The sequence below is a fragment of the Sphaeramia orbicularis genome, chromosome 10 (genome assembly GCF_902148855.1).
Source record: "Sphaeramia orbicularis chromosome 10, fSphaOr1.1, whole genome shotgun sequence".
NCBI classification, from domain to species: domain Eukaryota; kingdom Metazoa; phylum Chordata; class Actinopteri; order Kurtiformes; family Apogonidae; genus Sphaeramia; species Sphaeramia orbicularis.
The window spans coordinates 17,531,887-17,676,065 of NC_043966.1; the positions used below are offsets into that span (position 1 = coordinate 17,531,887).

The 144,179-nt window shown below is 37.7% G+C and overlaps 1 long non-coding RNA gene across 1 annotated transcript; it reads right to left on the bottom strand.

Moving 5' to 3' along the window:
• Positions 1–52,280: 52,280 nt before the first annotated feature.
• Positions 52,281–110,191, bottom strand: LOC115427285 (uncharacterized). Its single transcript, XR_003936466.1, has 3 exons — positions 110,175–110,191; positions 90,102–90,108; positions 52,281–52,490 (listed from the first exon to the last, which is right to left on the bottom strand). It is a non-coding gene; the product is annotated as an uncharacterized LOC115427285 (long non-coding RNA).
• Positions 110,192–144,179: the final 33,988 nt, after the last annotated feature.

Genomic DNA, 144,179 nt, shown 5'->3' on the forward strand with positions numbered 1-144,179 from the left:
AAATTTCAAGATTATTATTTCAATATCCAGTTTACACAGTACACAGACACACAAAAAAACACGAAAACACTAAATCATGTGTGTAATCTGAGTTACTAGCCAAAGAGTAAAGACATGTTAAAGTTTTGAGAATTTCATTTTGTACTTAGTTTGACCTGTGTTTAAAGTTATTAACCAAAAAATTAGCAAATTTTACTCTAATGACGAGAAACTTAGATCATTTTAAGGCTCACTTCAGTTATTGGAGTCAGAATTGTCCAATCACACCCAAAAAGAAGCAACAGAATCAGAGGATTTACAGCAGGGGTCTCAAACTCAGATCCTCGAGGGCCGGTATCCTGCATGTTTTAGTTGTTTCCCTCTTCCAGCACACCTGACGGTCGTTATCAGGCTTCTGCAGTGCTTGATGGTAGGCTTATCATTTGAATCAGGTGTGTTGGAAGAGGGATACATCTAAAACATGCAGGATAGTGGCCCTCGAGGACTGGAGTTTGAGACCCCTGATTTACAGTGTCACAGATCATACAGTCGCAAAAGAAATTATTAGACCATCAAAAGTCATCAAAAACAATGGTGAGGCAAACAAGTACTAACTCCTGTGTGTATCATGTGACTAAAACAGACAGAAAAGAAAACATGGAATGCCTAAAAGCACTGTTTTTGTCAGTACAATGCCATAGATATTGATGTAAGAAATTAAGTGATTTTGGTTATTATTGGTTTTAAGAAAACATGGAAAGTGGATAGATATCAGCTCTGAAATTAAACTCTTATGAGCTATTTTTGTTGTTTTCATTATATTTGTCCAAACAAATGTACCTTTAGTTGTACCAGTACCAGGCATTAAAACGAACAAGAAATTGAAGAAAACAAGGGTGGTCTAACAATTTTTCCCGCGTCTGTAGATATAACTGAATATGATTCGAGAAATACCAATGCCTTATTTTGAACTTTAACTCCTTGTTGTGTACAAAGAGATATGCAAGTTGTACACTGAATACTGTTTTTTTAACCCATAAAAACCCAGAGCTACTTTTGTGGCAGTTACAAAATGATATAATACTGTAATATTATTCTCTGCATTTTTTTTTTTTTTTTTCAGTGAAAATCATGCATTTTTCTATATTTAATTCACTGATCTTGTAGATCAGGGTTGTCAAACTCATTTTAGTTCAGGGGCCACATTCAGCTAAATTTAATCTGCAGTGGGCCTAACCAGTAAAATAACAACATAATATAATATAAATAATGTCAACTCCAAGCTTTTCTCTATATTTTAGAGTGAAAAAAGTTGATTTACATTATGAAAAGATTTACATCTACAAACTATCTTTTCAAAAGACATGAATAACATGAACAAACTGAAAAAATAAGTGTAATTTTAACAATTTTATGCCTCAGTTTATCATTTACACATGTACATTATAACTTTAGGATCACAGTGGATCTACATACACACAAAACATTTAGTAACAGGCAGAATCTTGTTAAAATTGTACTTACTTCTCTTAAGACATTTCAGGTTGTTTATATTTGTTCAGGTTATTTACATTTTTTATGAAATTATATGTTGTTTTAGTGTAAATACATGAAAATATTTACATTTACAAAGGGAAAAGTTTAGAGTTGTTATTATTTATATGTTAATATGATAGTATTTTACTGGTCCTGCCCACTTTGGATTGAATTGGTCTGAATGTGGAACCTGAACTAAAAGGGTTGTTTATATCTTTGTGTAATTTTTGAATTTCACATATCCATCTGGACAGGACCCTTTGGTGGGCCGGATTTGGCCCCTGGGCTGCAAGTTTGGCACCTGAGATGTAGATGTTCATAAAAGCTCAGATTAAAGTTGAGGGTTATTATATCAGAGTCAGAGAAAACTGCAGGAAAAATGACTTTTTCAGTAAAATATATCATTAACTTAACATAAAAGAAGTGTCTCCATCCACTGTCATTGATCCAACTCCTTTGGTTTTACGGGTGAATCAATGTTGTAGAAGATGATGGTGTTTCCATGGTAACTACAGAGCCACTGAACGTCCAAATGGGTCATATCTGATGACCATGAAAAGATGACAAACTGTATTTTACACCAATTATTTACACGTATTGATAGGATTAGTGGATCAACATGTATTAAACTTTTGATATCAGTAAATGATTTTGGTCGCCAGTGGATATTTGGGTCTTTATGGGTTAAATAAAAGTAAAAGAAAAAAACATTTACAGACAAAAATGTCCCTTAGCAGCTTTAACCTTAAAACCAGAACTTGAGATGAATACGTCCTGTGTGATTCAATTCCATCTCTTCCTCTGTGTGATTAGTGTTTTTGTTCATGGTCACTGACAAATAAACAAATAAACTAATTTAACAACAGCCTGTCTCGGGTCCACGTGTTCCGGGACATAAGAGCAGGACGTCCGCTGTGACTAGACAAATAATACCAGACACAGACGGAGCAGGGAACCAGCTAGGGCTGCTGTCCTGTCAGCTTCATCTGGAGTCTTAAGGTCAGCGAGGCTATCATCACACAGCCTTTATTTGATTTGGGCATGAGGGTGAAATCTTGTTATTCCTCCTAATGAGCAGAAAATAGTATCCAGGACCCACGGAGATGGTGAAGGCCCGTCTGGCACCTTGCACCGCTGCCATTTTCTGTCCCCGCTCAGGCTTCAGAGAAAGGGACAAGGACGAGGTTGGGGACATGGGCAGAGTGCAGAGACACCTCTTGCCCGAACCGCCTTGGAGGATGTGTCTTCCTCTGCCTGTTTCTCCCCTGTGAGACGAGAGGCCGACAGGAAGCACAGGCTGCTAATGAGGGTGAAGCTCGCTCACTGTGACTCTCAGCTCATTGCGAAGGTCGCTGTCGTTACCAGAGCGTACACCGAAGTAAATGAGAAGAATGTGGTGTTAAGGCAAATGAATATGATTCGAGAAATACCAGTGCCTTATTCTGAACTTTAATTCCTTGTTGTATACAGAGAGATATGCAAGTCGTACACTGAAGACTGTTTTTTTAACCTATAAAGACAAAATTATACAAAATTAAAATATAACAGTATCCTCTGTATTTATTTTTGTTTGTTTTTTTCTGTGAAAATTAGGTATTTTCTTATATTTAATTCACTGATCATGTAGATGTTCATCAAAGCTCAGATTAAAGTTGAGGGATATTGTATCAGAAACAGAGAAAACTGAAAATAAACTGACTTTTTTTGGCAAAAATATCAATGACTGAACATAAAAATAGGACCAATGGCCCTGTAGCTTACCGGCCAAATTAAAAGCTTTGGGAAATGTATCCAGATGCTGTTTATTATCACCCAGTTCTGTGTATTTATTATATTACAGAAATAGCCCATGTTTTGGTCATATTCCAATCAGATCTGTAAAAAAAATTCAAATTCCAACTTGATATCATTGATACTGATTTATTGGATCAATCCACTTCCTATCTCTTATAATGGGAAAATTTTTCAAAGTTGCACCAAATCCAGAATCAGATCCGGATCAAAATAATTTCAATACCTTGTGTTGACATCATCATACAGAAGCTGTATACCTTGTTTGAAGTCAATCGGAACTGTAGTTTCGGAGAAGAAGATTGAACTTTTTTCCCCATAAGAGCCCATGTTTAATTTTCCGTAAGTTCCCAGATCCAGAAGAAGATCCTGATCAGCATGTGGACATTATGTTTTGGTCATCTCCCCATCAGGGCTGGACTGTAGAAATGTCAACTTGATATCATTTATATTTACTGAGTTATCGCATCCATCCACTTCCTATCTGTTATAATGGGGAAATTTTTCAAAGTCGCACCAAATCCAGAATCAGATCCAGATCCAAATAATTTCACTAACTTTTGTTGACATCATCATAAAGAAGCTGTATACCAAGTTTGAAGTCAATCGGAATTATAGTTTCGGAGAAGAAGACGATTGGAATTTTTGTAACAGAAGACGGACGATGACGACGACAGACAACAACGACAGACACTGAATGATGACAATTGCTTACCTCCTGTCGGCCGGTAAGCTAAAAACAAGTGTGTCCATTCACTGTCATTGATCCAACTCCATGGGTTTTTACTGGTGAATCCATGTTGTAGAAGATGACGGTGTTTCATAAAGGCTATTACAATAACCCATTGCAAATAATATAAACATAAACATATATTCTTATAGACGGAATCCCTGTACACATCCACTCACTTTGCACTCTGTACATATTACAAAATAAATCCACTGTAAATCTCATCCCATTGTTGTCCTTGTCTCTACTCAAATGTTTGTCTATATTAGGTCTATGTTCAAGTGTTAATGGATTCATGTTGTTTTGAGTTCATGTTGAAACATATGTGGAAAGAAAAACCAAAGCCAAATTCCTTGTATGTGTTCATTTACTCGTCCAGTAAAGCTGATTCTGATGACGGTGTTTCCATGTTCACTATGGAGCCTCTGAACGTCCAAATGGGTCATATCTGATGACCATGAAAAAATGACAAACTGTATTTTACAATTATTTACATGTACTGATAGGATTAGTGGATCAGCAGGTATTAAACAGTTTAGACCAGTAGATGGTTTTGGTCTCCAGTGGCTGTTTGGGTCTTAATGGGTTAATGTCCTCAGTCAAGATTTAGTTTGACACTTTCGGATGAAAAAGACGCAAAGTAGCCAAGTAGCCATACCCAGAGTAAGTAGAGGTTGAACATCCACAGAAACATTTTAATGTACTTCATAATATCAAAGAACTGAAAGTCAGCCCATAATCACAGTGGTTAATATATGCCATTAGTACTGGCACAAAGAGACGGAATGAAAATATAAAATCAGTAATAGAGATGAACCCACCAAGACAAGGCCACAAAGCTTTTCAGACTAGGAAATGGATTTTTGCTTTGTGTATTTTCTAAAGTAGCTCAGTTTTAAAATCTATAATATAAAATTGAGAAAGCGGAACCAGGAAATGTGGTTACTTGGAATAGAATGAGACAAGGTTCTTCTGAGATACATATAAAGAATCACTCTTAAGCCATTGAACTCTGCCAAATATTAACCATTCTCCAAACACACATGCATCAGAATCACAATGTTTTATTAACCTCGGGGGGGGGGGGGGGGGGGGATTATTGGGTGTTATAATCGCTCCATTCAAGTATAATAAAGTAGCAGGAAAGAAATGATCAATACAACAGAAAAAGATAAGGAAAAATATAGAATATAGAAATATTTATATATATAAAGCTCTAAATATACGATGGATGGATGGATGGATGGATGGATGGATGGATGGATGGATGGATGGATGGATGGATGGATGGATGGATGGATGGATGGATGGATAGATAGATAGATAGATAGATAGATAGATAGATAGATAGATAGATAGATAGATAGATAGATAGATAGATAGATATTAATTATTAAATATATTACACACAAATATCATTGTGTGTAATTATAATTATGTGGTTATAAGTAAGGGTGTGTATTGGCAAGAATCTGGCGATACAATACAAATCACAATACTCTGATCACAATAGGATATATCCCGATATATCATGATACTGTTAAAAAAGCAATTTTTTGTCTGTTTCTTTTTTTTTTTTTAAAGATTATTTCCTGGAAGAATTGAATTACACCAGAAATATGCACAAATACTAAACACATTTTTATTGGATCAGAACAGGATCTAATGCTATATCACAAAATTGTTCTAATTCTCCTAGTTTCCAAAGGAACTAATATCTGCCACTCTCAGACAGTAAAAAGTGCTTTTAGGATGCTTCAAATAACCGTTATCTAATAAAACTGTGTTAAATAGTAATAAATAAGATATAAAAAATAAAGAAAAACAAAAATGAACCTCTGCCATATCTGCATTTGAAAAAATACCTAAAAATATCGATACAGTACTTTTAAAATATCGATATAGTATTGTGAAATGAAATATCGCGATATATTGCAGAACCGATATTTTCTAACACCCCTAGTTATAAGGTGGAGTTCAGCAGTCTGATGGCCAGGTGGATGCTGGGGTGGTGGAGGGGGCTTAAAGCAACTGGAAGCAGTGATGCAATGCAGTCATCTTTGTGTCTCAGAGGGAGAGCTGGGAAATTCTTGCAGGTTAAATAGACTGTGTTAAGTGTATGGAGGTTGAGTATGTCAGTGGCGTATGTGGCTGCACAGCTCCAGTTGGTTGCAGGCCTTGCTTCATTTGTCGGAGAACAGTAGTAGTAGTAAATCACACTGAGACTTCTGCTTGATGATGTTTGGTACCCATAATGCAGCTAGTGGTTTCCCTTGTCAGCAGATATCTGTATGAGCAGCCTCACTATGTAAACCTGTGGCTTCTGATGTTGCCTTTCTGTGATGATGTAGTAATGAGCTACTCCTTACTGGATCTGCCAGGTTCATTCTGTTTGATCACATTGGTTTGTTGTTTTTCTAACCTGTGACTGTGGATTGCAGTCAATTGATTAAATGTGTGCATAGAAGTGTAATATGGGACATTGTTTTATTTTTTTCATTTTCTTTACATCATTTTTCACGTTGTCACTATAAAATTAAAAGCAAAACAAGATCTGTTTAATCAAGCAAACTCGAAGACAGCAAGATATATATTTGTAGAGTCACACCAGTACATATTTTTAGGATGTTTTTCCCATTGCTTCTGTTTATATAGTGGAGCTAAAAGACTGGGTTTCCATGGTAATGGTACATTAAATATTCTAAATGTGGATATTTTTAATTTGTATATTACTTCTTTTGGCATTTTGAACTTTTGCCATGACTTTTACCTGCTGAGCAGTTTCATGCTCATATTATAGATTATCACACTATAGGTTATATTTACTGTACACAGACGAGACAGATCAAAGAAAAAGAAGATGCCAGCGGAAACCACATTATCATGAAGGTCAAATCATTTGTGAGCTTAAATGGGAGGAAAATGATGGACAGTTGATGGAAGAAGTTGTTTAGTTTGCTTTTTATAGCGCTTCAATACATTATGAAGAATTGAAAATGCATTTATTTTTATCGGTGCTTACAGTCATACTTAATATGTATTCATTATGTGTTGAATTCAGGGATGTGTGTGTATGTATTTATTTACTTTTCTGGTATGTCAATATAGGTGTGTCTGTATGTAAATGTGTATGTAAAGATGATAAGTGAGGTTTACTAGTTACAAAAGATCCAAGGAAAATGATTTTTCATATATTGTGCTAATAGGAAGCTAAAGGATAGACTTGTGGGGAGAAGGGGTGGGATTAAATAAGTTATACTTCCTCCCACTCCTTTTCGAATGTGCAAATTATGTCATGTATATGTGTACATATGTACACATCTATATGTTCATGCACATGTATACGTTTTTCATGTTTTCTTGCAATATATTTAATTTCTAAGGACTAAGTAGGTTTACTTTTGTTTTGTTGCATATTCAAGATAAACTAAACCGAAACTGAAAAAGCAAAGGATGGATGGATGGACGGACGGACGGACGGACGGACGGACAGTCGGACGGGCGAGCGGGCTCAAAGGATGGATGGATGGATGGATGGATAGATGGCAGGCGGGCTCATTGGATGGATGGATGGATGGATGGATGGATACATGGTAGGCGGGTGGGCTCATCGGATGGATGGATGGATGGATGGATGGATGGATGGATGGATGGATGGATGGATGGATGGCAGGCAGGCAGGCGGGTGGGCTCAATGGATGGATGGATGGATGGATGGATGGTGGGCGGGCTCAATGGATGGATGGATGGACGGATGGATGGCGGGCGGGCTCAATGGATGGATGGATGGATGGATAGATGGCAGGCGGGCTCATTGGATGGATGGATGGATGGATGGATACATGGCAGGCGGGCGGGCTCATCGGATGGATGGATGGATGGATGGATGGATGGATGGATGGCGGGCGGGCTCAATGGATGGATGGATGGATGGATAGATGGCAGGCGGGCTCATTGGATGGATGGATGGATGGATGGATAGATACATGGCAGGCGGGCGGGCTCATTGGATGGATGGATGGATGGATGGATGGATGGATGGATGGATGGATGGTGGGCGGGCTCAATGGATGGATGGACGGATGGACGGATGGATGGATGGATGGCGGGCGGGCTCAATGGATGGATGGATGGATGGCGGGTGGGCTCATTGGATGGATGGATGGATGGATGGATACATGGCAGGCGGGTGGGCTCATCGGATGGATGGATGGATGGATGGATGGATGGATGGATGGATGGATGGACGGACGGATGGCGGGCGGGCTCAATGGATGGATGGATGGATGGATAGAAGGCAGGCGGGCTCATTGGATGGATGGATGGATGGATGGATGGATGGATGGATGGATAGATACATGGCAGGCGGGCGGGCTCATCGGATGGATGGATGGATGGATGGATGGTGGGCGGGCTCAATGGATGGATGGATGGACGGATGGACGGACGGATGGATGGATGGCGGGCAGGCTCAATGGATGGATGGATGGATGGCGGGCAGGCTCAATGGATGGATGGATGGATGGCGGGCAGGCTCAATGGATGGATGGATGGATGGCGGGTGGGCTCAATGGATGGATGGATGGATGGCGGGTGGGCTCAATGGATGGATGGATGGATGGATACTTCGATATGTCAGGGTTTGCTTTAAAGTGTATTGTACTCTCCTGAAAAACAACTGACTGTTTGCACAACAGAATTTTGCTGATGTGCTAAACCCTTACACATTCACTTCTCATTGCAGGTCAACAGAAGCTAAGGATTATTATTATGCAAATACTTATTCGCTCAGCCTGTCTAAAGCATAAACAGTGGCCCTTGCTCTTCCAGCGTTCAAAGGCTAATGTAATAAAAAGAGACGTCTGCAGGCTCTGTGGTTATATCTGAGCTGCCTAAAAGCCTTTCATGGACTCAATTATGCCTTCATCAGAATGAGTGAATCAGAATGACTTTTCCTTATCTCTGATTGCCCTGGGGTTCTTTTCCCCTAAGAAACAGACTTTAAAGTCTCCAAATCCAGCCCCCAAAGAGATTAGATCAAACTAAATTAATACAAATCACAAGTATTAGGCGCTTGGTTCATTCTGGTGTGATTACACATTCTGCTGTGCAAAACAACAGAAAAACTTCAGCCACTGCAGGTTGTTTGGTAGAGATAAAAACATCATGAACAGGACTTGAATATCCACAGTGTTTGGTGCTAATGTTAGAAGTTTTCTGATTCAGTCCTGTCAGACTCATTTCCTGTGAGAGAACTTAAATTAAAGCAATTGAAAAGCCCTGAGCCTCTGATTTTCAACATTTCATTCCATCTTTTGACTTCCATTGGTGTCTTGGATACTTTATAATAGCTCCACACACCTTGAATTCACTGTATCACAGTATTTTATTAAAACTTGTTTCATCAGTTATTTCTTCTTTCCTCACCCATTAATCGTGATTTATCTGGTTTTCTCTGCACTGGAGACTGAATGTTAAGTAGTTCAAGCAAGCAAAAATCCATCCATCCAGCCATCCATCCATCATTTCATATTTTGCTTTTTCAGTTTCAGTTTACTTTATTTTGAATATGCAACAAAAGTAATCCTACTTAGTCCTTAGAAATACAATAAATTGGAAGAAAACATGAAAAAAACATACAGTACATACACATGAACATATATGAGTACGCATGTACACATATCCATCCATCCATCCATCCATCCATCCATCCATCCTTTACTGTTTATCCAGATTAAGCTGAGAACAGACTTCCATCACCCCGGTCACCTCCACATAACCCCTCCAGTATTCATTAATTTCTCCATTAATTTCCTCTTTAAGTCACTACCCACAGCTCATGATGAAAAAATGTAGAGCCTTTCAGCTCAGCTCCATCATACCACAATGGTCCATCTCTCACTCACTCCTTCACTCAGTGGCGTTGAAAGCTTTTAACACAAATGACCATGCTGCCCTGATGGACAGACTTCACAACATTGTTTTTTATGACTGTGCTTTTGGCTTTTTTTCCCAAAATATATATCAGGTAGAACACAATATCTGGTTTAAGTGTCTGGTTTAGAACAGCTCTAAATGTAAAATGTCAAGAGATAACTTCTATTATGATGTGGTGCTATATAAATCAAATTTGATTGATTAATTGATTGAATGTGTTCCCTTTGCTGACTCATCTTTCCATCCTTCCTCTTTCTAAAGGTGTTCCACAGGGATTCATTCTTGGTCCACTGTTGTTCTCCACATATGTTATTCATCTCTGTGATGATATGTCAAATTCTGCCTTCCATTGCTATACTACTGATTCAGTTATCTGTTGTAATACACTAATTTATGAAAAAAATTAATGTTTTTATATCATTAGATTTTCATTTCTTTTTATTATTGTAATGATGTAGTATTTTTATTCTTTCTTTCTCTTTTGTGTATTGTTTATTTCTGGGGAGGAATTTATATAAGCCTTTTGGCTTCTATCCTCTCCTGCACAATGGTGCTACTTGTATGAAAATGTATTTTTATTTCTTTTTTTCTTTTTCTTTTTTTTGATGTGCAAATGAAAAAATACTAAATACTATTGCTCCTCTCTAGTTGTACAGTCTTTCATTTTTGCAGTTTGCTTTTAACATCATATCTCATCTAACTCATCTTAAACTGGTGTTAGACTTCGACAAATTCAAGTTCATGATTCTCTTAAATGTTACTACGTTACTTATGTTATGAACTGAAACTAAAAGTGTGTTTCTTCTTCCAATGAAAAATGTAGTATCTGTAACTTTCCTAACCTTTTTTGGATTACATTGACCTGCTTTTTATGAATGTACCTGAACAGCATCTAAAGAAATTGGATACAGTTTACTGCTGTGCTTTACATTTTATTACTGGCAGTGGGAATCCTGTTCACCACTACACCCTGTGCTGTTGATAAATCTCCATCTCTCTTGGTTGGCCTTATCTATAAATCTCTCCTTGGGCTGCTTCCATTTTATCTGTGGACATACATGTGTAAAACCCAAAGGCAATATGGTCTGCACCCTCAGTACATCCTACAGATCGTCGTTCCCAGACTCAGAACACAGTTGAATAAAACAGATTTTAGATATGTGGCCCCTTCTTTAATGGAAGTCTATTTTAAAAGAAAACAATATGCTTGGTCAGGATTTCCCCTATCTACATTCTGAATTCTCAGCACTGCTGCAAAAAAACATGAAAAAAACACTGACTTTGAAGTAACGTGATGTGCTAAATTTTATTACAAGTTGTTATCCGCTAGTTAACTAACTTGGCTATTGCTTTAGGCGTCTTAATGCAACCTCCTCCCTCCCTACCCTCTTTGCCTCTGCTACTGAAGCAAACGATGGAATTCATGTAGAATGGAAAAGAAACATTGTAGAGCCAAGAGCATACTGTAGAGGCATTTTCAGAATGACAGAGCCATACCAGCATTTGGGAACCAAAAATTTGGACGAGAAACTGAGTTGTAATTACATAAAATCCATCTTTTGAGACTTCTGCGTCATCTTTATTGCCGCTGGTACGTTCACTTGCAGACATGCAGTTTTTCTTCTACAGCCTATCCCATCATGCATCAGTCCTACAAGAGCTATGGTAAGTGTTGAGGGACCAAACAGTAGCAATGAACGTGGGCCGTTCACAGGTAAGCACTTCAGTTCACACTGTAACGAGTGCAGGAACCGACTCCGACACCGGGCTGGCCGGCCTGAAAACAGCTAAAGAACTTCTAGCTGTCAACTTTTTTTTTCTGAGGCAACTGGTTTTGATGGTCCTTAAATGAGGTAAGTAGTTCAAGATAACTTGAATCTGGTGATTGGTAAGTTGCAATTTGTCAATTTCTTTCCACAAAACTCACCAGAAGTCACAATTTAAACGGTTATTTTGCAAAATTTTCCTAGGGGGGAGCATGTCCCTGGAGCTCCCTAGTGTTGCTAGGTTATTGACAGGTACATGGGGGTGCAGTCCATAAAGAACGTCATTTACGATACTGTGAAAATGAAACTTAACATTCTTTCAACGTTCACCTCCCGACTTCTACACCTCTCTGATACAGTGGATCTTACACAAAATTTCCCCAACTTCTATATCCACTGGGCCCCCTCCACTGCTCTCTGGGCCCCTCTTAACTACTGGGTCCCATGAATTTGTCATGTTTACCACCCCATCAGCACCCCAGCCGCTACAAAAATTTCTAGGGGAAACACTGGCTTACTCAATGTGATTGCTTCGAAATTTGAATAGAAATCATCACTGCACTTATCCTTTTACTAATCTTGAATTTCTTTGATTATATAACTGGATTATTTATTTATTTATAACATATGAAGGATTTTGCTTTTGACAGTTATTTCCAATTTCTTTAATCATTGAAGTTCATGACTACCTTTATGAATTTGTGATTAATGTGATCATACAAAAACATGAAGGAGGAAGGAAAAACACCACTAGAGCAAATAAAGAACATATTGTTGTTGGAATGGAGAATGTTACAGACACTGTGTCATGAATGGAACATGGAGGAGGAAATATTGGGGTCTTTCTTAATGTTAGAGACACAGCCATGCTATGTTTGCACATGAGTAACCTCTGCATTAGTTCCGTGTCCCATGTGATGCTGGTTACACTCCAATGAATACGCATCATATTACTTCGCACACAAAGATGAGAAAATCCATTAAAAAGGTCCATGTCTTGGGAAATGATAGAACCTCCAAAGAAATAGAAAATGGCTAATCTTTCTGTTTCTCTTCCTTACTCTTCTGCAGTTACGTCCGTGGCCTGCATAGCTTATAAGAGGAGAAGCCAGCAGCTATGTGTAAATAGACAGGCATCTCTTTGTCCATTTCCCATTCATTTTGTGGTAAATGGAGCCACTTCATTTCAGAACAAATCATTTTGAAGAATGTAACCCTGCAATAAAAGTCAACAATAAAAACCATCATTTCCAAGCAATGATGCAGAGCAAAAGATATAAAATGTCATGCAACCTTGTGTGCATGACCCAGAAAACCTGTCAAGTATAGAAATCTCCTATATGTTCAAGGTTTATTTTCAATATGAACCAAAACAAAGACAGATTTCAGTTTTCCCTCCTGAGCATCAAAGCTAAACATATACAAATGTGCCGGCTTTTACACTGAGGTAGAAGGTTGTGCGGCCATTGAATATCTCGCCTTAAACAGAACGAGGTATTGTGTGGTTTAATTTGTTTCGCTGTGCATATGTTTTTTAGGTCAATAACCTTAATCAAGTGTGTGAATGTATTGTTATGCTAAGTGTAATGTTAATTTTCTATATATATGTATATACAGGCAGTAAACAATTCATTATATTAACACTTCTGGATTTAGACTGTAGTAAACTAAAGCGATAAGCCCAAAGAGCCCATGGCATACTCAAATCACATTGTGCCTAAAACCAAGGCATCATAATATAAACACATATCAACAAAAATACAATAACATACTAATAATATGTAGTCTTTAAGGGAACATTTTGAATAATGGTTGCTAAGGAACACACAATACTTGGATATTAGTGTTAAATGTGTAAATTGCTGAAGTAGTTTTTTATTTGACCCAGGAGAGCTGAATTTTATTTATATGATATGGAAAACAAAGATAATGCTCCAACATTTTCTGTCTTTTCAGTTTAGACAACAGTTACATTGCAGTGATATTCATATCTCTTGATTTCTGAGACCATGATTTCTCTACCTGTTTCCTGTATTGAGGTTTTCTTCTTCCATCTTTCTATCTCTTTCCACCATTTACCCACACTTTATGTTCCAGGCAGGTTTTTGAGCCTGTAAGTCACGACTTCAAACCACAACTTTGTAGCGTTCCAGGCAAGTCATGCCAAACTGCCTGAGGGAAAGGAATTGTGGTAGTTAGATGTAAACAAACCAGCATAGCGGACCGTATGGGGCTTATGCTCATTTGCAGTCATTTCTATCTCCAGAGGTGTTTGCTCTTTGCTTATTTGAGGAAAACAGAGGAGGAAAAACAATGCATAAAGCAAGAGAAGCTGTTATACCTTTTATGTTACGTTAGTTGTATATTTGGATACGTATTTGGTATTAATTTATTATTGCACTCAATGGACTGAAAACTAGCTAACACTAGAGTGGCTGCTGATTTTGCAGAATATTTGCAAATAAATAATGTTAGAGCCATACTACTACTACTACTAGGACTCCTGCGATGGGGCGGGTGTCCCGTCCCGGTGCGTTGAGCTGACCAGGTGAACCAGTGTTTTCCATCGCTGGCGGTCTTGTGCCAGCTGCTCTGCGTCCTCCATGGTAACTCCATGTTGTTGGAGGTCGCCTGCAATGACGTCAAGCCATCGGGTGCGGGGCTTGTCTCGTGGTCGTTTCCAGCCTTCGGCCTTTGGGTCGAATTGAAGGATGGCTCTTGTTGGATGGTCAGGAGGGAGGCGGAGGACATGACCAAACCAGCGGGTGCGACGTTGCGTGGCCAGGCTGGATGCTTTGGGCTGGCATGTGCAGGCTCGAAGCACCTTGTTGGAAACCCGCTGGGGCCACCTGATGTTTTCAATGGTTCTGAGAGCCCTGCTATCAAAGAGCCATACCTTTTTTTAATAAATAATCTGTATAAACACTACATCCATGGGGGCTGCCATTGTTGTTTGACAGGCTATGTGATGTCAGAGTGCAGAACTGGGAGTACATCGATCTAGTACGAGTTCACGGGTGGGAAGTCACAGGTTTGACTGCCATTCCAGTGCAATTTCACCGGCAGAAGGATGGAAAAACACGAGTTATAAGTTGCTTGGAACACAGCATAAATTTACCAAAAAATGGGTCATATCTGTTGACACGTTGGTGCAGTGGTTAGCACTCGTGCCTCATAACAAGAAGGTCCTGGGTTGGATTCCAACACCAGTCGATGGGGGTGGGACCTTTCTGTGTGGAGTTTGCATGTTCTCCCCATGTCTGGGTTCTCTGCGGGTACTCCAGCTTCTGACAGCAGCCATTTTAGTCATTTTGTATAAGATTTTTACCTCCGCCAAGGAGGTTATGTTTTTGCTGGTGTTGGTTTGTTTGTCTGTCTGTCTGTCTGTCCGTGTGGAAGATAACTCAAAAAGTTATGAACGGATTTGGATGAAAATTTCAGGAAATGTTGATACTGGCACAAGGAACAAATGATTAAATTTTGATGGTGATGGGGGGGGGGGGGGCGCAGTGATCTGCCTTGGCAGAGGTCTGCGCTCTCCGAGTGCTTTTCTAGTTTTTTTTTTTTTTTATGTTAGCAGAACCAATAGGGTCTTCTAGTCTGCATTGGTATTTGTTGATTATTTATTGTTGATTATTTAAATGCATTTATTTGTAGTTGCTTCCAACGATCTTGTATTTGTGCACTGATTTATTTATGTTTGTCACATTGCACTTAGGATGTAGGCGGATGTCTGTGGTAAGCTGCAAAGGAGTTGCCCATATGGAATATATAAAGTTTTCTGAATCTGAATCTTCCTCCCACCATCCAAAGATTAGATTAAGTTAATTGGTTAATCTAAATTGCCCATAGGTGTGAATATGAGGGTGATTGTTTGTTTCTATATGTCAGCCCTATGATGAACTGATGACATGTCCAGGGTGTACCCCACCTTCGCCCATAAGTAGCTGGAATAGGCTTCAGTGACCCCCGTGACCCTAGTGAGGATAAAGCGGGTTCAAAAAATGAATGAATGTTGAATATCTCTCAGGTTTGGTTTAGTAATATCAAGGTAATATCGCCACACATAGAGTATATTCAGTTATAATCAGGAACTGGAACTGTGTGTTTTATAGAGCACATTTTATGTCATTTTATTTGCCTTTTTCAACTGTGTTTTCTGAAAAACAGTATGAAAAAGAGTGTGGAAATGGTTCTCTATTGTCTGGCTGGTCTTGTTACATACTTTCCCATTTATTGTGTCAGGGTAAACTAGGATAGCCATTTTGTTAAGGCTTTCAAGTGGTCTTTCAGATTTGTAGTTTTTCCCCTGAGACATATTTTTATCATCTTCCAATTCAAGACACTGGCTTTATAACATATTCACTCTAATCCCAAATATTATTCTTGTAGTCTCGGAGGTAGATGCAGGTCAGTCTGACACTGTTCTCATTCAGACTGATTTCCACTGAGCTTAGAACTAAGTGTAACGTTAATCACAGTCATTTATCTGATATGAAGCATATCAGATGCGGTTTAGTTCTGGCACCTGCAACAGCTGCCTGTCCTGCATTGGCTTTTGTCTGTGACCATGGGTTTGAGTGGCTGGAACTCTATGTTATAGTATTCAGAGACATTTTGGCCTGTTGATAACACCCCCCCTGAAAATCAAAAATCAACTGAGAGAGCCCAGAATAATTGTCATTTAAGTAATCTGGTTCCAACCATGGCCAGATTGGGGACACAGATGCCCAAAGTGCTGCCAGCTGCTGACATTAAAGAGGCTCAAATAAACAATTGGAAGATGAATTTCACATCCAACACTAAATACTAGGCTTATGTATGAAAGTGAGGAGACAAAATGTATAAGGGATTCTCATTAATTTTAGTTTGTTTCTGGTCGTTATCTTTTTTTCATTTGTTTTTATTCCAGTCAGTGTTAATGCTCATTTATCACTCTGTTTATAATTACTTTGTTAAATGTCATTAATGACAATAATTTCATATTTAGACAATATCTCACCAGAAATTAGATTTTTTTTTTATTATCATTATTATCATTAGTAGTAGTAGTAGTAATACTAGTAGTACTCCTAGTATTAGAAGCAGTAGTAACAGTAGTAGTGGTAGTAGTAGTATGGGTCATAATATTGGTATTATTACAATTTACTTTATTTAACCCTTTCATGCATAGTGGTCACTCCAGTGGACAGCTATTCCACAGCTGTTCTATTGTTTATTCATGAGTTTTGTTGTTTTAGTTCCGTATCAGCCAACACAGTGGACTCTTACGCATCATCCAAAACACTGCAATTCACACAATTACTGTAACTTTGCTGTTCTTGATAAACCTGATCTGCACTAACATGTTTTAGTGTAAATCAATTGCTAATTGTTATTAGACTGTAATTAACAAACGATTTTTTTATTTTTATTTTTTTTCCATATTCTCCTGAGACCCAGCAATGCATTTTGTCCTCTGTAGGGGACAAAAGTTTGACAGTTTTACTTTAAAAGTGCTGTGCATTGCAAAAGACATTCCATTAAAAAATCAATCAATCAATAAATAAAAATAATTTTAAAAATGTATCTGAAAAAACTGTCAATTTCCTGGGTCTCAGGAGGATATTATCTCCATGGAATGAGTAATAACTAATATTAGAGTATGATAAAATTTGAGAAATCAGTAGCAATTTAGCAGTTAGCAGCATTATAAATGTTTTTATTTCATAGTTTTCACACAGTGTATCGCTTTCTGATGATGATTTTTAAATAAATGTTTTTTTGCTTGAAAACTTAAATGCATGGTGTCCAGCTGAGTGGACATTTTTGTAACTCCACAAAAAATAGGTTCATTAAAAAAAAAAAAAAAAATAGTTGCATTGTTTTTTTTGTGCCCCAAGAGGAACAAAAACACTCAAGAAAAAAATATTGACTAAGGTTCTCATAATTCATGCATGAAAGGGTTAAACTGGGAAAAATTTACACTGCAACTGATAAAACACAGTTAATTCTAGAAACAACAAAACATCAAACACCCAGAAAGTTATTACACTCAGAATTAAACTCATGGGGAATTAGTGGTGATAAAAAAAAAAAAAAAAAAGCCAAAAAAAAAAAAAAAAAAAGATTCAATAAAACAATTAGAACCAATAAAAATACTAATAATGTAAAATGACAATAATAATTGGTAAAATGTGGTGAAATTAATATCTGAAATGATGCACTTTTATTATTTTTATCTGCATAATGAGCAAAACTAAATTTTCCAAGATCAGTGCAAACAGGTGGTATTTGCAGTATAATGAAATCCTTTGAGCACCAAAATAAAGGATGTACCATGCACTTGGAGTAAAAAAAAAGTCAAGCCACTTTGTAGGTCTGCTGTGACATATCGTGTGGAAAACTGGCATCCCTGTAATGTCAGCAGGCAGCAGTCTCAAGTCACTTGCTGTGTGCTGTCAGTTTGAGGAGCCGGAGTGTGTTGAGCGGAGTGTTGGAACCTCCCTGAACTTCCACTGCCACAGGCGAGTCCAACACTCCTCATACACCCGGTCTCTCCACTCTGCTTAGAGGCTCGGAGACTCACAGATGACAGAATCTCACTGAAGTGAAAGTCATGTCAAGCGCAGAGATTCACTCACACGACACCGAGACATGTTTCTTGATCAAACAACTGAATTTCACTTTGCGTTGATTTATTTTTAACACCATACTGCCTGCCCTTCTTCAAACATCATCTCATTTTTTTTTTTTTTAAATCATTAGAGAATTGGTTTATTGGAATTATTTGGAATTACTTCTCCATCCATTGAAAATATGAAAGTAGTTTTACAGATCCAACGTTTTCTCATTATTTGCAGATTGTTTACTATCGGTAATATTGTCAGTCACAATTATTTGTATGTCAGTTAATTGTCAGCTCAAATTTCAATATCACTACAGCTTTAACAACTCATTTTGCTTATTTGTTCGCCATTAGTGTTATATGTAGCGCTATGAGGAACAAAAAATATTACGATAACAAACGGCGTATGAGTCAATTGGGATATTTATGCATTAAGTCTACCTGCTGATTTGTGGATTTTTTTTTTTATTTTTTATTTTTTTTATTGTTTTTTTTTATTTTTTAAACAAAAGCACATAAAACAAAATAATAAAACAAAACACTAAACATAGGCTGGGAATGGTCAGAAAATAAATACATAAATAAAATTATATATATATATATATATATACACACACATAAATGCATGCACACATATATACATAACATCATCTCATTTTTACTAATATGATTTCTTCACCTGCTAATATCTGATCAATATACAGGGTGGGGAAGCAAAATTTACAATATTTTGAGGCAGGGATTGAAAGACAGTGTATGACCAATTAGTTTATTGAAAGTCATGAGAATTTATTTGCCACAAGAAAATTGACATCACAGAAAATGTTTTTATTCTATGTGTCCTCCTTCTTTCTCAATAACTGCCTTCACACGCTTCCTGAAACTTGCGCAAGTGTTCCTCAAATATTCGGGTGACAACTTCTCCCATTCTTCTTTAATAGTATCTTCCAGACTTTCTCGTAATAGTTTTGCTCATAGTCATTCTCTTCTTTACATTATAAACAGTCTTTATGGACACTCCAACTATTTTTGAAATCTCCTTTGGTGTGACGAGTGTATTCAGCAAATCACACACTCTTTGACGTTTGCTTTCCTGATTACTCATATGGGCAAAAGTTTCTGAAAAGGTATGGATAATAGTGTTAGGTATGATTATGACATCAGTATATGTTTGGTTTCAAAACAATTGACGTAGTGCCTGCTGAGAAAAAACAACTAAATGTTCATTGTAAATTTTGCTTCCCCACCCTGTATATATTCTTTTTTTTAAATCTTTGATGCTTATTTACATTTTAGTCGTCATAGTTACACAGCTAATAGAGAATCCACTCTGCTATTTAACACTGATTACATTCAGTTTTTTACTCATCCTGGGCAATGAATTTAGCAAGTGTTGTTGTGTTCTGCTGGAGCTAAAACATAGACACAATATTAAAATAAACTGCAGCGCTCAGTGGGGAGCATGTAATGAGTCAGCAGGTAGTCATTATGTGCTTTACTAATGGACATTAGCTTTTTACTGATAATAAACACATTACCAGTGTTTCCAGTGAAAGTAAAAAGCAACTCATAATTACACACTTGTTATTAAAACAGCTAAAAGCAACAGTTAATTCAATTGTGGGTTGATTGCATTAGCATTCATCCCAAAGGACAGTAGCTTATACCAATATTCAGACTGTTACTTTATGCTATATTTTGCTTAATAAACGTATCATTACATATATTTTGAATTTACAGTACAGAGAATTTACTGAGTGTTTTCAATTCAGCTCGACTTAACTCAAATTCTCTGAATAGCATCTTTCATACAAACATGCAGGAAAAAGTGTTTCACAGAACAAGATTCCAACAGGGGAAAAAAATTGGAATGCTATTTGAAGCTGGTTCCTCCTTTTCATTCAACAAATGAGGGAAAACCCCAGCCAGCATGTCCATGTGGGCCCCAGAAGGGTTACAATTGGGCTGCTTATAAGGGTCCCATTTGGGCTTGTCCGCAGTTTCTATGGTGACCCCACATGTGTTTGCCCAGATTAGAATCAGAATCAGAGATCTGAATATATCATATTATTTATTCTTCACATTATTTTATCCCATGATATTTATCTTTCATGTCATTTGCACTACTTCTCTTGTTATTTGCACTACTTAAATTGTATGTTTTTTAAAAATATCTTAGTTTGCAATACTTTTTATTTTTTAATGTAAGTAACTGTCCCTTTTACTGATATTTCTTGTTGTTTTACTAATATTTGTTGTCTGTCTACAAATTCTTGCACTGAACCGGAGAGCTTTACCTCAGTTTCATTGTACTTGGTACAATGACAAGAAAGACATTCTGATTCTGATTTTGATTCTGATTCTTATGTGGGCAAACACATGTGGGGTCACCATGGAAACTGCGGACAAACCCACATGGGACCCTTTTATGCAGCCCAATTGTAACCCTTCTGGGGCCCACATGGACATACTGGCTGGGACATGATCAAGTTAGCTAGAGAATGACAAAGAAAATGAAGAAAATGAAGTACAACATAACATGCGGGCACTTGAAAACCCTCAGCCTTGCTTATCAGGTGCACTACTTCCCCCAGTGGCCTGACTTATCATTGCAGACAGATGGACGGACAGACAAACGACCAACTGATGACAATACCCTGTGGCCAGTGTGGCCGAGGATAAAAACCAAAGAAAGATTTAAACAAAAAAAAAAAAAAAAAAAAAAAAAAAAGATTGTATTCTGAAACTAAACTTCCCTCCACTTCTGAACAACACTGAGGGAAGATTCTGAGTGAATACAGTGAATACAGTTACTTCATACTGCTCAAGAAACACATTAACTCCCCAGCAGTCTCTGCAGGTAAATATGCCTTCACATACTCTTAATGTATCATAAGTGATGACTAAAAAAAGTGTTACAGTAAATCATAGCCCTATATATTATACAATTCAAGACGTTTAACATAAATAATGAGTGCAACTGATAAAACAATAAAGATTAGAAAGATGAATAATAAACTCAAACTAAATCAAAGTTTACAAAGTGATGGGTTTTTGTCCTACAGTGTAATTCTGAAAAATAGAACAAACTATATTATGAGGAGCTTATTCCATATACTGCTCAACTTAGATTTAAATAAATGTAATATTTTTTTAAACATAAAAATTACATACTACATTTGAGAATAAATGGCAATATTTTAGTGTTCTTGTTTTTTTAAGCTACAATTTAACATTATTATTATTACACTATTTTTGCAGTATTTGAACCCTTTACAAAAATAGACGAGTATTGTGATGTGAGTATAAATCCCCATCAGTGTATGGAATCATCGCAGTTATCGCTCTGTCATCACAAAATGTTCTGAGAATGACGTCACGCCATGCTATAATCAGACAAAATGACATGACATTAAATGTTTCACAGTGCACACAGGCCTGTTGTTATGTCCATAACAGGAAGCCTCATGTAATCCAGTTACACAATTAGATTACATTTCATTACAGGACTGTGTATTAGATTATATTACAGTACAGCAGATTTGTCTGGTTTTACAAACAAAGTAGTACGATGAAATATGTCAGATTTCAGCACCGTAGTTGAAAATGTTAAAATCATCCTAAAACAGTGCAGTTACATTTGTGCATATCATTTTCTGCTGCATTTATTATTGATCAGTAATACTATGCTCATCTCAGAACTTGATATACTTGATATTCCAGGTTGAATTTCAATTCTCCAAATAAAAAACTGTCTTTTTATAGATGTTTCCCAATTGTCCAACAGTACTATCCCTTTGACCTTCACTGCTTTGTAAAGTAAATAGCAGAGAAACTCCTGAGGTGGGATAATCTATTACATAATTTCCCTGTTGCTTCAGGTTTTGCTTGGTTCAATTTTGAGGAGAATCGACTAAGAACGCACTTTTATTGACGACAGAGGCTTTAGACAGGAGTAAGAGGGAGAGACTCCTGAAACACTTTAACATTTGTACTTTCTTGAGCATTATAGGCTTTCCTTTCATTCACTGTCATCGTTTTCTGTTTAAGTCTTTACCAGACCAGTCGATGGCATATAATCAAATTGCACATTTGGCCAATGTACAGTCGCGGAAAAAAATTATTAGACCATCAAAAGTCATTAAAAACAATGGTTATGTAATCAAGTACTAACTCCTGTGTGTATGTGACTAAAACAGACAGAAAAGAAAGCATGGACTGCCTAAAGGCACTGTTTTTGTCAGTACAATGATGTGATTTTTGATATAGAGAATAGGTCAAGGTCAAGTTTATTTACATAGCACATTTAAAACAACACAAAGTGCCCAAAGTGCTGTACAAATTGTTATGACCCTGAGTCATAATTTGTCCATTTATCTGTGTATGTATATGTTTTCTGTATAGTTCTCCCCCGTCCTGTAGGTGTGCTGTGCCCTGTTTGTGTCTGTTTGTGTTACAGGAAGCTGATTGGTGGAGCATGATTGCCCAGCCCCTTTAAAAATGGCCCTAGAGCTTCAGTTCGTCCTCTCTTTTGCCCCCTGCCAGCGTCCAGCCCCGTGTTCCTGCGTGTGTGACTGTCAGCCTGTGTGATTGTGTTTATTCGAGTTTGTATATAGTTGTAAATAGTGTTTGTAAATTGATCCTTTTTGTGGGAGGGGAGGTCGGCTCTTTTGTTTTTCTCCTGTTTTTGGTTAGGGAGTTAGGTTAGTTTTCTGTATTTTATTTCGTGCATTTATTTTTGATTAGGTAAGTTAGTTTGAACTGTAAAGAAGATATTTTGTTTGTTGTTTTAGCTGTGTCCTCCCCTAACCCTTCTTTAGTTGTTTAAAAAAATAAATAAATAAATATTGTGAATTTTAGTTTCGACTAACGTGTGTGCTTGGGAGCTGAGAGGGGACAAAAGTGAGCATATTATGTTCGCCCTGGTGAACCCCTAGGCCGGGGCGTAACATAATCTGCAGATACAAATGCAAGATATATTAAAAACTAGGAAAATAAGAATAAATCCAAAATATACTAAATAAAAAGAGATGTGTCTGAAAACAAAATTATTCCAACTTTATGGGCAACAGCTTATATTTTTGTATTTCCATTCAATTCCCAACCTATAAAAATCATCAAAGCTACTTTTATACTGTATGTCATATAAGATACAATGCCCTCTGGTAATACTGATGTTTCAGGTTCTACACAGATTTAATAACTAAGGCTGTTTGTTAATGCCTCCTTATAATCATCTTTATTAAAGATACAATCACAGAAAAAATTATTAGACAATTAAAAGTCATCAAAAACAATGGCTATGCAATCCAGTACTAACTCCTGTGTGTATCATGTGACTAAAACAGACAGAAAAGAAAACATGGAATGCCTAAAAGCACTGTTTTTAGCAATACAATGCCATAGATATTGATGTAAGAACTGAATTTTGGTTATTATCAAGAAAACATGGAAAAAAGGTCAGATATCAGCTCTGAAATTAGATTCCTATGAGCTATTTTTGTTGTTATCATTATATTTATCCAAACAAATGTACCTTTAGTTGTACCAGGCATTAAAATGAACAAGAAATTGAAGAAAACAAGGGGTGGTCTAATAATTTTTTCCACAACTATATATAGTTAAATCACAAACAACTGTAAAACATGACCTGTGACACCATTTTTGTCATCTTTCATCATTTGCTGTCAGTATCATTTTCAGTCTTTTGCATCATTTTTGTCTTCTTCATCTTTACAAATACAACATTTTCTTAACATTTTATATGGCTGTGTTGTGGTCACCATTTGTAATTTGTAAAAACACTTTTCTACTTTTATTAACCAGCTTGGCAGAACTACAGTCGCTAAAAAAAATATTAGACCATCAAAAGTCATCAGAAACAATGGTTTGCAATCAAGTACTAACTCCTGTGTGTATCATGTGACTAAAACAGACAGAAAAGAAAACATGGAATGCCTAAAAGCACTGTTTTTGTCAGTACAATGCCATAGATATTGATGTAAGAACTGAAGTAATTTTGGTTTTATCAAGAAAACCATGGAAAATGTCTAGATATCTGCTCTGAAATTAAACTATTATGAGCTATTTTTATTGCTATCATTATATTTGTTGGAACAAATGTACCTTTATTTGTACCAGGCGTTAAAATGAACAAGAAATTGAAGAAAACAAGGGGTGGTCAAATAATTTTTTCTGTAAATGTATGCAGAAATGCAAAGGGATAGTTTTAGCATACAGAGAACTATCTCAGAATTCATTATAGAAGCAAATGCATTACATACATAAATCAAATAAAGTATGAGTCGGACATATTATTAAATAATGGAAATAATTGCATTGTTTATGATACAGCCAGGTTAAATTCATTTCTAAACACTGGTAACTTTTGCCTGTCCATTTCATCATTAATCCCACACTGATAAAAAAAAAAAAAAAAAAAAAAAAAAAAAACAAAGAAAAAAAAAACACTTACTCCCATTTGCATTCTAATCGTGTTTTATTCCTCGTCAACTTCACGACTGATTGGAGCAGTAATGAGTGAAAAAGTGTGCTCTTTGTCTGCAGGATGTGGTGACAGAACATTTTGCTGGCAGTACATCCACTGATTTGCATTCTAATTAGTAACAAAACGGCAATAGTCTCAAAACTGTTGTCGCCAGTTCTGCCTGTGTACTTAGCCCACTCCTAACGGCAACACACATTCTGGAAAGCAAACTTTAAGATTCTGCCATTCTTGACAGTTTCCCTTAATGTGAAGTACATCTTTTCCATAACAAGTTGACATTTTAGTATGCATAAACCACACTTCCATAACAAGTAAATAACAATATTGGATTTATTATTAATATAGCTCACAGCTGACATGCAATTTAGCACAGTAAAGGCTGGAGATGATCTCTGGGGGTGGTAAAACTTAAGTTGCAAAACACATAAAGCAATTAAGATAATTGTAACTTGTAAGAAAAAGAAAGCGGAATAGAGCTTAACTAATTAAATGAATAACTAATCAAGTAATAGCTAACTAAAAAAAAAAAAAAAATTACTTGATTTTGTGTAATATTATATCTGCTTTGACCAGAGGTTATGGTAATATGGACAGAAATTTCTCATTTTCATTTGAATCAAGATATACTAGCAAAAATGATATATAATACTATTGTTTATTGTTTATGTTTACGCATTTGGCAGACGCTTTTTTCCAAAGCGACTTACAGGGGAAAACCAATTAAATCACTCAATCAATCAAATTTTATTTATATAGCGCCGGATCACAAAAAAAGTTATCTCTTGACATTTTATATATAGAGTTGGTCAAAACCAGACTCAAAGTCAATTTACAGAAACCCAACAGAATCCTCCAGGAGCAAACACTTGTGACTGGTGACAGTGGTGAGGAAAAACTTCCCTTTAACAGCAGAAACCTCGAGCAGACCCAGACTCCTGGAGGATGGCCGTCTTCCTTGACCAGTTGAGGTTAAAGAGAGATGGTAGAGAAGGGGAAAAAGAGAGAGTGATAGAGATAGAGACTGGGGGAGAGGGGGAGAAGGGGGGAGTAGGGGGAGACACATGGAGGCGGTTGAGGATAAGTGAGTAGTGATGGTGAGGGCAGGGAAGAGGCCGGACCACCGCAGCAGGTCCAGAGATAATCCTGGAAGAATCTGTGGTTATCCTGGGAAAAACCTTATTAGAATATTTAAAATGGAATGTTTGAAAGTGCTAGGATAGGAGGTGCTCTCGGAAAGGGTGGGTCTTCAAGAGCTAATTGAAGATAGGCAGGGATGACTCTGTTCTTGTAGCACTTGGTAGAGCGTTCCGCCAACGTGGAACGACCCATGAAAAGAGCCTGGATTGTCTTGTACAAGGTCTGGGGACCACCAGTTTATTATTATTATGTTATTACCTCCGCCAAGGAGGTTATGTTTTTGCCAGGGTTTGTTTGTTTGTTTGTTTGTCTGTCCGTTAGTGTGCAACATAACTCAAAAAGTTATGGACAGATTTGGATGAAATTTTCAGGGTTTGTTGGAAATGGGATAAGGAAGAAATGATTAAATTTTGGTAGTAATCGGGGGTGGGGGGGCCCACGGGGGGGCCACTGATCAGCCTTGGCGGGGGTCTGCGCTCTCCGAGTGCTTCTAGTTGTATAATTAAGCCTAACTTCCAGTTGCATACGACTGTTGATCACTAGTCCTTGGCATCCATTTTGCAAGTCTTTTGATGTCTGAGCCAGATGACAAAGTTGGATTAAAAAAAAAAAAAGAGAAAGAAAGAAACTTACAAAGACTTCTTTTAATTATTTAATTATTCTTTTTTTATTCATGTTTTTTTTTTCAGTTTTCAAACATAAGACACATCACCAAACAGAAAAAGTAAGAAAAATAAATGTACTCCCCTCCCTCCCTCCTCCCCCCACCTCTAAGCAAATAAAACAAAGGACAACAACAAAAGCAAAAATAACAATAGAACTATCTGCTCTAATAGGATACAAAAGAAATATTTGAAAACAGTCCAATCAGCACCATCTTTGAGTAGATCAGTGGTTCTAAATCTTTTTTTTTTTTTTTTTTTTTTAATCTCCAGGCCCCCCCTCAACCCCAACAACATTGTACCAGTGGTGCAATTATAACTTTTATTGAAAGAAATATCAATATTGTAACAATACGTTTTGCTTTTCCTTGAATAGTTTGTTGTGCAAATTAAAAAGAACTTTGATTTTTGCTTGAATAATACAAATAAACTCAACAAGACTGCACCCTGAGACAATGTTTTTCTGAACGAAAACAGGAAATGTACAATTATCTTTCAACTATGACAATAAAGTTACTTTTTTTAGAACAACAAACAAATTTTGGTAACAAAGATGAACATTTTAACAATATCAGTGACTGAAATGAGCCCGTTTACATTGCACATCTCAGAACATTCAAGTCCAAAGTGTGCAAAAACAGAAACATTGCACATTTTTCTTTTCCAGTCCAATCCTTGTCCATTCTCCAAACCTAAACTATTTGTCTAGTCTAGTGACAGATCACCGTGGCAGTAGATGTGTTTGTTGTATGTCCCTAAAATGAGTCCAGGGTGCTGCAAAGCTAAAACATTTGTTACACCTGCTACATGTTTTAACCTGAAGAAAAAAAAAAAAGCCTGAGAAACACTGGAGTAGATGTCTACGATGATTTTCATAAAATCCGTGACTATGAGAGTAAATATACAGCACATGGACTTAATACAGTCTAATATGCACATCTACTGAACGTACATACATCAGAATGTGTTCAGGATCATTTTGACAAATAAATTAGGAATGGTTGCCACAGCACATTAAAAACTGCACATTTGAGAGAAACGTAGTTTGGAGTTTGCATGTTTTTTCATTGTCTGTGTAGGTTCTTTCCATGTACTCCGGCTTCCTGACACTATCCAAAGACATGCACCTATAGGTTCACTGGTCAGACTAAATCACCTGTAGGTGTGAACATGAGAGTGAATTGTTGTTTTTCTGTATATGTCAGACCTGTGATGAACTCCAACACATCCAGGGTGTCCCCCCCTACACCTAATGGTAACAGAGATAAGCTCCACCACTCTCAACGTTCTTGAGGTTCAGAAAATGGATGGATGGAAATACCCTGTCATACAATATCAGAATGAAGGGCTTTCACTTCCTATCTAAAGATTCGATGTAGAGGGGGAAAAAATCATCTGGAAGCTGAAAGCAGTAACTTCACAGTGAAATCATCATTTTTTGTTGTAATTTCAGTACCATTATCCACTCTTAGACAAAAGAAAATGTCAAATCTGGACTTTAAAAGAACCAAATGAAATGTCAGGGTCTTCTAAATAAGAGACAACTGATGCCGACTGATAGAAAATAATAGAAAAACAGAATAAATACAGGAGATACAGAGGTGTGAAACACTGCTGTGGGCATTTGAGGGTTAAATAGCTTATAGAACATCAGAATATGGAACCATTGAATTTGTAGAGTCATATTCCTATAGTGTTTGTATGTTCCAGCTCTGTGTTGTCGTACATCTGTGCATCCTAGGTCATTAAGGGTGGGGGACGGTAAACACAGGGCTAGTATCGCCGATACTGATACTTTTTACTTGAAATGTCATGATCATTGAATAATTTTGGGATTTTGCCTTTAGTTAGATGATTATGATTATGATAAAACCCAGGACAAAGATTTTAGGCAAACCAACATGTCTTTTTTTATTAACCAACTACAATATAAAACAATTTAACAGTATAAAAGTGATAAAATAATTCCCCTTTTAAATTTATAGTGTTACCACAGTGGTGAATGACTTTAATGCACACATCACATGTGTCAGTTTCCCTGTCAGCTGCAGTGAATAAGCTCCACACAGCGCTTCTCTTTCTTTCCGCCATCACAGGCTGCTCTCAGTCAGTGCTCTGATGCTCTGCTGTCTAGCAGAGCTGGGGGGGGGGCGGGGGGCAAAGTGCACCTGAGAGAACAGCAGAAAGAGAGAGAGGTGCACTTGCATGAACTCTGTGAGGAAATTCGAGTAATTTGGTGGACGTATAGAAGAGAAACTGCAACAAAAGTATCGATATCATCATGCTATTACTGATCTGATGCCAGTACTCACCTTCGTATCAATACTATCGATATTTAGGTCGATAATGCCAGCCCTGTTGCTCATAGTTCCTCCTATATGCACCTCCTTGGGATCCATTTCAGGAATTGAGACAAGCTTAAAGACGGTTTGCTTTCCATATCTAAAGCAGGACGTCCAAGGCAGAAAATAGAAAAATGACACTAGCCTATTATATTAAGCCTTTTTATCATTGAAGAATTCAATAACACAATAAATAACATCTTTTACAGTACCCAACAAGAAAGTAGTCTGAGCTTCAGATCAGTTTTGCTTTTCTACCTCCATCGTTCTGTCAGTCTTGGAAAACTCAAGTCACTGAATGTTACCCATAACGCAAAGCAAACAACACATACAAACATATAGTTTTTTGTTGTTTTTTTTTTCTTTCCAGCCAGAAACTCTCAAATTAAGTGTTCTGATGGCTTTTCTGATGAGAACAATCCTCTCAATGTGATTAAAGGGTCTTTCCTATAGCGTCAAATCAGGAGAAACTCTTAACAATTAGTATAATTAGATCCCATATAAACATAACAAGGTATTATTAAACTGCAGGTAACGATAGCAACAGTACTTCTGTTGCTTGATTGACAAAATAATCCATCATGTATGGTGTTTTTGCACAGCCTTCCTTGCTTTCCTTTGCAAAGTTCAAGTCAAGGACGGCTGCATTGTTCGTGCACACAATGTTGAGCCGACCCTTTTTTTTTCTTTTTTTTATTTCCTTTGGATGTGGATGTCTTTCTCTATCATACTTCCACTGACTCTGGAGACTGACTCTTAACTCCTTTCCAGCCAATTGTAATTCAGTTGCAGTTGCTCACAAACAGACAATATTTGGCGTTTCAGTGTTTTATTCAGTCTGCTGTCCAACACTGATGCTCTCCTCAGCTGTGAAAGCCTGTGATGAAAGGTTAAGGGCTGAATCCACACAACTGCATATGAAATGACTTCACTCTCTGGCAGAATGGTGTAACTATTCAGTCAGATAATGGGCTCCCATTTGGATTCTTGTTATGGCCCCTGTTAAATTGGTAGTGCCTTGATATTAACTTGGCGAGGAATTCTCATCATCCACTCATTACGCCCAAACATCCAGGACCAAACACATTATTTATCAGAATTTTACACAACACATTAAAGTGCAAAGTAATCAGCTTGCTCTTGCACAAATAAGAAATAACTCTATCTGTGTGTGTTCAAAAATCCATCAACCAAACAAACAAAAAAAACATCTCAAACATTTCTCCTCTGCAGGGCCTCTTGGGTTATTTTATTCCAATGTATCTGCAAGTTATTTGGCTTCTCCTTCAGTAAGAGCCAACAAGCCATAAATCTCAGCTGCTGATGAGGCCGCCTGAAAACACAGAGACACTTAAAAGTCAGTCTCATTCGATACAACCATGTGCCAGTCTTCTTTAGGCAGCCCTGTTCCTTTCCAGCTCCAGCATTTGGAAAAAAGAGACATTACTCCGGCTACAGCTGCACTTCAGGCTCCACATTTTTATGCAGAATAAATCAGACAATCATCTCCAGGATAGATTAGACGCCCATTGAGGACTCAGGAAGCTGCATATTACTTATAACTCTAAAACAAAGTGAAAGTGGTCTAGTTTGTACAGCTGGTAAGGGGTTGGAGAAAAAAAATTCATTCGTCATTCAGTGAGAAAAGTTAACTTTAGTGCGGACTAATGACCTACTGCCTGAAAACTGTAGTGGGATTTCCTGACAATGGCAAACAAATCTTTTCATTCAGGTCTGCAGAATTAATGAGAAAACTATTGGCAGAATAACAATAAGGTCATACTGCATTTGACACAAGCTACAGTAGGTGATTAGGGACAACTCTACATAATCTGTATTGAATGGCTCTGCATGTCTCTGTGCACACCAATGCCACATTTCCTCACTCATAAAGATTTCACACTCGGAAACATAAATCCTCTGTTGTTCAGCTGCCTCCTCCTCCCCTATAAGGATGATAGAAAAGAGTCAATACATTGACTTATTGATCATAATCCTTAATGTGTTTTAAAATTCTGTCCAAATCTTTCTCTTAAATGAGTGATATTTTGCTTTTTTAAAATGGAATTATGCATTTTAAAACATTTCTCTGTGGTCTACATAAACTGTAAATGCTATGCTTGGGTCTGAATTCTTCATTAATTCAACTCCACAGGTCCATCTTCAACCCTATTTCTGAGTAATGACACCAGAAAGGTCGTTTTAAGCGCCGGCCCTTTAAATGCAAATGACCCCACCCCCTCCTAGTTGTTGACTGTGCTTTCTGTCCTGTTCAGCCACTTGTGTTCGTTAATACAACCAATAACTGAACATTTTAGGTAATAGGCTTGAAGTTTGGACATATTTTCAGTATGGACTACAACCGCTGCTGCTAACAAACAATTATGTCATACTCTGAGAAATGTTCGTTGGAAGTCTTGCTTTGATATGTGCAAATGTCATGACATAACTAGTTTTAAAACGTAACAAATTAAGAAGGAATTGAAACAGGTTGTAGAAATCCACTCGATTTTTGCCGCAATGAATTAAAAGATAGCTTTGCAGCACCTGGAGGGTTGAAATTCAAACTTTATGAACTATTAAAGTCCAAATACACAAATAAATGAACCACAGACTCATAAAAGTAGGTTTAGCAAAATATGACCTCTTTAAAGTGGTTAACCCTTTATAGGGTTACTCATAGAAATACTCTGAAATTCAAAATTTCAACCTAAATGTGTTATTGCAGGAAATGACAAGACTGTTACTTCTGCAAAATTTTTCTTTTTTTTTTATTGTCATGTAGTAAATCAAGGTCAATGAAGTTACCATATTTGGTTCTGTGACCTTAAGTTTCGGGGCAAAAAAAAAAAATCCAAGAAGTATATATAAAAAATACATGTAATATTAAAGGAACATGTACTTTAGAACATTAGAACAACATTTTTAGAACATTAGACCATCATAAGTGCTGATCCAGACACCTGTCCACATCCACATTCTCCCTTTGAACATCATTCCTTACATTAGTACCATTACTTCATGGTACCTAACAAAACAGGTACACTCACTGTTCATGCAGAGGTGGACCTTACAGACCATGTAGACCACACTGGACCTGAGATTCTTGCCTCCCTGTCCTCACCTTAACTGCTGCTGTCACTGTCTTGTAATGTGTGCAGAAAATTACCAAAAATAGTCACTAGATTCAGATTCAAGTTTATTTGTCATTTCAGCATATAAAAATACACAGAAACGAAATATTGTACTCAGGTCCCCAACTGTCAGCAGCATTTAGTAAAAATAGTATAAGTTACTGATAAAATAATAAAAATAATAAAATACTGATATATAAAAAAAATAACAATAACACCCCCCTAAAAATTACTTATAAATAACTAAAAAAAAAGTTTTATTTATAAAGTGCACAGCAGTAAAGTGCCAATTTAAAAGTGCATTCTGGGCTCAAAGTTCAGCAGGAGTTCATCGTTCTAACTGCCTCTGGATAAAAACTGTTTCGGAGTCTGGTGGTCCGGGCTTGGATGTGCCGTAGTCTGCTGCCTGATGGGAGAAGGGTAAAAAAAATCCATGTGCAGGGTGGGTGGTATCATCCATGACGCTTTGGGCTTTTTTCCTGCACCTGCTGGTGTACAGGTCTTGGATGCAGGGCAGACAGCAGTCACAGATGTGCTCCGCAGCTTTCACCACTCGCTGCAGTGCTTTTTTCTCGGCACTGTGCAGCTGTTGAACCACACAGTCACGTTGGAGGTGAGGATGCTCTCCAGTGCACATCTATAAAAAGCAGTCAGGACAGAGGGGCTCAAACCTGCTTTCTTAAGTCGCCTAAGAAAATATAGGTAGGCTTTTTTCAGCAGACTGCTAATGTTGTTTGTCCAGTTAAGATTATTTAAGATGTGAACTCCCAGGTATTTAAAGCAGGAGACTATTTCAACCGAATCCCCATTGATGTGAAGAGGAGTAGGGGCACATGTTTTCCTTCGACTAAATAGTCAATAAAGGATTAACCAACAATGTATACCTATCTTTAGGCATCTTTTTTTTCTTACATTATCTGTCTTTACTGGCAGTATAGAGTTATTTTGACCCTTTAATAGAAAAACAAATACAACACTGTGAAAATTCTTCACTACAAGTAAAAGTATTGGGTTAAAAACCTTACCTAAGTAAAAAATATAAAGGATAAAAGTAAATGTATATGGGGGAGTGGTTCCTGCAGGGTTTTATTAATGTGTATGATGTTTTTTTGGATTCATTACTGATGTTTTAATGAGTATGCTACTGCTGCGATGTTTAAGGTTGGGCTCATTTGAACTACTTTATATACTATTGGTAGTTTAATATACATCAGTGCATCATGTTCTACGGGATGAAAATACAGGGTGACACAAAAAAATGGGAACTTTTTAACAGTCCAATAAAACCAAGAGTGATGGAAGAAAAATATTTTATTCATAGTAATTGAAACCTTAAAACATGCCATTTAAGAAACAATGACGGAATTTTCATTTTTTAAAAATTGCTTCCTGTAGATGGCGTCCTCCTGTACGAATGCATTCTTGAAATCAGCTGTTGAGATTCCTCATTGACCGCTGCAACATCTCAGCTGGGATACTGTGAATTTCATCCTGAATTCTCTGTTTTAACTCATCCAGAGTTCTTGGTCGAGTCGTGTACACTTTACCCTGAGATAGCCCCACAAGAAAAAATCACAAATGGACAAATCTGGCGATCTAGGGGGCCAGGGAACGTTACCGAATCTTGAGATCACATGGTTACCGAACAATTCTCGAACAGCCGCCAATGGTTACTAAAATGGGGGTGTGTTTACTTGCTCAAGGTCACTGTCTCGCAGTGCTGCCACTTGCTCATGTCTGCCAATACGCACTTCAAAAATTCCCGTTTTTTTGGGTCACCCTGTATGTTTGGACTGTGCTTAGCTGTGAAAATGTTATTATCTTGAAGTCAGTGTAATCAGTTCAGGAAAAGAGGTCAGTTTTCATCCATCCATCCATCCATCCATCCATCTTCAACTCCTTATCCAGGTCACTACTCCTTTTATCTTTCAGGGGGAGCCATCCAGTGGATAAAACTCATTTACACCTCTTGAATCCTCATACTTCCCCAAGTTCTGACAGACTTTGGAAAAACAGCATTTTCCTACCATGCACCATGGTCGTGGAATAATCTTCAAAAAACTGTAAAACTACATACATTCATTTCTGTTAATGATTTTAAATATATCATGGAGAATGCAGTGAAGGAGGAATGTCACTGTTATTCTTGATGCCATTATGGTTGAATAGTTGTTATTGTGTTTTATCGTTCATTGTGTATCATGTACATGTTTCGTATTGTTTGGACTTTGTATGGCTGCTACCTTGGCCAGGTCTCCCTTGCAAAACAGATTTCTGACCTCAGTGGGATTTCCTGGTTAAATATAGGCAAAATGAATAAATAACTAAAAAAAATAATACTTACTCTTTCAGTCTCTACACACAGTTAATGATCACAGGTGAGGATATGAACATGGCTCAACCCATACAATTAGAGTTTTACCTTTTTGCTCAGCTTTCTCTCTTCACCATAACAACCAGAGCAGCATCAGCATCATTGCTAACGCTGCTCTGACCTGTTGATCTCCTACTCCACCCTTCCCCTACTTGTGAACAAAACCCTGAAATAGCTAAACCCCTCCACTTAATCCAGCAACGTAACCCAACGAGTGCTGTGAACCTGAGAACCTGTCAACAGGACCACATCATCTGCAAAAAAACATGACATGTGATCCTAATGCCACCCAACTGGACACCCTCAAAGCACTTGGCTGCACCTTGAAATTCTGTCCATAAAAATAATAGTCCAACCCCTGCATATTTCATCTTTGTGGCAAATCTGGTACCATTTGCCTCTGAGATGCAGTCGGGAAGAAGCATAAGCACAAGTTGCATAACATACTCAAGTAAAGTAGCCTACAAATAATACATAATAATAATAATTATATATATTGTACAAATAATAATAATTATTTGTATTTAAAAACACTTGGATGACATTTTTAGTGGAGGTAATGTCGCAATTTCTGTTGTCTGAATTCTAGGTCTGTCCTGCCATTCACCACCCACAAGAAGCCCCCCACCACGAACTTCCACATCCACCTCACATGGTCTTCATTGTGCTCCAGTATTTTTAGAAACTATTTCCACCTGCTTATTGCCATAGATTGTCATGCTGTTTTGCTTTGGCCTTGTGTTCCAGTTAGTTGCCAGTTGCCTCTTCTCTATCTGCCTGTGCACTTGTAAACCTTGTTTTTTGTCATTATATTCAATCTAATAGCACCTGCTTGTCTGTTTGAGGCTGAATTCATTCCCTTTTCTGGTGATTCATTAACAGATGAGGAGAGGTAGACAGATAATGGATGCTAAAGTGACTCTCTAATTAAAACACTTATTTAGCCTTTCATTTGTACAGAGTTTAACCTACGTATTGTAATATAACATCACACTTGTTTTAAAAACTACTGAACACAGACTCAGAAAAAGCTGGTTGATACCATATTATTATGTTATCTGAGATGTATGCCATTAATTAACAGAGCCCATTCATATAATCGACCATGTCTGTGTTTATATAGGCCTCTTGTGTAACATACGCTGCGTGTGAGAATTGACTGTAGGTGTCTATTCACAGAACTCCCTTTCCCGGTGTGTTGACAAAGTGATAAAATGTAGAAATATTATTGTTTTCACCACTGGACACAGCTCTAAATGAAAAGAATGGAGTTTGATGATGAAATGGTAGCATTTCTTCTACATGGGTGAATTTGATTATGAGTCTTATGACGGTACAAAGTTATTATGTGCTGTTATTATCGTTGCTAAATTGGCTCTTTGTTGATCCACAGTTCAGATAAAAAACTGTGACAGTTCTGACCTTGTTTGGATGATTCCATACAGATCTTTAGTTCAGCTATTGACAAAACGAACTGTACAGAAAACACAGATGATTTGTGGTTTTACTGCAACTGTTTTCTGTCTAAAAACAGAGCTAAGCTAACAGAGCTATAATGGAAACTATCAGCTGATGGAGTACATGGAGATTATAAAACACACTGATATTTTGACCGACTGTTAAAATAAGCAGCTATGAGTTTTAGTTTGAAGAAAAAACTTGATTATATCGTAAACAATGAGCTTTATACTTTATTTAGTGAGTGATACAGTCTATGGGTACATAGCTTTGATTAATTTTCTGGTTTTGATCATCCTAAGCGTTGTGACTCTCTGCTGTTAAGAGTTGGAATATCAATGGTTCATAGAACTCCTTTAAATGTATTCAATGTGGTCTTTTACATAAAGACTGTAGATCATCAGGTCAGCATACTTTGAACCAAAGCTTTGAAAACACAGTTCTTGGGTTAATATCTTCATTGCCTCAATAACACAGGAATTACATTTGTAATGAAAAGCAGAGACAGATGTCTTTCTTTCTTTATTTGTTTATTTGATGAAGACAATGTATATTAATGAACACTTAATACAAAAAAACATTACTTTGTGTAAATATGCTGGAATTACCTGGAAGCTATTTTCCATCTGTAGTCCTCAACATTTCATTTATTCATTCATTCAATCATTCATTCATAACCTTTATTTAAATTCAGAGATATACTGAAACGCAACCTCATTTACAATGTAGCCGGGACAAAACAAAGCATTTGAAAGATAAGATAAGATAAGATAAGATAAGATAAGATAAGATAAGATAAGATAAGATAAGATAAGATAAGATAAGATAAGATAAGATATTCCTTTATTGATCCCACAATGGGGAAATTCACAGTGTTGTCAGCATCAAAATATACACATAAACATACACATACACATACACGTAAAACAAAAACAGTCATATAAATTTGAGTAAAAAAGTGCTTAAAAGGAGAGTGCAAATACGGTTTGTTATGAATGTAGTGCAATGGTTATAAATATAAAAAATAAATACGGATTTGAATATATACAGATTTGGACAGGTGCGGTTTAAGATATATAAATATGGTGCCTATAGACCGTGATGCATAAGGACAGTGATGGACAACATAAATGGAATGGAGGGAGGGTTGTTAATTACACCACATATGTAGACCACATATGTGGTGATCTACTGGGAGCAGGACTGATTGTGGAGTCTGACAGCAGAGAGAAGGAAGGACCTGCGGTATCTCTCCTCTCATCTCTCATACAATGGACATACCAGAAATACCAAAAAGTAAAGGTAACAAAGACAAATTAAAATTTACAGACAGACTGAACTTACAAACAAGACAATGTAGTATATACAACACATCTGTATAATAAAAGCCAAAAGGCCTCTGTGTGCGTGCATGCATTTGTGTGTGTGTGTGTGTCTCAGGATTCACACAAAATCCAGAAACAGCTGACTGCTGCACTTTGGCACACGTATGGATTTTTGCTCAAGGAAGACAGTCGCAAAAATGGTATATTGATAGAACTAATATTTTGGGAGATATTAGTAATTTTGGAATACAACAGCCTCACAATCACGTTGCTATGCCAAGAATGCTTTGGCGGTGACTGCTGGACAAATGTGGCACAGCATGCACGAATACACAACAGCATAAAAACTACCACATCTAGAACCCGTGGATCCCCACAGGTGAACAAGCTAGTTACTATAGAAAAGTGTACATCATACAATATATTGTTAATACAATAAATACAGTATAAAACTGCCAAGAAGAATAACTACTGAGATGGAGAAGAATAACTATTGAGAACTACTGAATGATTGAGGAGATAAACTCCTATAAAGACATGTGACAGGAGCTTATAAGGGTCACCATTTATTTATAGAACAGGGTGACAAATTTATACATTTTAAGTTCCTTTACAAATCAAATAACCTGCATGGAATTTGACTTTTAAAAGTGTTTTTTTGTTTGTTTGTTTTTAATAATTGTATATTTTTTGTTGAATGATGGGTGAATCTTTGTATTTTCTTTTCATTTTAGCATCTTCAGATTATGCTGGAAGAAAATATGTTCATGGGTTAGGGTTATATTTTGGATTTAGTAATTTTCTCTGTCAGATATTCTGTAAAAAAAAAAAAAAAAAAAAATTAAATAGAAAGTCCATTCCATTCCAAACTTTGAATGTATTCTCACAAAGACAGACACAGTAATACAGTACAAACCATCTGAAATGGTGTGTTCATGTCCTCCTACATATCCTTTGAACCTAAAATTGTCCAGAGTTCCAGACAAGATGAGTTATTTCATAAATTACCAGTATAAATGTAGCTTGAAAGAGCCTGAAATTATTGGGAAAAGCCACTTTATGGACATTTGGACTGCTGCTGTAACCTTCATTTAGTGAAGAGGTTTGGCTCCACTGCATCATTTGGCTTCAATTCTCCTTCACAAAAAAGAGAAACACTATCCTGTGAATCTGAGGGGAGTATAGCACTACAGTCAGAGGGAATAGTTAAAAGGTTTTGCTGGGAAACAGAGGCATTCTGGGGGTTTTGAAGCCCCAGTGCTGCAGAATTGAACAGTAACGTGATGGCAGCTATGGCTTCATGTACATCTGCAATGCATCTACATCAGTGAAATATGGTTGTTGTTGTAGTTGTTGTTGTTGCATTTGTGTGTCGCTCTCGTCTCCTCTGTGTCGCCTCCACTCAGCAGCTATGATTTACAAACATGAATACAACGACTGCTCAAAACACCCAGTACAACTCAAGTCCATCAAAAGACTGAAATCTCTCTCTTTCTCAATCAAGTGTGAAATAGATTGTACTTGAAGGCAGCGCCTGTTATGTACAGTATGTATGTACGGCCTGGGTGCATGTGTGATCCCTATTGTAATATTCACTATCAGCAGAAATGGGGGTTTAGCAGATTTCTGTGTGGGAGTTTGATGCACCCCGCGGGGTTTGAAGAGCTTCAAACAGAACAAAGGCGGCGCTTGGTGTTCATGTCTCTCACGTTCCCTGGCACCGCATCTTAATATTTTTAGAAATTGGGGCAATGAAGAAGGTCTTTGATGAAAAACACTGATGATATATCGTCATGAAGTTTACCTGAGGATGGCAGGCAGGGAGGAAGGAAGGTGGATGTTTGTTATGGCAGCGTTATGTAATGGGATCTGCGGTAACTGAGCTCTCTTTGGACCTGACATATCAGTGTTATCTTAACGATTAATTTATATTCAGAATGTGACTCAGAAAGATTATTTACATAATGAAATATAATTTGCATTTTGTTTATTTACTATGGTAATCCCTAGCTCAGGAATCCCATTTCTGCTTTTATTTGAACAACAACTAACAAATGGATCAGTCCTTGAACAGTCTATTTTTTGCTGTAAATTACTCTGGGTAGAGGACAAAGTTATATAGGGTGGATAAAAAAAACTATACATTTTGAAAAATTACCCCCAGTTCCGCATTTGATCATTTCTGGAATTTTCTTTTATGGACATCAGTAGGTAGGAGATTGGTGGATATTTGTCCAAATTTACAGACCCAGGTTTTCATACATGAGTGAGCAGGGGCAAAGTTGAACCTAACCCTAACTTGGCCTGTCCTCAGTGACATTTTCAGGCCTAAACAAGTTGAATTAACTTTGAAAGGCAGGAACAGCTGCCATGGGTAAAGAAATGAAATTGACATGCCGTGCGTTTACATGACAACTTTTATTCCTGGTTTAATCTGATTAAACGTTAGATCATATTTCAGATGCCCATGTAAACACCTTATTCCAGCTGAAAAAGAAAAGCTCGGATTAAATTTAAACCCGAATAAAGTCACTGGTTTAATCCCCTTTTAATTCCGAACTAAATTATTCCTCGGACGTGTAAACCCTTTATTCCGTTTGGACTTTATTCCTTCCATTCTGCACATGCTCGTTGTCTTGTCCTGTCGCGATGACGCACACAATTCTGCGCTGGCGGAAGAATATGCAATGCAGTCTAGTCAACCCAAACCGCTCCAGTGGGCTATTCTGATGGGATCTACTAGCCTCTAAAACCCTGAAGGAATAGTTCATCACTTGTTTTTTTTTATTAATTCATTTGTCATGCACTAATGAGTTCCATAAGTGGGCAAATCAGTTTGCACTGCAGTGCACCAATTGCCTTGTTCTCGCAGTCCTTCCGTTAGCTTAGCTTAGCCTAGCTTAGCATAATCGCTTCATTCCTATGGTCAGGTGTAGCCAGGCTTTTATAGGTGATCCGTAGTATTTTATGAGTGATTTTGTGAAATTCAATTCTCCCTAATCATTACTTTAGTCCGGTGGGGTCAATATGATCACAAACTGAGGCTCAAATCATGGCGATGTGACTTACTGCAGTAAGAAAATCTTGGGAAATAAAAACTAATGCAAAGCTAAAACAGTAAAGCAAAGCTAATTTAATGCATGCATCCCTTCCAACAAAAAGATTTTCCAACTTCCGTCAACACAACAGTCCCAAGATTGTATGAGTGCAGTAAGTCGCGGATCTAAAGAAATAATTAGGGAGAATCGGATTTCACAAAATCACTTACAAAAGACAACAAATCACCTTTAAAAAACTGGCTACGTGTGACCATGGAAATGCAGTGACTATGCTAAGCTAAGCTAATAGAAGGGCTGCGAGAACAAGGCAACGTGAGCACTGCCGCGCAAACCCTTTTGCTCACTTATCTACCTCATTAATACCTCATGTAAACCTTTATGCGAGTTTAACATTTCCATGTAAAACAGAAGAGAAAATACTTTAGTTCCGAAGTAATTTCTTCTGGAAAAATAAATCGGATTTAAAAAACATCATGTAACCGTACCCATGGTGGCCAAAGTGTTAATGGTGGCAATTTTGTGGAAAACAAGATGGATGCCCATTGTCCCCTCCCATGACTTTTGATTGGATTTAAATCCCACTGCTACTTCATGGAAACCAGTTTTAACTTGGATTGCGCAGTTTGCCCCTGCTCACTCATGCATGAAAACCTGGGTCTGTAAATTTGGACAAATATCCACCAATCCCCTACCTACCGACATTTATAAAAGAAAATTCCAAAAATTATGAAATGCGGAACTGGGGGTAATTTTTCAAAATGTATAGTTTTTTTTTTTTTTTTTAAATACACCATGTATAATGTGACTTAGAACAAATGTGGCTTTATTATGAGTGACAAACCTCCCACTGACCAGATCCAGTTCACCAGTCAGTATCTCCATTGAAGACCTACTTGGATCTTTTACCCAAATCCCTAAGTACATTTTATTTATAGAGCACTTTTCACAGACAAGGAATCACAAAGTGCTTTACAATGCAAAATACAATTAAAATACCATTAAAATGTGATAAATACATTAAGTGCAATCAGTTTGTAGCAGCCCTGAGTCAGTTTGGATTTAAAATGCCTGCTTGAACAAGAGTGTTTTAAGATGTTTTTTAAAAGTCTCAACAGAGTCCATGGACCGTAGGTACAGAGGGAGATCTTTTATTAGACTTAGACTTAAACAAACTTTATGGATCCACAAGGGAAATTACTTGATCACAATAACTCAGTTCCATACAAAAACGCTATCAAAAATGATTAAAAAAAAGTAAGTGTGAAGAGATAAAAGCAATAAATATGAACAGAATACACTAATAAAGCAGAAAAAAAAAATACAATATATGCATATGTATTAATGTACAGGAAATAGGTGAGCTGTTGTACAGGTGGATGGAGGACTACTGAATTATTGAGTCCATTGTTACATTTTCTTTCATTGCATGCATTGTTTATATCTCTCAATCTGAAACAAAAAGACTCATTAACCAGGTCATGATACTTAAATTAAAGTCAACGGTAAAATCATTAGTATTCAGTGAAAATCCCTTTCAGAACTGGACAATAACCAGGTGTCAAAGAAGGCAAAATCTGTCATGTCTGACAACACTCGCCCTCTGTGCTCTGAATTTAAGTTCCTGCCCTCTGGTTCCTGCCTCAGACAACCATCAGCCAAAACCAATAAATACAGATTCTCCTTCATACCCTCAGCCATGTATGCTCAACTCTGTTCAGCACAGGTAGCATTATCATTACTTTACATTTTATTTAAGTATGTGTTTTTATTACATCACCACTTTTCATATGAGTTGTCGTCTTGCATCTCACTTTGTTATTGTCATTGTTGTTTGTTGTTGTTTTAACCCATAAAGACCCAAACAGCCACTGGTAACAAAAACCATCTACTGATCCAAACTGTTTAATACCTGCTGACTCACTAATCCTATCAATCCATGTAAATAATTGGTGTAAAATGCAGTTTGTCATCTTTTCATGGTCATTAAATATGACCCATTTGGACGTTCAGAGGCTCCATAGTGAACGTGGAAACACTGTCATCTTCTACAACATTGATTCACCAGTAAAACCCATGGAGTTGGATCAATAACAGTGGATGGACACACTGGGTTTATGTTCAAATTAATGATTCCTTTGCTGAAAAAGTCACTTTTTCTTCAGTTTTTTCTGTTTCTGATATAAAACCCCTCAACTTTACTCTGAGCTTTTAAGAACATCTACTTGATCAGTAACTTAAATACTGGAAAATACATGAGTTGAACTGAAAAACACACAAAATATCAAGAATAATATACTAATAAATGGTGATAAATCACTTAAGAAAGGTAAAATATAGTGTGTGATGGCCGTGCCCACAGCCACACAAAAGGTTGTAGCAGCCACACTCCCAAACACCATCACATGTTGAGTTATGTTGAGCCACAGTCACTTAAGTATACATACAACACTCATTGTTTTTTGGTTTAAAATTGATTTATTAGCACTTTGATAATACACTGTCACTAGATGGAACATGCACATTTAGTTTATATTGTTTGTCATTTTGCTATTAATTAATTTTTTTCTTTTCTTTGAGTTATCTGGCTGCTGGGTTGCATTTCCTGCTGCAGACAAAAGATGGGGCTGAGGGTGGAGCAGGCTTTTATACTGAAGTCCCTCCTATGGACCAGACCAAGAGCATGTACATCAGGGGGGGATTAGGGTTTCTTTGTGTTAGCTTTAGTTTATGTCTATTTTCATTCCCCCTGTGTGTTAACTGTGGTTTGCTCTTTTGGTATATATACGGCCCAGTGTCTCAATCTGGCGGGTTTGTTAGTTGAGTTGATGTCTAGTTTTGTTGGCATTTTTCTTCAGTAGAGTTATGTTTTGTTGACCTCTTTTAAGGGCCCTATAACTTTTTTTCAGTTATCCGTTTTGCAAAGATTTTTTCTGAGAAATAAATCCCTTTTTCCAGAACTTTAAACCTGTGTTTTGTGCTTTGACTGCTTGGTCCATGACATTGCGGAAAAAATTCCTTCAGGAAATGTACAGGTCTTTATGGGTAAAATTGCTACTACAGGGTAAAAACACAGTATTCGAAATCTCTCTGAGGGGGTATTTTAGAGACAATTTGACAGATTAGTGTTGCTAAATGACTCACACTTTTACTTTTAAATTCATTTTTGCTTTAGTTGGACCATAAGGGATTAAACAAAACAAGGAGCTATTTTATATTGAAATAAATGTTGGAATGGCAATCAATTAAAGTTTGCTCTCTGACGGGACATTACTTTGTTTTGACCCTACAGAAGAAACAACTGGGAACAAATAAAGGTCTTGAATCTTGAATTTGTGTCCATTTACTCAAATCAGTTGATTTCCAAACATCACCCACAAACCTAATAACAGCACATACTCCAACAGAGGCTGCCGTAAGTCCCATAAAATACAGTAAAAGAAGGAGGAAAGGCACTGATAGAGCCAAATCTATCTGTGAGTCCAACAGTCTGAGCTGGAGACGCTGGAGTAAATCCCCACTCGGATCTGTTACCTGAGGTCCACTCACACACAGAGGAACCACTTACACACCGAGATTCAGTTACTCACAGGATCAGTCACTCATGAGTCCTTTTGGGGGAATTTGGCAGTTCTGGCTCAAATGACTCATGTGACTGATACAACCTGGATCCTATCAGTGGATGATTCAGAATGATCCAGTTCCTTAAAATGATCTGAGTTTCCCATCACTAATCTCTACAGTGGGCCAGAAAGAAACCCACACTTCTGGGTGCGACATAACACGCAATAATCTGTTTACATTACAGGCATTTCCCCTACTCTCTATGTTGACTGATTGATTTATTATTATTATTATTATTATTATTATTTACACTTTGCTGTTTTCTATTTCTATTTTAAATGTGTGTGCTCTGTTTTCTTTTTTTTTTTTCTATTTTAAATGTGTGTGTGTTTTAAATGTTCATTTCACTTCACTATCGAGTCATCATTTCATTTTGTTCATCATACCAGTGTTGGATGACAACAAAGAATCTTGTATATTCGATCTTCTTGTAGTGAACCATAAGTGCTGTAAGGTTGAAGGAAGTTGTTTTCAAGCATAAACTCAAAAGTGCATCATGGTGGTGTCACAACCCGGCTCTGAGGTGGTGACCAGAATGGAGACGGAGGTGGTGAAAAAGTAACAAGGATTTATTAAGTAAATTAACAATAACAAAAACACAAAGTGCTGAAAACGCCAGTCAGGAGGAGCAGGGCAGAGCAGGACCAGACCAGACCAGACAGCCAGCAGCACCGAGACCAGACCGGAGCAGACCGAGAGCGTGTAGACCAGGGCCAAACCAGAGTGAGAGCCGGACCAGAGAGAGCCAGCCAGAGAGCCCGAGAACCAGAGAGCCAGTGATCATCACGGGCAAGCTGCCTATATAGTCAGGCCTGGACCGCCACAGGTGTCACCAATTATGCCGTCGCCATCTGCAACAGAAAACTGACAGCGCCCCTAGTGCCCGAAAGGTGCGGGGCCGTCACAGTGGTTTCACATCTAACAATGTTTGTTGTCATTATTGTCATTTGTGCACATAATGAAATTTGGCTTGCAGGTAGTTCTTGGCTAAATAAAAATAAAAAAAACATTGAAGAATATGTACATCAAGACTATATACAGTATGTTATGTGTAAAAAGAAGTGTAAAAACACAGTATGTACATTACAGTAAAACAGTATGTGTAATTTATGTGTAAATAGAAAACAGATGTTAAGCTACAAATAGATTAAAATAAATAAATATGATAGTCGAATGAAGCAGGAAAAGTGTCTCGTATCATCAACAAAAATAAAACAAGACTCCTTCAGTTATCCAATTGTCACTACATTCATCAGTTGTTTTCAGCCTGTACTCTCAGATTTAAGGTTTGTTCACCATGTTAATTGCATTTGCGATAAAAGAACCTTTGTAGATCTTATTCTTTGCCAGGGGTATTGTGTAGCAATCCCAACTGAATACAGGCTAAATGGGAAACTGCTTATTTTCAAGGTTCGCTTTCTTTTAATTTAGTTTAACTACATGAATGTATTACTTTGTCAAGATAGGCCTTTGTTCTTATCTTATTTAAAACACCGCCAATTTCTGTTTATACTAAGACTGCTTTTCCCATTTAGAAATGTTGTAGGAGTTTTGTTTGGGATGTGAAGTTTAGATTGAATCTTGGCTTTCGTCTACAACATCCCCCCAAAGAATAAAGGATTCATCCACTCACAGGACCTGATGCTTCTTGGACAATTTACTACCCCAGCCCCTGAAGGGGTATTGTTTTTGGTTCGGTTTGTTTGTTTGTTAACACTCTAGCAGCAAAACTATCGGTAGAATTTATACCAAATGTGGTTTATAGATTGCCAGTGACCCAGAATAGATCTGATTACATTTTGGGAAAAGTAGGTCAAAGTTAAGATTTTTTATGAATTTTTAAATCTTTTTTTCCCCCATTTACTTATAATGGGTGAAATTTCAAATGTCTGTAGCAGCAAAACTATTAGTTGAATTAAAACCCCTTTAGCCCTATCGGCCCGCCCACAGGCCGAAAAAATTTTATGAATATTCATCTACTATAAAAATATAATAAATCAGGACAATGGATGTTTTTTTCAACTTTTGCTCAAAGTTTAGACCCTAATGTTAATAAAAGTACATCAAAAGTGTATTTTAGTGCAAACTTTAATGTTCAAACATGATTTTTAATCTTTGTGGGGTGAAATATACGCTATTAAAAATCTCAAAAATTAATTTATGCATATCATCGTCAATCCAGCCGAAAAAAAAACAGGCGAGGATAAAAAATTCTAATTTCTCTTTTAGTTTGTTACAGTTTACTCAGGCATAGTAATAGATACAATATTTTAGACAATGGGAATAGATTCTGTGAGGTCTCTAAATGTCCATAGACACCAAGAACATCCATATGAACCTTATTATTGTGGAGTAATTCTTCATTTACTTTGGGTATGTCTTTTTAGGCATTTTTCCCCTGAAAATATGGTCAGGGTTAAACAGGTTAATACCAAATTGTGTTTATAGATTGCCGGTGATCCAGAATATGCGTGGTTACATTTTGTTAAAAGTAGGTCAAAGTTCAATTTTTTAATAAATTAAAAAAAATATCTATTTTTTTCTCCCATTTACTTATAATGGACGAATTTTCAAATGTCTATAAAAACATCAATTTTGTTTCAATTTACTTCAAACATGGCACATATATAGAGGCAACTGATATGATGACATCAAAACATACATAGACATGATGACATCAGCTGGAGCGATGCCAAAATAAGATACAATACATCCGAGGGGCGGGGTTTGTCGTGCCTGGCGCCACTTGTTAAAAGATGATTTTCTGTCTTTTAACAATCCAAAATCAACAATCTTTCACATTATCTGAAAGGGAAATTAATAAACACACACCCAAAGAAGATAACAACCACCATCACAACATTAACACTTTTTATATATTGTTTTTGCAAATAGATCATATACTTTAAATGGCTTCTACATTAAATTGATCATATCTGGCTGTTATAAATCTATTTATGCCATCTTACCTTTAAGCTGCAGCTCACTTAGACTATAAAAATAAGACACAGATATCAACTGTTAACTTTTTTTTTTTTTTTTACATAAATATACACTGGATTGAGAAAGATATGTGTTTACAAAATGCATGCAACGACTTCATGATCGAAGAACTCAAAATTATCAATATCCACTGCAGAACTTGTATGTTTTGATCTGTCTTGGGAGACTTTATGAACATGCAGGTTTATAAAAATGGATGTGGTTGAAATTCTGTGCACTGACTCTGAGCAGACATGGTCCAAACAGCCCAGATGAAGTATTGATTTTTGGCCTGGTCTGAGTAATGAAGATAACTTTAGCCATTGACAGAATATGTAAAGGATCCTTTGGAAGCTGCACGACTGCCCGTCTCTGAGCTTGTCTCTATAATTCTAACACCCCTTGGTAAATATATATGCAAATGTAAACACTGCAAATTGCCCACACTGAGATTAGGAGGCAGTGAGCAGAATCAAATCAGTTTTAACCACATAGTGCTTTTAAAACCATAAATAAATAGGAAAAACAGGCATGGATAATGGTTTTTTAGAAAAATTACCCCAAAATGCCACCCTTGTATGCCTCTCCCTGGTTAAATCTTGGACACTTAACCACTGTTATGTTCTTCTTTTCAGATGCAAACACTCACCCGGCAACTTTAAACTCAAGAAAAAATACAAAATACTTCATTAGCTGATTATCCTGAATTAATGTTAAGCTTGATTTCTTTATCAAACCATTTAACCTAGAACTATATTTGTACTTCCAAATTAATCTTCTTTACATTTAACCTTTCCTAGGTGATCTATCACTTATGGATTGAACCATTCACCTCTGCATTTTGCATTTTACAGCAAAAATCTGATATATTCTTGTATTTAATTCCCTCACCATCTTACAACGGCATATTAGGGCCACATAAGAAAATAAACACTTGTCACTACGAGAATAAAATCATAATATTTCGAGAATAAAGTCGTTATGTAATGAAAATAAAGTTGTAGTTTTCAACAAACTCATTATTTAACAAAAATAATGTTGTACTTTTGTTAAAGTCATAAAATTTTGAAAATAAATTGGAGTTTCCGGTTACAAACAGCACATTTCACTTCTACTGGACCGGACGAACCTCAAATGAAAGTATAACCTCACAAAATGTTCCAAGCTCTGCATTATGCAACAAGTGGGTACGACTTTATTCTCGTGAATTCTGATATTTTTCTGACCTGTTGGTACTCTTGTAATATTATGGCTTTATTCTCAAAATATTACAACTTTAATCTCATAAAAGTACAACATTATTTTCATTAAATAATGAGTTTTTTAAAACTACATCTTTATATTATGACTTTATTCTTTATTTATTATTATGACTGTACAAAGTGAAAGTGAAACTTCAGACGCTTTACGAATTCCTCTGTGTCTCCTGCTGTTGTGCACCTCATTTTCCTTTTCCCTACCTTCAGAAACTTTTGAAGGGATTGGATGTTTGTAGTGTACTTTGGAGCGTTTCTGCATCCTCGATGCCATGTTGGCTACGTTCTAAACCAAAACAATGTAGCATATGTGTGACATCATCACGCATGCACCACGAAGGCCGAATTGATAAGCAGAATTGTTAAGCAGATACACAAACGATTTAGAGGAAGTGAGCTACTGGGAGCCGGTTCTCAATTCCCATCTCTAATTATAACCCAAAATTTCAAGGATGAACCAAAAAATGAAGAACAGTTTGAGAATGACTGCAGAAGGTCTAAAGAGTTCTCACCTCATAGACATGTAACCGACAAATGACAGGCATTTATAAGCTATTCAACCACCTGATAATGATTTTAAGTTAAAAGTTAACACCCAGAGTCTGAAACTGTCTGTCTTGGAAATAACTAGAATCCAAGGCTGTATGTTTTCAGTATCTTTGTTCTATTTTCAGAATGTTCCACCTCCTTCACCACAATTTAGCCGTTTACTACTGATAAGAGATTCAGAAGATAACCAAAGATCACTCTGTTCCTCTTTTCCTTGAGATGAGGACAGTAGATAAGATGTTTAAGGAAACTCGGCCTTGTATCTGATGCCTCAGGGTATAACAAGCACACATAGGGAATATCCCACATAACAAACCCATGATATATCCTCTGAAATATGTAAAGACAGAGCTGAACAAGTGCCTCTTCAGTGCTTCACTTCCAAAAGTCCTTGTACATTCCCATTCAACACGCTTTCATAAGGCTTAGTGTTCAGCACAGCATAGAAATGTTACAACAAAACAGCAAGTGCATTTCAGCTTTATCCAGAACATCACAGGAGATTATAGGGAGCAACATACAGCAGAGAAGTCTCAGTATTTGTGTTTTTGAGGCTAATCTGGTGTGAAAGAATAACAGAGAGTGTGAGATTTATTTGTGTATTTTCTTTACAAATGTGTTTGCAGGCATGTGTGTTTGTGTACATATTTGAGCGAGTATAATTGCTGGTGAATGTATGTATGTGTTTGCATGTGAACAAAGAGTAGATACGACAACAAACTGTTTCGCTAAAATGTGCAAAAACTGTAACCCCTTTCATGCAAAGGGATCACTATAGTGGACAGTTATTCAATGCTATTCTCTTGTATATTCACAGGTTTTTGTCAAGCCTGCCACCAGACATTAGTCTGGTTTTGTCTGTCTTTCATGTTTGTCTGTCACTTCCTGTTTTATTTTGTTAATTTTCCCTCATGTGTCTTGTCTGTCGTCTTTACTTCCCTTCCTTGATCGTTTCGCCTTTTCCCTGATTACCTGACTCCGCCCTGATTTGTGCCACCTGTGTCTCGTTGTCTTCCCTCCCTTTTGTGTATTTAAGCCCTGTCTTTTCTTCAGGTCAGTCGCCAGTTCGTATTCTCTTGTAGTTTACTTACCAGTGGTCTGATCCTGTCTGTTTGTCTGCCTACCTGTTTTTTGACCTGTTTTGCCATCTCGATTTTGCCTGTTTGCCTGCTCCCTGTCGGTTTTGTCTGCCTCCATCTGCCTTCCTGGTTTTTGACTTCATCGCCTGACTTTATGGTACATGAGCTCTGTCTATCCCTTATGTCCTGTTGCCTGGCTGATAGCTTACCCGTGTATGACCTGTTTTCGTCACTGACCTCCCTCTGCTTCTCCCTAGTCGGGATACCAACTCAAACCGCTGAACCGTACAGAGGGTTTGTGTCCTCAGTCCGGAGGACAAACCTGAAGAGGATCTCCCCGACCACTGTCCTCAAGATATTTTTAATTATCCTCATTATTTACCTGTCAGTACAATCAGTGACTAATAAACTCTGAACTTTTATATCTGTCTCTGAGTTCTGCATTTGGGTTCAGTGTCCGTACTAACAGCATTACAGTTTTGTTTTAGTTCCATATCAGCCAACACAGTGGACGCTTACGCACTATCCCATACACTGACATTCATACCATTATCGTAACTTTGCTGTTCCTGATAAACCTGATCTGCAGTGACATGTTTTAGTGTAACTCAATTGCTATTTGTTATTAGACTGTAAGTAACAGTTTTGTTTTATTTATTTTTTTGCATATTATCTCCATGAAGTGAATACTAACTAGTATTAGAGTATGTTAAAATGTGAGAAAACATCTGAGTAGCTGCATTAAAAACATTTTTATTGCATAGTTTTCCATATCACGTTATCTTAGGTTTTAAATACATGTTTCTTTGCTTCAAAAATTAAATGCATGGTGTCCAGCTGAGCAGACATTTTTGTTACTCCTTAAAAAAAAAAGAAACACTCAATCACTTTGGGTTTTTTTTATGCCTAAAGAGAAATAGAAACAGTGAGGAAAAATATCTTGGCTAAAGTTCACATAATTCATGCATAAACTGGTTAAACATTGGGTTTTTTTGGTTTTTTTCGAGTCACTTGTTTTCAGTTAGGATTTAAGTGTTTGTACAGGTTATTTTTTATATTTACATGTTAATCTTAACCGACCACATCAAACTCTGAGTACAGAGGGTGGTCTTAATCTAAAAGAACAACACATACATCCTCTGTAATGAATATGTGCAGTGTACATCCAGGATATACTGTAATATGAATGGTTTCCACAAGTAAAATAATCATATGTCCTATTAATGATTTCCTCCACAAATCACACCCATTTTAAACCACTGGGCTTAAATATGTCTAAATCCTCCCAGAAGCTCAGAAAAGCTCATTTCTCTGTTTGTGTACCTAATGATGACCTCAGATAAATGCAAAATAAAAATGATATCCTTGCTCTGAGCCATCCCAAAATTAGTGATTTTTTAAAAATAAAATATTGGGGCCAAAAATAGGACCAAAATTCAGACAGGAAAAGCTACCTAGGTGTCAGTGCATTTGATCTGGACTTGTATACTATGATGCATAAAGACACTGTTAAATTTGACAATCTTAGTGGTTTTTCTAATCAAGACATGCAGGTTTTTCATGAATCGGCAATCTCATTCCAGGTTTCGAGTGTAACCCATCGTGTCCACTCACATTACAAGTGGAACCTGCCCATTTAAACACCCTGTTATATGCAGATTTATGTATAAAAAAATAATATTAAAATAATATTAAAATTTGTTTTATCTGAAAAAATAGTTTCTGTTATCTCAGTAAATATTTCTTTTTAAAACGGACCCAGAATGCTTCTAAACTTCCTTCATAACATTAGTCTACATCTTGTTTGAAGTTTTAGCCCCTCTGTCCTGTTTTTAGGGACCAGTTTCATTGAAGCACCCACATGGAAAAAAAGGAGAGAAAGACATTCGGTTTGTCAGACATATATGTTCATGTTAATGCAAACATAAATAAATGAATAAAGACTTTTTTTTTTAGACTCCTGTCTCATCTTTTGAGGTTGAGTTTGAAGTGAAGTATACGTTCCATCTCTAAAAGGATTTTCATTTTGTCAGAAGTCAAGTACAAGTTAAAGTTAAAAGGATGAGTTATAATGTAATAATATTGTTCTGGCTCCTTAAGAGCCATCCAGGATGTGTTTTTGTTTTCCTGTGTATTTTCAGAGCTGTTTTACTTTGTAAGAGTTTTAAGTTTTACATTTTTGTTGTGAAAAGCAAACCGGTTGTTACACAAGGCATTTTTGGTTAAACCCCTTTTTTTTTTTTTTGTTTTTTTAAATTGAACTAGTGAAAATGACAAACTCTCAATGAGGATATTAGTACAGAAATACAAAATTAACATAAATAACACAAAGTACAAATAATCATGGGGATATGTAAGGCAAGAGCCAAAATACTTTCAAATACAATACAGTGCAAATCATTAGGCATTTTGAATTAACGTGTAGGAGCAGAGATGCAACAGAGAAGATTCTTTAAGTTAAAATAATAAATAACGAGCACTGTTCTGGCTTATTTTCATTGTAGTTTTGTTTTTGTTTTGTTTTTTTTTCTAATTTTCTTAGGGACAAGACAAACATTTTAAATGTGTTTGTAAATCCAGAAAAGGAGGGCTTGTTATTTCTCCATTTCGCACAGTGGATATGATATTTACCCAATAATAAAATTATGTTGATGATATCTTAAACAGATGAGGCCAAATTATCAAAAAAAGACATAATTCAAAACATGGAATATCATTCATTTTTAGTGAAATCCCATTTTTATATGTCTGACCAAAAACAGTGTGATGCAGGACATAAGAAAAACGGTTTAACGTCTTGTCCAAGTAACAACACAAAATGACTGCAGCTCTGTGTCCTGGGCCAAGCACAGCCTGTATGTGTGTTTAAATGTTCTGTGTGATATGTGTGGACTTACTCAAGTTAGTGGGGTTTGTATTTGTGAATTTGTGTCATGAAAGACGCTAAAAATACATTTATTTCTGATTAGCATTTAAGCTAGCGATTAGCGCGTTAGCCCGCGAACGTTAGCATGCTAGCTCTAACTACTGTTAGCTACATTCCATTTTAGAGTGACATAGTTTTATTTATATTTGGCTAACATGTAAACTTGTTCTATGTGTTTGTTATTTCAGTTTTATACCTCTTTTGGTTATCTCCACGATGAATAAATGTGAAAGAATCATCAACAGGTGTCATCATTTGAAGAGTTATGCATCTGTCTAGCTGCACTGGGGTAGTAGAAAGGGCAGAATAAATACAACATGAATTAATATTCTTAAAGGAGGCAGTGGCGTATGTTTTTTCATCTGCTAATTACTTAAATAAGAGTGTCATGTAGATGTGTGTGTGAAGGTCTGTGTGTGTAAATGTTTGTCTTTTGCTCCGTTTCCACTACGTGGTATCAGCTCAACTCAACTCTGCCTTTTTGCGTTTCCATTACGAAAAAGGACCTGGAATCTGGTACCCGGTACTACTTTTTTGGCATCACCTCCGCCGAGGTTCCAGGACCGGGGACCAGATACTAAACCATGACGTGTAAGCACTGCAGACCACTGATTGGTCAGAGAGTTTTCTCTGTGACATGCCGTTTTACAAAAAACAGATGCGGAAGTGGACAGTAAATATAGCGGTACTTTAATTCACATGATAACGGCCCAAAACTACGGTCCGCACAACCTGTGAGCTCCCAAACCATTTATTCAGTGATGTTTCGGGCCGAAGAATTTGATCTCAGACCATTTCATAGACTCTTCACAATTCCTCATACGTTCCTAAAATTAATCTTCACATAGACCACTTCACTCCAGTGTATGTCGTATATATATCCTCACTCCAACACTGTAGTTTAGATGTCTATTTGGATGAATCTCAACGTTCCCCAATATAATTTTTTTTTTTTTTTCATTTTTTTCTTTTGTTTTTGCTTTTGTAAATCTGTTCTTGTATTTTGGTTAATAAGAACTGTGCACACATGCTGTGGTGTTTGTCACCACATTCAGATGGACGGTATAAATACATGGACCTGTAGAAATTTGATTAATATCTGTTTACAAATATGAGTGCAAAGCAGTTTGATCACTAAAAATTATGTGTATTTGTAGACATTTGAAACACTTTACGATTAATGATTGATTGTACGTATGATAAAGTTTAATAAGTTATTTTCTGCTCTTTTAAGATGACGTATATTGCATGTCACGTGCTATTGTGGTCGGACACTGCATATAAAACACCTGTGTATTTTGTATTTGTAGATACTTGGAATGTTTGACTCTTGATCATTTATAATTGATCATATGTTTCATCATCATGTTTGAAAAGTTTTAATAGACTTTTTTCTGTTATTCCATAATGACGTATAACGCAGGTCACGTGTTGTGATTAGACGCTACATATAAAACACCTGTGTAAGTTTGTCTGTCCTCAGTCTGATGAAGGGCCTCGGCCCAAAACATCACTGAATAAATGGTTTGGGAGCTCACAGGTTGTGCGGACCTTCCTTTATTTTTTCATGTTTAACTTTTTGGGATCCTGCACACCTCTAATTTTGGATGTGCGTGTCATTTACCTTTTTTCAACAGCCCAGAACTACACCATGGTCGGTCGAGGAGATTCAGTCTTTGGTGGCCAATGTAAAAATTCAGACGAGACAACACGCAATGAGCGAGTTTATCAGCAACTCTCTGAGCAGACGACACGGATGTAACGCGCCGCATCGCTATGACGTCCAGGTACTGTAAAGTCGGTAGTATCTTGTAATGGAAACGGTCTCCAGGAATACCGAGTCGAGCTGGTTCCACATATTGGAAATGCGACATTTGTCTATATGCGAGTCCCAGACACATTGGTACACACTGTGTGCAGAGTGGCAGTGGGTAATTAAAGTACCTATTTATCTGGGTACTTCCTCTGTCAGCTTTAGAGGTGTTGGCTGAAGACAGAAGTCCTCTTTTATATGTGATGGATGCTGTAATTAAAGCAGACAGGAAACTGAAATTGGCTGAGAAAGAAGTGCAGTTTTGGCCCAATGTCTGACCCTTTTATCAAGATCTTAATCTCAGTTTCAAGCCATTTTAAGACTTAAGCAAAGGTTTTGTTTGTGACACTTGTTTTCGCTTTGCAGACTCAAGTCCCAAGGAGCATAAGATAACTTTGCAACTTCTCCACTGCGGGCCTGTGACAAATAGCTTCTAGCTGCAACTTTGCAGATGCCACCGATGTATAGCCTGCCTTCAAATCTGTCATTTTAATTTGACTACATCAAAGAGAAATCCACAGCCTCTGAATAATGCAGTACACTGTGGGAAGCAGCAGGATACAACTCCTGACAGCTGCATTTTGGAGAACCTGCAGAGAAAGAGTCAAGAAAGTAGAGAAAAAAGGGGATAAAGTACAGTCGCAGGGATGTCGAGGCTGACATTGGGAGCAGGTAGGGGATTCCTTATTTTAATTGGATTATGTGCGGAATCCCCCCGTTTCTCTCAAATTTTCCCCCAGTGTGTTTTTCAAAATATCAAATTTAAGCTTAATTATAAGACTTAAGTATTTCTGCATATGTGGCCAGTATTGGATCATTTTCTGCTGACAAAAAATGTTTCTCCTGCAGCTAAGCAAGTTGTTTTAAGCATTTCAACTAATAGTAACAAATTATTGCATTAGATTTCTTCAGTATCCAGTGGGAAATAGAACACAACACAAAGGAGTAGATATAACTACACATAGTTGACAAATTAGAGGAAAAAGCCTGAGGAAAGTGATGTGTGTGAAGCCAAATGTATATAATTTGATTATGTTCTGACACCTGGTAGTTATAATCAGATTTACAATGTCTCTTTAAGCAACACAATCAGGACATAAATCATATGTTTCTGCTCAAGTAACATCTTTTCGGCCAGTCATGCTTGCAGGGATGAAAGTGAGTCAAAACACATCTGCTGTTAAGCAGTCATCCCATTTTGTTTATTTGGAAATGAAAGTGGTAACTTAACCCATAAAGACCCAAACATCCACTGGTGACCAAAACCACCTAATGATCTAAACTGTTTAAAACCTGTTGATCCACTAATCCTATCCAATCCATGTAAATAACTGGTATAAAATGCAGTTTGTCATCTTTTCATGGCCATTTGAACATTCAGAGGCTCCATAGTAAATTTGGAAACATCATCTTTTGCAACATTTATTCACCAGTAAAACCCATGGAGTTTGATAAATGACAGTGGATGAAGACACTTGTTTTATGATATCTTTGCTGAAAAAGTCCATTTTTCTTCATTTTCTCTATTCTGATATAATAACCTTTGAATTTACTCTGTTTTCATGTACATCTAAATAAAATCTAGGAAATTAAATGAAAAATACAGAGGATAATATTATAATAAAATGTGGTAAATCATTTATGAGAGAGATAGATCCATAGAGAATAGAGAGAAAGATCCATTTGGAAACTGAGACAAAAGTGGCACTGGGTGTTTATGGGTTAAGGATCAAACGTATTTTGTTTTTTTTTCCAGTGGCAGGAATTGTTATTTATTGCAAATTAAATGAGTTCATCACTCATTTAAGGAGAGCTAGTGTGGTCATGGTATGCAATGAAGGAGATCAGAACACAGTTTCTGCTTGACAAAGTCTTTAATCTAAGCTTTGAGGACAAATATTGACAAGCCAGAATGCAACACCAAGATCTCACAATGAATGATCAAATGAAAAGCCGTCTTGTGGTTAACATCATGCACTAATATAGAAAAGTTTTGCAACTACTGGAGTACAAAACAGCAGCAACAAGGACGTTCCTTCTACACTCCTCATCAAAATTTTAAGCCCAGTTGAAAAATTGCAAGAATGCGTCCAGCCTCAGCAGCGATGGTGCGTCGCCAGAGGCCTTGCTTATGCTGCTCAATAATCCGACCACGTTCAAAGAGAGAAAGTTTTTTTGCCGTTGCCCTCAAGAGGTCATGACAGTGTGAATACCTGACAGAAAATGACACTGAATCCATATTTTTGCACAGATTTTGTCTTTTAAAGGCTGTGGTCTTAAATTTTTTGATTAGCTGATGAACAGCCCATTTCAGTTTAATAGTCATTTTCAATAAATTGCTTACTCAAATTTTTTTCTTGTCTTACTCCCATTTCTTCTTTTTGCATTTTGAAACTCTACGTAGAACCTTCTTAAAATCCAACAGTGCAAAATGTAAATTCATGCAATTTTTCAACTGGTCTTAAAATTTTGATCAGGTGTGTATATCAGTCTTGTCTGCAGCGTTTACACAGGATGAGTGTATTTCAAGTCAAGGATGGATCTATGACAAGCCTAAAGGCATACTGGAGACAGAAGGTGCTCAGCATCCATAATGACTGAGGGTCATTCTGAGGTTAGATAGGAGGTACATACACACAGGGTCATTCACAGGTCGTGCATATACTATTCATGTCCTGCTGAATTGTTTACCGCTACAGCCTTTAGTTGGTTGATCAGGTGGCATGTAGGGACATTTTATTCGAGTCCTGAAAGGCTTTCCATCTTTTCAACAGTCTGACTAGATTTGCCAGCAGTTTTCCTCTTTTCAATAAGTGTTTTCTGAAACTGCCCATTTCTGCCTGCTTTTCTCTTGTTATGTCACATCTCATTTTCCTCAAGATATAATTTTAAGCCTCTTGTATGGTACTGGGATTTCTTTAGAAGAACTAATATATTAAGGAGCAGTGAAGCTGTTCATGGTGGAGCTACATTTTAGTAATACACTATCAAAAACAGGGTGTAATATACAGACGGGACAAATTAAAGGAAATAACACCCAAACCTGTCGTTAATGTCAAGGATAAAAAATGGATGAAGTCAGGTAATTTCCTGAGGTATAAAGTCTTTTCCCATCGCTGATATTAACTTGAAAGCAGATAGAGATGCAGATTTATACCAACAATGTGAGGATATATATATTCAGGATTCAATTGGGTGTCACATGTGGACATCTACATCTTTGTTAGTATATGCAGTGAAGTCTACAAAGGGACCTTAGTAAATAAAGATTAAACAAAACCTATGAATTTATTCCTGAAAGACACGTTTAATAAGAACAGTGATTGTGTTGAACTCTCTCTGTTGACCGTCCGTCTGTGCAGAAGCATTTCATTTTGTTTTTCCGAGTTCAAGCAAAGTAAATGCAACTCAAAGTTCCTGTGCTCTGGGTTTTATTTGCAGAACAACTGTCTGTTAGCCTGACCAGCCATCTGCTTTTCTCAGTGTATTCAATACTGAGAAAACAGTCTAGAATTGGGCCAATCGCTATGAAATATGCACTATCTATTCTATACCGACCAATCACAAGTCTGGGGGGCGGGCGTCATACGCAGCGACTTCTTTTTGTCGTGAGTCAAAGTCAGTTCCAAGTCCGCAAATCTCTTTACAACTCTTGTCGGTTGTTTACTTGATTCAAAAATAAGGACTGAATTACAAATTACACCCAGTATTTTCAAGTTTCTCTGACAAAAGCGACAGTAATCTTTTACCGAAGTTTCTACTTGACGACCGCGACCTCACACCAGGATGGAAAGATGCTGGGGTTCAGTGCTTAATTTGTAAAGTGGGAGGTGCCAGAACGCAGAGGGCGGGGGGGGTAGTGATGGGACTTTTGGCTCTTTGAAGGGAGCCGTTCAATCAGGAGCCGTTCACTGAAAAGAGCCGTTCAAAAGACTGGCTCTTTTATGTTTTTTTGCATTATTTTGAAACGCCAATGTTTTAATGACTAACTAGGCTACATGTGATGATTGACATCACATTTTAAAGGTGTTTAATTGGCGCGGCAGTAAATATTATCTTACCGTAAAAAATAATTATTAGTTAAAATGTGTGGGCTCAATACATGACATGAGAGGTGACATTAGGCAAATGCTGGAATTTGACGTAAAACATCACAGTATATTATGTGGACTAGTCTGTAGCCTAAAAATGAAGAAGAAAATAAAACATTTTCTTATGAAATAACATTTTTCTTTGGCTCATTACTCACAGGTGGTCCCTCACTCACTCTCAAACTTTTCTCCAGTTTTGACCAGTCTTCCAGCTCCACCTCCTCCAGTATGCTCACCACACGTTTCAACCTGTTGTTTTTTGCTCATTTGTTGCCATGAGACATGCACTCTTTGTTTTCTGCTCGAACATTCTCCTCCTGCCCAATGCCTCCCCAGTGACGCTAAATTGACAGGCGATTGGAAACTCCCTCCTTAAAAAAAACAGAAAAGAACAGCTCTTTACAAAGACTCTGTTCCCATTGTTCATTTCAAAGAGCCGTTCAGATTTGATTCATTCATGAACGTCATATCACTGGGGGGGGGTTGGTGACTCAAAATGGGGCTGGAGGTAGTTTAATGTCCAAAAACTGCGATCAATCATCATCAAATTTATTTAATTTCTCTCTCTCTCTCAAATTGTCAAGATGGAGTGAATGACTGGACTCAAACACGCGGTGCTGAAGGGAAAGCGTTTTATTAACAGAAAAATAAGGCTTAACATGGACAGCATCCGTAATATTGGGGTTTGGGTTTTTGCAGAGGTGAAAGTAGACATGATTACAGATGTCTATGTATAATTTGGTAATGAATGATCACTGTTTTCAGACATTAAGCTATGTTAAGTTTTTTTCTATAATGTGCGCCTACGGAATATGCATATGACATCCATAAAAGTGGGGTTTTCATTTTGATTTTAGGAGAAATGAAACTGAGCATGATCAGATGTCCACATGAAATTTGGCGACGATTGATCGCAGTTTGCAGACATTAAGCTACGTTAAGCTTTTTTACATTAAGCATTTTAGACTGCCCCCGTTACGTCTATGTTTCCCTTAAAATTTATCTTAAAATGCATCTAAACACAAGATTTTTGTGCAACTTCGATGAGGAATAAAGATTAACAAGACAGATAAACTTTTTTTTTTCATTTAGAGTCTGGTTTTGACCAACTTGATATGTAAAGTGTCATGAGATAACTTTTGTTATGATTTGATGCTATATAAATAAAATTTGATTGATTGATTGATTTGATTGATTTGGGCTATTTATTTTTTTATAGGAGGTGCCGAATCCAATGAAATAGGTTCCAGATCCGATGTTGTAGGTGTCAGATCCTAATCTGGCTGGATCCAGCTCAAATTAAGCCCTGCTGAGGTTTGTTGACATTAGGGATCTGCTCATCGCATAATTACGTCACATCCGTCTTATCTGTGATTGGTTTACTTGGCGCCTGTTAGTCCCGCCTTCAAGCCCTGTGGCCTGTTCCAGGCTGATTTCTCATTGATAAAGACAGATGTCTGGCCAGGCTAACTGTTAGATTTCCAGACATTTTTTAAATTACCCATAGTAATTGTGAAGTAATTTATTTCACACTGTGTCTAAATGGCCCTGAACAGTCGAGAAGTATGCTTGTAACTTCAGCGTTTCAGTTCACTCATTACAACCACTTGACCTCCACTTGCTCTGGTAAAGCTGGTGGTTAAGCTTTATTTTTACCTCCTACTTCTGATCTATCAGCAAACCTGCTTAAATGAAAGCAGAAGCATGACCTCCAACTAAGTGACTGACTGCTGTCCTGTTATTTTAGATGGTGGTTGGTGTTTCGGAGTTTTTCCACATTCACTTCTCTCTCCCTGGAGTATATATCCTGGCTTACTAGGTGAGCTCCACTGGAACTACATGACTAATGTGCAGCTTAATCAAGGCAAGTGTTTGAAAGGTCATCTAATGAGTAGGAGTGAAGATCATATGCTAGACTTTATCCCTCACTGTGGGAAGCCGAGGTGAGTGGGGGAACACCTACCGCCTCCTGTCAAAACACTAGGTCATGTTAATTACTACCTCCACAGAGGTTATGTGGTCACCGGTGTGGGTTTGTTTCCTTGTCTATCTGTCTGTCTGTTTATACACAAACCAGATTTCATGAAACCTGTTTAAACAGTAGGGCCCGGGCAAAGGAGACACCACTTACATTTTGGAGCCAATCCTACATTGCAGAGTTAGGTCTAAAGACAGTCATTGTATCAAAGACAGCCTGGGACAAAATTCTGACAGTATCAGAAACTTAGGATTAGAGCCCGACCGATATGGGATTTTTAGGGCCGATGCCGATACCAATATTGGGGGCTAAAAAAAGCCGATATCCAATATATCGGCCGATATCCGATATTGGCCAATAACCAATATATTGGCCGATATATGAAATAAGAACACTGATCTACACAGGATATAATAATCTTATATTAGATAATTGTGGACAGGTGGATAAACAGTTGCATAAATCTTTGCTTATCTCACAAATATAATTTACACAACTTTCAAATGCAAACTATGCAATCACAAAAATAATTAGAGCAAAAAATATGACTGACCACACAACTATGTTTTCACTCACAAATTTTGATGTGTCTGCCTCATGGCACTACAACTTCTTATGTGGACTAAGGACTAAACTGAGCATGTGCAGAGTGAATTAGGTGAGTCCTAAGTTGTTCCTGATTGGAGCATTTGCAAGAGTTACAACTGACCTGTGTTACAACTGTCCCCAGTCTCCCCTACACTATTAACACCCAGGCCTGCTGGCAGAATGAAACTGTGAGGGAGACAGGAAGTGCACGGACATGACTGTGTGTGTGGGGGTGAATACTTCATAAGTCGGGGGGGGGAGGGCGGGGGGGGCGGTTTAGCGGTCCATGCTAGTCAGAGCGCACGGTAGCGGTCCGTGATTTTCGCTGGGGTGGTGGGGGTGGAGTGTAGCTCCGTGATTATGGGATTGTGTGTGAGGGGGTGATAGCATCATTGTCCGAGCAGGAGCGAAAGTGAAACCAACTCGCTTTAAAATTCCTCTTATTCTCCAGGCAGCGCACACACACACACACACACACACAGACACAGGAGCAGCAAGCGACAGAATCTCCGCGCAGTAAAAAAAGTTAATATATTGGCTACATATTGGCTGATGTTGATTAATTGGTGATATGCTATTATCGGCCCGATTAATCGGTCGGGCTCTACTTAGGATGACCGTTCCACAGGGTGACTTCCATCAGAAATTCATGAAATGATTCACTGATCAACACACTTGCTAAGACTCTCAAACTTTGCTTCAATCTTTGTGAAATTAGTGTCACAATGTTCTCCATATTCTCCTTCTCTTGCCCTTGATGAACAGTTTTGTAACCCTCTGTTCCTGGAACCAGAGAGGCCCTTCTTAACCACTGAAAGAGTGTAATCTGTGCTTAAGGGTATCAAGGTCACAAAAAAATTTCATACAAGGTTTATTTTATTTTTTTATTTTTTTACATTTTTTTGTATTTCATCAACTTGATCCATAAACAAAAATAACAGACTCAATAATTGTCATATTTCAGCCTTTTAAATGTTGTGTTTTTAATGCACAATTACAAAAACCACAATGTTGAACATAAAAAAAAAAAAAAAACACAAAAAATAACTTTTTATACCACATGAAAGTAGATTTTTTTTTTTTTTCATTTTTGGGTAGTATTTTGACCAAAGCTAATATGTGCCCCTATGTGTCAAAGAGCATCTTTTATGCACTCGGAAAGGTGATACTATAGTAATTTTCCATTGTTTACAATATGCTGAGAGTGGCTGGGTCAGAATTTTAAAAAAAAAAGAAAATCATGCTAAAATAAACAGCTTTTGAAATCTCAGCTAATAAATTGCAGAAAATAATGTAACCTTTTATAACATGACGTGCAAAGTGTGCATATTATACTCACCCTGATACTGAAAGGTTGTAACAGTGCAATCAATAGCTTTACCTGATTGTTCACAGTAATACCGACATTACTACATGACATGTGCAATGTGTACATGTCTCATCCAACATCCATGTTGCATTGCATGGCTGGCATTCAGTTTACAAGATTGCTGAAATTGTACACGAGTTTTAAAGGAGTATATTTTGCTTTTTTAAATGAAATTATGCATTTTAAAACATTTCCCTGTGGTCTGCATAAACTGTAAATGCTATGCATGGGTCTGAATTCTTCATTAATTCAACTCCACAGGTCCATCTTCAACCCTATTTCTGAGTAATGACACCAGAAAGGTCGTTTTGAGCGCTGGCACTTTAAATGCAAATGAGCCACTTCATGCCCCACCCCCTCCAGGTTGTTGGCTGTGCTGCTCTGTCCTGTTCAGCCACTTGTGTTCGTTAATACAACCAACAACTGAACATTTTGGTTGATAGTTTCGAATTTTGGACATATTTTCAGTTTTTACTCCAACCGCTGCTGCTGATAAACAATTACGTCGTACTCAGACAAACGTTCGTTGGAAGTCTTAACCTTATATGTGCAAATGTCGTGACGTAACCAGTTAGAAAACGTAACAAACTAAGCAGGAATTGAAATGGGTTGTAGAAATCCACTCAATTTTTGCCGGAATTAATATAAAGATAGCTTTGTAGCACCTGGAGGGTTCAAATTCAAACTTTTTGAACTATTAGGGTCCAAATACACAAATAAATGAACCAAAGACTAATAAAAGTGGGTTTAGCAAAATATGACCCCTTGTTGAGCCACATTATGTAATAAATTCCCATTATGTAATGAAAGTTAAAAATGTAATAAAAATGTCATAATCTTGTAATAAAGCCACATTATGTAATAAACTGACGCATTTTGTATAAACTATATCAACACATTATGTAGTAAATTTTTGGAAGGCGCAAAGAGACGGGGAAGACCATTCACGTATGGACTGGAGCTCATCTCTGTGACATAAATGGATAAAACACACAATAAATGTTTGCTGTTCAATCTGAGAGTGTCAAGGAACATTTTTCCAAGATCATAAGATACTGTATCAGACACAACTGACACGGCAATAGAATAACAATGTGCTAAATTAATTTTAAACTGTGTGGTTAAAGTTCTGATTACATTACCTGCAGATCCTGTGACTATTTTCTTCTAAATTGCTCTGAAATTATATTAATTTGGATTGTTATTGAAATGAACCATGTTATTACATTTTTTTTTTTAATAAAAATGTGTCAGGTGCATTTTGTAATAAATTTCTCAAATTGTAATAACTTACTACATAATGTGAAAAAATTTACTATATAATGCGTTGACGAGGTTTATTACAAAATGCGTCAGTTTATTACATAATGCGGCTTCATTACAAGATGACGTGACATTCTTATTACATTTTGAACTTTTATTACATAATGGGAATTTATGACATAATGTGGCTCAACACCCCTTTAAAGGTGTGTAATATTAAGTGGCCTCTATCACTGAAGATACACACTGCAAGTAACTGAATCCTTGTCGCCTCACTCTGCAAAGGTTGCAACATACGTGAAAACCACAAGTGTAATTTTACCATCATTCCAATTCTACCCCACCCCCACCCCTCACACGATTCTGAAAATAGCTACAAAGTCAGAAAGAAGCTGAGATGGAAGTGATTAGAATCTGAAGGTGCAGGTGTGGATGTGAGATAGGAGTAGTTCAGGGACATCCATTTGACAAAGCATCACAACAAGACACTTATACAGAATTATGAGGTTCCCTGTGGTGTCCATCTGTCTATCAGTGTCAACGCCATTACGCTTCACCAAATCGAACGATCTTAGGACGACTGGCATTTAGCTGCAACTTTGGAAGCTCTTTTTGTGTCAACCTTGACCTTCATTTTCATGGTCAAATTTGGACGTCAGTGCTGATCTACAGGGTGGGGAAGCAAAATTTACAATGAACATTTAGTTGTTTTTTCTCAGCAGGCACACTACGTCAATTGTTTTGAAACCAAACATATATTGATGTCATAATCATACCTAACACTATTATCCATACCTTTTCAGAAACTTTTGCCCATATGAGTAATCAGGAAAGCAAACGTCAAAGAGTGTGTGATTTGCTGAATGCACTCGTCACACCAAAGGAGATTTCAAAAATAGTTGGAGTGTCCATAAAGACTGTTTATAATGGAAAGAAGAGAATGACTATGAGCAAAACTATTACAAGAAAGTCTGGAAGATACTATTAAAGAAGAATGGGAGAAGTTGTCACCTGAATATTTAAGGAACACTTGCGCAAGTTTCAGGAAGCGTGTGAAGGCAGTTATTGAGAAAGAAGGAGGACACATAGAATAAAAACATTTTCTATTGTGTAAATTTTCTTGTGGCAAATAAATTCTCATGACTTTCAATAAACTAATTGGTCATACACTGTCTTTCAATCCCTGCCTCAAAATATTGTAAATTTTGCTTCCCCACCCTGTACATTTTTCAGGTCCTTCAAGATCATGGAGGCAGATAGGAGAAGATAGCATAGAGGTGAGGGGATAGTGACACTGACAGAGGAACAGGGAGTAAAGGGTATATGTACAGATTCAAGACTCAAGAATGTTTATTATCATAATATTGTGCACATAATGAAATTTTGCTTACAGGTAATTCTCAGTTAGATTAAAAAACAAAAAAGAAAAAGTAACAACATTAAAGAATATGTGCATCAAGACTATGTGGATCATATACAGGAGGGGAAAAAAGTATAAAAACACAGTATGTATAGTGTTTTTTTGTTTTGTTATTTTTGTTTTTGTTTCCAAGACAACAGCGCAGCCCTCATTGTCGGAAGTGTTGGCTGAGGGGTCATTACAACATTCAACTTTGGTCTTATTCTACTGCTTTTACCGCCTATAATAGCATGCCTGAAAATCAACATTCATTTACACGTACGCTATATTTGGAATATTTTCACAACTTTTTCTTTGTGTCGTACAATCTTTTCCAACAGAGAACTGAAGCTATGAAGTGTACTTAGACCTTTCAAAGTTCGCTTTCAGAAAATGCACTTCGTAGCCTGTGTTGTTGCCTTAATCCTTAAAGATCCAGTGTTACTTTTGTGGGAGTTCGCAAATGAATTTCTCTATATTTACCCTTTCTTAAGTGATTTATCACCATTTATTGTCACATTATCCTCTTTATTTTGCATTTCTTCAATAAAAATCATGTGTTTTTCTATATTTAGTTATAATGAGCTGAAGGACTGTAAAAACATAGTCCAACTGAAAAAAGTGTATAAAGACAGAACAATGAGATTATAACAACAGTTTTAAGTTTTTACAGTTTGCTTCGTATTTGTTTTGCATCTTGTGACATATTTATTTGGTTATTTTGATCTGGTATTGTAATTGTTTTGCATCATTTCATCAGGTATATATTTACCTATGTTTTGTTTGTTTCGTACTTCCTGGATGTGTAGTCTTGCACTTGGTTTTGTATTCATTTTGTATTCATTTTGTATTATCTTTGGATGTATTTTTTTTTGTTTGTCTGACTTTATACAGTATGATTTTATAGCTAGTTGTGTATAGGTAACCATTAAGGCTATTATTATTATTTAGAAGGGGGCAGGAAATATAAGATTGTCCTCATCCTGCTCCTTTTCGAGCATGGCTGTGTATATGTTGTTCATCTGATGATTATTGAATGTCTGCTGATGAAATGCACAACCATGAATGAAATAAATGAAATGAAATATTTAATTCACTGATCATTTAGACATTCATTAAAACTCACAGTAAATAAATTTAAAAAAAATTATAACAAAAACAGAAAAAAATGAAGGAAAAGTGGCCATTTCAGCAAAATCTCTCATTACCTAAACATAAACCCAGTGTTTTCATCCACTGTCATTGATCCAACTCCATGGGTTTTACTGGTGAATAAATGTTGTAGAAGATGACGGTGTTTCCACGGTAACTACAGTCTCTGAACGTCCAAATGGGTCATATCTGATGACCATGAAAAGACAACAAACTGCATTTTACACCAATTATTTACATGGATTGATAAAATTAGTGGATGAACAGGGATTAAACAGATTAGATCAGTAGATGGTTTTGGTCGACAATGGATGTTTGGGACTTTATGGGTTAATGTTGTATTTTATGAAGTTATTTGGAATTGACAACAGCAAGCAAATAAACTGATCAAGGCAGTGGTTTAACAGGGCAAAACTGCTGTACTTGGGTGAGTATGGTGGTTCAGAAATTAGTGATGTCAGAAAAAGAATGAGGTTTGTCAGAATCTTACTGAAGGACAAGTGGGCTGAACATTTCCTGTTAGAGGTGCTAGCTTTGATTTATGGTTTTTTTATACAAATTTCATGATGCAAAGTTGTACTAAAAAAACAAAATAAAAGTACAGCTCCAGATAAACATGGACGTGGGAAGTCTAAAGAAGATTTCCGAGCAGGAAGTGGCCAGTTGAGCTGATTTCACCCACAAAATGCAGATTTTTAGTGTTAGTGTTGCTTGTTTTGTTTGTCTATTCTGGGCATTTTAGTTTAGGGGATCCATTTGTAACATAGGAGGCTTAACACTTGATTCCACCCACTATAAACACTATAAAGACTAAGAAGAGGACGTCCACTCTGAGATTTGGTAAAAACATGATTCTGTGGGGGCAAATTGCTCTCACTGTAGGAGCAGCTCAATTGAGGGTTCTGAAAACAGAACATTTGTTGTTTACAGGTGATTATACACTAATGAAAACATAATTATGAAGAAAAATATATTCCTCTAAATCCCACAAAAGTTTGCTTAAGCTTCTATTCCATTTTAGAACTATAAATCCCTCTCAGACTCTGTCACAATAACTGTAAGAAAGAATATTTTCCACTGTTAAACGATTTATATTTATACTAGCAGCATTGTACCCGTGGTGTCATTGTGTGTGAAAAGTGCCTATACATTATTGTAAATGGACATAGCAAGAGCAGCAGCAATTTTGTAAAAAACATTTTGTGATATTATTTGTTCACATTATTTGGGAGTGGATATTTAAGGAATATTTTCAAGACACAATTATGCATTTAGGCAGTTTGCTTATTTCAGCATCATCAATTTAGAGTATATGCAGTGAAATACTGGCTATTTGTATTCTTCAACAAAACTGAACGGCAGCATAACCACTTCCGAAAATGGAGTATGGCGGCAGGGATGAAGAATTCAAAGTAGAGAGGCTAAAATTGCCCAGCATACCTCACAACATTTTGAATACGGACATACAATTGTGCCTAGTAGATAGTCAGGTAATGTTTCTATTCATTTGGCGAGTTTGGCGGCGATCGGGCCTGTGAAGGCTGAGGAAAATCCGTACAAACGCCCTCCTGTGCAGCAACACTGATGGGACACAGAACGTGTATTATATAGTAGGATTACTCCTGATATATTGTCAAAATACACTTTATCTTATTCTTTCTTCAAACATAGGGGTAACACACTTCATGCATCTATCATTTCCCCTTTAGATGCAACAAAATATTAACCCATAAAGACCCCAACATCCATCAACAACAAAAATATTTCACTGATGTAAACTGTTTAGTATCTATTAATCCATTAATCCTATCAATACATGTAAATAATCAGATATGACCCATTTGGATGTAGGAAGGCTTTATAGTTACCATGGAAACAATATCGTCTACAACACTGATTCACCAGTAAAACCCATGGAGTTTGATAAATGAAAGTGGATGGACACACTTGGTTCATGTTCAGTTAATGATAGATTTTGCTGAAAAGGTCACTTTTTCTTCAGTTTTCTCCATTTTTGATAAAATAACCCTCAACTTTAATCTGAGCTTTCATGAACATCTACAGTTGCGGAAAAAATTATTAGACCATCGAAAGTCCTGAAAAACAACGGTTATGTGATTAAGTACTAACTCCTGTGTGTATCATGTGACTAAAACAGACAGAAAAGAAAACATGGAATGCCTAAAAGCACTGTTTTTGTCAGTACAATACCATAGATATTGATGTAAGAACTGACGTGATTTTGGTTATTATCAAGAAAACCATGGAAAATGACTAGATATCAGCTCTGAAATTAAACTCTTATGTGCTATTTTTGTTGTTATCATTTTATTTGTCCAAATAAATGTACCTTTAGTTGTACCAGGCATTAAAATGAACAAGAAATTGAAGAAAACAAGGGGTGGTCTAATAATTTATTTCCATGACTGTACATGATCAGTAAATTAAATATAGGAAAATGCCTGATGTTCACTGAAAAAACCCAAATATAGAGGATAATATTAGAATAAATGGTGGATAAATCACTTAAGAAAACTTAAATATTAAAAAAAAAAAAAAGAAATATTTTTGGAACTGCCACAAAAGTAGCACTGGGTCTTTATGGTTTAAACACAAAGGAACTAAACATTAACAGTAATATCAAACTAATAATTTCCACCACCGATTTGCAATTAACATTATGTCTTTATTACACCCACCAGTGCCATTACGGGTGCTAGTCTTGGTATCAGCAGTACTATTACTACCCTTCCTGGTTTCTGACTCCTGAGTGAACCTGCATTGCAGCAGATTGCATTTTATGTCACCATGAATTAAGATCTCAGCTGGCTCCAGTCACTTTCATCAGCCAAACCACACTCACACTTTACTGTCCTCTCTTACTGCTGTGGTACACTGCAGTATTAAAAGGCGAGGCTTCTAAAAAACAAGACATAAACACAGAGACCACAGTGTAATGGAAAACTATACTATCCTAATTAGATGTTGAAAGGAAAATGGGTGCTTCTATGAAACTGGGTTCATTTTGGTATCTGACACTTGGCCAGCTTTTTAGACCCAATATTAAAAGAGAAATTTAGACATATTTTCCCCCAGGATGTACTGAATGATGACCTCCAGATAAGTGCAAAAAAATTATACTCTTGCTTTGAGACATCCCCAAATAAATGAAATTTTAATAAAATACTGGGGCCAAAAATAGGTCCAAAATTGGGACAAGAAAAGCTACCTAGGTGTCAGTGCATTTGATCTGGAAAACATGGGTTGAAATGGTTTTATATACCACTATAAATAAAGACACTGTTAAATTTGAGGATCTTAGTGGTTTTTCTAATCCAGACGTGGGTTTTTCATGAATCAGCAGTCTAATTCCAGGTTTCGCATGTAACTTATTGTGTCCACTTGCGTTACATGCAGAACCTGCCCATTTAAACATTAAAAAATAAATCATGAGTGATTTTGCAATTTTGTTCACGAGTGAGGGAAGGATGGAATGTGAGATTGACAGACGGATCGGTGCAGCGTCCGCAGTGATGTGGTCGCTGAAGGAGCTGAGCCGAGAGACAAAGCTCTCGATTTACCGGTCAATCTATGTTCCTACCCTCACATATGGTCATGAGCTTTGGGTCATGACCGAAAGGACAAGATCCCGGATACAAGCGGTCGAAATAAGTTTCCTCCGTCGGGTGGCTGGGCGCACCCTTAGGGATAGGGTGAGGAGCTCAGCCACCAGGGAGGAGCTCGGAGTAGAGCCGCTGCTCCTCCACATCGAGAGGGGCCAGCTGAGGTGGCTTGGGCATCTGTTTCGGATGCCTCCCGGATACCTCCCTGGGGAGTTGTTCCGGGCATGTCCAGCCGGGAGGAGACCTCGAGGAAGACCTAGGACACGTTGGAGAGACTATGTCTCTCGGCTGGCCTGGGAACACCTCGGGGTACCCCCGGAAGAGCTGGAGGAGGTGTCTGGGGAGAGGGAAGTCTGGGCATCCCTGCTTAGACTGTTAAAAAAATACAAAAAATATATTAAAATGTGTTTTATCTGAAAAATAGTTTCTCTTTTACCTCAGTAAATATGTATTTTTAAAATAGACCCAAAGTGCTTCCTAACTTGCTTCATAACATTAGTCTACATCTGGTTTGAATTTTTAGCCCCATGTCCTGTTTTTAGGGACCAGTTTCATAGAAGCACCCAAATATCAGTCTGAGGCTGAAACATGAAGATTTATTTATTCACCTACATACATCAATAAGCTGGAGGGGTCAGACTGTTTATGTTATTATTCATTTCCATGAATTGCACTTCCACTCATGTAATTTCAATGTCTAATTTCTGAAGGTATGTATAAATCACACTATCAGCCAAATGAGTCTTTTCCAGTCCTATAAATCTCATTATTTTTTAGTGTTTGACCAAATTATATTTCTATAACCCCCTTCTCTTTCTTTCCTCCAATTCACTGCACAAACACACACAGATCTGTAAAACTGTGTGGTGGAACATGGACACACAAACACACACGTCCAAACAGAACTCATCTCCTGTTCTGTGTTTCAGTATGTGACGCTAACCAGAAGCCAGCATGTGAAGCCTGACATGTTCTTGAAAAAGGAAATCACAATAGGTGGCCTCTGTGTGTGCTTATGAAACACACAAACACACATACACAGACACACCGGTACGATACATTAATCGCATGGATTCACATGTGACTCATACGCTCTGACATTTAATTCACAGCTTATACTGTTTGGTGCTCAACCAGGAGAGAAATGGAAAGTAATTGCTGCATTTTTGAAAAATATACGATACCTGACATTTACTGTAGAAGATATCTATTGTGGCAATTACTCTTTTTTTTTCATAAAACTACATTAAAGCTGCTATTCATTTTATAGAATTGCATCAAAATCAGTTGGATATAGCCACAGAAGCGATGACATTTGTGCAAAAATAAACAAATACATGAATACAGTTGTGCTTATAAGTTTACATACACTGGCAAAAATTGCAAATTCATTCTTTAAGGAAAATGATAAGACAAAACAAATGTATTTTATTTTACATTGTTTTTATTTTTATTTTATTTTTATTTTGATTTTATGTGTTGTTTTCTTACTCGCTGTTTTTAATCACCTTTTATATGTTTCTTTTATAATGTTTTAAATGTGTTTCTTTTTGTTTCTTTTATTTCAATGTCCTGTGTGAAGCACCTTGAATTGCCTTGTTGCTGAAATGTGCCATACACATAACCTTGCCTTGCCTTGCCTTAAATGGTATTCCAAGCCAATTATGAAGCATCGAAAAAATAAACATTCATTAAATAAAACACAATAGAGAAAAATGTACTCTTTTTCATAAATTTTGTGATTTTTGCACATGTAAACATATGTGCACAACTGTACAGATCAATAATTTCTTAGATTGAAAACATTATTTAAATTACAGTGACAGAAGAATCATTAATAATTATAACAATTATAATAGTCTTAAATAGGGATCCACCGATACCACTTTTTTCCAGACCAAGTACGAGTACTTACATTTGAGTACTTGCCGATACCGAGTACCGATACAAGTACTTAATAATCCCATTCCAGTTCTTAGTTCCTTTTGTAAATGTGCTTTATTGTCGTTGTCATTAGTCTGACTGGAAGAAAGTGCTGCTACTGACATTTAATGTGTTGGAATGAGCGTTTCTCAATTAATCCACCAGGGGGCACTGCTCTGAATTAACCATACTGGACAAATACCACGAAGAAGAGTAAAGTTTTTTGAGAAGAAGAAAGTCAGTAATAACAAACATGGAGACGACAGAGGTAACACTAATGTGATATATTGCAGCGTTTTCGTTGGTAAGGTTTAACAGCTTAGATTCAGCAGGAAGAGAAAAGAGAAATGAGTGTTAAGTTTTGTTTTCACTTCCGCTGGCGGGGTCCGCACCGCTCCGTACTCCCGCTGGTATTCTCATTCTGGATACGCATCTGCCAGCACCTGGAAAACGGATGGAATGTACGCAGAGGACGGACAGAACGCTGCGTCCGTATCTGTCTGTGTCTTTAACGTTACTTGCAGTCAGCGTTACTTTTATCACTGTCATTTATTTTGAAAAATCTCCACACTCTTCACACTCCGCACACATTATTCCACCGCCGCGAACCTGCTGCACTGAACTGGGAATGTCAAACGGCCATGAGTGGTATCGGTGTATTTGTATTGAATATCTTTTACGAGTATGAGTACACACACTGAGTATCGGAGCCGATGCTCGTATCGGTGCATCCCTAGTCTTAAATGATTGTGCAGTAGAATACCAACCCTCACACATGCGTCTACAGAGGTGGTGAAAACCCTCCATAATCCTCTCAGCTGTAAAATGTTACCACCTGATAACCATGTAAACACTTAATCGGATCATTTCTCTGGTTGGAATAAATACATTCTTTGTGTGTTTTTGTCTAACATTGGGAAACATTAAGTGATATGAGTTTCCAGGAGGGACAGAACCAAAAACAAACTGATTTCTGGCTGATCTGTGTTGTTAGAAGTCTTAAAGCTGCAGTTTTTAACAGTTTTACAGGTTCAGTTTGTAATGTTTTCTGGTGGTGAAGTTGCAGATTGACATCCATCCAGTGTTGAGGTGAATTTGCTTTATTCAGTTGCTTTCAGAGTAGAAGAAGACAACAGTAGAAACATAGGGTATGTCCAAAAACTCCATAACATGACCTATCTATATTTCGTAACCACATTTGCTTGATCATTTGGTGGAAAGCATCATGAAGTCAAGGAAAGACGCAAAGGAGAATTCACAAGGACTTAGGATACATCCAGACGACAATGCTCGTGGTATTTTTCTTTTGTGGATTGTAAAAGTTTGGCGTCCATACATGTATCGATTCAAGAAATATCAGCATCCAGACAGAAATGGGAAAACTGGGTTAAAACAGTGTAATACGTATGCCACACCTATATGTGGTGCTGTATACAAACAGACAGAGCTGAAGGATACACTAAAATCACGGAAGAATGCAGTGTCCGGGTCACCCTTCTAGGAGGAAAAGTATCTGATGCATGGATCTGTTTTTGCTGGTCGTCATGTTAATACAGCATTTCCAGGTTTTGTTGTTGTAGTGCTAATAAATTTAGCAGCACAAACAACTGTAATCTGTTGTTGTTACAGGATTTTACATCTGGGTGAAGTATTTAAATTTCAATAGTTGAAGTCTTAAGTTTAATCACATATTTAATTTAATTTATTTGCACAAAATAAAAACAGCAATAGAAAAAAACAACAACATTCAAACAAGTAACAACATTGTGCAGGAGAGGTTAGAAGCCAAAAAGAAGGCTTATATGAATACCTCCCCCGAAATGAACAATACACAAAAAACAAACAAACAAAGAAAAAAGAATAAAAAATACAATATAACTGAAATAATAAACTAAAGTAAAAACAATAAAAATGTAATCCACATTACAAATCATCAAATACAAATCAAGTGATACACAGCCTTACATTTTTTCATGAATTAAAGTCCTTTTCAGATGCTTTTTAAACAATGATAAAGTAGATGTTGATTGAAGTTCAGGTCTTAGATTATTCCACAGATTTGGTCCACGATATTTCATAGAATACTGACAGACTGAAGTTCGGCAGTCCAGAAGATAAAATTTGCTTGAAAATCGTGTCTGAAAGTTGTGAATAACAGAAGACAACATAAAGAAATTGTGAAAAACTTTAGGAAGAATATGAGTTAAGTGAACATATTTGTACATGAAGACACAGGTCTGGTAAACATTCACATCAGAAACTGAGAGAAGATTGAATTTTTTGAAAAGAGGAGCAGATGAGTCGGGTATTGGTCAGTGGTTAATGGTTTAAGATAAAATTCCTTTGTTTCACTAGATTTCTTTGTCTCACTAATGAGTGATGGGTCACATCTTGGTCAACATACCAAACTGACAGATTTATGAACACAGGACTGAGGTTTCACCTTAAGGCGGCCATACACTGTGCGATTTTAGAGACGATTTCTCACTCGGGCGACTTTCTGGGATCGGGCCAGATGTGCCTCTAATCGTGTGTTGTGCAACGTGTAGTGTACATGGGGTAAGGAGAAGTAATGAACACCTCATGACCAGCAATCGCGTGTTCGCAAGGAAAACGGAGCTGTTAGAAATCCTGCTCACTCCTCGTGAGGGTATCGCACTGTCAAAGCAGTGCCACGAGCCGATGTGCCTCAAATTCTCACACTGTGCATGCGCGAACACAGAAGCGTACAGTAGCATACAAGCTAACAGTAGCTGGCTATTAGCCTAGTGCAGTTTAGCTGTTGCAGCTTACCTCTAGTTCCCGCTGTAGGACTGACAGCCCATACTGTCCACATCTGGACAACCAATTCCTGCACCAAACATATCGTCGTCTTTTCTTCTTTTTCGATTCCCCGCAGATAATGGCACATATTGCCAAAGCGGCTCGTTGGTTTTTGTTTAGCACTACCATTTTGTGACTCACGCCAATACACAATCGTCTATGCACTTTTACGGATTCCTTGGTATTTTAACGTTGTATTTCTGCATACAATACTCGAACGTGTCGTACGTCCTCTGGTGTATGGTCCTACAGTGTGAGCAGTCAGGTCGCATATGAGCATCAGTCCGTACAGTGTGACAACATGAATCGTGAGCCTGACTTTACGATTGATTCGCACAGTTTGAGATGGAGCTGCGTGCAACGATTTAAATAATCGCACAGTATATGGCCAACACGGTGGTGCAGTGGTTAGCACTCATGCCTCAAAGCAAGAAGGTCCTGGGTTCAATTCCAACACCAGTCGACAGGGAGTGGGACCTTTCTGTGTGGAGTTTGCATGTTCTCCCCGTGTCTGCGTGGGTTCCCTCCGGGTACTCCGGCTTCCTCCCACCATCCAAAGACATGCACTAATAGGTTAATTGGTTAATCTAAACTGCCCATAGGTGTGAATGTGAGAGTGATTGTCTCTATATGTCAGCCCTGTGATGAACAGGCGACTTGTCCAAGGTGTACCCCGCCTTCGCCCCTGTGTAGCTGGGATAGGCTCCAAGCGACCCCCGTGACCCTAGTGAGGATAAAGCAGGTTCAGAAAATGAATGAATGAATGAATGTATGGCTGCCTTTAGGCACAATTTTAAACATACATGCCCACATAGGATTGGAAACCACAGGAGATAAGATGTAAATTGAGGTATAACATCTGCTTGACTTCAGTTCGATAACTCTAGCCCATTCAAAAAATGTTTGGGAAGGAATGCTTCTCGGACCAAAAAAAAGAGTTTGTTCGAGGTGCTCTTTGGACTGAATGAAGAGTTGGACTTTTCTGTTTTCTTATAATGTATTATCTTTTTCTTGTTTTAAAGACTTTACACTGGTTTAATCTTAATATGTAAATTTCGCACTGTTTTTTATTCATGTATACTTGTAAATATTTCTGTTTGACCTGCAGTAACACCATCTGCTGGCCTTTTACATGTGGACACCCTCTGCAGGCCATTACCTTCATGCCCAGCTGGCAGGTTCCTATTGATTAGACCCTACTATATAGGAACCTATAGTTTTTCAGGCTCCTGTTTGACTTCCTGATGAAGGCTTGAAGCCGAAACGCGTTGAAGATTTTTAGGTCTAGATATGACCATGCCATGACAATAAAGGCATTTTAATGTTGAAAGAGAGTGCCTTGGATTTTTCTTCCAGTGTGATAAATAACTCTAGCCCATTGTTGGTGACCCACCCCACCTAGCACAAGCGGTCAGTCCATAGTTTGAAGATTGGTTTACAAGGATTATAAAAGTGATGCATGCTGGAATGTCTGGATCCATTTCCTGCTTGGTGTGTGGATCCTCAGCCCTCAGTTGTATTTTGTTTGTGGTCAGATCAAGTAAATATTAAATTTATAAAAATGAGACCGAAAAGAATCCAGACTTATTCTTGGAGCTTCCAACAAAAGAACTCATTAACATAGGGTTTTCTTCTTCTGGTCACGTGGTACTATGGCATCATCATTTCCAAAAAGTGGTGTTTTGCTGATCCACACGGCAACACAAGGGCAGCATTGTGAGTTTTTCCGCTCTGAGACCCATTCTCAAAAAATACTGTTTCAGGGTACCGACAACGCTGGTGTCATGTGGATATGCGGCATTTTCAGTTTATGTAGACCACAAGGAAATATTTCAAAATGCATAATTCCATAATTCTATTTTTCTTAAAGCAAAATACCACTCCTTTAAGATGAAACTGCAAATCCTGTTTGTCACGATCATTTGTTTACACCCCAGTGAATTGTGGGATGGCAGTCTCTCTTCTTTGGTAAAGAATGGTCCAGTGTATCCAGTGCCAAAGGAGGTACTTTCCTTTGCATTTAGAGAATTCAGACAGCTTCTATTATGGCTGACAGACACTTCAGGGTCATTTCACTCAGTTAGGAACTGTACTACACAAAAAGGACTATTCAGACGCATAAAATAGTTCAATTCCATTTAATTCATTTGTCCCCAGGGGCCAATATAAAACGATAAAATAGATATAAAAGGCTCAATCTAAAGCCAAAATTTGCACGGTAGGGACTGATAGAATATATTAAAAAGTAGAAATCTTTAACCAATTTTACAACATCACCAGCTTCCAAAAAAAAAAAAAAAAAGTGCAGATGAAAGAGACAAAAGCAGGGGCTACTAGTAATAAAAACTCTACATCCCCAATGACTGTACTGTTTTATGCAACTTTTATTTCGTGCATGTGATATCCCCACCGTAACAGTAGCCCAGCAGCCTTGAGGCATCATATCCCCGTGGAAGCTCTGGTTTCAAATAAACTGCAGTTTCTTGTTCTTCTTTGCTTTGTGAGAAACACACTATTCAAGGTTCTATCGGAGGAACTGTCTTTGAAGGAAGCCTTGCTGTCACAAAGGCACAACAGCCTACGGGCGTCCATGCCTCAGTGGACGCTGCGGTTTGCTGCAGTTGGTTGCTCCGTGTTTGTGTGTGTGTGTGTGTGTGTGTGTGTGTGTGTGTGTGACGGACATTCTGCTATTGTCAGTGACAAATAATAATGATAGGAAGACACAAGCTTTTTGCAGCAGCTGACAGGGAGGCAAACACTAAGTTGTATTTAATTCAAAGCCCTTCGACAGAAAGTTGGCTCAGAGTCAGAGGGCTCTAACAAGCTTTAAAACTTATCCCGAAAGCTTTCATGTTAGTGCTCATCAGCTCAGCCACGTATACCCGTCACCCACTAATGAGTCTCGAGCCTCCACGCTGTTTCCTGGCCGTCCTCTTTGGTCATCCAGAGACATGTTAGATGGTTAGATGCAGAAAGAGTAAGACAAAGTGGTTTTAAAAGCCTCATTTGCTGTTGTCATTACTGATGTGATTGTCCACCCCCTCTTTAGTCAAACACCCAAACACACATTGTGAGTCTGCTCTGAAGTATGTTCCTGTGTGTATATGTTTGTGGCGGTGAGTGCAGTTTCAAGGGAAATGTATCTTCAAATCCACCTACACATAAATATATTTTATGATAAACTGAAAGCTGCACATATTCAAGATCAAGTTAATTTGTCACGCATTTAAAGCAACACCATGGAACTTTTGCTTGCGGGGTCCTCCTAAAGTCAAGTAACAGTATTGTCTGTAACAACTGTGGTAAAATCTCTCTCTCTGTAATACTCATGCATTTGTTGACAAGCTATTGATGCCGGCAAACTTCCTGAGGCAAGACAGGAGACATACTGAGAAATTTGCTGGGGTCTTCCTCAGTGAGACATGATTAAAATTATCCAATGTAAAGTTCGGAGCCCCTGGTTAGATAGTCTGCGATCTCTGCACATCAAACACAGTGCGGGAGAACTGGCATTTCCCTTTGCAAAGTGAAAGTTATGACGTGTTACTAAACTTCTCAAACTTTAATTTGAGGGGGCAGGATGTTTGGCCCCAAAGGGAACTCTTGGGGCAGGTAAAATAGGCACAATGACACCAACAAAAGTTCAGTGTCTGGAGTACAGATGTGTTCTGCGATAATAACAGAGCAGCAGTATCGTTCATTAACTCTTTCATGCATGATTTATGAGAACCTTAATCAAAAAAAAAAAAAAAAAATCAAAAATTTTTTTTAAAAAATGCGATTTAATGTTTTTTCATCAACCTATTTTTCATGGAGTTACAAAAATGTCCACTCAGCTGGACACCATGTGTTTAATTTTAAAGGCAAAAAAACATGTATTTACTTATATACTGTGTGAAAACTGTTAAATAAAAACATTTTAATGCTGCTAATTTGATGTTTTCTCACATTTTAACATACTCTAATACTAGTTATTACTTACTTAATTGAAATAATATTAAAAAAAAAAAAAAAAAACCTTTTTGTTTAAAAATGAAAAAAAAAAAATCCTGTTAATTACAATCTAATAACAATTTGCTTTTTTTTTTTTCACTCAAACATGTTACCGCAGATCAGATTTATCAAGAACAGCAAAGTTACAGTAATGGTATGAGTTGCAGTGTTTGGGATGATGCATAAGCATCCACTGTATTGGCTGATATGGAACTAAAACAACAAAATCCATGAATATATAAGAGAACAGCTGTAGAATAACTGTCCACTGTAGTGACCACTGTGCATGAAAGGGTTAATATACAGACAGACCCCACCTCCCTGTGTTTTATCCGTTACTTCAGTATTACGGTCAAGTCGAAAGGGGGTCCTGAAGCCATCAATGGTGAGACTAGAGTCGTGGTCCTGTTCGGTGAGCCACGTCTCAGTGACAGCCATGACACAACGGTCCTTAGAGTTCTTTTGGAAGCGAACGTTCCCCTGGAGCTCATTTCCTTTATTCCTTAAAAACGGGCATAAAAATTCAAAAGCTGGGACGCCAAACTCCAAACTGCTGGTCACTGCATGTGAATGCGCCCATCAGTTACCGTAAAGCAGATAAATTTTGTAGTTCTTTTTGTGTAGGGGTTCATACCTGAAACCAGAAGTTGCATAGTGCCAGTGCAGGTGAGACAGAAACTCTGGAGCGATGACGAAAGTGTAATTGAACCTATTGCGAGTTGTTGTACCTCCAAAATGACCTTGAAAATATAGTTTGACGGCTAAAAAAGTCAGATGTGTTGCTTTAATGTACACATACAGTGAAATCGGTGCTTACTGTCTCTCCCTCAACCCTTAAAATCTATAAATACATAAGTAATGAACTAAAAACAACACCTATGAATAATTAAACACATTTATAAAACAACCATAACAGCAGTGATGAATAAAATCAAAGGCAGTAGTAACTTCCATAAAACCATAAACAGCTGTAGAAACACAATACATGCTGCATTTTGTTGCATGGAAACATAATTTTTGATTGAATGATGCACAACTTGTTCTCCTTTTCCTCAATAGGCAGGAGATAACTGAATTCCAGACATAACCGGCAAAGACTGATGTTTGCATCACGACAATAAGTCACTCACCAATATTTTTTCCTAAACCAGGGCTTCCCAAACCTCATCAGTTCAAAACTCCAAAATTACACCAGAAATGTAGAATAAATTATTTTGAAAAGGTTGGCGTTATCCACATTATCTTGAAATAATAAAGTCAATGTGATGAGACATCTTTTTACTTTTTTTTTTTTTTTTGATGTAAATTAGCATCTAATCTTGCAAAAACTATTGAAGTGAATGAACAGGAGAGAAAGGGTGAATGTACATTTTCCTGTTTTAAATATCTGACTATTTTAGTATAGATTTAATATGTGGTGGTGAACTAAATATAACAATTGTGTAACAAAATCATTTGAAGGCCCATTTAGCTGAACTAATCAACTGCAACTACACTAGAGTTTCAGCTCAGCTCAGTTCGCACAGAATCGGGCTGTCAATCACACCTGTCAATCAAAGCAGACATAGCAACCATCCTATAAGTCTTATTAGCAGAGGAATGACATAAAAACAACCACTGGTAGACTAATGAGAGGATGAAAGAGTTGGGAATGAACCCTGGAAGTAAAAGAATGAACCCTAGAAATAAAAAAATAAGAAAAAATTAAGTATTTTTTTTGTAGAGTTCACTGTGATTTAGAGATATCAAGTGGCTATAAGTGGTTTTACAGATAAAGATACTTTATATACTGAACAAAAATATAAACGCACCACTTTTGTTTTTGCTCCCATTTGTCATGAGCTGAACTCAAAGATCTAAAACTTTTTCTGTGTACACACAAGGTTTATTTCTCTCAACTATTGTTCACAAATCTGTCTAAATTTGTGTTAGTGAACACTTCTTCTTTGCTGAGATAATCCATCCACCTCACAGGTGTGGCATATCAAGATGCTGATTAGACAGCAGGATTTTTGCACAGGTGTGCCTTAGGCTGGCCACAATAAAAGGCCACTCCAAAATGTGCAGTTTTATCACACAGCACAATACCACAGATGTCACAAGTTTTGAGGGAATATGCAATTGGCATGCTGACTTCAGGAATCTCCACCAGAGCTTTTGCCTGTGAATTGAATGTTCATTTCTCTACCATAAGCCATCTCCAAAGCTGTTTCAGAGAATTCATGAAGAAGACTGTGCGAGGAAAATGGTGGTCACACCAAATACTGACTGGTTTCCTGACCCCCCTGGACCACCCAATACAGTAAAACTGCACATTTTAGAGTGGCCTTTTATTGTGGCCAGCCTAAGTCACACCTGTGCAATAATCCTGGTGTCTAATCAGCATCTTGATATGCCACACCTGTGAGGTGGATGGATTATCTCAGCAAAGGACAAAGGAGAAGTGCTCACTAACACAGATTTAGACAAATTTATGAACAATATATGAGAGAAACAGGCCTTTTGTGTACATAGAAAAAGTTTTAGATCTTTGAGTTCAGCTCATGAAAAATGGGAGCAAAAACAAAAGTGGTGCGTTTATATTTTTGTTCAGTGTACATTGACCTCACTTTAAAAATATGATTTTGTTGGAGCTGCTAACACATAAAAGCTGAACTACAATCATCAGGATAAAGAGATTTCACAACTTAATATTTATTTATCACAAATATAATGCAATAAAGTTGGCATCAAGTTTATAACAAAATGTGTTTTTGGTTACCACTTAATTGCATGTGAATACAGTTTGTCTCACACTTCTAAGAGGTGTTTCACTAGATATTTATTTTTTACTCTAGTTAGGGAGAGAAACTGCCCGGACTAAACCTGTGGTTTTGATGGTTCCAGTTAGAAGCTGCATGATTAAATAATGTACAATATAATTTCAGCGCAACAATATGACCGAAAGAGAATAAGGGTTTTTATGTATTGTACGTCCTACCATAAATACATATATATTGTGCATTTGTTGTTTAATATGTGTTTTTAAGCCACTTACATTGGAATTATCTCAAAGAACAGTCACAAAAAATGCCATTATTTGGTCCAATGAGCACAAATAATACAGGGTACAAATAATATAGGATAATAACGCTGGACATCACAATTGTACCACGTGTTGTAAATTCCACCATATTCACCCTCCAAGCCAAACACACAAAATAATGAAAACAAAATAGGAAAAACAAACTAATTTAATACAAATACCCTGAAGCTATATGTTATTGTGACAGTTCACACTGTTTACTGCAAAGACACAGATATTGTTTTCACTTTTGCTGCACTTTTTACAATTAAATAATTTATCTTGGTTGGCATGCAGTCTAATGAGTTTCTTCAGGATTATCTGTTATAGTAAACGAGCAAACTGTCTGCACTTGTAAATACATTATGTGTGAGACCAACACTCACACCCCCACAGCAGGGTAATCAGTTAAACCAAAACCCAGGACATCTGCAATGTGCAGATCAGCAACATGTAGGGCCATCACAAAGTGGAACAAGTTACCAAAATGATCACTGTATTGCAGCGATATTTAAACATTAAGGCCTTTCTGAAAAAGCACATTAACAATAACCATAACGGTGAGTCGTGGCATTTTATTTTATTCCTCTTTCTTGAACATGCCTACAGTTGAATGGTTCCACCTCTTAAATGCCACAACCATACCTACCCAACCTGACTCCTAGTTTCCATATATAATATACATTATATTATATATTAAATAATATGAAAATACTAAATAATAATAATAATAATAATAATAATAATAATAATAATAATAATAATAATAACAACAACAACAACAAAACAGAGCCAAAAAGTGCAAAGAGCTAAGCAAGAATAATAAATGAATGCAAAGAAATTATACTTTTTCTCAAACACCAAATGGGAGTCACAGGCTGTTACAGGTTGTGTAAAAATGAATATGGATAAACATCTGGTGCCTGTTATATAATGCACTGCCATTTAAGTACAATTGTTCACATCTTCAAGTATAAATGAATATATTCAACAGTATAATAAAGCCGTTTAAGACTTTTAGCTCAACCAGAGGTTGGCCAAGTGTTATTGGTCAGTCTGTCACTGCACTGTCACTACTCACTTTCTCATTGACCCTCAAATTGCACAAATATAACGTGCACATAAAAATTTAATGGAAAAACGTCAAATTTGGCAAAACTCTCATTTTTCGATGAAAAGTTTTTGCACTGGCAAGAGGTGGTTTTCCGGGCATAGCGCAATTGTTATAGCAAATAAAAATGCAATGGAAAGACCTTTTTCCACAACTAGAGTCACATGAATAATAAACAAAAACGAATGCTGACGGTCGTTACAACAAACAAGGAAGAAGAGTTTTAAAAGAAACGTGTGGACACACCAGGAAACCGAATATTTTTTTTTAATTTAGTACAGGATAGAGGAGTAATATAATATTGAATATATCTGTAAAAACACAATATTTACATTCGTTGCCATCTTTATGGAATGACTTCTCGTGTCATCTCACGATAATAATCGCATTGCATTTGTGATTTAATGGAAAAACCGACATTATGCACTTGTGTTTTTTCGACATTTAGTAAATATCGGTAAAGTTTTGCACATATGTCCAACTGAAAAGCCACTACTGTGTTCTGCTTTTTAAGTGAAACGGCCCTTTGCACAAACTTGTTAGAACAAAAGGAATGTACCGTTGTTTCTGTCCACTGAAATGCTAGAAGGTTTTTATATTGAAATGGTTAAGGGAAAGCATAATGCAGTACTTTTACTTATTAAATAGAGGTTATTAGAAGTAAAGGCTTGCCTCTAATACAAACCTCCTTCACATATAGACTGTATCTTCTGAATCTGAGGTAAATAAAGGCCTCAGATTATATTTGAAAAGACGCAGTAGTCCTTGAAAAACAAAAAACCCTGATGTAATATGAGATTTGGCAACAAGCTGAAAAGATAACATTTTCCATTTTCCTCAACTTATGAGAAAACCCTTTTCCCTGATATCCCTCCCTGCCTGAAGCCGGTAGAAATGTTATCATAAAATCACGACATTCAGTGTTTTTACGTGACCTTTACTTGTTTAGAACATATTGTTGATGAGACTTTTTACAAGTGGCGTTTTGTTGTTCATGGCCTCAGGAAGTGGGGGATTTTTCTAATGGGGCTCCAAATAAAGAATAAACAGTGTAAGTGTGGGGGCTATGATTAGACAACTTAACAGCATGTTTTACTAAAGGTCAGACTTGGCTGACGGGAAAGTTATTATAATGTCCTCTCCAGTGACATTCCGCCTCCCTGCTGTAATTAACACTTGATTTCTTTATTACTGTTCCCTTTATTTTGAGCATTATAATACATAATTATATGACAATAATACATCTGTGATGGTTTTGTTGATCAACACCACTGGCTCAGCAAATTAAAAGATTTTCGGTCTGTAAAGTTAGGTCCAATCCCAATTCACCCCTGGCCCTCACCCTTACCCATACCCCTCCATTTTGTGCATTCACGAGAAGGGGTAGGGGTGTCCTGATTCTCGATGAGTCGGATGGGGAGGGCTGTTTGGCCCTCAAAATTGAGATTTTTCTGGATTAAAAGGACAACAAAGGACTACAAACAGAGGGGTATGAGAAATCTCCCATAATTCTGCTTGAATCATCTGCAAGATGGAGGTAAACACAACAAAAGAGTGCAGCAGTGTGATGAAAGAAACACACAAATGTATGTGTTTTCTTCATAAACAACTTAATCATTTTATCGACTATTTAATGTAGTTTTAATGTGTTGTAGATTGCATTTCTGCGGTTTGCAGTTGATAGCAGTAAAAAGACCACCAAAGCCCATGGAACAGAGATGGTTACAGCTGCTGACGGCATCACAAACAAAGTAGTGGCATCTGTTAATAGCGGCATCGATGACTGCTGATGACGTAACAGGTTGTGAAGGGTTGTCCCAGTTCAGAGGGGAATGTTTCAACCCCTACCCCTTGCAACTCCATTTCAAGGGGTACAAGGGCAAAGGGGTAGGGTTAAGGGGGAGGGCCAAGGGGTGAATTGAGATTGGGCCTTAATCCACTGTTTATTGAAATATGAAGGACGAAGCATTTTTTAAGAGTCATGAAACTCTATTCATGGATCAATCTGCAGTACTTTTTTTATTGAGTCACTGCTTTGGCAGCATTTGCAGTTTCCTCCATTTACTAAATCTGACATATACTTTGGGGCCAAGAAAAAGTCAAATACACAATAATTCATTGGACCGCCTTTAACTTTGATAATAGGAAGCATTCTACGTAAGTGCTTCTGCAATGTCACCACATCAATTTCCATCCATAGCTGTATTAATTTTTGGCTTAGATCTTGCATTTATGATTAGACAGTGGGACAGCTGTGTTCTTTAACACATCCCAAAGATTCTCAATGGGGTCCAGGTCTGGACTTGAAAATGATGTCTCATGCTTCCTGAACTACTAATTCACAGTTTGATCCTGAAGAGTCTGGGCAATGTCATTTTGGAATACGCCAGTGTCATCAGCAAAGAAAATGTCCACTGATGTCCAAACCTGGTCATTCAAAACTTTCATCTTTTTTTGGACACATAATATTGCTGAAACTAGACCTGACCAACTGAAGGCACCCCCAGATCATAACACTGCCCCCACAGGCTTGTACTGTGGGCTCTAGGCATGATGGGTAATCACTTCATCTGCCTCTCTTCACTTTAGAACAGGGTCAGTCTGGACTCATCAGACCACATGACCTTTTTCCATTGAAACACCAATCCAGTCTGTATGCTCTCTTTTGAACTGATAGTTGTTTAAGAAATGCTTAGTTGAATCCAGGTGGTAGGGGTTTTTTTTGGACCAGGCAGTGTATATTTCAGGACAGCCTTTATCCTTTCAGCTCCTATATGACCACAGATATCTTCCTGCTGAATAGTCATGCTGCATATAAAATGTGCTCTAATTCCAGTGATTCTCAGCTGCTCTATGAATAAGTTCACATTCAGGGTCTAAGGCAAAAACTAAATTAATTATCAACCGACCCAAGGAGGATATTGCCTTCCACTGCTGAGGTTTTATTTCTTTATTATTGACCTGTGTTATTTCATTTCAGGAGCTAAGATATTTTGCTGAGAGGGTGGATGTGATTCTTTCAGTCTCTGATGAAACATGATGCCACAAAGGAGCAATGAGACCCACTGAATCACATTAAACCTCAGCAACTGAATTAACAACAGGGGGGTGATTTTGTTCATTGTCTGGTTTGTTTAAATATTAATATTGACATCTTAGTGTGAACACTATCTCATGGCCATACCACCATCATGTTCCACTTGACAAAGGGAAGCAACATTGCACTGTCACAGGGATTGATGGATAAATGAATCCTTTATTCAAACAAGTGGTACCAGGAACAACAAACCCCGCCCTTCGCACGTGTTTCACCTATTATAAGTAAATGCGAAGATTTTTTAAAATTCAGAAAAAATGTGAATTTTGACCTATCTTTCCAAAATGTAATGACGTCTATTCTGGGTCACTGGCAAGCTATAAACCCAATTTGGTATGAATTTAACCAATAGTTTTGCTGCTAAAGTGTTAAAGAAACAAACCAAATGAACAACAATACCCCTTGCCTCCCCTTTGGGGGACAGGGTAATAAATGCACAAGTGTGATACTGTAAAGTGGCTTGCTAATTGGAAGTTCTAAACAGAAAACGCAAGTGCAACGCATATACTGTAATTAATATCACTAAATGCACTTAAACTAAAACTACTAGAGCATAAAAATGTCCTCTTTGTCTGTGTAATATTATATTTTTAGTCATTAGATTATTAATAGTAATGCATTAATTTACAAGCAAGATTTTCATTATTTTATCATTTCTGATTGTTTTAGCCATATGACAGATTTAGTTTGTCAAAAATCTGAATGCCAGAGTTAAAAAAAAACAAAAACTGGAATACTTACCCAGAGACACCCTCACATTATTTGTTTTAACCAGCAAAGAATCCAAACGTCAAAAACATTAAAATTACAGTAAAATAATTAAAGTAAAAACAAAAGCTGCAAGTCTTTCCATTGAAAAGCTTGAGCTGTGATTTTTTTTTCCACTTGAAAAATTACTGTAAATTCTGTCAGACATCAAACTGATAAGTCACTTCAACTGTTCGTGTATAACTGTCAGGTACTTTGACAGATATAAAAGGTAGTGAGAGTTTTTAAAATACCATGTTTTGTTACCAAAGTCTGGTTGAAAAGTATTGGAAGAAGTAAAAAAGTAGGAAACACTACATCACAACCACCAAATAGGACACAACCCCTGACAAAAATGCGCTGTGGTCTGGAACAGGGGAGCAAAACACCAGAGTCCCAGTGAATGCCATCTTGAATCGGCTGCAATGGTTGATGAGCTGTGGTCACAGCAGTAACCGTTGATTGCATCACTCTCATCTCTCCAAGACATCTAATTAGAGATGAGAGGTGCGGCCGCTCGCTGAGATGAATGACATGTTTCTACGCCTGGAAGCCTGGGAGCCAATTTAGCCAATGGAGCCAACGATAACATGAAAAGAGAACATACACAAGGTCTGGTCATCGGCCGCTCCTGCTCCACATTTGGCCTTCAAAACTGAGGGGGCACTTGTTAATAACATGATAGCAGTAGAGTAATCTTGCTAATTATCTAAGTAGTAACCATAACAGCTGTGTATTAATATTGGATATACATTATAATAGGGTAATAATGGTAATAAAGGGCCAAAGGAAAAAAATCATTGAAATAAATACAGATATTTGGAACATAAAGGACGATACATTAAGGTTATCACATGACTGACATTAGTCGCTTTTCCATTGACCCTCAAACTGCGCAAATATAACTTGCGCATAAAAATGTACCTAAAGGAAAAACGACAATTTCGTCAAAAGTCTCATTTTTCGATTAAATTAAATTTTTGCACTGGCAAGAGGTGGTTTTTCAAGCGTAGCACAAATGGTATATCATGCAAAACTGTAATGGAAAGACCTTTTTTCGCAACTACAGTCAGGTGACTTAAAAAAACTGATGTTGATGGACGTTGCTACAAGCAAAGAAGAAGAAGAAACATGTCACGGTATGTGTGGACACAGCAGGAAACCAGATCATTTTTTAAATTTAGTATGAGAGAGGGGTAATATAATAATGGATATATCTGTATATCAACACCATATTTACGTTCGTCGCCATGTGTATGGAATGACTTCTCGTGTCATCATGATAAACAAATCATCGCATTTGTGATTTAATGGAAAAACCGACATTAGACACCTCTGTGTTTTTCGACATTTAGTAAATATCAGTAAAATTTTGCGCACATGTCCAGTGGAAAAGCGACTTCTAATATAGTTTAGTTGTTATCAGGATACCATACTTCACAGTACACAGCCCGGCCCCCCAAAAATGCTTTCCATTGGATAATTACAACAGTGTTAATATGTTTGAGTTGCAACAAGTTCTTTAAGCCTAACTGATGCAGTGAGTAGCTTCTCATTTCATAAACCACCATCAGTTTGTAGAGAGCATAGGGATTGGACTGTGTTTCAATGGGAAAAGGTCATGTGGTCTGATGAGTCCAGACTGACCCTGTCCCAGAGTGATGAGTTCATCAGTGTGAGAGGAGTCAGATGAAGTGATTACCCATCATGCCTAGTGCCTTTGGGAGCAGTGTGATGATCTGGGGTTGCTTCAGTTGGTCAGGTCTAGGTTCAGTAACATTATTTGTCAAAAAAAAAAAAAAAAAAAAAAAAGAGGTCAGCTAACAGGCTGAATATACTGAGGAACACGATGACAATACCAGGATTCATCAGGTTCGCATTACCAAAGACTGGTTCATGGAGCGTGAGTCATTTTACACATGGGACTGGCCATCACTGAGTCCAAACCTGAACCCCATTGAGAATCTTTGGATTGTGCAGGAGATTTCACACAGCTGTCCGATTCTCCCATCATCATTACAAGGCCAGTGATTAGAAATTAATGCAGCCGTGGATAGTAATAAACATTGTGACATGCTGGGGCTCCGCTACCAATCGTGGACCCTGTGGAAGGTAAATGTTGTGGGCCCTTCAGAAAATAAATGTGTCGTTGGAGTGTGTGTGGGGGGGGTAGTAGTATATACATGTTGTGTAGAGGGCATTTCATAAGTGCCATAACAACCGCAATTGGCGTGAAACCGAAACTTAACTCTGGACGTCCATTCCTGACTTCTACGCCTCTCTTTTATTCTGGAGCTTACATGAGATTTTCACAACTTCTAACCTATATCCAATGCTGGGCCCCATGAATTTGTCATGTTTACCTCCCTCCTTATGGCGCCCCAGCTGACATGTAGGCCCGATCCCAATTCACCCCTTACCCCTACCTCTTCATTTTGCGCGTTCATGTGAAGGGGTAGGAGTGTCTCGATTCTTGATGAGTTGGAGGGGGAAGGGCTACAGGGGAGAGCTGTTTGGTCCTGAAAAATCTCCCTTTTGAGGGCCAGACTACAAACGGACGGGTATGACAAATCTCCCATAATTCTGTTCAAATCGTCAGCAATATGGAGGTAAACACAGTGACCCCTTGCAACTCCATTTCAAGGGGTAATGCCAAGTGCAAGGGCCAAGGGGTGAATTGGGATTGGGCCATATTCTGACTTTGTAGAGCCCATAATCAAAGGTGAAGGTGCTCCAATGAAAAATATGCAATCTATTTTTATTAGTACTGCTACCAAACAATTCCTTTCTTTTATGATTCTCTGTTCCTTGTCCTCGAGAGCCACTATCCTGCATGTTTTAGATTTATCCCTCTGACAACACACCTGACGGTCGTTATCAGGCTTCTGCAGAGTTTTATGATAGGTTTAGCATTTGAATCAGGTGTGTTGGAAGAGGGATACATCTAAAACATGCAGGATAGTGGCTCTCGAGGACCAGGGTTTAGGACCAAGGCTCTGTCAACATTAGCCAGAGGTGGGTAATCCCAGGTTCGTCAAGTCGAAGTCCTGCCATGTATTGGTTCCAACCTGTTCACTGAACCAGCCCATTTTGATGAGCACAACTCCTCATCCAGGTAGATGGAATAATTAATGGAATCACCTGTGTTAAGTGGACAGGTTGGAACCAATATATGGCAGGACTTCGCTTAAAAATGCAGTTAGGGATTACTCAGAGGTAGGTAATCCCAGGTTCATCAAGGCAAACAGTAGTCATGCATGCTGTTGCAGGACTGGAGAGGCCGAAGAAAGACACTGAAAAACATCCAACCTGAAACCTTGACATTAAAATCAGTATATTTTAGCTGTAATCATGAAACATGGTAATCAAGATCATTGTTCCCTCAGCAATACCGTTACCTAATATCAAAAGACTAGATGAGTAAATCTTTAAATGTATTTCACAGCAGTCATTTTAACTTATTAAGCAAACACACCTGCTGTCATACTGGTAAACATGTCAATTTATCAACTAATAACCTGTTATTCCCAGTAATTTTATCTCTATGTATTAATGCTGTCATTACCACCTGTCCTGTATGTGCTCTAACAATCCAAACTATCTGCTGTAAAAAAAGGTCCATTTTGCTCTTACTACCAGTAAATTTTGCCCTAATATTACCCACATGTACACTGTTTTTTCCTCTATTATCTTGCTACTTCCATGCTGTGCTGAGTTCAATGTAAAGTGCTACCTCAAAATGTATAGTGAGGGTGATGACTGGACTGGAAACATACTCCATCTATAGAAGTACAGTCATTGTAAATTATTCAGGGCGTTTACCTCAGTGTTGACATTTCTGCTAATGGTGGCTCAGAGTGATGCCGCCCAGATGAAGCAACTCGACTACCGACTGCCTGACTGACTCTCGTTACATACACACTCTCTATAAATAGGCCAATCGCAGGTCCTGCCTGTTCTCTCGGCCTCAGCTTGCTATGAGGGAGAAATTACAGGCTGTTAGAGAAATCACAGGCTGTTGTACCAATAACAGGAATGAGCCATTTGTGACATGCTGTGTCATTCATTTCATGTCATCTCTCATCATTAGTGGGGTCTTTGCACACCAGACAATTGCCGAGTCATTATGTGAATAGGAAAATATCTATGAAAGCAAAAGGATACAGTCAATATGTCTGTTAAATGAGGGGAAAAAAAGGGGGCGATGTGAAGTTTTAACAAGGAATATGTCAAAACTAAAGTAGCCTTGTAGCGGAAATCTGATGTTTATTTGAGGGAAACTATTCTGACCAAAGTTCTCCTGTTTGGGGATCTGGGCAATCAATACAATTAATTTGATTAAATCAGCAAATTGAGATTATTGTTCCTCTGCTATCACTGGCAGATTCCTGTTCAGTTCTTCATAAACTAAGGTGTCTGTAAAAGTCTAGCACCAACATGAAGAAGTGGCTGACTGTCAGGCCCTGTCCATATGAAGATAGTTTCTGTCGTATCCGCAAGAGTTTTGTGTCGGATAGGCCTTTCGTCCACACAAAAGCCATGTTTCCAGTCACTGAAACCGCATCTTTTTTTAAACGAAGAAAGTGCAACTTTTCTAAAACAATGATGTCATAACCCCACCTCTCTAACCTTTCAGCCCGGAAGCAAGACGCCACTTCACAACAACAACGACAACAACAACAACAACAACAACAACAGCAGCGGTGGACTTCAGAGTATTGCTCGTGCTGCAACAGCTGTTGAGTTTACTGGAAATATTGAATAAAAATCTTCAGCTACTCTTTCATTACAATGAGCAACAAACAACCATAGCTAACAATATTCATTACATGCTCTTGGATCGACCACAGAGGAGTTGTTGTTGCCTATGGTTTGTTTCCACCTCCCAAGCTTTATGTGCATGCTCCATGTCTTTTCCGTTTTTTAAGAGCATTACAATGCCACATACAGACCTGGCATTTGTACTATACTGTTTTCAGAAGTTTCGAGGGGATGCTTACATTTCCTGAAACAACTTCATGTTTACGGAGCAGTTTTTTGAAAATGACAAAGAAAAAGATCGTATAGGAAAAGACGAGATTTCGTGTGGATACAGCCCCAGTCAATCCAGTGTGTAATGCCAAACGGAACTGCTGTGAAAATTGAGGCATATGTTAAAGCTGCACATGACTTTTGTCACCAGTTTTTCATCCAATCTGTAAAACTTGAGTCATAGCCTAAGCATCACAAATCTGTACGTCTGTCTGTGATTACGTCCCTGAATCTTTTCTCCCAGGGCGAACAATTTCAAAGTGTACTCCACCATAAACAATCCATTTGTTTACAAACAGAGCCAGTAGGTCAATTGGGCATTTTCGGAAGTTTGTCACGATGTGCATTGTGGGAGGTTCATGCAGCCGCATTACGGCCACAGCAGCAACAAACACAGAAACAGCTGGAGAATACAGGGTGTACAGAATACAAGATAATAATGAGTAATGCAACAGTTATTTTTCTAAATTAAAAACACTGAAATAAACCTTTTGTGTGAGAAGTAAAGGTGTGGAGGTGGGATAAGAGTGTGAATGCTGCAGCTGGGGATGAAACAATAGAATATTTAGTGGAAGGTTGTAAAAGGGAGGTAATGAGTGAAACAGGGGCAGGTGTGGAAGTGGGTGTAGCACACAGGATGACTCACTGCTAAAGCCTCACTATAGCTGAAATTTGGAATGCACAGAGCAGTAATGTGGATTTGTACCTCACTGTGTTTACTTCAAGTATCACGTACTGCTAATATGACTAGCACAATGACTGTAACGCTAATGACTCCTCAGCACACAATTGTACATGAGTATTGACTAAAGACAGGTCCAAGTCAATACATCCGTGCCTGTAGTTGGAGCAGTTCGTGGTGGAACATATGCACATCGTTCACTATGGTGTGAGCAGCTGAACAGGAGGCAGATATCGATCATGTCTTCGAGCCTCATGGCTGCGTTGACACTGCTCGAGTGCCTTACAGCAAACTGAAATCACTTAATCAATACCAGATTTGGTGATCGAATTTGACATTTAACCTCTGTGGAGAAGGCCCTTTCCATTCCTGTTTGTTTTTATGAGTAGCAGCAGGTTGGCATGTTATTCATTATAATATCAGTGTTAAGACAAAGCAAAAAAGGAATAGTGTGGTTGTATGTTTTATTGATTGGCAGTAGTTAAAGATTCAGGAGCTGAAATCTGGCGGGGGGATACCGTCTTTCGGCAGCTCTCACCTCTTAGCTGTCACTTCTGATTTTATAAATCAATATAAAAAAATAAAAAAAAATCTGTCCTCTTGATCCTTGTCTTATAATATATATATATATATATATATACACATATACATATACACACACACACACACACACACACACACACACACGGTGGGGAAGCAAAATTTACAATATTTTGAGGCAGGGATTGAAAGACAGTGTATGACCAATTAGTTTATTGAAAGTCATGAGAATGTATTTGCCACAAGAAAATTTACATATAGAAAATGTTTTTATTCTATGTGTCCTCCTTCTTTCTCAATAACTGCCTTCACACGCTTCCTGAAACTTGCGCAAGTGTTCCTCAAATATTCGGGTGACAACTTTTCCCATTCTTCTTTAATAGTATCTTTAAGAAAGTCGACATTGCTGTGTGATGTTCTATTGGTAGCATGTTCTAAAACGCCCCAAATAGCAGAATCCAGAGGGTTTAGATCTGGGCTAGAAGGCGGCCATAAACATGATTCCCAAAAATTGCTAAAGTTGGATTTGTTGCTGTTGTCAACAAGTGTTTTGGTGTTCTTGTGTAAGATTTTAACTTCAAATCATATTTTACTGCATTTCTAACGGTCTTGTTGTCTACCTCAAGTTCAATTGCCATTTTTCTCATGGATTTGGTTGGATCCTTTAGGATTTTGGATTTGAGAGCTTTAATAAAAACTTTGGTACGTTTTTTGTTGCTTTCTCCACTTCCAGACTTTCTCGTAATAGTTTTGCTCATAGTCATTCTCTTCTTTCCATTATAAACAGTCTTTATGGACACTCCAACTGTTTTTGAAATCTCCTTTGGAGTGACGAGTGCATTCAGCAAATCACACACACTCTTTGACGTTTGCTTTCCTGATTACTCACATGGGCAAAAGTTTCTGAAAAGGTATGGATAATAGTGTTAGGTATGATTATGAGATCAATATATGTTTGGTTTCAAAACAATTGACGTAGTGCCTGCTGAGAAAAAACAACTAAATGTTCATTGTAAATTTTGCTTCCGATAGATAGATAGATAGATAGATAGATAGATAGATAGATAGATAGATAGATAGATAGATAGATAGATAGATAGATAGATAGATAGATAGATAGATAGATAGATAGATAGATAGATAGATAGATAGATAGATAGATAGATAGATAGATAGATAGATAGATAGATAGATATCCCCACAATAACGTAGCGACTCAAAACTAGTACAAACATTCAGACAAACCAATGTTTCTGTTACAAACCATGAATAATACTGAACATTGCAGACGAAGAAGCTTTAATTGGTCATAAAGATGAACAGCAACAAGTTCAGTGATAAACTCAAGTGTTTGGTACAGGTTGTTAAAGTGTATTCTTTATATGATGTGGATTTGTCCATAACGCCGGTCCGTCTCCCAAAAGGTATCCATGTTGACCTCGATCTACTGCAGGTCATGTACTGATTTATACACCTAGATTTGACATTTCAGGTGCAGCTTCATTGCACAAAGTAATAATAAACATAAGCAAACTGGGGTGTGACACCATTGTTTTCCAATCTCTCCATTTTTCTTGTTCACACCAATACACACAAACTGGAGTATTAGGCCATGTACACACATAACCGGGTATTTATAGAAACAGATCTTTCCCCACCAGTGTTCGTACACACCAGATCGTTTTCAGAAAAGTTCTCATCGGCACAAACCTTCAGCACCATTATCATTTCAGGGTTAGGATAAACAAAAAGGTCACACACATGGTGCATTTTTTGGTCATACTTTGATGTCAGGGATCTTAAAACTCTCTTCCCCCTGTACATATGCAAGCATGAAAATGGAGTTTTCCATAGTCTCCACTTTGGGCAGAGTTTTCAGAAATAATAGTTTTGTTATCTAAATTTTGAATGGATTTAAAAAAGAAAAAAAAAAAGAAACACACACACACACACACACACACCACACAAGAGTCTGTTTTTCCAGATATCCAGCTATGTGTATGGCATTAATTGAAAGCATGTTTAAAAAGCCTCTTTACATATATGACAGGCTCAAAACATGGGGAATAATATGCATTTCACAAAATATCAACATTAGTGTGGAGAAGGCATTAATATAACAATAGATGATGTGCAATTTTCGAAGCTTCTGTGTTGAACGGATTTGAACAGTGGTCACATCTGACAGAATCTGATCAGCAACTGGTCATCTCAACTGTCAATCATGTGTTTGAAAAGTAAATATGGAATTCTTGCCAAATGACACTTAAAAAAAACATTGCAGTTTCAAGACAGATCCCATAGGTTAATGTGTAAAATAAAAACACTCCTAAGCACTCTAGTTTTGGAGTAATATCTCTAACAAACCACAAGCCTGATTTTCAAGGTACAAGTGTGAAGCAATATGTTATGTTATTCGAGATGACTCACCTTTCCTGACTGAATAAAGGCTATAAAAACCTGACATTTGCTCCGTTTGCTTGATGCCATAGGAGCTGGCATGGGCTGACACTGAGAAATGCCACGACTAGCACCGACAGTGTGTGAGCTCTTTGACATGAGATCTCACACTGCACTTGTGCATGACAGTCCCCCCTTTCCATAGCAGTTCAAGTCGTGACAGTGCTGGAACATGACAGTCCATATATTGTCTCTTTTCAATTCTCCACGGGCAAAACAAGTAAAAAAAAAAAAAAAAAAAAAAAAAAAAAAAAAACTGCTTGAAAAACAGAGATAGGGACTGTTTTAGTGAAGGAACATGTATTTTCAAATGAAGAAAGATGTCTTTTTGACATTGAGAAAAGTCTCTGAACAGGGAATGAATTCAGGCTGGCAGGAGAAACTGGGGTTCTGTTCTGGCCATCAATCAAACTGGGTTAGAAGATAAAGCTGTGGTGACAGATTGACAGCATGTGTGCACGTTTGAGGTCAACAAAGGCATCGAGAGTTTAATGCAACCACACAACTACAGTGACATGATCTGTACACAAGCCTGATCTATTTCTTCTGCCTTTTATTTTACTCTGAAAAGCATGAAAATATATGTATATTTTTTCTTTTTGTGTCTAGCACCCTCCAACAACGGTGCAGGATTAAACACATTTTTTGCAAGTCAAGTATTGTGACTGGGAATTGGTTTTAAATTTTCAAGGTTTATTTGCACATTAAAAGAAAATAAAGAAAAGGATATGGGAGAGAATAAAACAAACTGCATCAGACAAAAAAAAAAAAAAAAAAATCAAAAAGAAGAAGAAAATTTTAGCAGGAAGTATGCCTTAAATTTGTGACCTGTTTGAGTTAAAGGGCTCATATTTTTGCTAAACCCACTTTTATTAGTCTTTGGTTCATTTATTTGTGTATTTGGACACACATAGTTCAAAAAGTTTGAATTTGAACCCTCCAGGTTCTGCAAAGCTATCTTTATATTCATTTTGGAAGAAACTGAGTGGATTTCTATAACCCGTTTCAATTCTTGCTTAATTACCTCCACTGAGGACGTTATGTTTTCATCCAGTTTTGTCTGTTTGTTAGCAAGATAACACACACACACACACACACACAAAAAAAAAAGTTATGGACAGATTTTTATGAAATTTTCAGAAAATGTTGATACCGGCACAAGGAACAAATGATTCAATTTTGGTGGTGATTGGGGTGGGGGGTAACTAATCTGCCATGGTAGAGGTCTGCGCTCTGAGTGCTTTTCTAGTTTAGGTTTACAACTAGTTACGTCACGAGATTTGCACAGGTCAAGACTTCTGACGAACATTTCTCTGAGTACACCATAATTGTTTATCAGCAACAGCGGTTGTAGAAGAAAACTGAAAATATGTCTAAACTTCGAGCCGATTACCTAAAATGTTCAGTTGTTGGTTGTATTAACGAACACAAGTGGCTGAACAGGACAGAGTAGCACAGCCAACAACCTGGAGGGGGTGGGGTATGAAGTGGCTTATTTGCATTTAAAGGGCCAGCGCTCAAAATGACCTTTTTTGTGTCATTACTCAAAAGTAGGATTGAAGATGGACCTGTGGAGTTGAATTAATGAAGAATTCAGACCCAAACATAGCATTTACAGTTTATGTAGACTACAGGGAAATGTTTTAAAATGCATAATTCCATTTTTAAAAAAGCAAAATATCACTCCTTTAAAAATAGACAAGAAATATGCAAAATTGGCGCAGCATTTTTTTGGGGAAAATTAAATTCTAAAAGACAATAACGAACTGCATTTCCTTGAGAATTTTCAATTCTTACAGCGCAGAACAAATCCCATCCTGCAGCTTGGCCTTAGAGCTAGATAATTGGTCAGAAATCCCATGGTCAGGAGTGGAAATTACACACTAATGGTAGCTGACTGCCTCCCCAGATCCTTGATGGAAGGAGATTGGACTGACAACACTGATCACGCTGATCCCTCCATCTTCTCTGGGTTCTCATTTGTCATTCGGCAGCACCTTGATATAAAGGTTACATATCTATCTGTCTCAATGGAGCAGCGGCTGTCGTTCCAGACAATCAACTGAAGTCCTTGTCACCGAGGCGAGAAACTAACCTTTTCACCCACCGATGGCAGAGGCTTCTCTATCCGACAAGGGGAGTTCTTTTGTTTTATGGTGAGACCTCCAGTTGATGAAAGGCTTTGGAACATGTGGTTTTTGTTTTCTACTGTCTTCAGATACAAAAAAAAAAAAAAAAAAAATTATATAGTCATGTCGACTTGTTTAATTTGTCGCTACTAGTGTTGGCACATCTGTCATGTTTCTTGGGAGAAGTGGTGAAAACAATCCAAAAATGCATATTTCTGTTTGAGGAAGATTAACTGTTGTTCAAATAATATTACAAACAAGAAACTGCTCTGATAAGTTGCAGAAGACTGGACACCAATTAAATTGTGTAGACAAAGCAAAAATCATCTGAGTTTTGATACTTTCCCATGTTATTATTGTAAGAGTGAAAATGGGGAATGCTAATAATAAGCAAATATTCAGGGGTAAACATTTGCACAGTAATAGTAAAGATATGTTTATGACAGTGTTATACAGACATGGTTTTAGTATGTTCTTATTTATGTCAATCATACAGTAATTATCCAAGTTTACAGTAATATTAACTTGATATTCTGTTGTTAGGGATTCAGCCTAGGGGGGGTGCTGTTCTAGGAGATGAGAGATTAAAGGTGGGGTAGGAGATCTTGGAAAAATGGTTCGAGCAAGCTTCATTTTGAAAATACACAATTCAAAAGTCCAAACCCCTTTCTTCAGACATCCCCCCGAAGCCACGCCTCCAGAGTACTGGCACACACAATGCTTGTTCTCAAGGGTTCACGAGCATCAATTGGCCGAGCTCCGACTCGCGCATCCATGCATACCTCATTCAGTCTCCTCCAACACCCCTGCTCTTACACAACAGCCCCAGTTCATACCTATCTGGCTAACGTTACATTCCCTAGCGATTTATGTTAGGGACAAAACAGTTTGCCGGTGAACTTTCCATCTTAATATAACTAATATAGTCAAGCTCTGGCTCTGTTTCTTGAACCCGTGCTCCAAGCCTCTGAGAACGCACAATTCATGCACAAAGAGGGGTACGCACTGAGGGGGGAGGGACAAATGACAGGTGAATTTTATAGACGTATCACCAATCATTTCAATCGGGCTGGTTAAAATGATTGGATGGTGTTTTTTCGGTCCTGTCCGTTCCACAGGTGACTAAATTTTTTTTATTTTTGTGTTAAAGTGTTTAATTAATTGGTTGTAATCAGGGTGTGAAGGGGATTTTAAGCAATAGTTTAAAAAAAAAAAAAAAAAAATGCTCAGAGAAAACATCCCCTACCCCACCTTTAAAAAGGGAGATGAGGAGTGGAGTGGACTGTGCATTGGAGATCACTAAAAAGTGATGTGAAAGACCCTGTACCTGTTCTGACTGATTTGTTCCTTCATGCATACACCCACAGTGCTTATATTACACTGGTCAACAACAAATCTATTGTTTAAGTTTTTTGAGCTGATTTAGGATCATTTTGGTGTGCTGAATCCAAAAATCACATTAATTTTGCTCAATCAGGTCAACTTTCTGAACTATGCTATATATTGGCTTTTTAACATTTTTGCTTACATTTATGGGCATTTTCACATCATATGATACAAAATTCTTCCATATTTCTTGCAATAAACAAGTTCTGAAGATTTTACTTTTGCCAATTTATGATTGTTTTTTGTTTTTTTTAATATTAATGGTGAATGAAATGGCTTCGACTAGAAGATCTTGCAAAAATAAGCCTGACGTATTCTGCTACATCTGCGCTGAATACACCATTGTACCTAACAGGAATCAAGTCACAAGTTTCATAAAGTGTGCTTACCAATCTTATTTTGGTATTAAACTTGGTGACCAAGATAAAGTTTGGGTGCAGATTGTGAGAAGGTCAAATTTTTCAAAATCAAATTAGCAAAAAAAAAAAAAAAAAAAAAAAAAACCTGACCTGATTGAGAAAAACAGATGTCATTTTTGGATTTAGCGGTGCAAAATGGTCCTAATTCAGTTGAAAAAACTGAGACAACTTGCAAAAAACATTTTTGTAACCCAGTGTTATTATTGCTAGAACAGCCAGATGAGCCCAAAATAGACTAGAAACACACACACACACACACACACACACACGCAATGAACTTGAGTGAAGGGAGTTTTATGCGTCTTCCACATTCAGCTACCAAGAGCTGGATCAACAAGGCAGATTTAGTGAACTTGGCAGTGCAATTATTACACCGATCTCCTCTAGCCTCTCCTTCGTTTCTTAAATTGGTTCTTAGGTGGACCTGAGCAGCAATCTAAGACACAACCTCCATCACTGAGATGGAAAAGTGGGTCAAGAGATCAGAGGGACGGAACACGCCACCATAGTGGAGAGTGTTTTACATAAGAGAATGAAATAAGTGATGAATTATTGAAATTATTAAAATAAGGTATAGCTGTCTAGAAAGCCATTCAGTGCAACTCAGGTTAAGACCAGTGTGATGAGAATAAAGTGATATTAAATTCAATCACAGGTGAATCACTTCTGATATGACTGTTTCTTCACTTTGTCATTAACCCTTAAAGACCTGGAACACGTTTGTGGCAAATTATACATTTTTCTTCTACATTTAACCTTTCCTCTTTGACTTCTCTACATTTTTCAGTGAAAGTCAGATATTTTCCTATAATTTACTAATCATGTAGATGTTCATAAAAGCTCAGTTATATCAGAACAGACAAAACAGAATAAAGTGATTTTTCTTATCAATAAGAGCATTGAAGGGACACAGAGGCAGGGGCTGGGACAGGCGGTAGTGGTGTGCGATACTGCATATTTTGGTATCAATCCAATACCAAGTAAATACAGGGTCAATATTGCCGATAGATACATTTCAATAATTAAAGTGGATGCATCATCAAATTGCTAAATCTCAATTAATTTTCATGACTTAAGTGTTGTGACATTTCCTTTCTTCTTAAATAGTTAAAACCCAGTACAGAATTAGGACTAAGTTTATGAGTAAATAGAATATACTTAATAATCAAAATAAGTTTTTTGTTTTTTTTTTCCAGAAACAACAGAACAGTATTAAAACTAATTTTTCCCCATACATTGTCATGTTTGGAATTTTTTTCTTAAATAAACAAAGTGCACAAAATGATCACCGCAAAACAAATTCTTTTACCAGGTAGTGTTCAGAAACTGCGATAAAAGAAAAAAAAAAAAAAAATTAAATCCCGAGATCCAACTATGAGCTTTCTAACTGCAGCAACTTTAAGATACACTACTGGAACTAGAATTACTGCGGTTGCTGGCACCAGACATGCCCTCCAATTGATCCTCATTAACTGAACATAAAAACAGTGTCTACAACCACTGTTATTTGTCAGATTATCAAGGTTTTGTGATGTTTCCCGTATAGTAAGCAGGGACTTGGGGTAGAACTAAAGGAAACTAACAAAAACATGACAAAAAATACAAGCTGAAAAGGGTTGTAAAAGGTGGGTTGCGTAGAAGCCATCACCATCCACTAAATTTATCAAAAGGATAGACAAGAAATAAAACAGTCATCAGACCCTCAAAACCCAAGAATAAGTGGAAATTAAATGGATGGATCTAAAATACAAAACTAGTCTTTTCTCTCAAGGGAAATACAGGGAACATGACAGAGGAGTTACTGTCTTCTCAGAGGTCACAATGAACCTGAAGAGTGAGTTTCAGCCTCCTTATATCCACACCCACTCAGGACAATCACCCTCAGCTGTGGTGGAAACACCGGTGCATCCACTCACACCTAATCAACAGAACCTGAAGGAAGGATCTGCCTGGAACCGGTTTTATTGAGGAATCAATATTACAGAAGAGGATAGTGTTTCCACGATCAGTACAGAGACTCTGAATGTCCACAAAAAAACAAAAAAAAACACATGATGCTGCTGAGAAGCCAAGAGACTGCATTTTACCTGAATTATTTAGGTGTCATGATGAGATTAATGGCGTAAAAATTTTTAAAGATTTTGGAGCCGGCAGGTCTTTGAGTGATAGTTATATGTTTATTTCATTATTTTTGCTAAAAGAAGTTAGTAATTGATCAGCCTTCACTCTGTTTCTCTTCGCCTTGTCCTGGCCTCCAAGTCACGTTGCAACATGATGAAAAATATTGATCCTTTTCAGTCATTTGATCGTATTCCTTGAAAAAACACTGATCCAATACAATGGTCAACACTGAACACTTATGCCATGTATACACCTAGCTGGGTATGTGGAAAAAGTGTGATTTTCTCATGCGTTTCATCCAAGGTTATAATAGTTTTGGATTTTTCATTATAGTTTAGTTTTATATAGTTTAGACTTTTTTTTCGGAGTAGAGCCACTGCTCCTCCACATCGAGAGGGGCCATCTCGGGCATATGTTTCGGATGCCTCCTGGACGCCTCCCTGGGGAGATGTCCCGGGCATGTCCCGCCGGGAGGAGACCTCAGGGAACACCTAGGACACATTGGAGAGACTATGTCTCTCAGCTGGTCTGGGAATGCCTCGGGGTCCCCCCGGAAGAGCTGGGTGTCTGGGGAGAGGGAAGCCTGGGCATCCCTGCTTAGACTGTTGCCCCCGTAACCCGGCCCTGGAAAAGCAGCAGATAATGGATAGATGGATGGACTTTTTTTTCCTCTAATTCAGTTAGTTTTAATTAGTTTTTAGAGCAGGTTTACTAGTTTTTATTAGTTTTTGTTTTTTTCTAAATGTTTAGTTTTAGTATTAGTTTTTTCATATCTTTTATCTTCCTCGCTATCGTATTGAAAGAAATCCCATACGTGACCCTGCTGCTTTCTCCCAACTTTAGTCTCCTTGTTGCCAGGTAGAGTGGGAACGAGAAGCCGACTCTAAAGACCAAGTGACGAAAAGTGACGGACAGTGAAGTGCCGTATGGTGCCACCAGCGAAAATTGCTCGAGCAAAAAAAATGGATTTCATATCAATCCAACATTGACAAAAATGAAAACAAAGGGAATTTTATCTATACTTTTTATACATTTTAGTTAGTTTTGTAAGCACACAATACAGTTTCAGTTAGTTATCGTTTTTTTCTTTTAACTCATAAAGACCCAAACATCCAGTGGCGACCAAAACCATTCACTAATATGAAATGTAAAATACCTGTTGATAGACTAATCCTGTCAATACATGTAAATAATTGTAATACAGTTTGTCGTCTTTTCATGCTCATCTGACATGACCCATTTGGATGTTCAGAGGCTCCGTAGTTACCATGGAAACACCGTCATCTTCTACACCATTGATTCACCAGTAAAACCCATGGAGTTGGATCGTTGACAGTGGATGGACACACTTGTTTTGTGTCCAGTTAACAACATATTTTGCATAAAAAACAATATTTTTCTTCAATTTTATCTGTTTTGGATATAATAACCCTAAACCTTAATCTGAGCTTTAATGAACATCTACATAATCAGTCAATTAAATATAGGAAAATACCTGATTTTCACATAAAAATGCTAAATACAGAGTAGAATATGAGAGTAAATGGTGCTTCATCACTTAAGAAAGGTTAAAAATAGAGAATTTACTTGAGAACTGCCACAAAAATAGAACTAGGTCTTTATGGGTTAAATATAGTTTTTTTTATTTATTTCAGTTGACGAAAATGTTCTTTCAATTTTAGTTTTCATCATTTCGTTAGTTTTCATTAACAATGATAACCTTGGTTTCATCCATATGAAAAATCCAGTTGAGGTCACTGAGAACAATTATTTCTAAAGAGGTTTTAGAAAACTCAGTTGCTGTGCTTAGATGTGTACAGGGGATACCACAGTATCAGCGTCATATGTGTGATCTTTGTGTGTGCAATAAGTGTATGCAGGTTTGAGAGTGTTAAAGCTATTCTGAAAACAATTTAGTGTGTGCAACACTAATACTGAAACTGGAGGTGGGAAAATATCCGTTTCTATAGATACGCAACAGCATGTATACATGGCCTTAGCGCAGCCCTGTCAGTTTAACATGTGTTCCACTTATGATCCATGTACAGCTCTCACCGCAGAATTTCAATCACCGAAAACAGCGACCCCTGCTAGACCTCCACTTTATGGAAGTTTACAGTCGGTTATATCTGTGAAGAATCCCTCCTCTAACACTGTTTTGAGATGAAACTGAAAATGTACAGGCAGTTACAGTTTATATCTGGATGGATTTTTGCAGCAGCTGCTATTACGGAGGAGAATGACAAGAAATTCTTCATTGTCAAAGGTGAAGCTGCCAACGTTAACTAACAATGTTAGATTCAGAATGTTATAGTAGAAGTGACAGCAAAAGTATTCCAGTTAGATTAACACAATATCTTCCAGCATAAATCTTATCTAACCATATTTCCAGTGACAGCAAAACAGCGTCAGTGTAAATGAGACTCCACTGACAGTCCGATGATGTGGACGAGGAGCATCAGGACAAGGAAATGTTCATGTATCTGAGCTGTTTCTCAGACAGCGTTCTGTGCAACTAGAGCCAAGGCTTATCTCTTTGTCCAACTGAACTAAAACCATGTAGCACAGGGGTGGGCAATCCTGGTCCTCGAGGGCCAGTATCCTGCATGTTTTAGATGTTTCCCTCTTCGAACACACCTGGTTCACATGATAAGCCTATCATCAAGCTCTGCAGAAGCATGATAATGACCTTCAGGTGTGCTGGAAGAGGGAAACATCTAAAACATGCAGGATACCAGCCATTGAGGACCAGGATTGCCCACCCCTGATCTAGCATATTAGCTTAAAGATGTAGCTGTAAATGATAACTTGGTATAACTTTTGTAACCTTACTTCTGTGGTGTTTCTGTAACTGGGAAGACCATGCAATTTCATAGATTCTGCAGCTTTATGATTAAAAAGTCCTGACATACAGTATGTTGTAACCAGGGATGCACAGATCACGGAATTCGGGCCGATACCAAAGTTTAAAATGGCATTTGGAAATCCAATCCCACCCCTGAAAAGCTGCTCATTGCATCAGCAGTTGCTTTTCCATTGACCCTCAAATTGCGCAAATATAACTTGTGCATAAAAATTTGCCTAATGGAAAAATGACAATTTCGTCCAAACTCTTCTTTATCGATTAAACGTTTTTGTGCTGGCAAGAGGTGGTTTTTAAGGTGTAGCACAATTGGTATGTCACACAAAACTGCAATGGAAAGACCTTTTTCCACAACTAGAGTCACATGAATACAAAAAAATGGATGTTGACGGACATTACAACAAGTGAAGAGGAGTTTTAAAAGAAACATGGTGCGGTATGTGTGGACACACCAGGAAAATGAATCATTTTTTAAAATTTTGGTAGAGGGGTAATATATAATAATAATAAATATATCTGTATATCGGCGTGATATTTACATTCATCACCATGTTTATGGAATGACTAATAAATAAACAAATCATGGCATTTGTGATTTAATGGAAAATTTGACATTACGCACTTTTGTTTTATCGACATTTAGTAAATATCGGTAATGTTTTGCGCATATGTCCAATGGAAAAGTGACAAGCTAGGGAAAGCTTTTTAAGCCCATGGGTGTCAACATTCTATCTGTGTTGCCACAGCAATGCTACGCAATACTTGCAGGAATATACACATGCTATACATCCATGTAACCAGAAGAATGTCAGCTAAAAGCTCAACAAAACAAATTTTGGGGAAAATAGAACATATTTCTGTTAGAACCAGTGACACAAGACTTGGACCCAAATGCACAACCAACAGACAGGAATAAAGTTAAAGAGTGTTTATTAAACACGGACAAAATTAACAGTTCACAAAAAGGTTTCGTTAAGGAGTCTTTGCAGGTCAGACTGTGTGAATTCGTCACGGCGTCCGAGACCAGCAAGGGAAACTCTCTGCCCGGGTCGGGAGCACACGAGGGTAACCCGACTAGGAGGAAACAGAGGAGAGTCAGGGGACAGACCAGGTCATACACAGAGGATCCAGAAAACAGGCAACGGTACATGGGGATAAAGCAAAGCACTAACCGTGAGTCCAGGCAAAAGTCGAAAACCAGTGAGGCAGAATCAGGCAGAGGTACAGACAGGGATCAGGCAGGCTCAGAAGACGAGGAACAAACCGGGTCAGGAACGAACAGACAGGCAGGCAGACGAACAGGTTCAGAGAATCGCTGGTAAGTATACACAACACAAGGAAGGAATACGAACTGGCACAGGACAGGGGAAAACACAGGGCTTATATACACAGAAGGGAGGGAAGACAATGAGACACAGGTGGAACAAATCAGGGCGGAGACAGGTAATCAACACAGGTGAAACAATCAGGGAGAGGAAGCAAAGACACCAGACATGACACAAGAGGAGGATTAACAAAATAAAACAGGAAATGACACACAAGACAGACAAAACATACAAGAGTCCAAGTACTGATATGACAATTTCGAACAACAAGAATGTAAATGGGTAAATATCACAAACAAGCTAACAATCCGAGACCAGTGTTTGTCATGAATATTTAACATAACAGACCAGTGCAACAAACTTTGCATCACTAAGCTAACACTAAGCAGGTCATAAAGTACAAGTATTATTTATTTACCGTTAAAACTCAATGAATGAGCTGAAGAAGAGCAAAAATAAAGGTCACATTATGAAGTGATGATTCTGAATTTGGTCTTACATTTGCTGTTTTTTTATCATAACTTGGTTTTGTATTAAATTCCTGCTCTTGTCTAATCCATTGTTTTGAAATGATTCCAAAGTAGGAACACGTGGGCCAGGGCTTAACAGGTGGGAATTCCTGTGAGTGTGTGACATCATATGAAATATATATGTACAGTAGGATATCAGTCACTATCAGGAAAACTGAGATGACACCATGAATCTCAGCCAGACATTCATCCTGTAAACACAACACAGAAACTAAGAACTGTAGCAACAGAAAGACCCTGGAACAAAAATCTTGTACGTAATGACTTGAATATTTCTCCATGCCTGCCTTTTTTTTTACACTATTGAAGCAGAAATCAGAGCGCTAAGTTCCAGTCGTAGTAAGACAAGTCTTTGATAACTTCTCCAGTGACAGAGGGAAGCCTGCATCTCTGTGGACTCTGTGGGCAAAGTGAGATCTTCATGTTTAATTCATCTGTAGCCTAGTTAATTTGGGACAAGGGCCTGAATTCTTACTACTGCACATGGTCGGTTCTCCTCAGTGGGGAGCTTGACAGTTGCTTAGAGACATTGATTTCCCTCAGAACCCTTGAGTGGCTGAGTGTTTTAAACATTAAAGTGGAATCATAGTGTTTTGGAGAGGAGGCTAAGGCTTCTTGACTCTTTGTCTCATTGAACATACAATAAGTTGCCAACATTTATCAAGAGAGCTCCTGCCTGAAAGCAAACTGGATTTGCATTTCATGACAGCAGAGACATATTCTGGTGAGAGGGTCTAAGGTCAACAAATATTTAAAAGCCATAAAATTATCAATCACTAGCCAAATCTGTTACAAAGTCTCTCTGTAAATGGCACAGAAGGATCAATAAACTCTCTTTCCAAAATTTGACCTTGGTAACAACTCTGTTTTTGGAGTTTAAACTGTCAAACAAGTCATAAATATGATATTTTAGATTCAAATTGTCTTGATACAAAGCCTGACCAAAAAATAGCCTTCATACTACGCAATGTTTAAGCAATGTCACAACATATATTTCCATCCGTAGTTGCTTTAATTTTCCCCCAAGATCTTGTTTTCGATGACGCTGCATCAGATCACTTGGTCATGTGTTCTCCACCACAGCCTAAAGATTCTCAAGGGGGTTCAGGTCTGGACTCTGGATTGGATTGTGGTGACCAATCCATGTGTGAAAATGATGTCTCATGCTCCCTGAACCACTGTTTCATAATATGAGCCTGATGAGTCTTGGCAATGTCCAGTCTTTATGCTCCCTTGCAGGCTGATGGTTACATAAGAAATGAGAAGCTATTCACTGAATTTGCTAAAAACATCCACGTGAAAAACTATGAACTAATGGAGTAAGTGTAGGGTAGAATCTTATGTGAAGTATAATCAAAAATATACAGGTGGTACCAGGCAGAACGAATCCCGCTCCTCGCACATATTGTAGCTTATTTTGGCATCGATCCAGCTGATATCATCATTTCTATGTGTGTGGTGATGTCAGCATATCAATAGCTTCTATATATGTGCCAATTTTGTGGTAAATTGAAACAAAATTGACGTTTTTATAGACATTTGAGATGTCGCCCATTATAAGTAAATGGAGGGGAAAAAAAAGATTTTAAAAATTCATAAAAAATTTGATCTTTGATGTACTTTTTCCAAAATGTAATCAGATCTATTCTGGGTCACTGGCAATCTATGAACCCAATTTGGTATGAATTCAACTAATAGATGTGTTGCTAGAGTTTTAACAAACAAAGAAACAAACAAAGAAATAAACAAGTGGTTCCAGGCACAACAAACCCCACCCCTCGCATGTATTGTAGCTTATTTTGGCATCGATCCAGCTGATGTCATCATGTTTATGTGTGTGCTGATGTCGGCATATCGATTGCCCCTATATATGTGCAAAGTTTGAAGTAAACTGAAACAAAACTGGTAGTTTTATAGACATTTGAAATTTCACCCATTGTGAGTAAATGGGAAAAAAAGAGATTCTAAAAATTTATTAAAAATGTTAACTTTGACCAACCTTTCCCAAAATGTAATCAGATCTATCCTGGGTCACTGGCAATCTATAAACTCAATTTGGTATGAATTCAACCAACAGATTTGCTGCTAGAGTGTTAACAAACAAACCGAATCAAAAACAATACCCCCCCCCGCCTTCAGGGGGCTGGGTAATAAATAAATCAGAGATCCTTATGGTCAGAAATATTACCATTAGCCATTAGGACCATCAGGTTTAATACCACAACAGATGAGTTTATTTGTTGTTTGAGCTGGGTGAAAAATAAAAGCAAAGTTCCTCTTTTTATTATATTCTTCTAGTCTTATGTAGATTTAATTTGATTGGATGACTTTGGAAAAATGTAAAATGAGCTTCACTTACAAAGACCACGCTATAAATTGCTCATTGAATAGTATAGATGAATGAAGCGGTTCGGGGAAAGGATGAAAATGGCCAAAGAGGATGGAATGAATGGACAATGGATGACATTCAGAGACGTGGGGAGTCACTCAGAATAGGGGTATATCAGTCCGGAAGCTTCAAGGTCCTTGGTGTGAGGGGATGGGACTTTTACATCTGAGGCGAGTGGAAGAAAAAGGGTTTAGACATGCCTATATATAGGGGGTGCAGGAAATGAGATTATATGAAGTATGGTGAAGTATGCTCCTGAATCTAGGTTAATGACTTAATATTAGGAAAGAAACCTTTTTAGTTCAGATTTAATTTGGCAAAGTTGTGATTTTGACCACTGTAACATAAATAAGAAAAATCAAATGATCCTATGGTTAACATATTACATACGTTTATTATGACTAACAGCATGATCAGTGATTGTTTTTTGCTTTTCCACATCATACATGAAGCAATTCTATCCCTGCGTCTGAGTTCTGCTGATTTCATGATCCTAAGTGGAAAACACACTCCTCCAGGTCCTGAGGCAATCAGCTTTTGTTTGGCATTAAGCCTAATAGACTCTGAAAAGAGTAACATTTCACAGTGGATGTCTTTATGTCTGGTATGTTTTATGTTTATGTTTATTTTTATTTTGTTCAAGAGACAATGCACATTAATTAACATGAGCCCTGGGGTTCATTGTGGAAATGTGCCAAATGTGGTGCTAATTCTCATGCATGGTCCCTGGCAGGTTGTCCACATAAAAGCATTAAAAGGAAAACATGCTAATCACACATACATGCAGAAGAAGCACATGCAATTACTAAAACAGTGACATAACCATATGGCAGATTAAACACAGTGAATAAGCATACAGACAAAAGCTCATAAGCACAGACAATTAGTAAAACAATGACTTATGAGGAAAATAGCATGTAAAACACATTCATAAACAAAAATACACAAGTAACAGACATAAGCACAACATGTACAGAATTTGAAAAATGATTATGTAGTTACTACCTCAGCATTTTTGTCCATTTTCCACAGATATTCTTGGTTTTCAATCAGATACAGGTCAACTTTATCTGTTCCCAGTGTGACTTCTTTTGCTTTCATATGTTGCTAAAAATGACGGCATAATGTTGTAGTTTACAATCTCATCAGGTAGGAGCTGTAGTACAGAGTTTTATTTTGTTGGACTATTTACTTGTAATTTACAGCTGATAAAATGGTTGATAAAACAATAAATAAATAAATGAAATACAGGCCAACCAGGAAGTGAGATGTTCTGACTGGTTTCACAGCCATGGCTCTTTTCATTTCTGTTTTTTTTTCTCTCTCTCTCTCTCTCTCTCTCTCTCTCAACCCCAGATTGTGACCTAGAAATTGATTTTGGTGTTAATTTGCTAAAATGAACATCAGGGAGCAGGGATTCCAGCCAAAGGAGCTATGACCTGAGGATACAGCTTTGTGGAAGACTTTACTGTCAGAACTGTGATGGGTAAAAGAGGCATCACGTGACTGAATTATCCAAACCACAGAAGAATCAGCACTTTAAGAATGAAGCTTTCCCCCAATCTGTCAATCCTGCCACCAGACGTTAGTCTGGTTTTGTCTGTCTTTCATGTTTGTCTGTCACTTCCTGTTTTATTTTGTTAATTTTCCCTCATGTGTCTTTTCTGTCGTCTTTACTTCCCTTCCTTGATCGTTTCACCTTTTCCCTGATTACCTGACTCCGCCCTGATTTGTGCCACCTGTGTCTCATTGTCTTCCCTCCCTTTTGTGTATTTAAGCCCTGTCTTTTCTTCAGGTCAGTCGCCAGTTCGTATTCTCTCGTAGTTTACTTACCAGCGTTCTGATCCTGTCTGTTTGTCTGCCTACCTGTTTTTTTGACCCGTTTTGCCATCTCGATTTTGCCTGTTTGCCTGCTCCCTGTTGGTTTTGTCTGCCTCAATCTGCCTTCCTGGTTTGACCTCTTCACCTGACTTTATGGTACGTGAGCTCTGTCTATCCCTTATGTCCTGTTGCCTGGCTGATAGCTTACCCGTGTATGACCTGTTTCCGTCACTGACCTCCCTCTGCGTCTCCCTCGTCGGGATTCCGACTCAAACCGCTGAACCGTACAGAGGGTTCGCGTCCTCAGTCCGGAGGACAAACCTGAAGAGGATCTCCCCGACCACTGTCCTCAAGATATTGTTAATAATCCTCATTATTTACCTGTCAGTACAATCAGTGACTAATAAACTCTGAACTTTTATATCTGTCTCTGAGTTCTGCATTTGGGTTCAGTGTCCGTACTAACAGCATTACACAATCTGCACTCATATTTATGTCTAAAAGGATTACGTGATCTTTCAGAGTTTGTGTGTTTTATTTATTTATTTATTTATTTATATCTACAAAAGCACTCAGAGTGCAGACCTCCGCTAAGGCAGATCCCCCCCCCCATAACTTTTTGAGTTATCTTGCTGACTAACCAACCAACAAACAAACAAACAAACAAACAAACCCAGATGAAAACATAACCTCCACCATTCCTTGGCAGAAGTTTAAAACAAAAAAAAAACAAAAAAGCAGTATGACATCCCTACTTGGTCTCTGGACACATAATGCATCAATGTGAATAAAATTAAAAGTTCATATATTTATTAACTGAAGTTACAAAATCCATTTGGGTTTTTATTTATTTATTTATTTATTTATTTATTTATTTATTTATTTAAAATTATAATACATTAGATAAATATTCATTTAGGACAATTCACCAAAGACTAGACTTACAACAGGTTTCATCCTGTCTAGACTCGTAGTCAAAATGATTCCATCAATAAAGCTGCTGTTTGTGTTTTAATCCTCCCGTTGGTGTGTTATGTTCAGGTTTTTGTGGCTGTGTTGTTTGCTCAGCTGTCAGAGTGCTGCTGTTGTGTTATTGGCAATGCATTTATTGTTGTCCTCGCTCTGTGTTGCAGTTAAGGTTGAACTACAATGGCCATGAAATATATTGACATTCATGGTTTTCTTCTTTATTCATTTATTGGAGGAGCCCTGTGTACTACCTTCAGGAGTCAGGCTTTGAGTCAGAGTAGTATTTTAACAGTTAGGTTACAGGTTACAACCAGATCTAAACAAACCCAATGTGGAATGAAAAGTCTGTTTATTTGTGGAACATTATGAATTCTGAGAGTTAGTCTTAAATATTGATATGACATTTATCAAACTTCCAAAAGAGACAATGTCAGTTACATCAATGTGTCAATTCCTACATCTGTCCTCATTTAGCCCATAAAGACCCAAACATCCACTGGCCATCAAAACTATCTAGTCATGTAAAATATTAAATAACTATTGATCCACTAATCCTATCAATACATTAGCATAATTGGTGTAAAATAGTTTGTCATCTTTTCATGGTCATCAGATATGACCCATTTGGACGTTCAGAGGCTCCATAGTACCGTGGAAACACCGTCATCTTCTACACCATTGATTCACCAGTAAAACCCATGGAGTTGGATCAATGACAGTGGATGGACACACTGGGTTTGTGTCCACTTAATGATATATTTTACAGAAAATGTCACCTTTTTCTTCAGTTTTCAGTTTTTGATATATCGATCCATCCATCCATTATCTGCTGCTTATCCTGGGCCAGATTGTGGGGGTAACAGTCTAAGCAGGGATGCCCAGACTTCCCTCTCCCCAGACACCTCCTCCAGCTCTTCCAGGGGGACCCCGAGGTGTTCCCAGGCCAGCCGAGAGACATAGTCTCTCCAACGTGTCCATCCCTAAGGGTGCGCCCAGCCACCCGACGGAGGAAACTCATTTCGACCGCTTGTATCCAGGATCTTGTCCTTTTGGTCATGACCCAAAGCTCATGACCATAGGTGAGGGTAGGAACGTAGATTGATCAGTAAATCAAGAGCTTCGCCTCTCAGCTCAGCTCCTTCTTCACCACAACCAACCGATACAGCGACTGCATCACTGCAGATGCTGCACCAATCCGTCTGTCTCACGCTCCATCCTTCCCTCACTTGTGAACAAGACCCCAAGATACTTGAACTCCTCCACTTGGGGCAAAGACTCTCCGCCGACCCAGAGAGGGCAGACCACCTTTTTCCAGTCGAGAACCATGGCCTCGGATTTGGAGGTGCTGATCCTCATCCCACTCGCTTCACACTTGGCTGCAAACTGCCCCAGGGCACGCTGGAGGTCCAGGCTCGATGAGGCCAGCAGGAGAACGTTATCTGCAAAAAGAAGAGACGAAATCCTGTAGTCCCCAAACTGGACCCCCTCCAGCTCCTGGCTGCACCTAGAAATTCTGTCCATAAAAATTATGAACAGAACCGGTGACAAAGGGCAACCCTGCCGGAGTCCCACATGCACCTGGAACAGGTCTGACTTACTGCTGGCAATGCACACCAGGCTCCTGCTTTGGTCATACAAGGACCGGACTGCCCTCAGCAGAGGGCCCCAGACCCCATACTCCCGAAGCACCCCCCACAGGATACCACGAGAGACACGGTCGAACGCCTTCTCCAAATCCACAAAACACATGTGGACTGGTTGGGCGAACTCCCATGAACCCTCGAGCACCTGATGGAGAGTGTAGAGCTGGTCCAGCATTCCGCAACAAGGACGAAAACTGCATTGTTCTTCCTGGATCCGAGGTTCGACTACCGGTTGGATCCTCCACTCCAGTACCCTGGAATAGACTTTCCCTGGGAGGCTGAGGAGTGTGATCCCCCTGTGGTTGGAGCACATCCTCCAGTCCCCTTTCTTAAAAAGGGGGACCACCAATCTGCCAATCCAGAGGCACTGTCCCCAACTGCCATGCGATGTTACAGAGATGTGTCAGCCAAGACAGTCCCTGCACATCCAGAGACTTAAGGTACTCAGGGCGAATCTCATCCACCCCCGGTGCCCTGCCACCGAGGAGCTTGCCAATGACCTCGCTGACTTCAGCTTGCTCAGAGTCCACCTCTGAGACCTCAGCCTCTGCTTCCTCCATGGAAGATGTGACAGTGGGATTGAGGAGATCCTCAAAGCATTCCTTCCACCGTCCGACAACATCGCCAGTCAAGGTCAGCAGCTCCCCACTTCCACTGTAAACGGTGTTGGTGGTGCACTGCTTTCTCCTCCTGAGGCGCCGGACGGTTTGCCAGAATTTCCTCAAGGTCAACCAATAGTCCTTCTCCATGGCCTCCCCAAACTCCACCAAGACCCGAGTTTTTGCCTCCACAACCACTCGGGCTGCGGCACGCTTGGTCCGCCGGTGCACATCGGCTGCCTCAGGAGTCCCACGAGCCAATAAGGCTCGATAAGACTCCTTCTTCAGCTTGACGGCATCCCTTACTTCCGGGGTCCACCACCGGGTTCAGGGATTGCTGCCACAACAGGCACCGGAGACCCTGCGACCACAGCTCCAAGCAGCCGCTCCAACAATGGAGGTGGAGAACATGGTCCACTCGGACTCAATGTCCCCAGCCTCCCCCTGGATCTGGGAGAAGCTCTCCCGGAGATGGGAGTTGAAGACCGCGCTGACGTTGGGCTCTGCTAGACATGCCCAACAGACCCTCACAACACATTTGGGTATGCCGAGTCGGTCTGGTTTCCTCCTTCACCAGCGGATCCAACTCACCACCAGGTGGTGATCAGTTGACAGCTCTGCCCCTCTCTTCACCCAAGTGTCCAAAACACGCAGCCAGAGGTCTGATGACACGACAACAAAGTCAATCATCGACCTCCGGCCTAGGGTGTCCTGGTGCCAAGTGCACTTATGGACATCCCTGTGTTCGAACATGGTGTTTGTTATGGACAAACTGTTACTAGCACAGAAGTCCAATAACAAAACATCACTCGGGTTCAGATCAGGGAGGCCATTCTTCCCCATCACCCCCCTCCAGGTCTCACTATCGTTGCCCACGTGGGCATTGAAGTCACCCAGGAGAAAAATGAAGTCCCCAGTCAGAGCACCATCAAGCACCCCTCCCAGGGACTCCAAGAAGGCCGGGTACTCTGCACTGCTGTTTGGCCCATAGGCCAAGACAACAGTGAGGCACCTGTCCCCGACCCGAAGGCGCAAGGACACGACCCTCTCATTCACCGGGGAAAACTCCAACACATGGCGGCTGAGCTGAGGGGCTATGAGCAAGCCCACACAAGCCCGCCGCCTCTCACCGCAGGCAATGCCAGAGAAGAGGAGAGTCCAGCCCCTATTGAGGGGTTGGGTTCCAGAGCCCAAGTTGTGTGTGTGGAGGTGAGCCCGACTATATCTAGACGGTATCTCTCAACCTCCCTCACAAGCTCCGGCTCCTTCCCCCCCAGTGAAGTGACATTCCATGTCCCAAGAGCTAGACTCTGTGTCTGGGGATCGGGTCGTCGAGCCCCCTGCCATCAACTGCCACCCAATCCACACTGCACCCGGCCCCTACAGCTCCCTTGGTGGGTGGTGAGTTCATTGGAGGGCGGGCCCACGTCGCTCCTTTGGGCTGGGCCCGGCCGGGCCCCATGGGCAAAGGCCCGGCCACCAGGTGCACACTTGTGAGCCCCAACCCCGGGCCTGGCTCCAGGGTGGGGCCCTGGCTGCGCCATCCTGGGTGACGTCACGTTCTTTTGATGTTTTGTCTTCATAGGGGCTTTTGAACTGCTCTTAGTCTGGCCCGTCACCCAGGACCTGTTTGCCTTGGGAGACCCTACCAGGGGCATAAAGCCCCCGACAACATAGCTCTTGGGATCATTCGGGCACTCAAACTCCCGCACTACGGTGAGGTGGCAGTTCAAGGGGGAGGTTTTTGATATAATAACCCTTAATTTTAATGTGAGCTTTAATGAACATTTACATGATCAGTGAATTAAATATAGGGGAAAAACAACTTTTTTTTTACTGGAAAAAACCCCAAATACAGAGGAAATTATTACAATAAATGGTGATAAATCACTTAAGAAAGGATCCCTGGGAATGGCCACAAAAGTAGCACTGGGTCTTTATGGGTTAACTTACAGTGACTGTTTCAATAATCATGCGTACTTTGACACTACAGACTTATAGGACCCATGGTCTCCATTACAACCAATATTTCTGGGTAAATATTACAATACACAAGCTCTAAACAATTTGCCTGCGTAAATATCTTATAATACAAAGCAGTTGTGACTATGAACAGAAGGCAAACAGAGCTCAGTAGTTGGTTTCAGTACGATTACACAGATACCTGTAGAGTTTGTAGTTGTACAAAGTTACCATTATAATTAATAGTAGTATAAATGTCAGCACAGTTTGCAGTATCACACAGAGATGAGATTCACTGGTTACCAAGGTTACGTGACTTCTGGTGAGGATGCTTTCCAGAGTGCATCTGGAAAAATGACTGTTTCTGTGCACAAAAGTATGTTGAATGTGGTATATGTACGTATATGAGCGTATACATATTGGGTATGTAGTGTACAGTATGGGATTTTATGGTCACAAATTAAGGTTTGTTAGTTTTTTTTTTCTGTTTTAATAATAGTAGTGTGGACAGAGAAGAAGAGTGGAGTGTTTGCCTTCCTGAAAACCTGAGGTCTGCTCAAAGTGTCAGCTCATTTAAATCAGGCCTGAAAACATCATTGTTTACTGCAGCTTTCTCTTAAACTCTTAAATAATGTCTTTTTAAATGAACTTTGAAATCACATTTTATCGCTGATGATTTTGTATATTTTAATGTTAATGTTTTTAATATAATTATTGTCTTTTATTTCAACTTTCTCTCATCTTGAATGTATTTTATGCCTCTCCTGTAATGCTTTTATGTTTTATGTAAAGCATGTTGAATTGTCCTGAACATGAAATGTGCTCTAGAAATAAAACTTCCTTTGCTTTGCCTTGTTGAAGGTCTGTGCCCCCTGTGTCACCTAACCTGTAGGGTTTTTTTTTTTTTTATGTTTTCATAGTCTTCATCCTGCTACTATAACATCTGAGTCTGGTTGTTAGAAGGTTTTGCAGACAAATACAGATATTAACCTATAAATGTGTTCTTTTGCTGTTTGTATCTCAGAAAACACACATTTTAACTCTCCAAATAATCAAATCAATGATAAAAAAGTTTTCCCTCACAACAGCAGTGAACTCATGACTTCTTTCAGATTCATTTTTTTCACTGATCATAAGATAAGATCTGTATTTTAAACTACCATGAAAAGAAAACTGATCATATCTCAGTAAAACCCAAATGAATTTCATGGCATGACTCTTCACCCCGCTAAAAGATAACGTGACACTTGAGCAGAAGCACAGTCTGTATCCCAGAGCCTATTCTGAGAGGAAGACATTAACTTATCTGCTTCTCTTACGTGGCCACCAGAGACCGACCGTATGTGCAACATCCTGAGGCACCGTGTGATTACGCTATCAACTAGCTATTCAACAGCCATTATTTTATTGTCATACAGAATGAAAGGACACAGGATGTGGAGAAGCCAGAGGAAACCTCAGGGAGGAAGCTGATAGTTGAGAGAACATCACAACAGTTAAGTTTCTAGCGGGGGTTGTTTACCCAGGTCCGATTTAGAAGGAGGACTTTCTGCACAGTCGCACACACACCTACACACTGGTAAAGAGGCTTGTAATGGTAGTCTAATGGAAATAGAACACCGGAAAAAAGCATTACTGGAGATGGATGGAGGCTCACTTAAGTGGACCTGAGGCTTTGTTTTCCTGCATGAAGGTCTATTTCAATACTATCCAAATGCAGAGTAAAGACTTAGAAATGTCAGCAATACATCTAAAAGAAACCTACTAACAAATACCATATCTTTTAAAAGTTGGACTAAGCAAACATTTGTAACCAACCCTGATGACAAAACATGTTGACATTGTATGTTTCTGCAAGATATGGAGGCAAATACATAGAAAATATCTTCATTATTAATATTTCTAACGTATATCCACTACCGGCAAGAAACTAGAACGGTCCAATTGGTAAAAATTCAGCAACATGTTCTGTAAAGAAGGTATGCATTTCATGTGTTTCCTATAAAACAACTCTTTCAGTTTTTTCTCTGCACAGGGGGCAGAGTTTGACTGGATTTGATTCTGTATGTGCCAAAAACAAAAAGTAAACGCAAAGAGCAAATTTATTTAACATGCCTTGTGAAGCAAACATTACTGACAACACTTGAGAGGTAGGATTAAATAAGTTTATACTTCTTCCTAGTCGTTTTCGACCGTGCAAAATTCAGACTTGTATGTACTTGAAGATAGATTCTGTTAAATGTCATTTTGTTTTTGTCTTAATTTGCTTCGTTTTGTTTTGTTTCTTTGCATGTTATGGATGGATGGATGGATGGATGGATGGATGGATGGATGGATGGATGGATGGATGGATGGATGGATGGATGGATGGATGGATAGATAGATAGATAGATAGATAGATAGATAGATAGATAGATAGATAGATAGATAGATAGATAGATAGATAGATAGATAGATAGATAGATAGATAGATAGATAGATAGATAGATAGATAGATAGATGGTGATGAGTTAGTAATAGAGGGTGACCATGGCTCAGGAGGTAGAGTGGGTCGTCCAATAACTGAAGGGTTGGCAGTTCGAATCCCGCTCTGTCCAAGTCAGGTCCACGAAACTTCACCCACCTTGCCTGGTATATGAATGTTTGATGGTGGTCAGAGGGGCTGTAGGCGCGAATTGGCAGCCATGCTTCCGTCAGTCTGCCCCTGGGCAGCTGTGGATACACATGTAGTTTAGCCCTGCGATGAACTGGCGAAATGTCCAGGGTGTACCCCGCCTTCACCCCTAAGTAGCTGGGATAGGCTCCAAGTGACCCCTGTGACCCTAGTGAGGATAAAGCGGGTTCAGAAAATGAATGAATGAATGAGTTAGTAATATTTGTAAAAAAAAAAAAAAAAAAAGACTTGCGCTCTATTATTTCCTAGCACCCCTATCAGTCATGGAGCCTTTGTATCTTCATCAGTATCATCACTTTTCTCTCCCTTATGACAACATTTCACTCTGGAAACAGGGTTGTTGTTATAATCCTGTTTTCTGTGTTTCTCTGCCTGACTGTCTTTGATCATCATTTTCCAGTATTCTCGTATTAGTCCTATACGGGTGCTTCTATGAAACTGGGTTCATTTTTGTACCTGGCACTTTCCCAGCTTTTTAGACTCAATAATAAGAACGAAATTTAGACATATTTCCCCCAGGACGTACCTAATGATGACCTCAGATAAATGCAAAAAAAAAAATTATACTCTTGCTCTGGGCCATCCCAAAATTAATGATTTTTTTTTTATAAAACATTGGGGCCAAAAAAATAGGACTAAAATTGGGACATGAAAAGCTACCTAGGTGTCAGTGCATTTGATCTGGAAAACATGGCTGTAAATGGTCTTATATACCACTATATAAATAAAGACGCTGTGTTAAATTTGATGATCCTAGTGGTTTTTCTAATCCAGACCTGTGGGTTTTTCATGAATCAACAGTCTCATTCCAGGTTTCGTGTGTAACCCATCGTGTCCACTGGCCTTACATGCAGAACCTCCCCATTTAAACACAAATAAATAGTGAGTTATTTTGCAACAGCGGTCATTTTTGTGAAATACTCTGCCTTGTATTAATAGTTTGATTCCTAAAATGTACCTGTGAGAGAATAAAAAGATATTAAAAAAAAAAAAATAGTAGAGTGTAATTTTTGGGTCCTTTTAACCATGTTACACGTGGATTTTTGTACAAAAAATAATATTAAAAAAATATAAAAATGTGTTTTATCTGAAAAATAGTTTCTCTTTTATCTCAGTGAATATTTATTTTTAAAATAGACCTAAAGTGCTTCCAAACTTGCTTCATAACATTCATCTACATCCTGTTTGAATTTTCAGCCCCATGTTCTGTTTTTAGGGACCAGTTTCCTAAAAGCACCCATACTTCTTTAGTTTTTATCACTTTTATTTTCCACTTTTTGCCTGGATCGGATTGCTTGGTTATGACCTGTGTATGACCAGCAGTCTTTACCTTTTGACTCTACCCTCCTGTCCTGAGTCTTTTTCGTTTCTGAGTCTGTTCTACCTGAAACCTAATGTGATGTGATATACTGTAGGTGAACTACTTTTGTTAGATAAAAAAAAAAAACCTCAGGCAGAGAGAGAATCTTGTGTCAAACAGCAAGATTTTACTGCCTGAAAACTCTATAATGGTGTCATGTGTGCAGCATCAGTCACAGTCAGTGTTTTACTCCTTACACAACATTGTGCAGCACAAAAAATATACATAGAACATAATAAGGTCACTGACAAGATAAGTAAAGATACTGTAGGGGACTGATAGTGCTGCTGGGCATAGAGTTGCAGCACACTAGAAAATCAGCTCTGGTATGAATACAGTCGGTAGTATCATGATATAAAGGATTTAACTGCAAAAAATCTGATAACAGAGACATCAGGTATGGAATCGCCTGTGATTCAGTATCCGTGGTGAATTATCAGATGGTGTTATAATACATCCATTGCCGGTATTTAAGGCCAAAGTCTTGTTTTCTTCCAGAAAGAGTCACACAGAACAGTCACAACAGATCTGTAAACAATACACAGGGACTCATAAGTTAGAAATGTTCAGCTCAGTGATATAATATTAATGGTCTTGGATGGTTTTGAAATTCAACATATGGAACCAAGGGAGTAGGTTTGATTTTGACATTGGTGGGGACACAGAAGTGCTCCAAGGCAGCACTCCAGAAAGTTGATAATTTTTTTGCATTTGCAATCATAATTTCACATCATGTCAAGCTGATCAAACAAGCAAACAATCATAGTCAGAAAAAAAATTCTGTAACTGACATGTTTATAATGCATATCTGAATATCTAAGGACAATACAGGAATTTAATGCATTCTGCAATTTTATTCTCATGACTAACATATCCATTATTATTTCACCTCACCTGTGAATTTCCAGCCTCTCCTCCTCTACCTCCTACTGCCTCTCTACTGTCTGTCTCCTGACAAATATGTTGATGCATGACATATGAACAGATTAGGGATGCAGTGATCATAGAGTTTGATGGTACAGTTACTGCCTGAGCAAAAAAGGCTTTTACTTTCAATTATTACATGTAATTTATTTCCCAAAAACATGGATAAAATCACATGTAGAATCACATTTACAATCTGAGGTTTTATTGTATTTTCCCCACAAATTTTCTTTATGTGTGTTTTTTAAACAGTTGCTCTTCCATAGAAATGCATTAAAATAATTAAAGTAACTTTTAAAAAGTGTTTCTGTTTGACATGAAATATTATCTTTTATTCAGTATCTGTGTTGAGCCTCTACAGTTCTATACCCTTGAAGTAACTTACACTTTGACTCCTAAATGTCTTATGTCCAGTTTTCTTTTCTTTGACATCCTTTACATCCTAATTACTGAGCACACACACACGCAAACAGACACATGTACAAATGTAAATGTAAATGACACCACTGATACTCAAATCCGTTGAGCTGACGCGACCCAGGCAGAACAAATGCCAAACATATTGAAAACTTATATTAGCGGCCAATCACATGTACGTTAGTGAAACCAAAGAGCCAATCGGAGAGTGACATTTACGTTAGAGGCGGGACTTCTTGCAGAGACCGACTGTTAATCCTTTGTGTGCCATAATCATTGACTAAACACTACGGACAGCGGATAGATTGGTAGGGACAAAACAGTAGTACCTGGATATTGGTAGGGACGTGTCCCTAGCGTCCCTGTGCAGTTCTACGCCCCTGTATGGAACATACACAGCAGACCACTGGCAGAAGTAGTGATAATATTCATTATCTCATACCAATGGGACCTGCATTGTATTTAAATAAATATAATGCCAAAAAAACAGTGTATGTTCACTGTATAGGCAGACGTAGTTTGCATAGAAGCTACAAATGGTGTGAATTCCACCATCTTCTAACTGAGTTACAAAGAACTATCAGGTGTAGTGTAATTTACCACAAACTAAAGTACTGCCTACAAATTGCTATTGATTTTTTGTCCAAGGGACTCCTTTGAATCTCATTGACTTCTCTATATAAATTGCACCATCAAATGCATGCTTTTATCGTGAGATACCTTTCAACAAGATGGATATTAGGGGTCTATCATCAAGCGTAATGGAGTGGAGGTAGTGAACTTACAGCCAGGACTGATTGCACTGGAGCTCTGAGAGGGATTTCCTCTACACAAAGGTTCAGTGTTTGAAGTTAAACTAATTCTTTTTCACTGTGGGGAATCAGTGGAATGATATACTGTGCCCTTAATGTTTTCCAAGGGAAGGAAGCAATTCTAACACGTCCAACCATTATATTCACAAGCCAGGAGATTGATTAAAACTGTAGCTGTGAGTGTATGAGAAAGGGGAAAGGAAAGACCTTAAGGAAGAAAGCAAGACGAAAAGATTTATCACCTCGCTACAATATAAAAGACAAGAGACTGACTTAATCATAGCAAAATAAGATGACCTTTAATATCTTGCTGAATCTGCCCTGCTATTCCCCCGAGTCCCTCTGATTGTGTTTGTCATGTTTTTGCAGTCCGGCGGGAGAATAAGCCGACTTCAGGAGAATGAGTTCGGTAGTCGATATAAGAAGTGAGAAGATGAGATCTTGTCCTTTCAGATAACATCTGCTAAAGCCAAAAAAGTCAATTTGTCTCGCATGTCTGCAGCCTTTGTTTATGCCTTTCCTGGTTCCAAAGTGACATCTAATTGAATGGTTTATTTATCTCATGAATACAATTAATCCGTCTGTGAGCGCTGAGTGATGCAGAGCTGCCTTACAAAGATGTTTCTGCCAAGAATGGGAGTATATCTGCACATTTATTCACATCATTTCGAAGGCTTAGGGGTGAATAGTGGTCTATACTCCCACCAGAACAGTGGATAAGTCCAGAAACCACCATTCTCCACACATTGGATCTTAGAACGCAAAGCCAAAGGTTGAAGAGCAATGTGAATGCCAAAGGTCAGACCATAGCTTATGATTCACATAATTTCCAAGGTCTCACTGAAATTACATCATACTGTATGTAACTAGTGTAGAGAAGAACAAGCACATATTATGAGTTTCTACAATGGTTTTTGCAGTCAGTGAGAAAAAATTCCATAATTATCTTTGAGTATATTGTAGGTCAAGAGGTCCGAAATAACTTCTGTGGACTCTCTGGCTCTAGAAATTACAGTCGCGGAAAAAATTATTAGACCACCCCTTGTTTCCTTCAGTTTCTTGTTCATTTTAATGCTCAGTACAACTAAAGGTACATTTGTTTGGACAAATAAAGTGATAACAACAAAAATAGCTCATAAGAGTTTAATTTCAGAGCTGATTTTTACCCATTTTTCATGGTTTTCACTGCAAAAATCTAAATCTTACCAAGTGTAGTTTTCTCATTTCTTGTCAAAATATCTCATCACACTTAAAATAAGACATAATCACCTAAAGAGTAACTTGTGAGATATAACTTATTTTTAGACAATAGATCTTGAAAATCTTATTTCAAGAAATCTTACCAAGATAATTTTCACTTGTTCTATTGGGAAATATTTTTTTTTGTTGCTTAATTCATTTTTTTTGCTTAATTCAAGCCAAAAAAAGAGTCTGCCAATAGAACAAGTGAAAATTATCTTGGTAAGATTTCTTGAAATAAGATTTTCAAGATTTATTGTCTAAAAATAAGTTCTTATATCTCACAAGTTGCTCTTTTGGTGATTATGTCTTATTTTAAGTGTGATGAGATATTTTGACTAGAGATGAGAAAAATACACTCGGTAAGATTTTGATTTTTGCAGTGTTCTTGAATATAACCCAAATTACCTAAGTTTTTGCATCAATAGCTATGGCATTGTACTGCCAAAAACAGTGCTTTTACGCATTCGATGTTTTCTTTTCTGTCTGTTTTAGTCACATTATACACACAGGGTTTGGTACTTGATTGTATAACCATTGTTTTTGATGACTTTTGATGGTCTAATAATTTTTTTTTTTCGCAACTATATTTTCATTGATAGGAGGTTTTGACCACTCAGGTGTTTTTTGGCAGGTTGTAATTTCTAATCACCGTCAAGTTTCATGCCCCTAATGCAGATATTTTATTAAAGGTCCCGTATTATGCTATTTTTCAGTCACGTCATATAGGTCTCAGAAGCCCAAAAACATAGTATTTAAGTTTGTTCGCCCCAAAATCACCCTTTTTTCGGAGTTTCAGCGGTCTAAAAAGTCACTCTCACCAGCCCTCCTCAGAACAGGCCGTTTCTGGGCCTGCTTCCGGGTATGCAAATGAACGCATCTGTCCACGCCCACTCACCCTCCCCTCTCTGGGAGACGACGCGGCTTCCGCTAGCGGTACTACGCGCTAATGTTGACTGTGAAGCCATCATACACGTCTCAGACAGAACGTGTTTCCAAACACTGGCTTTCTTTGCCTTGAGGCGTGATTGAGCCCCGACGGTAAACGGCGGTGTTGTGTCGGGTTCGTGGACCTGACACGGAAAGACGCCTGCCGCCACTAATGCAGGCAGCTGCTAACAAGCTTGATGCTAACTCTACTGATGCCAACCACAAAAGGCCCGTGTTCAAAGTAGTTCTGTTGAATGTCTCTTGATATTATCAGCTCTTGCATGTTAACGGGGACGCAAACGTTAGCAGCAGTGACCGAGCTATGTTAGCTGCCATGCTAACGTTAAACGTACACATCAACCACCAGCTTATCCGTAATGTAGGGTTATGCAGTAAAGATACAAAAAATGATCAGAACTTACATCTCCCACACTTGCACTTGGGTCACGAAGCGTTGGTACTGCGTCCTTCTTGATTCGGAGTCTTTGTGCTAAGCCGGAGCTGTATGGGCCCATGTTCGAAAAACACTCGTCCGTGAAATGCCGGGCACACACATACAAGCGTTTGGGAATGTTGTTTGGTCCATGACCATCACAGATAGAATCCAGACACTTTTTACGGAGAGGCTCGGAAGTGGGGAGCAAAAATAAACTATCGTGTTGGTGTGTGCAGCCAACAACACCACAACTTGCGTGTCTCGCCTTCGCCATGTTTGTTGTCCAAGAGGTACTTTGCCAGGGCGGGGCTCGCTTTGCCAGGGTGGGGGCACAGTCAGGGGGAGGAGTTAAATCCGCTTATGTCGTCATAAGCGGACCCAACTCAAACTCGGCCGTTTGAGCAGGCATTTTCACAAAATGTGGTGTAGCAAGGCAGGGAGGAAACAGACAGTTTTCAAATTCCAACCTCATAATGAGGCTACTGCAACACACACTACTATAAGAAAACTGTCACAAAGTCAGATTTGCATAATACGGGACCTTTAAATGGATATTTTTTCTCTACATCTGGGTCTCTTATCCACGCATAAATGGCAAAATGGCACAAGGAGCACAAGGAATGTTCAAACATAAAACAATTCAAAAACACTTTTAAGAACATGTTTTTCACAAGATATAGGGAAGAGGGTTATTAATTGTCACCATATGTTCACTGTTGTTTATGTATATATTTCCTTCCTTGAGTTAGTTATTATTTGTTTATTTATTAGCTAGCACAACTAAGAAAGGCATTGGTAAAAGATTATATGTGTATTTGTATGTGTGTATATGTATAAATGTATATATGTGTATATGGATGAATGAGTGTGTGTGTATATGTGTTTGTGTGTATGTGAATAGATATATAAATATAGAAGAGTAACGTAAAAAGAAGAGGGACATATATTATTAATAATATTGTAGGGAGAGGGAGGGGGTGGGATTAAATAAGTTATACTCCTTCCCACCCCTTTTCGGGCATGTAAATGGAATTATTGTGCTGTTCTTCTGACTAAGATTGTTATGATTCTTGATATTTGTAATGTTATGTATGTTTTGCAAGTGCATATATGTTAAATTTCATTGCATGTTCGCAATAAATCATTAAATCAATCAATCAAATCAATTGATTTAGGTCTCAAAAACTCAAAAATACTCAAAAATAGCTTTCCAAAGTGAACAATCTTTATCAGCTCTGGCTTACGTGCAGAGAGATCAGAAAACATTGGTACCACATGCCTTTTTAGTGCATGTCTAGTATTGCTTTGTGTAACGAAGCTGCACCTGAAACATCAAATACCAGTGTGTAAAATCAGTGTGTGAGCTGCAGTAGATTGAGCACAGATACCTTTGGGAGGCAGATGGGACCGGCATTTTAGACAAATGCACATCATGTAAAGAATGCACTTTGACAACCCCAATCAACACAAAACTGAAAAGCATGAAACTGTTTATAGTACATAGTGTAATATATCGTGTCCTATTGTGTCAATGCTTATATTGGTCTTTTGCTCTGGACCAAGAGGAGAGAACTGCAGATAGAACAATATTTTTCTATTCTAGCCTTTTTTTTTTATCACTGAGTTCTGTTCTTGAAGCATTAAACATCAAAACAAAGTGGGAAAAAGGTCAATTAATTTTCTTTCTGCCAAAAAACTACAACTCTACTTACAACATCAACATTTTCTGACAACTCCACGGGTAGATTTAAGCCCTGAAAGCAGAGGTTTATAAAAAGGTACAGGCTTTGTTAAGAAAGGAAAAGAAATGGTTCCTAGTAATTATTAATATTTAAACTAAATCAGTTTTTTTCCCAATCCTGTTTGTTTTTATTTGCAGAATAATGTTATTAAACTGTGTACAGTCTGTTTTATTCACTGGCAGCTCTTGGTTATGTTGAAGGACAGATACAGAAAAAGTCTGCAAAGATGTGGGAAAAAAATCATTCACAATGTATTCATTAATATTTAAACCAAAACACAATCTGTTTTGTTTTTTTGTTTTTTTTTACCCACAAAAACCCTCCAAAGCAACTTTATTGCCTAAAATTACACTCACAGGAGTTGAGACGTGAACTCCAGTTTGCAGTGTTAAAATTTTGGATTTTATCTAACACCCCCCCACACACACACACACACACACACACACACACACACACACACCTATTAGTGAAAGGGAAAATACTTTGTCGAACCTGCAGTGATGTAATTTTAAATTTTTAAATGATGTAATTTTTCCTTGCCGACAAAAATCCAGATTCTATTGATAAAACTGGTAATGAAGGCAACACTATCCTTATAAGACAATTACAGTTTGGCTCTTAGTGGGGAAATTGTTGTTTTCCTGCACATGTAAATGCTGAACTGCAGATCTAGGTTTGACAAGCATGGTGAAAGCTCACTTTTCTTTTTAAATGTCACTGTGGAATCAATTAACTTAGGTCTTGAAATCAAAATTTGCAAAATGTCAAAGGCAATTTTTCATCTTATATGTTTACGCTGTCAAACTTATGTGATATTTTGACTCCATTGAGCGCCATTGATTTTCTTGGCCATTTATAGATTCACCATAAGGTAGATGTCACACATATTTTTTACATATCATAGGAACTTATTCCTAATTTCACTCTACACACAATGACAACAAAGGTTATTCTATTCTATTCTATTCTATTCTATTTTATTTTATTTTATTTTATTCTGTTCTGTTCTATTCTATTTTATTCTATTTTGTTCTGTTCTATTCTATTTTATTCTATTCTATTCTGTTCTGTTCTATTCTATTTTATTCTATTCTGTTCTGTTCTATTCTATTCTGTTCTATTTTATTTTATTTTATTTTATTCTGTTCTGTTCTATTCTATTCTATTTTATACTATTCTATTCTATTTTATTCTGTTCTATTCTATTTTATTTTATTCTATTCTGTTGTATTCTATTCTATTTTATTCTATTCTGTTCTGTTCTGTTCTATTCTATTTTATTCTATTCTATTCTATTTCATACTGTTCTGTTCTATTCTATTCTATTTTATTCTATTATGTTCTATTTTATTTTATTCTATTCTGTTCTGTTCTATTCTATTCTATTCTGTTCTGTTCTATTCTCTTTTATTCTATTCTGTTTTGTTCTAGTCTATTCTATTTTATTCTAATCTGTTCTATTTTATTCTATTCTATTCTATTCTCTTGTATTCTGTTCTGTTCTATTTTATTCTGTTCTGTTCTATTCTATTCTATTCTATTCTATTTTTTTCTATTCTGTTCTATTCTATTCTCTTGTATTCTGTTCTGTTCTATTTTATTCTATTCTGTTCTATTCTTCTCTATTCTATTCTGTTCTATTCTATTCTGTTCTGTTCTATTCTATTCTATTCTATTCTATTCTTACACCAAACTCATCAACAGACAGAAAATTATTCAGAATTCAGTCGCCTGGATCATCTGACCTCATCACTCCTATTCTCATCCAACTTCACTGGCTCCTGGTTCAATAGTGCATCCATTACAAAAACCTCCTCCTCACATATAAAGCTTTCCATCATTTACCTCTGTGACCTCCTCCAAGAAAACAGCCCCTCCCGCACCCTCCGCTCAAGCGCCACTGGACTAACCATCCCTACAGTACCATGGGTGCCTGAGCCTTCAGACTATGGAACTCCCTCCCCCCACACATAAGACAGTCAGACTCCATCACAACATCCAAATCTAAACTCAAAACTTGTTTTTAGGTTGATGTTTTGTTTTAATTATGTTTGATGTTGTTATTTTATGCTTTTTGTTGTCTGTAAAGTGACCTTGGGTGACTTGAAAGACGCCACCAAATAAAATCTGTTATAATTATTATTATTACCTCCGCCAAGGAGGTTATGTTTTTGCCAGGGTTTGTTTGTTTGTTTGTCTGTCTGTCCGTTAGTGTGCAACATAACTCAAAAAGTTATGGACAGATTTGGATGAAATTTTCAGGGTTTGTTGGAAATGGGATGAGGAAGAAATGATTAAATTTTGGTGGTGATCGGGGGTGGGGGGGCCCACGAGGGGGGGCCACTGATCGTTAGTGTGCAACATAACTCAAAAAGTTATGGACAGATTTGGATGAAATTTTCAGGGTTTGTTGGAAATGGGATAAGGAAGAAATGATTAAATTTTGGTGGTGATCGGGGGTGGGGGGGCCCACGGGGGGGGCCACTGATCAGCCTTGGCGGAGGTCTGCGCTCTCCGAGTGCTTCTAGTTTATTGTATGACTAGCAGTGTTATCATTGTTTGGCTTGATGAATGTGAGTTAAATTTGCTTTACTTGATAAGGGTAACCACCTCCAAACGCATACGCCACTTTGGTTTGCCCTTGAGCCTAATGGACAATGAACAGAGCAACATTTCACTGTGAAATGTTTTATGTCTTGCATTTTTATCTTCATCCAGAGTCAACGTAATAAATTAAAGTTAACCCTCATGACAAAACTCATAACCATTTCAGACATTTTTTAGTTTTTACCAATTGTTGAGTGAGATGGGTGCTTTAAAACACCATCATTATAACAAAATGCAGAATATTTCACCATCATGTCATAATCTGTATACCCACAACCAGAGCCCTATAAAGAGAGTTAACACGCTTTGGTGTCGCCTCTCTGGTGATGACGTGGTTCATGTGAGCCTGAATAGGTCCAAACAAACGAAGTGCTCCCATGTTATTTAATGGAATAAACAGCAGTGAGCATCTCAACATAAGCCACACACAACCAGTGTGTCACTACTATATGAACTGTTGTGTGTGTTATACTTTTGAGTAGTGGGGTTGACAACTGAAAGGAGTGCATTTATTTTTTTTGAAAACTTAAATTTTGGGGGGGAAGGGTTGGTGTTAGCTTGGATAGGCTACTTAAATGAGAGGTGCTAACTTTACAAGTTCATTCATTCTACAATTGTACTGTACTCGTAAGAAGATGGACAATTGACCATTTTTAAGTATTATTATTACAGGACTGTGGTACAAGCAGAAAGCAGTGGTTAGCTGTGAACACTGTGTGTCTGCCAAGCTCTGCTCACAGTACTATATTAACCAGTGGATAGCATAGCAGCTAACGTAGCATGTTAGCATTAGCACAGATGCTAAACTCATTAAAAACACAACATTAGCAAACTCAAAACTCAACAGAATTCTTATAGGATGAGTCGGATCTTACAAACACCAAGTGACAGAAGTTTCACTTACTTTAACTCATGAATAATAACTTTAATGAACTTTTACCCAGATAGCAAAATCATTATGGCTTAAATCTGGCCTAAAACTGGCATGCCATTTGGCAAAGTTCTGGGCGGATGTATGGGCCCTAAATGGCCCAAAATAGGCAAGCCAAAATCAAACCAGAAGGAAGCCAAAATTCACCCAAAGCTAATTGCGGACTTCCAAAATATAGCCATAATTGTCCCAGAAAAGCCCCAAATCCACATAATCCAGCCAAAAAGTAGCCAAAACATGCCATACCATCCCTATACTTGATCCCACTCTTTGCCCAGTCTTTTGGTTAACCAGACATATGTCATAACTCAGCCATATACTGCTGGTGCCTCCATATCTCTGATGAATAACCTTAATCACACCACAGTTAATCCTAAAGGTTTTCATAATGCCAAAAGAAAGCCAAAAAATGCCAAATGTATGCCATAATACTGCCAAAATATTTGCTATCTGGGTATTGACAGAGCTCAGCTCTACAGCAACTCTCCTCCTAATTAACACATTACCTCAGCTGACAAATTGAACCCAACACCACCAGGTTCAGCAAAACAACTCAAATAAAACCCACTGAGAACAGCATTTGAACTAACGTTACCTTATCTTAAAACCAAAGAAAACTGCTTTTACAACACAAATGTCCACTAATAAAGGAAATATACTCAATAATTTGATAGATGACGATATCTTATTAACTTACCGCTGGAGCTGCTGGATCAGCTGCAATAGAAATGAATGTGTTCCGACAGCATTACACTCAATGTTTGGAACTACTGACCCCTCCATGACCCACAAGTAGGTGCATATTTCGTTCACAGCAGGAGTCAGTGGAAGTGTCGCAACTCTGATACAGTATATATCGAGGACTCTGCCCACAATTATTTTGGGAGCAAGACATTAACTTATCTGTAGCCCTTACGTGGTTACCAGAGATGAATGTGCAACATCCCAACGCACCATGTGATTATGCTATCAAGTATTATTCAACAGCCATTATTTTACTGTCGGACAGAATAGGAGGACACAGGATGTGGGGAAGTTAAAGGAATCACCAGAATAGAGCAGACTTCCCAGCGAGTCATTGAGGCTAGCCTCCGTTCCACCTCTGAGAATCAATAAACACTTCTTACACCACTGACAAAGTAATGATTGTATATATTAAGCCCTGAGTTGTGATGTTTTTAGTGTTCCAAGAACGTATCATGGGTCATTCTAGCCTCTTAACTGCAATTTTCAGGCTTCAAAATCATTGTAATGTCAGAAAAATACTAAAGTACAGCACAGAGTTTTGAAAAAGGCCGTTAATTATTCACATCTAAAATCATAAATACTGAACCAACAACAAGTTACCATTAATTAACTTTATTATTATTATTATTATTATTATTATTATTATTATTATTATTGTTGTTGTTATTATTATTATTGTTATTATTGTAATAGATAAACCCTTAAAGAGCTAGAACTATGTCTCTCATGACCAAATGAATTTTTCTCTACATTTAACCTTTTTTAAGTGATTTATCAGCATTTATTACAATATTTATCCTCGGACTTTTGCTTTTGTTGTGAAAATCAGGTATTTTCCTTCCTTTTTAACTAACTGACCATGTTGATATTCAGAAAAGCTCAGAGTAAATTCAAAAGCTATTATATCGAAACAGATAAAAGTTAAGATAAAGTTATATTTTCATCAAAATATATCATTAACTGAACATAAAAAAAAGCATTTGTAAAATGACAGAATTCAAAAAAACTTAAACATAAAATTTCATAATAATCATTAATATTGAAGAGGTGCTTTTGACTAAATCCTCACATGCTTCTGCCTTGGTACTGAGAGCCAAGTTCATTTATCTGAATCTGCCCTCAACACAAATCCCATCTTCGCTTATAAATTATTGATACTGCCTTGGCCATGCAGCTAACCCCAAAAAGTCTAAATGTCACTGGTGTTAATGAGAAATGCACTCTAGAGTTATAGAAGAAACATCACACTGCGAAGGTCAGATTGAAGCCAAACACAGAACACTGGGGCTCGATCTCATTTGCACTGATAAACGGAAAGTGTGTGTGTGTTTTGTACCATTTCAGTGGGTTTTTATGGTCCTGGTGTTCTGTTAGAAAAACTACAAAATAATGCCGCCCACACGTGAACTATATTCTATTGGGTGCACCAGTTTCCTGATTTATACTCCTCTTTTATGATACATAGAGGTTTGTGGAAGATTTGTGAATCCATGTGGCTTTCTAAATATAATTTAATAGTAGAACAGGATGTGCTCTTCCTGTATCTGAGTGGGAATGATTAGCTTTCTTATGATTATAGATATACAGATGAATGCAGGCTCTTATACAGCAGTGCAGAAATATTTTAACGCCAAGCTGCATCTGCATGGATGTGTTTCTCACAGCGTATTTTCATTATTCAGACGATGATTTGCACAAACTGGGCTGGGAGGACCCTGACCAAGTTCATATGCACATCAGTTCACAAATTATTAACAGGGAGAGGATCTAAAAAGAGGAAAAGATGTGTTACTATTCAGTGGAAAAATATTAGTATAAGTAAGAGTAACAGCATTAATTACTGTAACCATGACAACCAAGATCAGGATGTCTGTGGATCTCTTGTATGTATTCTAGTTTATGTTGGCATCGATCTAGCTGATGTCATCATGTCTGTGCGTGTGCTGATGTCCGCATATCAGTTGCCTCTATATAGTATGTGGCAAGTTTGAAGTAAATTGAAACAAAATTGATAGTTTTTATAGACATGTGAAATTTCGCCCATTATAAGTAAATGGGAGGAGAAAAAAGATAGAAAAAAAAAAGTCATTAAAAATTTAAATTTTGACCTACTTTTCCCAAAATGTAATCGCAAGTATTTTGGGTCACTGGCAATCTAAAAACAAAATTTGGTGTGAATTCAACCAATAGTTTTGCTGCTACAGACATTTGAAATTTCACCCATAATAAGTAAATGGGGGAAAAACAGATTTTAAAAACTCATAAAAAATGTTATCTTTGACCTACTTTTCAAAATGTAATCAGATCTATTCTGGGTCACTGGCAATCTATAAACCCACTTTGGTATGAATTCAACCAATAGTTTTGCTGCTGGAGTGTTAACAAACAAACAAACCAAACCAAAAACAATACCCCTTGCCTCTCCTTTGGGGGGCAGGGTAATTATTATTAATATTGATGATTAATTCTTAAATACACCCCTCAAAATTCCATAGACACAATAAATGATAATGCTATATTTTCCATGGAAATCTCCCTCAATTCATGGGTGGAGAGGTTCAGGTATTAGCTTCAGTATCTTGAAGGTCAGTAGCAGAAGCATGAGTCATGGAGAAATTTAACTGTAACATTAGATGGACTGAAACATGGCTAAGACTGATTCAAGGCTGTTGATATGAGGCCTGGTTTTGTGTCATTTATGTGAATGTAAGGTCTTAAACTTGACCAAACATGCCTTGAAAAATGTCTTTAAAAGTCTTAAATTTGGCTTTTTCGTATCTAAAGGTTGTAAAGTTTTGTTTTCATAATGATGACCCAACATTGTAAAATCCTGGTACTTTCTTACCTTTGTTAATTACAGTGATCTCTCTTTATGAATGCACCTCAATAGGACCTAAAGCAGTTGGACCGTTTACCACTGTGCTTTATGTGTACTAGTGGCTGTAGAAATCCTGTTCACCACTGTACTCTGTCTGCTGTTGCTAAGTCTCCATCTCTGCATGTCCACAGACCCACACACTGGTTCGCCTTTATCTATAAATCTCTGCTTGGGCTGTTTCCATTTTATCTTTGTTCACACATGTGGAACACCCCAAAGCAATATGGTCTATGCTGTCGAAAAACACTACAAATGGTGGTTCAGACTCAGAGCAGAGTTTGGTAAAAACTGATTGTAGATATGTTGCCCATTTTTCATGAAATGATTTACAGAAAGACTGGAAATTGGTTACTTTGGGGGGAATTTAAGTTGATTTTAAATGATCGAGAATTCATTAATTAATTCATCATTAATTCTTGAACTATCTCTTATCGTATATAACTAGATTTTTTTTTTTTTTTTTTTTTTTTATTTTAGTTGCATTTGATGTAAGTTCTATGAGAGCACATTTAGATTTTATTTATATTATAAAAGCCAAGTGGCCTCTGTGTGCAAGCGTGCATGCATGTATGTGTGTCTGGGGATTCACACAAAATCTGGAAATAGCTGAGTTTGGCATACTTATGTATTTTTGGTCAAGGAACAGACTAGTGAAAACAGCAAGATTGATAGGACCAATACTTTGGGAGATATTAGTAATTTTGGAATACAATAGCCTTATAATCACGTTGCTATACCCAGAATGCTTTGGCGGTGACTGCTGGACAAATGCAGTACAGTATGCATGAATATACAACAGCATAAAAACTATCGCATCTAGAACCCCCAGGTCAGTGCACTAGTACATACATATATCTTCATTTCTAACAAGAAATATGCAGGACATATGTGCACAGTATTGAAACATTCACATACAAATACAAAATCAGGAATAAACAGCTTCTTTAAAGTTCTGCAGATAAATATAGTATTTAATGTGACCTCCCTTTGGATTCAGTAAATTTTCCTCTCTCTTGGGTTGACTCTGGATGTTTTCTGAATAATCTTGTTATATTATACACCTTCAGAACGTCCCAGAGGCTTTCATGGTCTTGTATGTTTTTCTTTGTCCAGAAGTTCATATACAGCTTCTACAATAATCTTTTTTTCTCTGAAATACATTTTTCATTTTTAATACCGTTCACGTATTTGCTGTATATTCCACTTGTACATAAATTACTACAAAGACTGAGGAACGCATGTGTGGTCGTAGACTCGCTCAAACATCAAAACTAAAGGCTACCTAAGACTTCTGCACTGTATAAAAAGCTTCACATAAACAGTACAACAAGGATGAGCTTTTATTTGATCCAAAATGCTGCATGAGTTGTTATTGCACCTAATATTCAACATATACCTGATGGTGTTAGGTTATTTTCCTGTGCTGACATTATGTAGGTCAGTGAACTGTAGGCTGAGGTGAGCAGCTTGACCACATCTTTACTACACAGTGTAGAGAGGCAGAAGCTTAACCCATAAGGACCCACTGTGACTTTTGTGGCAGTTCCCAAATGAATTTTTGTCTCTATTTAACCTTTCTTAAGTGATTTATCACCATTTATTATAATATTATCCTCTGAATTTTGCATTTTTTTCCAGTGTAAATCATCTGTTTTCCTCTGTTTAACTGACTGATCATATAAATGTTCATTAAAGCTCAGATTAAAATTGAGGGTTATTATATCAAAAACAAAAATAACTGAAGAAAAGGGGATGTTTGTCACATTTCAATGATGTAAAGGTTGGATAAATGCGACCTGGCCGTTCAGACTGAAGTGGCATTGCAAAACGTCAGATACGTATTGGATTTAGGATCACATATGAAAGTGTCCTGGGTTGGATTTAGAAAAACTGGATTTGTGCTGTTCAAAGTGTCTTTAACAAATTGGATACAGGTCACATATGGGTAAAAAAAAAAATCAGATTTGGGCCACATTTGCCTGAGTCTAAATGTAGCCTTTAGCTTAAGCTGTTGCTTCTGCCTACGCCATTTCGCCCAATATAGAAATCCAAACTGTAAATGAACTGAACTTATATGGTGCATTTTCTACACTTTCATGGTGCCCAAAGTGCTTTACAAAACCTCACATTCACTCATTCATGCATATATTCATACACCAGGGAGCAATGTAGGGTTCAGTGTTTTGCCCAAGGACACTTTGACATGTGGACAGTCGGAGCCAGGATTCAAACTGCCAACCCTTCGGTCATAGGACAACCCGCTCTACCAAATAGTCACCCCTGTATGTATTTAGTTCTGAGGTCTCTACACTGGTTCCCTGTCTCTCACAGAATAGACTTTAAAATTCTCTTGCTAGCATATAAAGCACTGAATGGTTTAGGCCCAAAATCCATCAGAGACCTTCTAGTCCAGTATGAACCATCCAGACCACTCAGGTCATCTGGTGCAGGTCTGCTCTGTGTTCCAAAAGTCAGAACTAAACATGGAGAATCAGTGTTCAGTTTCTATGCTCCATATATCTGGAACAAACTACTAGAAAATATCAGGTCTGCTGAGAGTCTGAGTTCTTTTAAGTCAAGGTTAAAGGCTCACCTGTTCACTGCTGCCTTTGACTAAAAGGATTTTGACTTTTTAAATTTTATATTCTCCTTTGAAACTCTGCACTGCAACTCTTAATTTAATACGAGTGTTTTTGTATTTTGGGTTTTATGTGTTGTTTTCTTACTTGCTGTTTTTAATCACCTTTTTTTCTATTATTTGATTTTTTGTGTATTGTTTATTATTATTATTATTATTTTTCTATTGTTTGATTTTTTTATTTGTGTATTGTTTATTATTATTATTATTTTTATTTTTGTTCCATATGTTTTGTATTATGTCTGTGTCTGAAATAAACTAACCTAACCTAACCTAACATGTTTCTTTTATAATGTTTTAAATGTGTTTCTTTTTCTCTGTCGTATTTAAATGTCCTGTGTGAAGCACCTTGAATTGCCTTGTTGCTGAAATGTGCTATACAAATAAACCTGCCTTGCCTTGCCTTGCCTTATATATCATGTTTTGTTAAATGGACGAATAAACTACTACTACTACATGGCTTTATGGTTAAGACAATGATAGCAAAATGTGTAAAAAAAAAAAAAATCACCTTAGTATTATTGATTTCCATATGTTTTTTTTTTTTTGACAAAGCCATGTGGAACCACTAGAAAAGGGCCCAAGAGCTAAATGTGGTCCTGGAGCCACAGGTTGCCCACCGATGCACTACAGTAAGAGCAGCTATCCTGTAGAGAAACATATTTCATTAAGTAGCTGAACTCAAATTTAACCAGATTTATAAAAAGAAAAAAAAAAGAACTCATTCCTAAAGGAGTGCACTGTCAGGGTGCCCATGAGCAAAGCAGGTGGAATTCAACACAGTGTAGTTGCAGTCAGCAGCATCCTGGTGTGAATTCATCAAACTGTGACTGAGTTTGATCATATTAGTGATAAAAACACTACACGCTCGGTCAAGTTTCCCTGGAGAAACAAGATAAGACAAAGTAAACTTTATTGATCTCAGAGGGTGAAGAGGCTCAATGTAGCAGCTAAGAATAGAGATGTTTGTTCACAGAAAGATAGAAAGACACTAAGAAATAAAAAATAAAGAGGCAATGACAGATATAAATAAAGGCCGCGATGAAGCAGAAAATATATTAAAGATCGTCTGATATCTAATAACTACAGATGGATAAGTAATTGCATTGGTATCATGTCAGCGAGGACTGAATACAAACAGGGTTCATATGAGGATTCAGGAAAAAAAAAAGAAAACAGAGTGAAATCTCTTGGAGCTTTCTGTTCCCTGCAGGATATTGAGACAGGTTTTTCTGAAACTAGTCCACTGGACACATCATTTAGCCCTGAGGCGTTGCTGATATTCCCATTGCCAGCAGAGCCATGGGAATAGGATTTTATATTGGCCAAAAGAAATCTGCAGCGTTCATGTTTCCCCAGTGTGTTTTCCCAGCTAGAAACTGAAAGGTATGAGTATTCAATCACCACCTATGAAGCAAAAACACTGGGGTTTGAGTGGTTAACAGTTCAATCCAATTCTTTTCTTCAGGTAAACAAAGTTGTTATTGTTTGGTCAAAAATGTGCTTTATATGTTGCTTCACTGATATGTACAGTACATTTAGACCGCAGAAATGTGTCTGTAACCTTAAATACAGTCGTGGAAGCAGTATTCTGAGCTGTTACTGAAGTAAAAGTACTTGTAATGCAATGGGGAAATACTCTACTCTGCATAAAGGCTCTTATTTAACCCATAAAGACCCATTGCTACATATGTGGTAGTTCCAGTATAGTTTTTTTGTCTATATTTAACTTTTCTTAAGTGATTTATCACTATTTATTATATTATCCTCTGTATGTTATGTTTTTAGAGTAAAAATCTGGCATTTTCCCATATTTATCCTGAAGACCCAGCTCTTTAGAGAACACCTCCTATCCTAGCACTTTCAAACATTCCATTTTAAATGTGTTATTATGTTTCTTCTGTTGTTTTACTTGGTATTTTATTTCACTGTTTTAATTGTACAGCTGTTTTTATGTCTTCTTAATCTATTCTTGTATTTTAGTCTGTCATTTTGCTTTTTTATTCTTCTGTACGCCACTGCTTTTAATTGTATGGCTGCTTTATGTCTTTAATCTGTTCTTGTATTTTATTCTTTTATTTTGGTTTTTCCCCTTTAAGTCGCTTTGGAAAAAAGCATCTGCCAAATGCATAAATGTAAATGTATTTAATTTACTGACCATGCAGATGTCCATAAAAGCTCAGACTAAAACTGAGGGTTATTCTACCGGAAAAAAAGTGACTTTTTCAGCAAAATATATCATCAACTGAACATAAACCAAGTGGTTCCATTCACTGTCATTGATCCAACTCCATAAGTTTTACTGGTGCATCAGTGTTGTCGAAGATGACGGTGTTTCCATGTTCATTATGGAGCCTCTGAACGTCCAAATGGGTCATATCTGATGACCATGAAAAGATGAATAACTGCATTTTACACCAATTATTTACATGGATTGATAGGATTAGTGGATCAATAGGTATTAAACAGTTTAGACTTTTAGTCGTCAGCAGCTGTTTGGGTCTTTATGGGTTAAACAAAAGCATGTAACTATTGTTATAGAATGTATTTTAACAATAGTTTTCCAATAATACTTGTTGGTGTTTTGTTGTCATATGTGATTTTATTGCTTCATATACTTCATGTGTACTCGCTGTTTTATTGCTGTGTATGTTTATGTTGAAGAAATGTAAGGTTTAACAGTGATATAAATTACAGGGAATAAGTTAATTCATGTTAAAAAATATATTGACAGTGTTTAACCAAATAACTATTTACATTTATGTTTGCAGAATTATTATTTACAGATTTACACATTTAATTATTCTTATTTGTTGTATACAAGCAGCTGAGATAATCTGTTGAATCTGCCTTTTCTAAATCACTTACATTTACCGATCTACACTGAACAAAAATATAAATGCCCCACTTTTGTTTTTGCTCCCATTTTTCATGAGCTGAACTCAAAGATCTAAAACTTTTTCTGTGAACACACAAGGTGTATTTCTCTCAAATATTGTTCACAAATCTGTCTAAATTTGTGTTAGTGAATACTTCTTCTTTGCTGCAGTTTTATCACACAGCACAATACCACAGATTTCACAAGTTTTGAGGGAATATGCAGTTGGCATGCTGACTTCAGGAATCTCCACCAGAGCTTTTGCCTGTGAATTGAATGTTCATTTCTCTACCATAAGCCATCTCCAAAGCTGTTTCAGAGAATTCATGAAGAAGACTGTGCGAGGAAAATGGTGGTCACACCAAATACTGACTGGTTTTCTGACCCCCCTGGACCACCCAATACAGTAAAAGTGCACATTTTAGAGTGGCCTTTTATTGTGGCCAGCCTAAGTCACACCTGTTCAATAATCCTGCTGTCTAATCAGCATCTTGATATGCCACACCTGTGAGGTGGATGGATTATCTCAGCAAAGGACAAAGGAGAAGTGCTCACTAACACAGATTTAGACAAATTTATGAACAATATTTGAGAGAAATAGGCCTTTTGTGTACATAGAAAAAGTTTTAGATCTTTGAGTTCAGCTCATGAAAAATGGGAGCAAAAATAAAAGTGGGGCATTTATATTTTTGTTCAGTGTAAGTACTGCAAGCTCCTGATTGGTTAGCTCAGTCATGGGGGTTATGTGTCAGGAAGTGTTGTGGCACTGTTTAAAAACAAATCTGTCTCCATCCTGCTGTTTCATTTTATATAGAATAAACCATTAACCACCAACGAACCCTCACGTTACAGTAGTGAAACAAGTAGGAATCAAACAGAACTATTAAATCCAGTGTGTTTTGGATACATAAGGCTTCTACACATATACACCACCAGCTTGTTTACATTCGTGTGCATGTTGCCTCATTAATTCTGGCCTTTTTCCTGTGCTGGGAGAAACCAGCCCCAGCAGCCAGCTGTACTGGATGTGCTTTAGAGTCTTATCAGCTCTCCACTGTTGGTCTGTGTGGGTTTCCATGTTGTGTAAGCTTTTTACTCCGCTGAATGGAGGTTTAGAAACACCTCTGCTCTCTGACATCATTCATTCCTTCCATTCTCCTCGGCCATAGAAGACATTTAGTGTTACATAATCTCTCTTTACAACAGAAGAAGCCTCAGGATATTTTTTTTTCTTATGCCTCTTCTTATAAGTAAATCAGGGAAATGGGATTGATAATGATTTTCACAATAAATATTAGGTGAAAAGAATGCAGGAACCCAGCCAGGAACCTTCTCGTAGCCTGAGTAGTGCTTTTAGGGCTGCTGTGTGAAGTGCACATAAGCTGATTTGCTTAAGGGCTCGATCCAGATTGTACATTGTCATTGTGCAAGGACTCAGAAAAGGCTGCTAATAAAGTGCACATGTATATGAGTAGGGCTTCTCATCATATATGTTTTCATACATACAATTGAGGACAGGGAGACAAATGTTGTTATACTTCCACTGTTCACCACCATAGTGAGATGTGAAATGAAGAAATCAAGATGAGATTGAAGTGTGGACGTCAAGGGGATGGATAAAAATATTGCATAAACCATTTTGGAATTACAACCATTTTAAATTTAAACACTGTTCATCCATTTTCAAGGTTGTGTCACTGTCCAAATACCTATGAATACATAGTAGTAATAATAATAATAATAATAACAACAATAATAATAATAATAATAATTATTATTATTATTATTATTATTATTATTTCAACCGGGGGAAAAATCTACTAATCTTCTGAAAAATCTTTTACTAATTACAGGTATGTCATTAAAAATTTAATTTTTGTTATTATTGAGGCCAATTCTCCCAGATTCAAACTAAAAATATTCTAACTTATTGTAACAAAACTACAAAAATCAGAAATACTTAAAGGGCTCATATTTTTCTAAACCCACTTTTATTAGTCTTTGGTTCATTTATTTGTGTATTTGGACTCTATTAGTTTAAAAAGTTTTAATTTGAACCCTCCAGGTACTGCAAAGCTATCTTTATATTAATTTTGGCAAAAATCAAGTGGATTTCTACAACCAGTTTTAATTCCTTCTTCATTTATTACCTCTGCCAGGAGGTATTGTGATCACTTTGCTTTGTGTGTTTGTTTGTTTGTTTGTTTGTTTGTTTGTTTGTTAGCAACTTTAGGGGAAAACTATTCCAACCATCTTTACCAAATTGTATCTACAGATAGGCCTAGGCCCTGGGACGAACCTATTAAATGTTGGGGCAAGTAGGCCAAAGTTCAAGGTCACAGCAAGGTCACAAAATCTCACATTTTCCTATTTCCTATCATTGAACAATTTTCGAAAATTCCTAAAAAATTCAAAACAACTCTGATTAGCCTCCAATTTGATACACCCGTAGCTTATAATAATATCTTGTATCTGGCACAAAATTGTCCACATCCACTGTAGAATGTGGAGTCTGTGGACATTTCAATTTAACATTGAAAATCCCATTTATGACACATTTTTCATTATAACTCAACAAATATTGACTGGAATTTAATATAATTTGACATACACATGACTGGCACCAAGCTTCAACTTTTTCTGCTGTATGGAACAACCTTGAAACTGTTTAATTTAAAAAGAAATAGTCGATCCACACATGCACACCATTCGGGGTGCTTGGCAGAGGTTTGCGTTCTCTGAACACTTGTTACGTCTGTAACTAATTATGTCACAACATTTGCACAAATAAGCTGAAGACTTTCGACAAACATTTTTCAGAGTCCATACTGAAAATATGTCCAAACTTCTAGCCGATTACCTAAAATGTTCAGTTGTTGGTTGAACGGGACAGAGCAGCATGATCAACAACCTAGAGGGGGTGGGGTTTGAAGTGGCTCATTTGCATTTAAAGGGCCAGCGCTCAAAACCGCCTTTCTGGTGTCATTACTCAGAAATACGGCTGAAGATGGACCTGTGGAGTTGAATTAATGAAGAATTCAGACCCAAGCATAGCATTTACAGTTTATGTAGACCACAGGGAAATGTTTTAAAATGCATAATTCCATTTTTCAAAACAAAGCAAAATATCACTCCTTTAAAGGAAAATAAGCTCATATTCATTCTTAAAATGAATCCTAGTGTTCTAACTTACAGAAAAACCTCCTTATTTGGTGGCATCACCTTCATTTTCACACTATTCATGTGTCTTCTACACCAGTTGTGCACATTTCCATTGGGTGTTTTAATCCACTTCTGGAACATAAATATAGCATCTCTGATTCATTTGATGGTTTCTTCCTCTCAGCCACATTCCTGTGGTTTTTGCAGAGCTGTATGTACATACTTTGCATTGGGAGGAATTACACAGTGAACTACCCACAGTTGTCCAGGGTTTAACAGACAAAACAGTTGTGTGAAAGCAGCTTCTTCAGCCCACTTCAGGAGCAGAGGCTGCTGGAAACTGGCCATGATATGGGTGGAAAAACCCTTAATGATGCTTTTTGCAGAGGGATCTTAGAGAAAGGAGGAAAAGTGGGTGATGTTTTGTGCAGAGCAGCTGCTGTATCAGACTGTTTTTCAGTTGAACACAATACTCCGACTCCCTGCAAAGCATCTACAGCAAACTTACATGTAAATGGAAAAACACAGACGCAGATTATATGTAGTTCATTAACTTTTTATGTTTAAATGTAATGTTGTAGATTTGGAAATGGAGTACAGGGGGTCTGCCTCCCTAATGCCTCTGAGATTCTAGAGTTTTAGTTTGCATCTGGACGATGAGATGGACCGGTCTCTGAGTGGGAAGGTCAGGTCTTTAGTCATCTACAGTAAGATGTTCTGCATGTTTTACTGATCAAATGTGTTTTTCCTGCACTGTGGTTTACCTAAAATGCAGCATGAGGCTTAAAGGTGCGGGAGACTTTCATGACCAATTTTTCATCAGATCTGTAAAACCTTAGTCATAGCCTCAGTATCATGAATCTGTAAGTCTTTCTGTGATTACTCACCTGAATCTCTTGCATTATGGTGAACAATTTCAAAGTGCCATCCACCATAAACAAAATGTGTGTTTACAAACAGAGCCCGTAGGTATCTCGGGCATCTTCGGAATTTTGTCACGATGTGCACTGTGGGAAAGGAAGGTTCACGCAGCCACCTGCAGCAGCAGCGCAACCATATGATATTATATGGACGAAACAAACAAGCGTAGACATCTGATACACGGAAATGCCTGGAGGAATGTGCATACAGGGAAGGGAGCGCCTGCCGTTTCCGCATCGTGTCTTTAGCAGCTGCCGCTGAAGGTGGCTTCGTGAACCTCTGTTTCCCACAATGCACGTTGCGACAAAATTCCAAAGATACCTGAGTTACCTTCTGGCTTTGAATGTAATCTAATGAGGAAGGAGGCAGAACTTGAGAAGGAATTACCAATTTGTTAGACATGTTTGTGTTGTATTGTTTTTGTTTGTTCAAAAAATAATAATATTTGAGCATTGAGACCCAATGTATCAAATATGATACAAAACTGAAACTCATACATGGAAATTGGAATTTAAAAGACATATATATATTTTGTTGTTCAGAAGGACCAATAAAGGCTCCAGTTTCAAAGAACTGGAATTTTCTCAATGATTTAATGGTTCAGGCTTTACAGGGTTAAAGATTTATATATGATGTTGAAGTATAATATATATGTGGCATGTATTTAATTGCTAAAACTCAGCTTGGTGGTTGATACATGTATCTGTGTTGTGACAAACTGAGAACACTTTCCTTACTGCTCTACATGGACTTAAAGGACCTATTTTGCTGATGTCTGTTCAAAAAAACAAAACAACTTTATTAGACAAAGACATTGTGTTTGTAAGATATACTTAAGTACTTAAGTACCCAAGGTCAATATATCTACTCTGCCACATGTCCCTGAGCTACGGATAAAGACTGATGATAAAAAGGCATGGTTTGTACTGAAGGACACATCTTATTAAAAAATAAATTAAAAAAAAGCACCCACTAAGTGAGATAAATTCAACACTGAAACACTTTTTGGGGGCTTCAAGCTGATTCTGTCTCTCATTCTGTAATTAACATTCAGGCTGCAAAAGCTGGAGACAACAGAGTGCAGTCTGTTCCTCCTTTTCAATTAGCCAGGACCCAAATGTTTATGCATCAAAAACTTCAAAATGATGATGTGCATGCTGTTCATGGATTGACCTCCGTTTCACTCCTCATAGATGAAAGTGAGACTACAACACACCTGGGA